This window comes from Amphibalanus amphitrite, unplaced genomic scaffold (genome assembly GCF_019059575.1).
Source record: "Amphibalanus amphitrite isolate SeventyFive unplaced genomic scaffold, NRLGWU_Aamphi_draft 000768F_arrow, whole genome shotgun sequence".
In the NCBI taxonomy this organism is placed as follows: domain Eukaryota; kingdom Metazoa; phylum Arthropoda; class Thecostraca; order Balanomorpha; family Balanidae; genus Amphibalanus; species Amphibalanus amphitrite.
This window is the reverse complement of record NW_024882262.1, coordinates 70,473-189,782: the sequence shown is the minus strand read 5'-3', so window position 1 is coordinate 189,782 and position 119,310 is coordinate 70,473. Positions and strand designations below refer to the sequence as shown.

Below are 119,310 nucleotides of genomic sequence, written 5' to 3'. Positions count from 1 at the left end.
CACTGAGCTCTAATGTCCATGTACCGGCCTCTGAGGGATTTAAGCCAGCGCATTCATAGCCCCACACCAGCAATTGTAAGGGCTTCACACTGAAGTATCTGAGGGTTCCACACCGGTGTCTCTAAAGGGCCACATACCGGCATCTCTGAGGGCCCCATACCGGCGTCTCCGAGGGTCCACATCTGGCGGGCACCCATCAGCGACTGAAGGTCCCACACTGTCGACTCCAAGAGCTCCATCTGCGTCTGGGAGCACCATGCCGTCTCTAAGAACCACATGGCGGCTCCTCCGTACGAAAGATGGGCGTCTGCATGCCAAAGGGGAGCGGTTCTGAGACAGTAGGGCACCTACGTGCAATAGAGGGGCACCTATGAAGCCCATAGGGGCGCCTCAATGCGAAAGAGGGGCGCCTCTGAGGCCTACATATATGGGCGTCCACATGCAATAGAGGTCTGCAAATTGCAATTGATCAATGCCATGGGGGTGCATTCATAAGAAACAGGGGCGCCGGCATGGCAAAGAGAGGCGCCTTCAAGTGTCCATAAAAGAGAGACGCCTATGATAAGCGCACATTGTATGCGACAACGGGGCGACTGTTGGACATATAGGGATGTCTCTGATGACTATACATAGGGCGCTTATATGCCAAAGAGGGCGCCTATGAAGCTAATGGGGGCACCTGGGAAAGGAGGAAGACATTTGTGTAAGGGTTTTCAGGGGTCATGCGCCGTTTGCGGCAAATAGATTAAAAAAAAAATCGGAGGGGGAATAAGTTTTAAAAATGATGCGGACTTTCCGCACTGTTCGCTTAAGCGGTTACGCCCCTGGACCGTACATCTACCCGATCTCAGAAGCTAGATTTGGAGGTCATACTTGAAAGCAGCCAGCAGGACGAGGCAAAAGTTGGAGGCCCCTGAAAATAGGAGGCCCCCTGGAAAAGGAGGCCCCTTGACAGGGTGGCCCACCCACTTTTCATGACGTTCCTACGCCCGTGTCAGTACTCACACAGACACACAGACATACAAGCACATATCATTGTTCTTGACCTAGCTTGACCTGAAATGACCACAGCCAGTAAAAACCTAGTCGGATAGTGTGACAAAGAGCTGTTCTAGCTGGCTTGACACTACAAACGGCAACGTCATCGGTATATGATGGCCGATGGGCACAGCTCGTGATATTCCAACGGTGGCCCCAAACAGCAACATTTTTTAGTTTGACCTGACATGGAAGGTCAATGATTGACCTAATGAGTTAAAATTGGGTACCATTGGATTCGTCACTTCCCTAAGAATTTGTTGGCCTTTGCTGCAAAGCTCTATCTTCAGCAGGAATGAAATGGCGCGGGGGAGGGGGTACCCGCCCCCCCCATATGTGCGTTCTAGGATGGGAAAATGACATGTGCGGGCGAGGGTTAAGCACAGGTCAAGATCAAGGTCAGGTCAATCAGACAGAAACATATCCCCAGTAAAATCAAAGTCAGCATTCGCGGCATATAGCCGTCTTCATGTATACTTTTGGCTGTAGAGCTCGATGGCGACATCCAGTTTACCATGCGTCTACGTTTTTAGTTAAAAAGGATAAATAAGAAAAAGATAAAGCGGAGGTCCCCGGTGGCTGTTCAGCCGCCGTGAGCAATGTTCGCCGAACATTGTTCGCTGACGGAAGAGTGACGGGGATGGACAGAGAGAGCTGTGACGGAGAGGAGCAGAGGAGGGGACCGAGGGGTAACCCAGGGGGAGCAGAGGGGATGACGGAGGTGGACAGAGTGGGCGGGGCCACACGCCGGGCCGAGCTGACGAGTCTGGGTCGGTTTGAACGGTCGGTTGTCGGCTGCAGCGGGGCCAGAGGTCAACAGGCGCCTCTCGCACTGTCAGAGCTGGGAATACAGTGCACACGTGCTGTATACCGTGAGCACAGAGACGGGTTCCGTCATGGGCAGCGGTAACCTCCACTGGCCGGTGGTGCTGCTCGGTGTGGCTGTGGGTTTTCTGGCGGCACCGCGGGCGCTCTCTGCTGCCGGACTCGGTAAGTGCCTAAGTGGAGACGGTTACTGGGACAGCTAGTAACTGAAGCCGACTGTCAGCACGACAGTGCACCTGTGTGTATGTGTGCAAAGACGCGCTAAATTTGCTCAACCGTGAAATAGAAGCCTGATTGCAATGAATACAACCTAGTAAGTTTTTACTTTTGTTATAGGTAGACTGTAGAGGTAGGTATGCTTTCTGGTATCATTTAAAATGCACTTTAGACACGTTTCTACACATCATTTCATTTTGAACGTTAGCGTCAACTTTTCAAAAACCTAAGTTGTGTTATTGCAAACCAAAATAAATTTATTTGAACATCTTAAATACTGCGGCATGACGTACATATATACAGCTTTAGAAAAATATGTTTCTTAAGCGATGTTTCAATAGTTATGTGTATCAATAGTTATAGCTCAATAGTTATCTTTGTGCAATTCACACGCACATATTTAGCTCCTTTGATGCTTGAACGACATCAATGTTATTTCTTCTTATATCATATACGCAAAACGATTAATTGGCGCTAGGCTTATCTGTAGAACAGCTTTTGATCGTATCCCTTTCTTGCCATATAGCCATGCATTGTTATCACATTTCATAATAACATATCGACTTAAAGAATTAAAGGTAGTGTGCCACCTTTGAAAGATTTCCCGTTTTATTTTTCCTAGGATAAGAAGCTTCTGTTTTTACCTAATGTCGCAAAAAAAAATCAAAAATGGGCCTGGAATAGTGCCTTTTTCGCCTAAAAGTTTATCGGTTTTTAGATATGTATAACAACTGTAGTGGGCTCACCTGCAAACAGGCGTCGGGCAACAATCGCGAATGCGGCGCACTTGTGACAATAAGCAAAGGTCATTATAGTGTTACGACCATACGACGTACGGGAATGAGTTATCAGCTGTCTAATCGTAGACAACACAATGTCGAGCCTTAAACTGTAAGCCCGTATTGGTATTGTTTCTTTTATTTGGCTGTCGAACATTATTTATGGTTTGAAATATGATTTTATGTAAAATAATTGATATGAAAAAGCCGTCTTATAAGTTATGACCCCATTACACCACACGCAAGTGGCAGAAATGACAATGATCAGCTGACGCATTTTTCTTGGCCGAAGTCAGAGCGCGCGGCCCGACGCACCACGCGTATTTGGAAATTCCGACCTCGACGAGCATCAGAAGCCACCTAACAGGCGTGTTCGAAACCGCAGGAGATGATGATGAACGGGTTTATCGAAACTTGATTGGATGAGCCTATCGGTAATAGCGATTTTAGTGTGTGCATTTATTGTTCATAGTGGTGTGAAATGTGGTTGGGGTACGACCGACAACCCGTCGGGGCGAATTTCGCACTGGGGTACTCAAAATTTGAAGAATTTAAGACGTTTCCATAAGTTTTGAAGGTATGGATAAGTTCTAAAAATCCGGTTCTCCTTATCCGGGTCATTAACTCCATATGGTCCAAGAAAGCTGGCACACTACCTTTAACGCCGCTGGCTATATTTCAGACCGGTTCGTCCAAGGTACATCGGTCAAAGCTTCTGACTTTTCCAATGACGTAAGTACTTACATACCCAAAAGCGTTGGTTTGCTGCGAAGTGCTAACTACTCTATTTGGCCTTATAGCAACGGCTCGAGGTGAATAGAACTCTAAATATGGGCATTTGATTTGTTATCCGTTAAAATCCGTTAAATCCCTTAAAATTGAAACGGATGGATTCAGAGGCAACATGCAAAAGTTTCTTAAGAAGCTTTTGCATGAAAATGACCGCCAACCATTCTCGTGAATTGTCAACTGTTAGATGCAACTAACAGCCCAGGGAGTTCTGTTCAGTACCTATTCAACGTATTTCGCAATTCAGCATTGCCTATATAGAAACTGATGTTGCTCATATGCATGAAACACTGTATAGAGCCTCGTTAGCTATTTTTTTTTTTTTTTGTTAAATATACTTGCACATTACCTGAACTGCTATCGGGTCCTTCCAAAGTTCCGTCCGCTGACCGCTGGCACCCCCACTCCCCGCTACAGGACGACCCGGCCCCGTCTCGAGGGGGACGGCTGACGGCGGCCGGGGACCATCCGTTCGGCGGCCGGCAGACGCAGGCCATTTACGAAGGTCAACCGGCCACCCACGACCCGGACGTGCCCTACGGCCAACGCCAGCGCTCCAAGTGGCCCTGGATGGTAAGGGCACTTACATCCGCAGCCGGCAGCGGGCCGGCTACGTTCAGAGGTGGGCAGGCTTCACAGTGCACCATATGAGAACATGAAAGACCTTCTCTCCAGCTCCCGGTTGACATCAGCCCTGTTCTGTCTGGGCAGGCTTTGCTGCGAGCCCAGAGGAAAATGGTCTTCATGGAGAACATATGCGGGGGTTCGGTGATCGACTCCCGACACATTCTGACGGCCGCCCACTGCATGGATGAACACGCCATGAAACGGTCAGTGGCCTATCAATTACAGAGGAATCCGCTTAACCCGCGCACCGACGGGGGTCTGCGCCAACTTCGCACCGACGCGACGGGGGGGGGGGCGGATGACCGCCCCCCCCCTGAGATCTCGAGAACGAAGCAAGATAGCGACAAGCGGTAAACGGCATCGGATACGCACGGCCAAGATCTACAATTTTTACTAAGGTCATTTTCAGGTCAGGTCAAAGATGACGTCACAGGGGTCGAAAAAGTCAAAATGGCGGCGCTAGATACGGAGAGAGTTTTTCTCGAATAACTTTCGAATTAGTCAAGATAGGAACAAACTAAGGGCATCATCGTGATCCTCTCGTCAATCCGCATCGAATGATATATATGTTGACCTCGAAAGGTCAAGGTCAAAGGTTGACCTCAGGTCACGTGACCTCGAGGTCATCATGTATATCATTCGATGCGTCTTGACGAGCTGAACACAATGAGACCATCCACGCGTCTGTATCTTGTTCCTGTACGGAGTTATTGGCCAAAAACCTTTGGTGACCTTTGATGACGTCACATGACCTCACAGCTGCCCAACAGCAAAACAGACCTCAAGGTAGTGAAGGTTGATCGTATATGAAGTCATGTATGGTATATGGGGCCATTCCGACCCGTTTTAGTGGTAAAAACAGGGAGTTGATTTTTCCCCCATTGACTTATAATGCGGAGGTCGCGAAATTGACCTGACCTTAGGTCACCGATATCAAAATTCCGAGATATACAAATTGTAGCTACTAATGACCTAATGATATCCTGCGACTTTCAAAGGCCTCCGACATCTACTGTAGCTCTGGCACGGTGACAAAGTTGCAAAAAAGTGACTTGAGGTTGGGTCATTCAAAGTGACCTGGTGACCTGACCTTAAAAGGTAGGAGGTTCAAACTTGCACACCATGTGTAAAATTGATGAGGTTATAGTCATACCAAATTTCGCGGCGCTACGCGCCGCGGTTTTCCCGCTATTCGCGAAAACCCTCAGGGGGGCGGATATCCGCCCCCCCGTCGGTGCGAGGGTTAATAAATCCTCGGATAATAAATCCAGCCGCTTATTGTGGGCACTTGAGCTGTTCGCGGATTTTCCTCATAGAAGCCCATTGTCAATAAACCCGCTTGATAAATCCAACCACTCCCCTTAACCCGCGCCCCACTGGGGTCTGCGTATAACGCGCCCTACTGGGGGGAGGGGCGTTCATAGCCCCCCCCCCTCCTAACTCCGAAACTGCTGGGCCTATCGTCAAAGTTCAAACGGCATCTGATAGCCCCGGAAAAACTGTCGAGCGAAACCTAACTTTATTGACCTCGAGGTCACTGATGACGTCACAGGTCAGGTCAAAGTAAAAATTATTAGCATTTTGGCTTGTTCACATTTTGGGTTCTGGCCGCCGTCTTACAAGTCAGATGAGGCTCATTTTTTGTTTACACACTCGTGAACAGATGCTTTAGATATCCTAAGGGTACCAAACTTTTACTTTGATTTTCAGGTCAGGGTCAGGTCATCACAGGTCACGGCAATATTATATCTTCACATGTTTTATGATCCATTTAGGCCATAGATATTGAATGTGAGGTCGTTTGTGTCATTCGAGGCCATTTTGAGTTGAATTTAGCTAAGGTCAGGTCACTTTCAGGTAAAAAAGGTCAAATTTTGAAGCTCATTTTTTCAACAAAAAAGGTGTTAAGAGTTTTAGCTCAGGAACACGATGGTGCTATTGATATTGGTGTACTATGTGAAATACGTACTGAAAAATCGATTTGAAAAAATTATAATTGTGAATTTTGTGACACTTTTGAGTCAGTGACACAGTGCAAAGGGACACTATATATTGCCAACGGGCTTTTCTACATGACCAGTGCCTAGGACATCGCCTCTCCATCATCCAATGTCAGTGCGAGCTCACATTTAAATAAGATCCAGATTAGATCCTGTATTCACCGTTATGAACTTATGGGAGAGTCCAGAGATCGTGAGCCTGTTATCCATTATTGAGGTACCTACTCATAAGCCGCTATCAAAATGATTCATAAAGTTCAGATCGATTGCCTGTTATGGATATCATGTGGCTTTGTTGATGTTGCAGGGACTCCCTTCTGGTCCGACTGGGGGAGTATGATACATCCACCTTCATGGAAGGAAACCACACAGAATATGACGTCGAACGTATTATATTGCACCCAAACTACAAAGTAAGTCTAAGCAGCGATTCGACCGATACGATCAAATAGTGGACAAACCCTTAGATAACAAGTCTTATTTATTGTAATAAAGCTACATCTGTATAAAAAATACGTTATGTTCTCGAAGCAAGCTATGTTTCTGTTTACGGTGTGGTCTTCTGACCTCTCTGTGTTTCCTGCCCGGCGGCGTAGCCCCATGTGGTGAACTACGACATCGCGCTGCTGCGTCTCAGCCGGGAGATCGCCTTCTCTTCGTCGGTGTGCACCATTCCGCTGCCGGACGGTCCCACTGGAGACCTGGCCGGAAAGACGGTCACCGTCGCCGGCTGGGGCGTCACCGAACGAAGCCGCAACTCAGTTGGTGGGTCATAGTGCAAGGGCGGGGCGGGGGGGGGGAGGAGGGGGTGCTCAACACTCAGACGTTGGTCCGTCAACCAGTCTGGTATATTCTTTCGAAACCAGTGGCTGACTTCATAAAAGGTCGTAACCACTAACAGTTTTATAAAGCAACTTGCGGATGGAACCAACCAAATGACGTTATTTACCCGCTCTCCACTGGTGGAGGTGGGGGGTGGGGGGGGTGGGGGGGGGGCTACGCTAGCCTCTCCTAAAGCTTTTTCTGCAATATCTTATAAACCACTTTAGCCGTTTCAGCACGGAACCTTTATATCTTCGGCTGCATCAATTTGACACACCTTGTGCCCTAAAATTGGGTATGCTACGGCCGGAAATTTTCTTTTGTTCAGCACATTTTGATGCCAGACATTGAACTACGGCAATCGCTTGCAAGAACTCGGCTTTTAAGCCTGTAGGTAGAGCGTCTACGAGCCATAGGCTATGCCGGCCGGCGTATGCCCACTACCAGTGCGGTGACCGGCTGCCCTACCTCCCCAGACACGAGCAACGTACTGAGGGTACTCAACATGACGGCAGTAAGTGTCGACGACTGCCACGATAGGATCCAGCGGTATCTGACTGGTGGAGCAGTACCCAAGCCGCCGCTGGATACATTTACCAACTTCGACGGCGGCTTCAGGAGAGGCGAAAAACTCTGCGTCGATTACAAGTCAAATGGCCAGGGCGTTTGCGATGTAAGTGGTAGTTGGCACGAAGCTTGAGTTTTGTCTTTTTTTGTTAGTAATACGCTCTCTGTCTTCACACCTGTTAGTGTATCTATGCATTCGTCTGTCTGTATGGTCTGGTCTGGTCTGTCTGTATGTCTGTTGGTCTGTCGGTCTGTCGGCCTGTCGGTCTGTCTTCTGTCTGTCTGTCTGTCTGCCTCTCTCTCTCTCTCTCTCTCTCTCTCTCTCTCTCTCTCTCTCTCTCTCTCTCTCTCTCTCTCTCTCTCTCTCTCTCTCTCTCTCTCTCTCTCTCTCTGTCATCCCTTTTCTCAATCTCTCTCCTCTGATATTCACTTTTGATGCGGGATATTTGGATGTTTCGTTCAGGGCCGCGGAGTCGATGAATAAGGTGACTCCGACTCCGACTCCGACTCCAGCTTCAAAAATCGACTCCTACTCAGACTCCAGCTCCGACACCATACATTGTTTTCTTAACCCGCGCATGACTGGGGGGGGGGGGAACTCTACAGAGCCTCCCTCCCGTATTTCAGCAATATCTTCAAAACCACTCATCGTATGGACACGAAATTTGCGGTACCTTCAGCGGCATCAATTTGACACCTTGCGTAAAAATTTCAACCTTCTAGCCACCATAGGTCGGCCGAAAATGATGTCATAGTGACGTCATCTTGGCCGATTTCTATGCAAAATATTGAACTACGGTAATCACTCTCAAGACCTCAGTTTTTAAGCTTTTTAATTTCCTAATTCTTTGCATGAGTGGACTTAGAGTAAACATGTCTATCAAACTACCATCTTGAATGTTTTCAAATTTTGAAAGTTGTAAAAAATATACATATACAACACAAAAAATGTTTTTTTTTTCAAAAGTTTTGGACTTTTCGAAAAACAAACGGAATATGTATGTAATAAAACACCCGTCGATGACCTACTCTAGAAAGTTTTAGCCCAATATCTTCAAAACTGGCCAAATTATAAGCATTACCTATAGTAAAAATTTCACAATTACCTAGGTATAGATTCTCAAATAATTTTTAAGTGCGTTTTTGACATCGTACAACAATGTAAATAGCACCATCGTGTTCCTTAGCTCAAACTGCATCTGATAGGTACCTTTTTGTTGAAAGCATTCGTTTTTAAAATTTGACCTTTGTTGACCTGATGGCTGAAAGATCTTCATTTTTCATCCTTCTGAACCACGGGACATCAATTAAATGTCAATTCATTAACTTTTTGAAGGTGGGAGGGTCGGCTTTAACTTCAACTCCGGAGCCGGAGTCGGTAAGATTTTGGTGACTCCGACTCCGGGCGGAACTGTCGACTCCGACCGACTCCAACTCCGACTCCGACTCCGACTCCGCAGCCCTGGTTTCGTTTCTGTAGCTATTGCTATGACGTACCGTTGCTGATTTCTACCCATTACGACACAATGACCTCTATGTGACGGCCTGTCGCTGCTGCTGTACACACTCCGGCAGGGCGACTCCGGGGGCCCGCTGCTGGAGTTTGGCCAGTTCCGGGTGGTCGGCATCGTCTCCACCACCATCGGTCCCTGTGCCCTCTCCATTATGCCGGAGCTGTACACCAGAGTCAGCACCTACCTGGACTGGATCAAAAACGCCACCACCATACCGGGCCAGGAGACAAAGACGCACCACTGCCAGAACCCCTTCGTCGCGGCCGACTAATGCAGACACACCGGGAAACTGGGAACTGACATGGGTACCAGCGATGGCCGATCTGGCGTCAAAGCTCTCAACGCCAATGCCAAGAGCACCATGCTTATTCTGAAATGTACGCTCAGTTTATGCACTGGGTTACGGACGAAAATAAAGAGCAACTGCGTATATCCACGCCTCCTGTTTTTCTCTGTTCGCGAAGGAATGTTCAGCCCTGGTCTCGGATGACTGGCAGATAGCTCAGTCATCATTTACCTGTTTCGGGATGACCGTGGCACCATGCACCCATGGGCTCTGAATGTCTTCCACCCGCAGGCTAGGACAACTCCCGCTCCTTTCTAGCGGCATACAGTATGGATTTTGAATGTGAGTGACCTCTGGGGTGGCCGTTTGTCTGCCTCTACCATCACCGCACGTTGTTCAGAGGGAGGAGCTCAGCCGTTGCGGCGCACCAGAAGGCGCCCAAATCCAGCCCAAATCAGCGCACTGCGGCTCACATTTTCCATACTCAATGGCCGTCACGTTTAAACAATTCCAAATGACTTCACATAACAAAACATATTCTGAGTCAGAACTAGAAGACAGGCACATTTGTCGCTGGGTCACACCTTTTGGATCGAACGGTTACGGTAGGGCTGTAGGAAATGCTTATCCACTGCCTTCCCATGATGAAGGTATGTATGTGGAGTCGGGAACAGCAGTCAATCTCACCGTTAAAGGGACCCTCCCACCTTCAAAAGTTAATGAACTGGCATAAAAGTGATGTCTCGTGGTTCCGAAAGAGCAAAAATGAATAGGTATCTACCAAATTACAACGAAAGATATTCATTTCTTTTCAAGATATTATCCTTTCACTTTTGCTTACTTTGTGGACCTCCGCTGTTCCTAACAATATTGCTTTACTCGTCAGGCTGGTTCACAATGGAAATAGAGGCGCCGTGGTGACGTCATCCTTCATGTACAAATGAAGGGGTCATTTGAATTGCTGATTTTGGCTCGATATAGTCCTGTTTTTTTTAGTTTCAGCCGCATTTATCGCAATGCGGCGAACTCCTTCGTAACATGTTACGAAGCTGTCAGAGGCGGATGACAGGTACTACGAATACCCGTCACGACCCCTACCGTTTTACCTAACCTGACCTGACCTGACCTGACCTGACCCGACCTGGTCTAAACGCTTAACGACATCATCTGTGATCAAAACTAACACGATATTCGTGATCAGCACCCCGGAAACCCCCGTATAGCAGCCACGCTTTACGACTTTCTAACAGGTCCCGATATTCCCGATTTTTGGGTCATTGACCTGACCTGGAAGGTCAGCCGATGACCTAGGACTTTAAAATTGGGTTTCATTGGCTTCGTATCGGGACGGGCAACACGCTCGTTTTTCCGCGAAGCTCTAGCTCCATCAGGGGCCAAACGCGAGGGGTGTCGCACCAACTTGTGCCGTCGAAGGACTCAAAATGGCCTGTGCTGGCGTTGGCGAGGCTTAAAAATTCGAAGTAAAAGTTCGGTACCCTCAGGGTATTTAAGACTTATATCAAGGAATGCGTAGACCAAAAATGAGCCTGATCGGACTTGTCAGCCGGTGGTCAGAACCTAAATTGTGAACAAGCAAAAATGCTGAAAATTTTTACTTTGACCTGACCTGTTACGTCATCAGTGACCTCGGGTTAAATGAAAATAGGTTTTGCTCGACAGTTTTTTTTCCAGAGCTGTCAGGCACCGTTTGAATTTTGACGATCGGCTCTGTAGTTTTGGAGATAGGAGGGGGGCTCTGGAGAACCCCCCCCCCCCTCAGTCACTCGCGTTATGGAAAATACCCCAGTCATGCGCGGGTTAATTGTCAGATCGTTCTTGGAACATTGTTTCAGCGTTTTTGGAGCGCTACGATTACGATTCAAAAACGTTGTGGAAACATTTTTGGAGGATAGGTACCGGCGGCGCTACCATAGCATGCTTACGCTATCGGCTCATCGGTATCACAACGTGCTCCGGATTCCGCAAAACATCGCTGTCACGCCATATCTTCCACGCTGTGACAACCATCTAACAATCTAACAATCTTGTAACAGCGTTATAACCGTACCCACGTCAAGCTGTTAGGTCGGTTCCTTCCACTATAAGTTGCCATAAATTCCGCCAGTTACCTCTATAGTATTATTTACAAGTACGAGCAGTTCATATGTTTCTGTTGTGTTTTTATATACCTTGGTTTCTGTGAAGAAAAAATGTAGACGTAACACAATAATATAAATCAGTTTATTTCGTAGCTGCCGTGAACACCACCACAAAACTCAGAATCATGCACGCACCGCACATTCTACCAGCAGCACACATTCTGAACAGCGCACACGTTTAGAGCGCACAGTGCACACACCCCTGTGGTTTGGCAGACATCACGAGGCGTGTAGATATGCTCGCAACAATAATGCCCTCTATTTCCCTGAACGATCAGCTTGGTCCCACGTTGGCATCAGTGATATTAACAAGGTCACTCTCCCTGACACGTTATACTTTTATGGTACATATGGTATTGTTCTGCATACAATAAACACACAACACACACTGAATAATGCATATCGCGAGATGGACGAGACCTGCGCAACTATATAATAATGCACATAACAGACGAGAAGGACGGAGACATTGACGGACGCAAGGAAAAGGACTGAGACAGTGACGGACGTGACGGAACGGACAGAGATATTGACGGACGTTACGGAACGGACAGAGATATTGACGGTTGTGACGAGCTCAGTGACGGTGACCGACATACCCCGTGGAGTGTGAATCGAGCCCCAGGCGAGCGGCGTGCCTGCTGGGATGTTGCCAGCCGCAGCTGTGGCTATGAATATTGATCTGAAGACAAACAACACCTAGACTGCATTAGATAAAATAGCACGAACGGCAACATACCTCACACCTGCATTGGTTGGCATCTTTTACAGCTCCGTCGTTGCAGCTAAGTCAGTCGCATTTTGTACGAGTATGTAGGTATTGCTGTTTATAGCAAGTTATTGGGCAGTTTTAGATAAAGGTTTTGTTAAGCTAATGATACCGACTTTTTAGTACACCTATCGTACAAGTGTACCTACGAAAGAGCTGGCTATTTTATTTTTGTTTGTTTTGCTTCATTGCACGTTTGCCCTTAAATACATGCAATAGCTACTTACAGTTGCAATTTGATATATCTATGTTTAACACGCCGAAAGTTGTAATACACAATGGCCGTTTTCACGACGGAATAGCAGGCATCTATTTGATACCAATATAATCCTTTGGTTCCTCAGGAATTTTAGTAGTTCTTTTTAGTAGGTTTACCAGCTTTCGAATGAATGGCGCGTTAGTTTGCTATTTTTCTATTAAATATCACATCGATTTACTTTATCTAAGGATTTATCACTAACATCAACATAAAGCGTAAGCACAATTATAAAATTATGAAATTATTAAATACTAGTACAATAGTTAAAAAAAGATACTGAGTTGCCACACTACAAAAGATATATTCATTTATGGCGCACGACAGACATTTAGAAAGCAGCGCCCTGTTTTATTGCACGCTGCTAGCCGCTTCCATTGGGTTTTGCAGGCCGACGTCATTGGTTGTTACACGTATGATGTCACGCGACTTGTGGCCTATCACGGCTCTTTAATGATCTCCACTAAATGAATGCAACAATGGCCTTTTAACCCTATTCCTGGCGGGCTCCGCCGGGACAAGAAACTGGCGGGGGGGCCGATTCGGCCCCCCCCCCCCTGAGATCTCGAGAACGAAGCAAGATAGCGACAAGCGGTAAACGGCATCGGATACGCACGGCCAAGATCTACAATTTTTACTAAGGTCATTTTCAGGTCAGGTCAAAGATGACGTCACAGGGGTCGAAAAAGTCAAAATGGCGGCACTAGATATGGAGAGAGTTTTTCTCGAATAACTTTCGAATTAGTCAAGATAGGAACAAACTAAGGGCATCATCGTGATCCTCTCGTCAATCCGCATCGAATGATATATATGTTGACCTCGAAAGGTCAAGGTCAAAGGTTGACCTCAGGTCACGTGACCTCGAGGTCATCATGTATATCATTCGATGCGTCTTGACGAGCTGAACACAATGAGACCATCCACGCGTCTGTATCTTGTTCCTGTACGGAGTTATTGGCCAAAAACCTTTGGTGACCTTTGATGACGTCACATGACCTCACAGCTGCCCAACAGCAAAACAGACCTCAAGGTAGTGAAGGTTGATCGTATATGAAGTCATGTATGGTATATGGGGCCATTCCGACCCGTTTTAGTGGTAAAAACAGGGAGTTGATTTTTCCCCCATTGACTTATAATGGGGAGGTCGCGAAATTGACCTGACCTTAGGTCACCGATATCAAAATTCCGAGATATACAAATTGCACATACTGGTACCTTAACTAAACCCTGAAGAGAAGAAATTGATCGGTCAAAAACTCTAGCTCTGGCGTGATTGCAAACTTTTCTGAGGTAGGGTCACGAAACCGCCTCTGGTGACCTGACCTGAGGTCAGATCAACTCAAAATTTTCAGACATGTTGCGTAGAAGCCTTTTAGGAAAAGTCAGAAAATTTGAGCTTCCTAGCTCAACGCGTTTGGGAGATATAACCAAAAAACCTCAGGGGGGGCTCCTGAGGCCCCCCCCCCCCGCCAGGAATAGGGTTAAGTTGATATCTGTGGCCATCTGTCTATGGAGCGACCAATATGAAAGTTAGATGAATTTACCGGGGTTACATGACTATGAGCAAGCAAATGTGTATCAGGAATGGATTCAGGTGGAGAATTGCGCTGGACCATGAGTGCTCGAGCGCTCCCAATTCCACGCCGGTTTGGCTTTGGAGCCGAGACAGACGATGCGGGTCAAGGTCACCGCTGGGGTAACGCTGGATTGGCTGCGCCCGAGCACCCGTAACGCGGCACAATTCTCCATCTATAGATTTTCCTATTCGCTCAGCATTGTGATACCTACTATGCATTCCAGACCCCATGAGACCCTGTTTTTCGGCGATAATTTCTTCAATTTTTGTCCAATTAGCTTGAAATTTTGGCAGACGATGTTTCAGCTCAAGCGCCAATTTTTGTCAATATGGTCTTTTAACAAAATATCAAAATTTAGAGCACTTGTCGTTGCCTCGTAATGTTAAAATCGGCTCCGTAAATCCGTGAGTGGAGTAGAGGCTATCCGTGCCTAGGCGTGACGTCACAAACACGTGACCATAAAGCTCCGCCCTCCCGGCGGACGGGGCGGTGACCTTGACCGGTCAGTCGGCTGCGTGGAGCGGGCGGGGCAGTAGCTGTCGCACCGGGGCGGCTCGCATGGGACGTAGCTGCCGTGCAGTTGTCGTTGCAGCCGTAACTTCATCGAATGAGCTAAATAGCGCGCATAAGTAACGCACTAGCTGAAGTCCTCGACTTTGTGTTTATCACAAATGTACGTACACCTTGTTCAGTCACAAAAAAATAACTATTTTCACACAAGATTCGGGGCATTAAAAAAAAAACGCTTATAAAAGACGCTGTTGATTTCAAATGCTTGCGTAAAATTATGTATCGCGTCAGACTACGTCAAAATTGCAAAATAGAATCCCCATTGATAGGATGTAGTTTATGTGTTTGATATATGAAATTTTATTAGGAATTTTTGCCGGCGTGATCAATTTATATCATCCCGGTGCAGCATAAGCATTGAACACCTTCAGGACTAATCCATTTTATCATCGACTTAGGTTGAGGAGGTCGCCGGACTAACTTTACACCCAGATCTTGTGTGTTGAAATGCAAATATGAAAAGTAAAAGCCTAGAGATAGTTACCTCACCATTGAGGACATTCCTACTGCTACATAAGTTTTACAAAAAGATACGTGTTTCTTGGTGATCGTTCTTGTGTAGTGCATTACGTTCGCCTGCCACATTCCTATTTCTTTCTGTGCACGTCTTAACAATATAACACACACATGACATTCTACCATATGACACATTACGCTTCTGCCCCCACCCGGCGCCCCGCACTGCTTCACGATTCACGGATACGGGCGTCTCGCTGGAGCGATGCCTCAGGCAATTGGCCGTGCCCGAGACTCTTCATCCTACTTTGTTGCTTTCTGCACCTTCCTCAGAAACATTTATTGACGTTGCCGAATATATCAATATTTTTGGGTCATGCAGAGGCTTACGCGTGATCTTATAGGTAATCGCGCAGTGACCTGACCCAACCTGACGATGAGATAGGTGCAACTCCGCCCTCCGGCTTAAATAAATGTTCAGAGTCCAAGAGTTCATCCATCTTTCCTTCTACGGCCGGTTCCGTTCCAATAGATCCTACCTTGATTCTGATCATTCTGAATATTCTGAGCTGGTTCGACGTTTAAATACCCAAATAAGGAAAAGAGCCCTCGAACACCCTCAAATGCCCTCGAACGGATAATTTTTTGGCTTTCGTCCCGATACAACTTTGCCAGCTTCACTTGTCTCCAGTATGTGGTCCCGCTGCGACCTCTCCGCGGTGCTGACACCGACTGAAGCGGCATAGAGCCATCGCGGTCACGGCCAGTGGGCGGAGTCAAGTTGAGCACGGCGTAACGTGATTGGCCAGCGCTCCTATCCAATCCGGTGCGGTAGCGAGCGAGCCTCTATACGGGTGCAAAAACTGATAAACATTACGAGCCAACGACAAGTGCTCTAAATTTTGATATTTTGTTAAGAGACCATATTGACAAAAATTGGCGCTTGAGCTGAAACATCGTCTGCCAAAATTTCAAGCTAATTGGACAAAAATTGAAGAAATTATCGGCGAAAAACAGGGTCTCATGGGGTCTGAAATGCATAGTAGGTGTTCGTAATAGCAATTACTCTGCTTATGTACTTATCCCCGGTTATTTAAAAGAAGTTTTTGTGAGGGGATATCACGGCTATAGGTAGGTTCTCAGTTGCCCTATTCACGACTTTCAAAGAATGCTCCGATATCTAAATACCGCACAGACCTACTGCATTGGTGAATCTGACAAAAGGTCTGTGGAATTACATTCCCCCTCACCACACCCCTAAAAACTCATCCAGTGTCCAAAACCACTTTTATCGACTCGCCAAAAAAAAAAAAAACACACACACACACACTCACACAAAGCATGGGGCATGTCAGCTCTCAGTTCATTTATCATTGTCTTTACCATGGTTCAATTGCATTGCGCGATTCAAAGCACGTGAGTGCCTATATAGTATATATGTAGAAAATAATACCTACAGCAAAACATCAAAAATTACAAAGGCTACAATGCTTAAAAAGTAGGTTCATCAAGGAAGCCCATTTTAGCTTGCGTGGTGTTGCCAACCATGCGATTCCAACGCGGGCTATTCACAACGTCTGCAAAGGCACGTTAACAACTGACAAGCCGCCACCGCTGCCACTTATTCATAGATGGTTGATATCGCAGCTTGAGCGTCAGCAGCGCGGCCCACAACGCGTCGGCGCCAGCGCACGCAGCTGTTGGCACTCGGCAGCCGGTGTTGCGACTTAAAGGGACCCTCCCACCTTAACATTAGTTTTGAGTTGAGATAGCCAAGTTTGCGGCCAGGCTCAGAAACCACCATTTATCCTGGTCGCAACCCCCGCAGCTTTATGGTGTTCAAGAAATTTCTTCCCTTTACTTGCAGGGTGGGACCAGCGTGGTCCCTATCTCTTAACCATTACGGGAATCTGATGACGTCATCAGGCTTTCGAACGTCCGTTAAATGTTTGACTAAAACGTTTTGTAGCACGCGGTGGTATATGCTGCTTTGCGCGCAACAAATGCCGCACTTTCAAATAAAGTCGCTAGGAACAGCGGAGATCCCAAAAAGTAAACAGAAGTAAAAGTCTAATATCTTGAAAACCGGTGAATATTGTTCGATGAAATTTGGTAGATATTCGTTTTTGCTCTTTCTGAACCGAGCGACATCACATTCATGCCAATTCATTAACTTTTTTGAAGGTGGGAGGGTCCCTTTAACGGCCGGCCGGCCCCATGAAGGAGAAGCTCTTGCTGAAGCTTTGTGATCGCCTCATAGCCGCCTTGGATGTCATCTTTCTTGGCAGATCCATCCGTTCAGATGGTACGGTGCAGTCTGGATAAAGGACGAAGTCCAACGCCGCTAACCCCGCGACGGCCACCCCAGAACGTGGCCGCAGACCGAACGGGCGTGAGGGCCGTAAGGGCCACCCCGCCATCCGGTAGGTGGCTGAGCAGCCGGGCGCAGCGGCGCCTGGGCGGCGGCCGCGCTGAGATGAAGTCCCAAACCGCCATGTCGCCATCACCGCCATCACCATTGCTGCAGCTGTTCCCAACCGCCTCCATTGCCGCCGTTGTCAGGTATTGCCAGCAGCCGCGCCGCGGGATGTCAGAAGCCGCGCCTCCAGCGCCCCTCTCCGCACGTGTGCAGGTGCTCTGCGGCCGCCGGGTCCGACGTCCAGGCAGAACATGATATTTCCATGCTGCTCCGACGGTGGGCTGGTCTTGTTTGGGTGTTCCTCCACTGTGACGTCGGTCACGCCTACCCCGGCCAGGGCGCAGAGGCCGACGTCTCACCATCCGGTTGCGGTCCTCAGTCGGGTCGCAACGTGTGCCTCTACCGCAGCGTGGAGCGCGCTCCCGCTGGGCAGCGATACAGCCAAAAGTAGCATAGCATGCGGGCGGCCAGCGCTGCGCCGGACAGCGGACCCATGCCGGGGGTATGCCGGTCTCGGCCATTAGCGGGGTCGTCGGGGCCGAGGCTGTACATACAGCTGGTGACCGCGTGAGCCGCCAATCGAAGCTCACGGCTTATAAGCTCGACGCGGGCATCACACGTTGTCCCGATGGGAGCTCCACGACGCCGCCGCGAACTCCAGCAGCGCGGCTCGCAGCGCGAAGACCGGTACGGACGGCCGGGGCGCAAACGGCGTGCGGGAGTCGCAGGCGACGGAAGACGTTCTGCGGACAGAAAGGGTTGGGCATAAGCTGGTCGGCAGGACACTCTTGAGCCGAGCCTTTGATGTAATTACAGATGATCCAGAAGCATGCACAAAAATTCATGACACACTATTCCCATTTATGTATTTGCTACATATGATATGATATACCAGCTCATGATCAGTGACGCATTCTGGGCAATATGTTCTAAAGTGAAGTAACTGAAGTTACAATTGACAGCTTAAAAAAACACACACACGCACACACATTCGATAGCTTATGAGAATAACATGCCTTGTCTGTTTAATGCAGGAAAATATTTTTCACTTTTTTAGAAACAGCAAAACCGTTGTCAACATGCCATGTCAACTATCTAAACAATTTTTATGGAAACTGCTCTAGCTAGCTTAAAGTTCCACAACGTTTCCGGAGCACTGCACCCAAACTCAGTTCATGTTGCAAGAAAAAACAGTAATAATGCCTCCTAATTTTGAATGAAATATGTAGGTATGAGTAATTTGATTTGGAAATTGGAAAGCAACAAATTTCCGCACATCATTTTAGCAAAATTACTATTTTCTTCAGCCACCAGGTTTTGCACAAAACTATAGTAAACTTTATGATCTAGTTTACACCAAACCAAAGCCCCTTTTAACAAATGTTGAATAAATTTTAACAATTTTAAAAAAATGTATCGTGGAAAAAATGAAAAGTGTAGATTTGTAAAGCCGGGATATTTCACGGATTAGGCACTTAAAGAAATATCTTCACCTTTCTTTGAGCCACCAGCCTTCACCAAGTTTTACACGAATGTAGTGAACCAGACAATGTGGCAACTCAAAATTGTGATGGTTTGAGATAATTATAACGGTAAAAGAAAAAGCAACACAACGGGTTCCTTACCCTCGCTTTTTTCACTAGTCCAGTCCAGATGAGGCTTCAACTGTTGCCGACCTGAGGAGCTATAGGGACTTGAGCTTTCCAAAACTCAATTTCTAAGGGCACTGAGCAGTGTTTGGGTTTCACACGTATGCGATCGTAAGTTATATTAAGTTGACAAAGCAAGCAAAGCAAAGCATGATGCCCCGCGCGTCCACCCGCGACCACGTCCCGCGTCCGACTCCCGACCGCCGCGTGACCCGAGGCTCCCGGCGGTCACGTGACCTACCGGCCGGGACTGCAAACGGCCTTCAACACCATTCTTGTATGACGTCATATCCTACTGAGGTGCTGATTGGTTATTTCCACCGTAGTTATTTTTGTTTCATTGTTTTGCGTGTTTTTCTTATGTGAAATGTAATTAAAAAATTTGCCATATTTTAATCACCATTAAAACATAACTCAATAGGCATAAAAGAAAGCTCGATATATACTTTCCTTGTTTTTAAGAATTCCGGAATTAGATACCCGAGGGAGTAAAGTTGCCACGCTGATTTGATACCTCATAGTCGAAAGGTGGGCTACTAGAACCAAAAATTGCTGTGTTTGTAAATAAATAAGTGATTTGAGGGCAAAAAATGCCCGGATTTAAACTTCTAAAATTATTTTGAACATAAAATATTTCAGTTTGAGGGATGTTAAGGCCTCAAAGGGTAGGTACTTTTTAGGTATTAAATAAGTTCCTCTGCGAAAGTTCCGTCGTGAAAACGGCCAACGTGTATTACAACTATGTATATATATATATATATATATATATATATATATATATATGTATATATACATACATATATACATATATACATACATATACATATCTACATATATACATACATATATACATACATATATACATACATATATACATACATATATACATATATACATACATATATACATACATATATACATATTATATATGTATATATTATATATACATACATATATACATATATATATATATATATATATATATATATATATATATATATATATATATATATATATATATATATATATATATATATATATATATATATATATATATATATATATATATATATATATATATATATATATATATATATATATATATATATATATATATGTATTCTATGTATTATATCTGGATTAATAATCCAAAACGAATGCTCTGGATTAATAATCCAGAGCATTCGTCCAAAATATCCAAAATCCAAAATCCAAAATCCAAAATAATCCAAAACGAATGCTCTGGATTAATAATCCAGATCATTCGTCAAAAAAGGCAGCGACAGGAGCAGCCGCCGTTCCCGCCCCCGCCACAGCAGAAGCAGCGGCGACAGAGGCGGCGGCCATCGCCACCGCCACCGCCGCCGCCGCCGCCGCCGCCACAACAGCAGCAGCGGCGTCTGAAACGGCGGCGGCCATCACCACCACCACCACCACCGCCGGCACCGCCGCCACGACCGCCGCCAAAGCTGCCACCCCCACCGCCACAGCAGCAGCCCATTCGGCACTTCCGGCTGCCGGAAATTAACGTTCAAGCGAACAACTATATGGAACTGGTTAACGTGCAGCGAGCGGTTGACGAGGGCCGAGACATTGAGCCCCCTTGTGTACGACACATGAGCGAGGATGAGTTGCGCGACTTTCTACAGACTCCAAAACGGGGGTCCCCTGCCATACCCAATCCACCGAAAGGGCTGTAAAGCTGACCACCGAATCAGTCACAGCTGTAACAGGCGCAGACCGACAGGACGGCTACGCTCTGAACAAATGGGCCTACCGAAACAAAATGAAAAAGTAGCATTAGCTTCATCCATGTGTCGTACACAAGGTATGTTAGTCACTTTGTTCTCATGTCACCCGACTACATAGTGTGAATAAACTTCATATCAACAGTGAACGCAGTGTCATATGTTACTCAGATCAATCCACCTACGTTCCTCGCTATTGTAAATGGCTCCCGAGCGCACTCCACTATTTCGCCAATTCACGATAGTCATTTATCCAATTCAACATTAGGTCTAAAATATGTCTGAAGTAACATAAAAATGAAGTGAATATTTCTGTCGTGCTTTGATAGACGTAGCATAACGACCACGACGGTCGCAAGTAGTGACCGCCGGGGCTGTGAACGGCACGGCAACGACCGGCCGGTGGGCGGCTACGCCAGCGCCATCTATGGAGAGAATCGGGTAACTAACGCAAACCTTCCGAGCCTTATGCTTTCCTGCGAGGCCGGTGGCGGTGAAGCAGGCCGCGTGCCGATTTCGACGCCGCTGTATGCCGAATCGACTGGTACATGCATTTAGCGATACATTGTTAATATTTTTTCATTACATTCATCATATTATTCAAAAACATGCAAAATTGAGAAAACCGGAAATATTCAAAGAGCCGGGGCGGTCAAAAAAATCGAATTTTATATTTTTCCCGCCGGATTCGTGATCAGCACCCCCAAATACGTTAGATTAGACCTGGGGAGCAAAACTTTTCGAAACTTTTTGCAAAACCGGTCACCCTAATACACATGTATGTCGTTCGACTCTTATTTGTCATAGCTCTCACCGCGTGGGGAACTGGACAAAATCCACGGCGCCGTCCACTTCAAACATGTGAAGTGTGAACCACTTGTACTGTAATGACCATACGTATGGATGGTCATAAGATGTTATCACGCACCAATCAGTGGATTCTGTATGCACTCTGGTTTTTGTCAACCAAGCCAGTAGCTCTCTGCTAAACAAAGCATCTCGAGACTCGAGTGGTATGGCTGCTACTTTTCTGCAATTATCTGCAGCTATCTTCACCAACTAATATAGCCTCTACTTTATATCTAAAGGCAATATTTTTGCCAGTGCAATACGATGTAATATATTGTTCTTCATTCACATTGACACCCAATTTTAGTCGAAGTATTGCAGTAGATCGTGTGCAGATCTACTGCTGCAAGCACTGCAACAAATATCCTGCCAATGATTCCTATCTCTTTTCATTCCATTTATCTCCCGTCCTATATTTTCTACCCTGTGGACACCCGATCCACTTCTACCCAGTATAGACGCTCCGTTTGATTATATCTTCCTGGTATGGGCGCTCCGTGGGGTCATTTTCGCCCGGTATGGGCGTACCGTTTTCAGCGATGGCCCGCCTGTCCGGCCGCTGACCTTATGCAGGTGATGGGTGCACGCGCGTCCGATGGTCCACGAGCGGCTCGTGCGCTGGGCACCGTAGGAAACCAGTTTCGGGACCTTCGGCGGGGCGCTGCGGCCATGCGGCGGTCTGCGGGACTGGACAATGGGGAGGCCAGTGGCGGAGGGCGCAGGCTGGACAGTTGTGGGTGGAGGGGGCACCGGTGTGCACGCCACGCCGGGACGCAGAGACGGGTGGCGAGAGACGAGTGACGGGCGACGAGTGACGAGAGACGAGTGACGAGTGAGGGAGTGAGAGAGTGACAGAGAGACAGCACCCAGGACGTGTGAGGGGTGCGACTTCTTCAGCTGCTGGTCTCAGGGGATAAGGCTGTGAACGTGAGATGTGAGTTGAAGTGAGAAGTGAGCCAGTGTCGTGGTGAGGTACATACAAGTGCGTGGTACTCTCAGTCCGGCTTTGATCTGAGAGTCCGCCGAGACTGCTACTGAGCCCCTCCGCGCCGTACCCGGTACCTCGTCATGTACCGGTACCGGCGGTACCAGGCAGCGGCGCCGCTCGCCCTCAGCAAGGACAAGTGTGAGTGCGGGGGAAGGAAGCGCCGGGCGACCCAGGTGCGACCCACGCCGCCGCCCGCGCGACCCGTCCGACCCGCGGCGCCGCCCAGCCATCGACGGGCGGCCGCGCGGCGTACGGGCCATTATTTTAACCCGCGCCCTGCTGGGGGTCCTGGATTTCCACGCCCCGTGCTGGGGGGGGGGGGTGTTTGAACACCCCCCCTTCTAACTCGGCTCCTGGGCCACGTAGCGATACGCGGAAGGCGGCGTTCGAAAGAGCGTCAAAAATAATGACGAAATCACTTCGGTCAATTTTTTGGTCAGGGCAAAGGTCAGGTCACCAGAGGTCATTGAAGGCAAAATTTCGCCGATTTCCAGGTCGAATGTCGAAAATTTCCAAGAAGCCAACGCATAACTCGGGAACCAATAGAGCTACAGCGCCGCGGAAAAGCGCATTCGATAGCCCTATTAACGCCCTTTCTGAATAATCCTCTAAGATTTGACCTAACGTCAACGGTTTTGCCTGCAGGGGGCAAAAACTGCAAAAATAGCCGATTTTTTCGAAAACAGTTTTCTGCAATAACTTTTGACCCAAGCCTTGTACGAGCTTACTTTTACCGCCATCGTGTTCCTCTCGTCAAGACGCATCGAATGAACTATAACTTGACCTTGAAGGGTCAACTTGAAAATTTGACCTCAGGTCAAGGTCATGACCTGACCGGAAAGGGTCATGTTGCATATCAGTCGATCCGTATCGTCGAGCTGAACACATCTAAGGCGTTTTCATCGCTCTAGAATGCCTCTATCAAAAGTTATTTGCGAAAAACTGTTAGATACCATTCGTGACCTGAGATGACCTCAGGGCATAAACAAGGGTCACGGACACCATTTCCAAGTTCAGTGTGTCTAAAACACTTGTAATTCGGTGTTTGGGAGTGTTTATAATGTCTTTCATCCAAAAGAGGCTCATTTCAATTTTCTCCCATTGACTTATAATGGGGAGGTCGCAAAATTGACCTGACCTTAGGTCATCGATATCAAAATTCTGAGATATACATTTTGTACATGCTATTGTCCTTAGCAATCGCTGAAAGTTTCAAAGCGATCGGTCACTCGGTGTAGCTATGACAGACATTGAAAGTTTTTATGAGGTGAGGTCACTTCAAGTGACCTGGTGACCTGACCTTGAATGACCTTGGTCTGAAATTTTCACAACATGTGTAGAATTGATGTATAATAAGGTGTACCAAAAACGGCGGCGCTCCGCGCCGCCGTTTTTGAGATATTCGCGAAAAACCACAAGGGGGGGGGTGTTCAAACACCCCCCCCCCAGCAGGGCGCGGGTTAAAATAGTGCTGTCGTTAATTATGTCGAGATATGGTGGAGATGTAGGTGGGATGTTAAGGTTAAGGAAGAGTGGCTTTTTGTGTTTGACGTTTTCCTTATCGCACAACGCGTATATGTACGTGAGGAACATGTCTCAAAATTGGGGTTTTGCTCCCATTACTTCAAACAGCGCTATCACCTTCGCTGCTTTCTGATTTTCCTCTTTTCTAGCATCCCATGTCCAAATTAATTCATTTGCCAGAATTATTTGTTCGCCTCATTCAGAATTCCTATCAGAGCCGAATCGAACCCAAACAATGTCACGTGAGTCCGGGCTGCGGCCGACCGGCCTTGGCGGCTCGTCGGTTCACCACCTGTTCGCTCTGCGGGCGCCTGTGGGCCCGCTAAGGCCGTCCCCGCCGCCGTCTCTTCTGCGTGCGTACTCAGCACCGTCAACTACAGGGTGTCTCAAAAGTTCGTTCACAGGTACCAGCCATGCTTTTTTGTCAATAATTCTGAATCAGCAATTAATTAACGGTCGAAATTTTGCATGGGCATTCGTAACAACCTTCCTCAAGCAGTCTCATTGTTTTCAAGCGCATTCGACCCTTCATGAGCTCACAAAAAGGGTTCATCTCTGACCATGGGTCAGGCATGAAAATGGAGGTCGCAAAATCGGGTCGGCTAAGGAACTCTCTATTTCAGGAGTAATGGGAATGGTTAAGTCGGAAATGACCCATGGCAAACTGTCGGCGAGGATGAGTACAACATAATGATCATCTAATAAAAACGGTGGCTAAAATTTTTGAAGGACAAAACCATGCGAGACTAACAGCGTTTTGAACGACCCTCGTACGGCAGCAGACTCGTGCTCCGGAAAGCAGCATAAAATGAAGTCATAACTATTGAAAACTGACAAGAAGCTCACAGACAGAGGTTACCCAGTTTCACAAATTGCAGGTCATCGTAAAATAAAGACAAAGTATCATTTTAAATTGTTTATTATATCTATAACGCTAAATTTTGGGGGAAAATAACACGAAAATCGTCAATGCCAAGGACAACTGACCCTTCGAAAGTGTCAATGTAAATGTTTATCTTACGAAGTTTCAAGAGGCAGATCTGGAGCGAATAGCTTTCTTTTAGACACAAAATCCCGACAAAACCGCACGATGGACAGGTTTTGGCCGTTTACAAAGCAGAACCTCTCCTGAGGAAAACACTCCGCAACCCAGTGAAGATCTTGTCATGGGGAATGATGAGCGTTTGGGATTTGCAAAATTTGCACAACGTGTCTAAGAAACAGATGGCCGACACATTCTTCTACGATATGCTGCGAAAAATTTGCCCCTGGCACTTCCCATTTGTTCAGGAATGGGGTTGTTTTGAAAAGGAAAATGGTGCTTGGGAGGTCGGCGCCAGTCATTCATGAAGGAGTTAGCGCCAGAGAAGACCTACAAAATACTCACGGATGGTGTCGATGCAAGCTGTCGGCTTTCAGAGAGAAGCGGATGTTGCCGGGGAGCTCGTCAAACCTAAATCCGACGCAGAAACTGCAGGGGATTCCCCTACAAGAGCTTGAAAGCTGGTAACCTTTTATCAGCCTCCGGCAGCTGACGGAGCGACGAAAATCGGTATGGACAAATATTTTGGAGATACAGCAAATAGTTTGATTTCCAACCTTCCGAATCAGTTGTCAAAGCATGCATATTTGTCTAGTGTGCACACAGACACCAAAACCTTAGATTTTTGGCCGGTTCTTATACGCTTTATGGGCATGGGAAATGTGTGAACGAACTTTTGAGACACCCTGTACACATTAGCGCCGTCCGATTTGGGCAGCGCCGTCCCATAACTCCTCGCTCGCAGTGTCTCCGCGGGTTGACGACTGCCGCGCTCGGTAAAAAGTGGGCGGCGGTGACACGCGAGCTCCGGCTGACGGCACGGGCTGCAGAAATCCGAGCTGCCGGCTCGAATGTGACTCCCAGCTACTGTGCTAGCCGCGGCAGAGAGGTGTTGTTTGTACACATGAGACGGCAGGATCGGGTAGCCGTCACGGCCATGGTCATCGGCTGAACGTGACCAAAGGTGTACTGGTACAGCGCGGACTGGCTGTATTGTCTGCCGAGAGGTAAACACAGTGACGTGTCACACTGCACGAGTTGTACTGCTGCAGTGGATCCACTCTTTGGCATATGCATATCTATCACTTTTTTTTTTGTTTTTCGAGGTGCATATTGGAACTATTTCGCATTTCTGTGCATGACACGCAGCACCGTTTTAGATTTTGGATATTGGGCGTTAGACTTGGCCCATATGAAGTCGCCTGTGTCGCTTCTGTCACCATCGGGGTGCGTTGGACACCCCTTCCCTGCCCACCTGAGGTCGCCGCTGCTGCTGCAGACAGCACTGGGGCACTCAGACCCCAATTACAATATATTACATCCGGGAGCCGCAGGTATCTGCCGGGCCGCTCAAGGCCGCAGCCCTGTGCACGAGATATCGAGGCCCGCGCCCGGCGCCAGCAGCCGGAGGTGGCTGGGTCCCACCAGCAGCCTTCCCACCCCGTTAGATGTGACGGGGACCCACCAGCAGCCGTCCCGTCCCGTTAGATGTGACGGGGACCCATCAGCAGTGGTCCCGTCCCGTTAGATGTGACTGGGTCCCACCAGCAGCCTTCCTACCCCGTTAGATGTGACGGGGATCCATCAGCAGTCGTCCCGTCCCGTCCTGAGATAGAAGGAGTCCCGCCAGCCCAGAGGCCATTTCGTCCCGTCGATGTCTGAGGTCCGTCCAGCAGCAGTCCCTTCTCGTCCCGTCCTGATGAATGATACGAGGATGGCGGAGCGGACGGTGTATCCTAATCGCTGCACGATAGGCCTCCATAATTGGTAAACACTAAACAATGCTACCTCAAACACCAGTATGTATGTTAGCCCTCGCCCCGTTGGGGGGGGGGCCATTTTGCCCCCCCCCCCCCCTGTGGTTTTTCCTGAATAGCAAGAAAACGGCGGCTAGCGCCGCCAAATTTTCAGTACCTTTCCGGGCATCAATTTGACACCTTCACACAAAATTTCAAGTCTTAGGTCACCTTAGGTCAGGAGTTATTGAGGTCAAACTGAGGTCATGTTCGAGCAAAAATGAGCAAAAAACATGCAATCTTGAAACGCTCACCAAATCTACAGTTATCAAGCAATTTCAAAGTTCTTTATATGGTCTAATAGACAAAAAGCGGCGCTACAAAACTGCTATCTCGGATTTTCAAAATTTTGGGTTTTTGACCCAAAAAATTTCAAAAAATTGATTTTTTTAGAAAAACTAAAAAAAAAATCCAAAATTTTTCCGAATTTCGGAAAAACCAGAATATATGTGATAGTCCCTGCCCTCTTCTATATACATACCAAATTTCAGATCGATATCTCGTTTTTGGCCAAGTTATAGCGAAAAAACTGTTCAAAAATGATGACGTCAAATTTTTGAACTCAATTTTTAGCAATTCTATACCTCGTACGGCAAAACAAAGACCACCATTGAACTCCCCGTGACGAGCTGCATCGATTCGATACCCATTTTATGCAAAAATATCAACTTTTAAATTTGACCTAATTTGACCTGACCTTGACCTGACCTTGACCTGACCTTGACCAAAACGTGACCTAAGCTGGCCCCAAAGGCTGCCTGACCCACATAATCGCATTTGTCATGTAAAATGGACCATAAAACATGTATCACACGACACTTTCATATTGTGACCCCCCAGTGACCTGACCTCAGTGACCTGACCTGATATCAGTGACCTCAACTAGCAAAATATGTGTTTGAAGAACATTTCCCCATCGATGATTTTCAATGAAATGCATTTTACTCGATTTTACAACGCATTTCTTGAAATGCCTGTAAACGGTGAAAATTGGACCTTTGACCTGACCTGTGACGTCATCGGTTTGACCTAGGTCAATAAAATTGGGTCACAAGGTAGTTCCCTGATAGGGCTATCCAAAACCGTTTGCCGCTTGTCGCTACGTTGCGTGGTTTTCGAGATCTTAGGGGGGGGGCAAAATGCCCCCCCCCCCAACGGGGCGCGTTGCTCGGCAGAGCCCAACGGGGCGCGGGTTAGTACACCAAGCACCAAAGGCATTGTAATGCGCGAGACACACTCGATGTGTTCTGTCTGCGGCTTCCATAACTATGATTCCTTGGGACATAGGCGACCTTGGATATCTTCCTAGAAAGCATTCAATACATTATGTACTCCGTAAACAAGGGAACGTGAAGCCAAGGGAGTCCAGAATGCTGCAGCCTTTTACGTGACATTTTATCAACCAAACATGACTTTGGTAACGAAAAAAAGTTGCAGAAACAGGCTTAATGATATCCATATACAATCCATATCACCTGATATTTTGTTACTTAATATTAGCAGAAGATTCTTGCTGTTCTACATTTAGCTTCGTAATATTCGTAATTTACCTTAAAACATATACAAGAGATGTAAGTAAGCCACAGAATACAAAACACACCGTGAACATGGTAACTGCTTTCCAATGACCGTCAGTTCTCTGTCCTCTCAGTTTCCACCCGTCAGCGAAAATCGGCCACCTGACTCCTGAGCGGGCCACCAAATTGCATCGGGACAATCATCCAGGTCCTGTCACAACCTTCTGACCATTTGTCAGCTGAATTTAGTAGGTAATGCTGTTTGAGTGGACTAAACATTTGACACTGGCCGTCCCCCTCGGAATTTCGGAAATTTACAGATGGACGAATTGTCCGATGGGATGCGCAAAGAATCTGGTTATAATAATAGTGACCTGAGATGAGCTGACCTAACCTGACCTGGCCTAACCTGATCTGAACTGACCTGACCTGGCCTAACCTGATCTGACCTGACCTGACCTGACCTGACCTGCTCTGCCCTGCCCCGCAGTCTCGGAGCTGCCGCACGTGAAGCGTGTCGAGTTCTACGCGCCCCAGAACGCGCGTGTGCACCACACGCTCAAGTACGAGCTGGTGGGCGACCGGTACCGTGCCGACCCGGTGCTGCGCCGCGGTCAGCCCTTTTACCTGGCCGTCCAGCTGGACCGACAGATCAACCCGGCCAGCGAGAAACTCTACGTGGTCTTCACTTACGGTGAGTCGAGGCGCTGTGCTCTCTCTCTCTCTCTCTCTCTCTCTCTCTCTCTCTCTCTCTCTCTCTCTCTCTCTCTCTCTCTCTCTCTCTCTCTCTCTCTCTCTCTCTCTCTCTCTCTCTCTCTCTCTCTCTCTCTCTCTTTCTCTCTCCATTTAGCTCTCTCTCTCTCTCTCTCTCTCTCTCTCACTCTCTCACTCTCTCACTCTCTCACTCTCTCACTCTCTCACTCTCACTCTCACTCTCACTCTCACTCTCACTCTCACTCTCACTCTCACTCCCGCTCTCGCTCTCGCTCTCGCTCTCACTCTCACTCTCACTCTCACTCTCTCTCTCTCTCTCTCTCTCTCTCTCTCTCTCTCTCTCTCTCTCTCTCTCTCTCTCTCTCTCTCTCTCTCTCTCTCTCTCTCTCTCTCTCTCTCTCTCTCCTTCTCTCTCCCTCTAATCATCTAATGATTGGAAGGAGTAAAGGCAGTAAAATAGAGGCGCGCGCGTCATTAGAGCGCATACGATCACCGCGACGGGTTTGTTGACCGATGCTAAGTTAGTCGATCCACTGCTGTGCTGGCACCGCGACACTCATATGTCACTGTCCGCTGTATCAGACGAGGGTGGCTGGCCGTTTTCCGGTCAGCGACAGAGGGTGTTGCAACTTGGAAGGTTAATGTCGCACGGGCAACGTCTGACTAAAGTCCGTCCCCGTTACCGGATCAGTTGTGCTTCTCTGAGGGTGGTCCACTCTCCTTACTATGATGCACTAACGGTGATTGATCGGATGGATGACGTGACGTCCTCTGAAGTCATCGTCACCACCTGCATCGTGTGATGAAGACATTTATCGCCCGTAAAACAGTCACATGGCTGGTAATCAAACGGCCTCGAATGCTCGGACTGCGAGCCAAAGTTCCTATTTCCGTCTGATATACCTGTATCTTATGCGATTATTTTTATTACATTTAATAATGTTGCTTGAAGTCGTTGAAGACACAATAAATACATGTTTTATTCTAAACAGCGAAATGGAAACAATTTCTGGTATCTCATCTGATGTCCGATATAAAAAAACAGCCGCTCAGCGCGAAGCTGACGACAAATAACGATTGGAATGCATCTGAAACTCAGCATTTCATCAGCCAGCGTCCCCCTATGGTCTGTCGCTCCCGTGTGCAGCACAGGAGTGCGGGCGGCGGTGACGCCTGACGTTGGTTTGCTGGTGCCGCAGGACCCCGGGCGGCGGTGACACTCGGCACCAAGGTCTACCTGGTGGCCAATAAGCGGGAGTTTACCAAGGAGAAGCAGCACTGGGACGTCCGCATCCACGGAGTGGAGGGCGACACACTGGTGCTGCAGGTCAGTGGAGGGCGACACAATGGTGCTGCAGGTCAGTGGAGGGCGACACACTGGTGCTGCAGGTCAGTGGAGGGCGACACACTGGTTCTGCAGGTCAGTGGAGGGCGACACACTGGTGCTGCAGGTCAGTGGAGGGCGACACGCTGGTGCTGCAGGTCAGTGGAGGGCGACACACTGGTTCTGCAGGTCAGTGGAGGGCGACACACTGGTGCTGCAGGTCAGTGGAGGGCGACACACTGGTGCTGCAGGTCAGTGGAGGGCGACACACTGGTGCTGCAGGTTGGTGGAGGGCGACATATTGGTGCTGCAGGTCAGTGAATAAAAGCGTAACTTGAACCACCTATACCCACTCTTTTTGTGTGTTAAAGAAATGATAAAATAAGCTGAACTGAACTGAACTGTTTGTCCAACCGATACCGATCCCGTACGACTGCCTGTAACATCCTCAGCCGACAGATCCAGATCCCGTACGTGTGTCATTCTCGGCCGACAGATGCAGATCCCGTACGACTGTCTGTGTTGTTCTCGCCCAACAGATCCAGATCCCCTACGACTGTCTGGTGGGAGACTGGAGCGCCAGCATCCAGACTGTGGCCGACGGCTCCCACGGCCGGCGGCGCGCCGAGTTCCGGTGCCGGGAGAACGTCTACATCCTCTTCAACCCCTGGTGTGAAGGTGAGTTACGAGTGTGTGCCGGGAGAACGTCTACATCCTCTTCAACCCCTGGTGTGAAGGTGAGTTACGAGTGTGTGCCGGGAGAACGTCTTCATCCTCCAGGGTATATAGAACAACACATCCTCTTCAACCCCTGGTGTGAAGGTGAGCAAGGAGAGAGAACGTCTACATTCTGTTCAACCCCGGGTGTGAAGGTGGGCTAGGAGCGAGAACGTCTACATTGCATCCTCCCCAAATCCGTGTGAAGGTGAGCTGTACGTACATCCGAGTGAACGCCGACATCTTCTCCAGCCCCGCTGATGTGAATGTGAGTTAGGAGTGAGAACGTATACATCCTGGTGTGACGGTGTGACGGTGAGTTGCATTGCCGCGAGAACGTCTACATCCAGGACCCAATCTTACCAAATGCCGTGAATGCGCGCTCACGGCATTTGGTAAAATTCAAAACTATTCAACATTCATTTATTCGCAAATACGTGGAAACCCCGGGTGTTGAAATGGTTTTATGTTCTCTGTTGAACGATACGGCTGCACAATATGCAATGCAGAAAATGGCCAAGAGGTGCCCATGGTCAGCAGGTCGCCATTTCAAATGCATCTGTACTGCAAAGTAATACGCGTTTATTTAATCGGGACAACTTTTGTTGGGTGTCACAGTGTATGAATGCGATGGCACAGACTACACGTAAGTCACATCCTGCCCATAATGAGGAAGGTACCTACTCGTATCATCACTGACCTTATGAAGGACGCGTAGTGCACGGTTGAACCCATTGGTGTCCCTCATTTAGGTCGGCTAATGTCGCCTGTCGGACAGACCATATCCAGACACCATATCACATCTCAGATTGCCGCCGTGATTGCCGGCCGTTTGCTGTGGCAGATGAACGCAGCAGCTCGGCCGTCCTCCCTTGAAGTTTATCTCGCCCTCATCCGCTATGCACTGCCGCCCATTCAGGGCAGATAATCAGCTCGTACTGAATTCTGACGTGTCCTGGTTTAAGTACATGACATCAGCGTTCACCATCCCCGGCCTCGCGTGGCTCCCTACTACGTAGTGGCCGGCGTGGTTTGAGGTAGGTGCTCATAAATACCGAGTTTGTGTAATTATTTGTCCCTTCCCTAAAGCTATTTGCATATGTCATGTGTCTTGATCTGCATATCATGACTATTTGAATGTAATGAGCTGCTAATTGACGGTCGTCCAGAGCTACATAACTTTGCATCAGGAAGCGCAAATATCTATGTTTATTTGCCTACATATTGTCATGCGCAGTTCGTCATGTAGATATTGCGTTCACTGGCCACTGCATTTTAAACATGATGATTTATTAGATAAATCTGCGACAGAAACAAACTGATAATTCTAGTCAACCAATGGAAGGAAGGGCTACGTTTCGATAAACATAAGCCAGTGTTTCTGCATATCTAGACCAGGAATTATTTGCGAATACTGTTAAGCCAAGTACCGGTCGTTGATGGGACTCACCCCTGTCTGTGCAGCTACTAGGCGGCGGGATGCGTTTTCTCACCCCTGTCTGTGCAGCTACTAGGCGGCGGGATCACCTCGGGCCTAACGGCCCTCGGATTTTTCGCTAGAAAATATTAGTGACATTTATTGAATCATCCCGGACCCGGGCAGGAATATATTCTGTAATCTGTCGCACAATTGATTGATTATCTCTGTTCGAAAATGTGCTCGGCAGCCCCGTGAGTCTGACACATAACTGCGGTTAGGATACCTTGTATCACCACTAAGGGTCTATGCCGTGTCACCCGGCTGGTCGCTGGCTGGTATAGGTATGCGGTGCTGTCGGTCCACTGTCTGAGAGCTGCGATGCCGTGTAACGACACGCCGGGTCAGCGGAGCAGAGCCTGCGCCTGGCTTCAGCCCAGCAGCCGCCGACATCTGCCGGAACCAGCTCGCTTCTATATGTGGCACAGATGCGCACGCAATTACTGTAAATCTCGTGCCAGTTTGTTTTAGTTGCGTCACTGGAGCCAACGCATGTTGTCAGCTGTTTGCCTTTGTTTTATGCTGCTTCTTTGAAGTCGCTGTTCTGAGAACTGGAACGACAGATACGGTCTCATAAACGCTGGATTTTCTACTAGCCATCTGCGAGGGTCATTAATGTCTTTCAGTCATCTACATAGTTGCTGCAGCATGTTGCTGTCGCATTATTTAATGTTGTTTAGGTATGATGTCACTCATCTAGTACGCAATTAATCATTTTAATTCGTATCCCTGTTTGGGTCTGTCGGGCCTTCCGAAGTCTAGGAGACCACCCGTCGGGCGTCCCGTGCATTGATAGATGTCAGGGGCCTGCCGGTGATCTCTCTCACCCTTTATATTGCAGTTGGAGACAGTGAGATCCATATACGCGTTACGATCGCGCAATATTGACGTGGATGTGTAATTGTATGAAGAGGATTGGTTAAAGTATGAAGGTACGAATCATCCATCATAAAGTTACCTTGTGTTAGCTATGAGTTATGCTCCTTTCAACTATCGAAACGCATAAAATAGTAAACAATTGTCTTTTGAAAATAGTAATGATGTGTACTTTGTAGTAAATGTAAAACATTTCAAACTTGGGCAAGCTATCCCTCATAACAAATTAGCAAGTTGTCGTGGTAGCAATCAGCATTTTAACCCCCGCCCGTATTGGTGTTTTTCCAGCCGCGAACGTATAAGGGGGGGGTCCGTTGGACCCCCCCCCCTTGCCGTTTCGCCCCTGATCGAGCTAGAGCTTCGCGGAAAAAACGAACGTGTTGCCCATGACGAGAGGAAGCCGATGGTACCCAATTTTAAGGTCCTAGGTCATCGGTTGACCTTCCAGGTCAGGTCAATGACCCAAAAGTCGGGAAAATCGGGACCTGTTGAAAAGTCGTAAAGCGTGGCTGCTATGGGGTTTTCGGGGTGCTGATCACGTATACCATGTTAGTTTTGATCACAGATGATGTCTTCATGCATTTAGGCCAGGTCGGGTCAGGTCAGGTCAAGTCAACCAGTAGGGGAGAGCGGAGTGAGTTGTATCATGTCCAAGTTGTATCAGGGCGAATTGTGCCAAACTTATCCAATGGATAGCGCTCGCGACACGACCAGCCGACGAGGTTTTCCGGGCGCCATCTTTCCCTGTTCTGTCTTGTGGCTGAGTGGAAGCGTCTCGAGGTGAGAGCCAATTTCATTTTTTTTTAATGTCATTCTAAAAAATAAGTTGCAAGAAAATGTGTGTTTTGGGCATTTGGATGTGCACGAATTTGAAAGATCTCCGTAGCGGTGGTGAGGGTAGGTTCTAAGGCTGCGCGAGTGAAAACGGATTTCTCCAGCTGTCCGCTGTTTTTTAGCACGGGGATGTTTTTTCCAAGATGGCGGCTAGGTACATGTTGTATCAGAGCCGGGTGGGGCATGTTGTAACATGTATGTGTGTATGTATGTATGGGTATGGTGCTTTTGATCGCGAAAGCTAAGCCCTGGCTCGCGTTTGTAGGTAGCTAGTCAATGCTCGTTCCATTTCGGCACAATGTGTTGGCTTCTTTGCTCTCAACGGGCCACTTTTGCGTCTAGTCTGTTGATGTTTCGTTCGGATTGCATTGACCTAAGTTTGGTCTAATAAAGTGAAGCCTTTGAGCATACCTATGCATTGTATTAACCCCATTTAGGTAATGTTGTTATGTTCAAAACCAGAAGCAAGCACACTCCCTGAAACGTGAAATAGTGATACAAATTACCCCACCATGTGATACAACTCACCCAAGCCATGGGGCAAGTTGTATCAAAAACATTGTTCTATTCGGCAGACCGTAGAAGAAAAACTGGTAGAGGTAGCGGAAAAGTTACTTTGCACAAAAAAGCTGAAGAATCAAGGAAGGGGATAGTATGGAAATAATGAGTTTATCACGGATACTTACGATGTTATGGGTCTCGGAGTAAAAACTGATACAACCCACCCCACTCTCCCCTAAGGGTATTCGTAGTAGGTGGCAACCGCCTCTGACAGCTTCGTAACATGCTACGAAGGCACAAAAACTACTTCGTAAATGTTCATATGGTTGCTAAATTCGAATTCAGCTCCAAAAACTGGCCTAGAAACATGTAAAACTCGAAAAAGTGAACCGAAGTACGGGCGAGGGTTAATATTTGTCTACCTAAAGGTCTCCTGATAACATGCCAGCACATTCATATTCATGTATTTGAATTTGGAAACTTCAGCGATTAACTCGGGACTTTTCAAGCTCCCTTCCATTCCCTCGCACGATGGGTAATGCGATATATAGTTCAATTGCTTAACCCCACGAGACTACCTATAATGTAGGCCTGCTGGCTCCTAGTCTCTTAAAACGAACACAAAATTCACACAGTGACAGTGTTTGTATCGCAACGTTTCCTAGAACGACAAATCAGCGTAGGTATATTCAGTTTAGGGGAAGTTGGGGGAACGCCGAAGACTTTTTTTCTGACGCCCGTAGCACGCAAGGTAGACAACATAAGCTATTCTTGTTGGCGTCATTCGAGAGGCCAGTCTTTTGCCTTTCAAACATACCAGGCGCATTTGATGAATTCGCATACCGTTAAGCGCACAAACTAAAAATATCAAAGAAGTGACTTTTTCGGCGTTGCCCCGGACTGCGGGGAAAGCCGAAAATGGGAGAAATGATCTACGGGGAATGCCGACATTGATGTTTTGCCATTTTATCTCAAACTTTATCCAGAATTGATCAAAGCTGACACGCGTTTTAAGAGCTTGAGGACGCGGTGCACACTGGAAGTTATAATTGTGTGATATAGTAAGAACATGCCAGGTAAATCATTCCTTATAGGTAACAGGCCGTTGTGTCGGTTGAAAGTGTAATTTGTGTGACTAAAAATACGCGTTGCTATTCTACAGCAGTAAAGTCCACGTAGCGTGCTTTTAACACGTGCGTAATCGCACGTTTTCGGCATTACCCCAGCCTGCCATACTTTCATTTGCAGGCCCATAACTTTTCAACGTGCTGTATAAATTTCAAATAGGCAGCACACTTATGCAAAGACATGCTAAAGATTACTTGACCGAATTGGCCAGACAAACGGTAGCATAATGAGTACGAAATGCAGCTTCAAAGGCGCATGTAGTACAAGGGAAACGTACCTTGAAAACGCTCTTGGCGCCCTCACAGTCGAAGCATTCCGAATGACGACTCGTAACAAACATGCGATAATTGTAGTCACTTAAGCTTCAGAGCATCACTGACAGGTGGCATCCATGTCTTACGGTTTTCGAAATATCTCGAATTTCGGCTTTGCCCCAACTCCGGCATTGCCCCAACTTCCCCTATGTTATATTGATTTTGAGTTTTAACAAATCGGGCGTAATATCTTTCTGCCAACTATGGACGTATTCTCAGAAGTATGCACAGGGAAAGGTTGCATGCTACAGTCTGGGGACCGCAGAACCGTTAGGACGGTGGTGGCATGTCTTCGTCTGTATCCCTTTCGTCCCGCGGGGCTGTCGGCTCCGTCAGTGTAATTCGTGCAGCGTTGCACCGCCTGTTAGTCTATTTCGGACATCGAGCCCCGTGGGAGTTGGATGGCCTCCCGGCGCGGAAATGTATGATACTGAATGACACCGAGGGGTGTGTTCTATGTAGTGCTTATTTAGACATACCTCGTCAGTCGACATTGCTAAAAGCTGAGCTTCCTTCAGTTAAAGTATAATAAAAAAGCCATAAGCAATGAAACTCATTAGAAGGTAACCGTCATGCATATCATTAATGAACTTACATGAGGTAATAAACGATTACTAAAATGTTGCCGAAGCGTCATTATTCTTTTCCTCAGGTTAATAAATCTATAAAAGTTAATTGTTTTCAAAACGGGCTTCGCTGAGGAAAACTAAATATTATATTATTACTAAAATGTTTACTAACTTACTATTATGTTTTATTACTAAAATGTTTCATTGTTACTAGGAAAGGCTGAATATTTTTTCTTCCTTGAATTGCATTATAAAAAGCTCGGGGTCCGTCGAAAGCAAGGGCAGTTATTAGTGATCACGACTTCACAAGTGGTGTCAGTCGTAGGTATGCGTCAACCAAAAACAATACATGATAATTTAGCTTTCATTTTTAGGTCCAAGATCCAACCTTTCGGGTATTCGCACGTCTTGCAAGTTGGCTAAGCTGCGGTAGTCTACCATTTTAGATCGTTTCTGCTTGTGACCTGGGACTTGGGAGGCCATTAAGTCCAGCCGTGCCCGAACCCTGGCCGAGCCGAGGTTGACTGCGGGGTACGAGCTCGTTTGTGCATTTAAGGTGTTACAGCATGCTGTTGCGCCTTCACATAACACGTTAAACACACCCTATTTGAATGTACTCGTATTCCGCCTTATGGAAGGTCACGGACAAACACAACACAATTATAAATCACACAATATTGCCACGTTCCTGTTTAACGAGCCAATCCGTGGGCGCAGCAGCATACGATGCAGCGTAACACGACCCATCACTGGCGGGCTCCGGGTATCCCAGCATGTCGGGTGTTTTTATGGAGGTTTTGATAGCGCACTTATTTATCGAACGTTGTCCCAAAATGGGCCGTCAAGCCTTCTACTCTGCCATTCTATTTTTATGCTGAGTGCCGGTACCCAGTGTGCTCTGTGGACAGGTCAGTTCGGTTCCTCCGGCTCTTCTGTCCTTTCCTGGTCTTGTCTTGTTGAAAGGTCAGTTCGATTCTTCCGGGACGTCCGTCTATTCCTGGTCGTACTCGTATTCTGTTGAAAGGTCAGATTTGTCCACTCTCCTGGCCGTCCGTCTATTCCTGGTCGTGTTTTGTTGACAGGTCAGTTCGGTCCCTTCGGGCCGTCTCTCCACCCCTGTTCGTACTTTGACAGTGCACTAGCGGCTCACGTAGGTACCGTTCCGCCATTCATATCTTATCGCTGCTCACTCAGTTCACTGCCGCCCAGTGCACGCCCGGTTTGACCCCGTATCAGGTCACCGGCACAGTTCCGCACTTACTCACGGTTCACTGAGGGGCTGGATGCCGTGAGCTCATCCCCCGTCAGAGACTGATGTAGCTGCTACTCTGAAAGTTGTGCAAGCCCGAAAGTACTTCAGAGAGCTTCACCGCAGGCGGCATTGGTATACATTCACATTCAGCATCGCCGTTTGATTATCCATCACGTAGCTTTGTGAAGCATGCCATTATGAGCAATTGTCTTGTAGGGCGTTTCACTTTACACGCGATTCCCATGACCATTTCGTCTGTTCTCATCAGCACGAATTGCTCTTTTCCAGTTTCATAGCATAAGAATTATGCCGGTCTTGCTGGTAACGAGCGTCGTTAAAACGCACTGCGATCGAGGAAACGTGTTTCGTATTTGACCTCTGACACTCCGAGAATCGGGCGTGGTGTGACGTCACTCGAGTTCGGGGAGAGGCGTGAGGTCACGTGACTCATAAACGGCCCGTGAACAGCTCGAGACGTGAGCGGGATGCACAAACACACTGCAGTGTTCAGGAAACGGCTACGGAGCGGCTGGCTTTGTCTGAGCCGCAGAGTGCCATCAGACGGTGGATGGCCTGTTTCCATGGGAGAGTGCAATTCATCAGTTACCCTTTAGCTATAGAAATCAGATGACAGGGGGTGAGCATCAGCGTGAAATACGGGACTTTTTTATTTGAGCATTATTACTGCATTATTGCGTTCGACCAGTGCCCCCTCCCCTTGCTCTGCCCCCGCTGACCTGCCCCGCCTTCCCGGACAGAGGACCCGTGCTACATGGAGAACGAGGCAGAGCGAGAGGAGTACGTCACCAACGACAACGGGAAGATATTCGTGGGCGCGCACAACCGCTACAAGGGCCGTCACTGGGTGTTTGGCCAGCACGACAACGCCGTGCTGCCGGCTGTGCAGCTGATCCTGGAGATGTCCGGCCTGTCGCACGCCGAGCGCGGCAGCCCCGTCAAGGTGGTGCGCGCCATCACCGGCGCCGTGAGTAAACTCTAGTTACACAGTTCACCGCCGCGCGGCGCTACGTGTGCAGCACCGCTGTGGTACGAGGCTCCTGCTGACTGTGGACCTCTGCTAAACGAGCTTTGTCGCTGGAGTCATTTGTAAGCATGTTTTTTACTTATTAGAAGACGCAAATATTAAAAAGTCCTCTCAACATTTAGCGAACAGCATAAATTGAGGTCATTGAATGCTATTCACTGCCGAAATTTTTACGGATTGCAATTAGGTATGCACGTTGGCATTGTAGTATTAGGCATTGTTCTTTTTTACAATTCAGACTTAACCAACACCCAAAGTGAACTTTTGCTGGCCTTAGAAGTTTCCACTTTGGAAACTTCTAAGTGGGCATGCCTACATCTTTGAATCTCCTAAATGGATCGGGGCTGCGTCGAATGGCTTGAAACGTACGGGGACCCGTGCTACTGCTACTGTAGTAGCTACTGCTTGCTACTGTACAGCGACCCTGAGTAAATTGTCCCAGCACCCTCACAGGGAACAACGATAAGCTGTCAGAGGGCACGCACAGAAAACCTCAGCTGCTCTTGTACAGGGACCGGCAGTCGATATCAATGTTATCGGTTGTTACTGAACAGGATAGACGGCTAGAGTTGGGGTTCGTGTACAGAAGCAACTGCGGGTCCCCGTACCTACAAAAAAAAAAAATGAAATCCACAAAGACCAAATCAAAATGATCTACTGCACTGGTCCCCTGACAGGGCTTTAAATCCAATTTCAACACATAACTCCATGATTTTGCTACACATGTCCATTTGTCCCTCACGATTCATTGACGTTTCATGCATCGCTAAGAAGCCTAATGTAAATGCCGTAGATAGATTTAACTGCGCAGTTCGCCTGTCAGGAATAAATTCGATCACCGGCCTAGACCCGTTCAAATTGAAGTCATACTCGATGCCTGGTTCGACCAACTATAACTGACACTGGTCACAAACTGCAGCCGGTATCACCGTTCCGTGCTTCTTTCCTCAGGATACTGAAATCCTTCTCCCCAATGCCGCAACCCCCCTCCGGGCTGGACAGGCAACTTTATCCCATGCGGGCTGCTCCCTTGGAGCGGCACCACTGCTCCCGAGGGAGCGCACCCCGTAGCCGGGTGCAGTGAGTGCCTTGGGGCTGGGTGGCCCGTCCTCTGGACGGGCTCAGCCCCGGCGACTCACTAGGGTGCCTGCCCAGACCAATGTCTCCCCCTAATTCCTATCATCCTTCCGGCTCTGAAATGGTCTTGTCAGACCGAAAGGGCCTAACCCAACAAAACAAACAAACAAACAAGCAGCCGGTATCATCACCGTTCCGTGCTTCTTTCCTCAGGATACTGAAATCCTTCTCCCCAATGCCGCAACCCCCCTCCGGGCTGGACAGGCAACTTTATCTCATGCGGGCTGCTCCCTTGGAGCGGCACCACTGCTCCCGAGGGAGCTGCACCCCGTAGCCGGGTGCAGTGAGTGCCTTGGGGCTGGGTGGCCTGTCCTCTGGACGGGCTCAGCCCCGGCGACTCACTAGGGTGCCTGCCCAGACCAATGTCTCCCCCTAATTCCTATCATCCTTCCGGCTCTGAAATGGTCTTGTCAGACCGAAAGGGCCTAACCCAACAAAACAAACAAACAAACAAGCAGCCGGTATCATCACCGTTCCGTGCTTCTATCCTCAGGATACTGAAATCCTTCTCCTCCACGCCGCAATCCTCCTCCGGGCTGGACAGGCAACTTTATCCCATGCGGGCTGCTCCCTTGGAGCGGCACCGCTGCTCCCGAGGGAGCGCACCCCGTAGCCGGGTGCAGTGAGTGCCTTGGGGCTGGGTGGCCTGTCCTCTGGACGGGCTCAGCCCCGGCGACTCACTAGGGTGCCTGCCCAGACCAATGTCTCCCCCTATATCCTATCATCCTTCCGGCTCTGAAATGGTCTCATTGGACCGAAAGAGCCTAACCCAACAAAACAAACAAACAAACAAGCAGCCGGTATCATGACATTGACTCATTCATTTCACATCACATTTTCGACCCCAGCTGGACTTCTCAGCGTACCATCTGACTGGAGCCGATCTGTCTGATTAATCGGATGATGATCATTACTCATCACCTGATGACCTGACCCCTGCAACCTGAAGTCACCTATCCCATATGATAGCTTAACCCATGGGGCCTAATGTGACCTGACCCAATATGGCCTGATGTGACCGGACCTCTGTGCCCTGATATGAACTGACCCGTGTGAACCGATGTGATCTGGCCCCTATGACCTGCTGTGACCTAACCTGGCCTGACCCCTGGTTCCCTGTGATCTAATGTGACCTGACCTCTGTGCGTCCGCAGCTGCACTCGGAGAACGAGGGCGGCGGTGTGCTGGAGGCCCGCTGGAACGGCCAGTACGAGGGCGGTGTATCGCCCTGGACCTGGACGGGCAGTGTGCGCATCCTGGAGCAGTTTCTGCGCAGCGGAGGCGCCACCGTCAAATACGGCCAGTGCTGGGTGTTCGCCGGACTGTTGACTACAGGTGGGGACAGGGGCATTTTGTTTGTTTTGTTGGGTTAGGCCCTTTCGGTCGACAAGACCATTGCAGAGCCGGAAGGATGTTAGGAATTAGGGGGAGACATTGGTCTGGGCAGGCACCCTAGAGAGTCGCCGGGGCTGAGCCCGTCCAAATGGACAGGCCGATCAGCCCCCCAAGCACTCTCTGCACCCGGCTACGGAGTGCAGCTCCCTCGGGAGCAGCGGTGCCGCTCCAAGGGAGCAGCCCGCATGAGATAAAGTTGCCTGTCCAGCCCGGAAGGGGGTGGCGGTGTGGGGGAGAAGGACTTCAGTGTCCTGAGGATAGAAGCATGGAACGGTGGGACAGGGGCAGCGGGGGTCGATGGTTTGGAAAGGTATTGCTCACAGTGCAATTCACCAGCCATGCTGTATGTACCGTGTGACGACAGGCATATATAATCGCTATTCTATAGATGCCGAGATATGTGCGGTATGTAAAACGTTGTGATATTGCCCAGTGTAACATTCCGGATGTTTCTTTGAGAGAAATGAAGAGACATATAATTAATAATCGATTTCAATATTTCACCAATGACTTACCTGCTTATCACCTATTTTTCCTTGTTTAAAATTGCTGAAAAAAAACTTTCTGGACAAACACCTTCGTAGGTAGTTATGAAAAAGGATCACTAAAATGATTTATCAGACATCTGCGCCAAGGTGTCACCCACCTTCTAGCGCCCAAAGAGGTCCTCCAGGCTCCAGTGATGGCTGCCGGAGAGCACCCCATCTGTGGCGCTGACCGCTGTACAAACAGTGCCTCTGAGCCGACCAGCGCACACTGGTCGGAAACGCCCTCACGAGAGGCCACGGGCGATTCCGGAGTTTCGGATTATTTTTTATATAGATCGATTTGAAATTGATCAAATTATTATACTTAGGCCAAAAAAGCTAATCCGGGTGACCAAAAATAGCTGTAATCAGCCCCCGAAGATGGGGTATCCCAGAACTCGGAAACTGACGTGGAGCAAGAGGTTTCTTGAGCCGGATATTCAGAGTCTTATTGCTGATAGACACCAAATTGAAATCCCACATATTATGCATCAAAATGTTCGTTATGAAGTTGCCGACTGGTCAGTGCAAAATTTTTGATATACTTTTTCCCTAACTAAGATGTACTATAGCTTTTTTATGAAGGCTCTCCTACAGTGATTCTGGAATATAACTGCAAAGTTTAGGTAAGGAAACAACAGGTAGTCCCATCTAGTTCCACTCTGATTTTTTGTGAGATGAAGTAGGATTTAAATTTACACCAGGGCAACATAAAAGCTAACTGCGCATATTTGCGCAAAATTTGCAGGAGCCGCTCTTCCTACCCAACTACCGCCCGCCCCGCCCCAGTTTCGGCTCGGCCGCCGCGCCCGGCTTACGCTGACCTGTGTGGCCTGCACGCATCCATGCGTAGTTAACTGGTCATTAAAAACAGATGCGCTTGAGTTTATGAATTTTGTGAAAAGCGCGTTTTATGTATGCATTTATGTATGTATTGACATCAAAAACCTCCCACATATTGCGTGGCGATTACGGCTTGCATTTAGAGAGCCTTGCTATTGACAACCATCACTCGGCTGAAGAAAGTGGAAATTGAAACCTTCGTGAATATAAGGCGCTGCAAATACCTATAGGACACCTGTCACTGACGTCGGGTTACCTTAGGCCGTCTTTTTACATTAGATCACAATTCCGGTATTTAACCCTGGCCGGACCGATTGGTTTTCTACATTGACCGGGGAGGGTTGGTACAACTCCCTCGCCGTTTCGTCTCTAATTGAGCTAGAGCCTCGCGAAAAAAAACAAGCTTGTGTGCCGTTATAAGACGCAAAAATTAGGTACTTCCCGATTTTAAGGTCTTAGGTCAGCCAGTGACCTCTTAGGTCAGGTAAGTGCCACAAGGCACGGGCTCGGTTTTAGGTTAATTACTTTGCCACAAATTTGTCGCACTGCCGCGATTTTGGCATAATCGTGTTTGTCTAGCTCAGGCGCGTTGAATGCTATACTTGGTGTTCGGGTGAAGGCAACTTAACCCTCGCCGGCACAGGCCATTTTGCGTCCTTCGACGGCACAAGGGGGGGGGGTTGGTACGACCCCCCTCCCTCGCGTTTGGCCCCTGATCGAGCTAGAGCCTCGCGGAAAAAACGGACGAGCGTGTTGCCCGTCACAAGAGGAAGCCGATGATACCCAATTTTAAGGTCCTAGGTCATCGGGTGACCTTCCAGGTCAGGTCAATGACCCGAAAACCGGGAAAATCGGGACCTGTTAGAAAGTCGTAAATTGTGGTTGCTATGTGGTTTTCCGGGGTGCTGATCACGAATATCGTATTAGTTTTGATCAGAGATGATGTCTTTAAGCATTTAGACCAGGTCGGGTCAGGTCAGGTCAGGTCAACCGGTAGGGGTTTGACGGGTATTCGTAATACGTGTCAACCGCCTCTGACAGCTTCGTAACATGTTACGAAGGCGCCAAAACTACTTCGTAAATGTTCAAATGGTTGCTGAATTAGAATTCAGCTACAAAAACTAGCCTAGAAACATGTAAAACTCGAAAAAGTGAACCAAGGTCACCCGAGGTCACCAAAGGTCAATGATCTGACCTGACCTTCAGGTGACCTTGACACCCATCTTATGTATGGGAGCAACATCAAATCACATGTTTGAACGTTTGAAACCACGAAAAGCTTGCAAAAGCGCGGCTAATGCGAGCCGACATACGCCGAATCGCGATTTCGGCCAAACATGGTCACGGAAAAGAGGTCACAGGTCAAACTTCATTGGGGTCAGGGTCATGAAATTTTCAGGGTAGGTGTAAAATTGATCAATGCGAGGGTACTGAAAGTTTCGTCGCGATCGGCCGCTTTTTACGCGAGTTATTCGCGAAAAACCTTAGGGGGGGGTGCATCAACCCCGTGCCGGCGAGGGTTAAGGTGTTAACCTCGGGTCAATGTCAGGTCGGAGTCCCTCAGGTCACGAAAATGGTTGAAGGAGGTCATATCGCATATCATTCGATTCGGCAGGTCTTCCTGAGTCCAATGGTGGCTTTCCCGACTCTCTAGCTCCATCTGATCAGGAGTTATTGACGAAAAACTTACATGGCCTTAGTGACGTCATAAATGACGTCACGCAAAGTCAACAATGCTAAAGTCAAGCACTGGACCTTGCAAGGAGTGCATGAAACCATTCCCGGTGCCCGAATAGCAGCTCCCAATTTCCCTTGTTGACTTAAAGTGGTGCTAGATCCTGTATTATACTCAATTATGACGTCATAACTTAACAGATTTACGTCATATATTTAGTGCTTGACATACAAATGATAGCTTACATATGACAGAGAAGGTATGCAAAGTTTTATGAAGTTTGCTTCACTAGTTGTGGAATAACAAGCAAAAAACTTTTGCGGAAAGGCCGCTGGCCTCTCGCTGGAGCGTTTCCGACCAGTGTGCAGCGGGTCGCTCCCACAGTAATGCTGGATACCCTTGAGGCTTCTCAGTGACCCTTGAGGCTTCTCTCTGACGACTGACACCGCCCCTCTGCACTGTGCCGAGCTGTGGGCAACCCGTGTGGATACTCCTCTCCTCCCTTCTCCCTCTGACACCTTCCGTGTCTCTCTGTTCCAGTGTGCCGAGCTCTGGGCATTGCGTGTGGATACTCCTCTCCTCCCCGTCCCTCTGACACCGTCTGTGTCTCTCTGTTACAGTGTGCCGGGCTCTGGGCATCCCGTGTGGATACTCCTCCCCTCCCTCCCTTCCCTCTCAGCTCTGACACCGCCTCCTTGTTCATTCCCTTCCCTCTCAGCTCTGACACCGCCTCCTTGTTCATGTGTGCCGAGCTGTGGGCATTCCGTGTGGATACTCCTCTCCTCCCCTCTCCCTGACACCGTCCGTGTCTCTCTGTTCCAGTGTGCCGGGCTCTGGGCATCCCGTGTGGATACTCCTTCCCTCTCAGCTCTGACACCGTCCGTGTCTCTCTGTTCCAGTGTGCCGGGCTCTGGGCATCCCGTGTGGATGCTCCTCTCCTCTCCCTGACACCGTCCGTGTCTCTCTGTTCCAGTGTGCCGGGCTCTGGGCATCCCGTGTGGATGCTCCTCTCCTCTCCCTGACACCGTCCGTGTCTCTCTGTTACAGTGTGCCGGGCTCTGGGCATTCCGTGTGGATACTCCTCTCATCCCTCCCTCCCCTCTCAGGTGTGACACCGTCCGTGTCTCTCTGTTACAGTGTGCCGGGCTCTGGGCATCCCGTGTGGATACTCCTCTCCTCCCCTCTCCCTCTGACACCGTCCGTGTCTCTCTGTTACAGTTTACCGGGCTCTGGGCATTCCGTGTGGATACTCCTCCCTCCCTCTGACACCGTCCGTGTCTCTCTGTTCCAGTGTGCCGAGCTCTGGGCATCCCGTGTCGGCCCGTCACCAACTTCGTGTCGGCCCACGACACCGATGGCACCCTAACCGTCGACAAGTTCTTCGACCTCTTCGGCACCGAGATCGAGGTCAGGGCGGCTGCCGACGCAGAATTAAGTATCCGGGGGATGTTATGAAGGCACTGGCACCTACACGATATTTGTTTGAAATGTAGCTACAGATTGTTTTACCTCGACCTTGCTGAGTTTGCTTGTATGGGTAGGTCACATTTATTGGTAAAGTAATCTTGGGTCACATCAGCCTATCATTATAGCGAGCACGATGCGCTGCCGGATAGCCAAGCATCCTGTGTTAGAGCGGCGGGGACGTCACACCACCCCTCTCCACCCCCCCCCCCCCACCGTTTACCCCCCCCCCCCCCCTCCACAGCACGGTCCGAACGGCGACGCCAACGACTCACTGTGGAACTTCCACGTGTGGAACGACGTGTGGATGTCTCGGCCGGACCTGCCGCAGGGCTACGGCGGCTGGCAGGCGGTGGACGCCACGCCGCAGCAGGAGAGCGAGAGTGAGTGGAGAGGGGAGAGGGGAGAGAGAGAGGGAGAGGGAGAGAGAGAGAGAAGTGGAGGACGAGAGTTAGTGGAGAAAGAGGGAGGAAGCGAGAGGGAGTGGAGCATAGAGAAGGGAGAGTGAGTGGAGCAGAGAGAGGGGGAGAGGGAGAGAGAGAGAGGGAGAGAGAGAGGGAGAGAGAGAGAGAGAGAGAGAGAGAGAGAGAGAGAGAGAGAGAGAGAGAGAGAGAGAGAGAGAGAGAGAGAGAGAGAGAGAGAGAGAGTGGTGGAGCAGAAAGAAGGGACAGAGAGGGAGGGCGAGAGTGAGCGGAACAGGAAGATGGAGAGAGGGAAGGAGAGGTGCTGAAAAGATATGTGTTTAATCTCGCCTCTCGCAATTTCTGCTTAGAACATTCCACAATACATCAGCGACTTTATTTCGTTTTGGCAAATGCTTCCACTCGCTGCAATGTGTTTTATTAAAGCCGGTTTAAAATGGTCGAGTAGCGCCCTAATTGCGCCCATCCTTCACATGCACATGTCATGACCAAGCGAGCAGTGTGGCTGACACCGCAATTATGGGCTAACAGATTAGCAGGAAAAGGCTCCCCAGCCTTCAGTGTATGAGGGCTTTCATCATGACTCCAAGGTGGATATGATAAGTGCGTCAATCCAGAGCCGCCAAATGCATACGGCGGGGTGGATACTAGTTATTTCCGTTTGTACGTGTTTCTTTCTTCTTCTTTTTTGTCGATCATTGCACACATGGGATTTTTGGAAGCGGGGACGTGGTCTTCACTCTATGCCCTGATATTGACGTATTACCAGAAATAAACCGTCAAACCCTTCCAGCCCATGTTTATTCTCTGAAACGCGCAAACGATTTATTTATATTGATAAGTTAACCTGGTAAATATTATTTGATTAGATCGCGCAGCACATTCTTAGACGATGGGTCAGAGACACAAACTGACTTGACATATATCGAAAGATGGTCCCAGACAAGTGGCGTTTCGGATGACCCGTAAGATACAGTTTTGCATGTTGAATAGCAACACTGACGAGCTCCGAAGCACTCCTCGTCCTCAGCTCACCATGTGTATGCGTCGCACCGGGCGAGATCAGCCAGCTCGATCTGTTTCTTTACCTCCCGGGCCCTTCCTGTCACATGGATAACACAGATGTCACAGATGTTAAGCTCAAGTGCGGCCCCTTTAGGTATGTAAGGTATGTTTGTACAATGTAGGTACATACCCTATTCCCCGCCCCTCTCTGTCTCAGATAGGTTCCAGTGCGGCCCGTGTAGGTAGGTAATTAGGTATGTTTGCACCTCACCTCCCCGGTTCTTCCCTGTCCCAGATAAGTTCCAGTGCGGCCCGTGTAGTTATGTTTGTATGTACATACATCATTCTCTCCCTGTCCCAGATAAGTTCCAGTGCGGCCCGTGTAGTTATGTTTGTACGTACATCATTCCACCCCCCCCCCCCCGTCTCAGATAAGTTCCAGTGCGGCCCGTGTAGTTATGTTTGTATGTAAGTACATCATTCCCTCCATGTCCCAGATAAGTTCCAGTGCGGCCCGTGTGAGTAGGTATGTTTGCATGTACCTCACCTCCCCGGTTCTTCCGGCCTGTCCCAGATAAGTTCCAGTGCGGCCCGTGCTCGCTGGAGGCCATCCGGCGCGGCGAGGTCGGCTTCGGGTTCGACACGACGTTCCTGTTCTCTGAGGTGAACGCGGACCTGGTGCACTGGAGGGAGGACCCCGACAGCGACTGGGGATTCAGCAAGATGAAACGCGACCACTACCAGTGAGTGAGGGTGACACTAATAGTGAGTGAACCAGACCTAACCCTAGGGGACCCGGAGAGCGACTGGGGCTTCAGCAAGATGAAACGGGACCACTACCAGTGAGACAGGCTAAGGTGATCGTTAGCATATTGGTATTGCTGGCATTTCACGGGTTCTGTTTGAGCTCTTCCCTCGCGCACCTACTCCCATCTTCCCCGTTGAAACCAACTGTCCCCATTCTTGACCCCTCACTGCGTACACCCAACTTCCGTTTGCCCCAATATGGGGAAGCGGCGCCGTCAGCGCCCGCTTTCTGATTCCTGCTCCGACTCTGACACCGACTCTCCTCCCGTCTCGAATCCCTCTCCTGATCCTGCTCCTGCCTCCATGGAAACCGACTCCCGCCCTACCGTTACCCCTCCCTCCTCCACCCACCCCTCGGCTGCCCTACCCGGTACTGACCCTCGCTCGTCCTCCGACCACGCCCGGACCTCTGACCTTTGCTCGACCTCTGACCCCGCCCTGGACTCCGACCCTCGCTTGTCTGCCGACCACGCCCGGATCTCTGACCCTCGCTCGTCCACCAACCACTCCCGGAGCTCTGACCCGCGCACGAACTTTGATTACGCACCTGCCTGTGCCACCGCTGATCGCTCTTCTGACGAGCCTTACTTAGCTTCGAACGGTTCTTACCTGGTCGTAAAGCCTTGCGATAGTGAAGTTTCTTTCCGGAAGATCAACGTGTTCTGGCCACAAAAACAGGTAGACGCCATATGCGGTCCAATGTCCATGCGATGTAGACATCGAGGCACCGGCGAACGGTACTCTGATCATTAAAACGAACTCACGCAAACACACAAAGGCGCTCCTGAAGACAACTTCTTTCTGCGGCAAGAAGGTCACCGTTTCGCTCCACCACGCTCGGAACTCTTGCAAAGGAACTATTTTCGCTCCCGAACTCCGCCATATGACCGAAGACGAGATCCTGTCCGAGCTCAGAGGGGATGGGGTGACCCACATCCGACGTCTGACCACGTTCCGTGATGGTCAACGACGCGACACGAGTCTGTTAGTCCTCACTTTCGACTTCACCACTCTGCCGGAAAGCATCGTGATTGGCTGGTTAAAAAAGGATATCAGAGTCTTTGTTCCGAATCCGCTTCGCTGCTACAAATGTCAACGCTTTGGACACGGTAGCTCCTCCTGCCGGCAGACTGCTCGCTGCCCCAAGTGTGGTGAGGCTCCCCACGAGGGTTCTCCCTGCACCTCCCCTGTCTCGTGCCTCAACTGCGGAAGCCCAGACCACACCGTCTCATCCTCCCTGTGCCCGACCTGGAAAAAAAGAAAAAAGCATCTGTGAACTCAAAGCCAAAGCTGACATCTCTTACCCCGAGGCCCGCCGTCGCGTGGAAGCCCAAACCACAACACCAACACCCGGTAGGACTTACGCTAAGGCTGCCAGCACCCAGACAACCTCTTCCAGCACACAGACTGAGCCGATCGCCGCGCTACCTCCTCTGGAGCTGCTGCGGCCTCTGAGCCCCGAACCGATCGCCACCACGAGCACGACTCAGACGTCTGAAGTCCCTGATGAGCAGATGCCGTCCCCTCCTGACTCTCAGCCAGCTGTCTCTCCCGAGATTGCGCAGAAGGCAAAGTCTGTTGGAGCAAGCCGCTCCACTGGCTGGATAAAAGTCCAGAGGTCGAGTGGCGCTCGCCCAAAACCCTCCCATCACACGGATGAACAGTCCAAAGATCGCCAGCCACGACCACCGATTCGGGTGGCGATGGGGCGTAACCGCGCGTCGAGCTGGGCCTCGCCCAGCCGTGGAAGATCTTCGCGTCCACAATCATGAATCCGCACACCATGCTGCAATGGAATTGTCGTGGCCTGCTTTCTAAGTGGGCCGAAATAAAAAACTTCTTCTCGGTACTTACTCCGGTACTGATTGCTCTCCAAGAAACTTGGTTTTTACCAACCGACCAGTATAATTTTCAACTTTCTAATTACACATTATACAGACACGATGAGCTCTACGGAGAGCGCCGACACGGTGGTGTGGCGCTTTACATACAAAATGATTACACACATAGTTTACTTGATATCCAAACAGAATTACAAGCCGTCGCATGTACGATGTATATCAATGGCAGGGACGTAGACGTATGCAGTATTTACATTCCTCCGGATTTCGATAACTCCGAACTCCTTCGGCAGCTCAACCATCTTGTTCAACAATTCGAACATCCATTTCTTCTTCTCGGTGACTTTAACGCCCACAGTCCAGCTTGGTGGGATGAACAACTGTTGGATGGTAGAGGCAAAATAATCGAAGACTTTCTTGACATTCATAGGCTGGTGACACTTAATCTTAACCAGCCCACACATTTCAATTTGTCACATAATACTGAGTCTTCCATCGACTTATCTATTTCTTCTCCATGCTTAGCCACTTGGTTCCAGTGGTCGGTAGACGGCGACATCCACGACAGCGACCATTATCCGATTTCTCTTCGTTTTAATTTTCCAGTCGCCGGGGTCTCTTCTTTTTCACCTAGGTGGAATCTCAATAAAGCGGATTGGGTCAAGTTTACTGAGTTGTGTGAACTTGAGCTTAATGAACACCTAGATCATCCAGTAGACAATATTTCTTACATTACTGAAACAATTATCTCAGTGGCAAACCGCTGTATCCCATTAACCAAGCCATGCCGGAAAGCAAACCCTGTACCATGGTGGACTCCTGCTGTCCGACAAGCTGTGGCAAAGAGAAAGCGAGCTTTTCGAGCATATTTACGACACCGTACAGATGACGCATTAATCATCCGAAATAGAGAACGTGCAAATGCACAACGTACTATAAGAACGGCTAAGCGTCAATCCTGGCAACATTTCTTATCATCTTTCACTTCTTCAACACCACTTTCTAAGATTTGGGATTTAGTTCGACGGTTGTCAGGGAAACGTGTGAGCGCAACCTTCCCTATTCTGAAGCTCCCAGGAACGGGGGAAACAGTGAGCGAGCCGAACGACGTCGCGAACTGTCTGGCTGAGACAATCTCCCACACAAGCTCAAACGCAAGATATCGTCCCGGGTTTATCGACACTGCCCGTCAGCAATTTGTTTTCGATCACAATGTTTTTCTCTCTGATAACAGTGAAGACTACAACGTTCCTTTCACGATGCAAGAATTTAACAAGGCCATAAACTCTTCTGGTAACACATCAACAGGACCAGACAAACTGCATTATTCCTTCTTTCGCCATATTTCAGATCACTCCAAGCAATTAATTCTACAAACATTCAACGATCTCTTCAGCGGACATCTTTTTCCTGAAGATTGGAAAGAAAGCATAGTAGTAGCATTATTGAAACCTGGTAAAGCCCGATACGACCCGAAAAGTTATCGACCTATCGCAATGTCAAGTTGTTTAGGAAAACTAGGTACTTGAAAGGATGGTTGCATCACGTCTTTCATTTATAAGTCAACAACAGGATATGCTTTCAAAGTTTCAATGTGGTTTTCGAAACAATCATTCTGCGATTGACCACATAGTTCGCCTTGAAAGTGACATAAGGAAAGGATACAAAAAGAAACATCACACTTTAGCAATTTTTTTGGACATCAAAAACGCTTTTGATATGGTCCATAAGCCTGCATTAATACACAAAATAGCACAACTTGGCATCAGAGGACATATGGCATTCTATCTCTACAACTTTTTGTCTGGAACCAGACGTTTCCGCTTGAAGATTCGCTCTATTTTTTCAAATGTTCACGAGACACAGAATGGTCTTCCTCAGGGTAGCTGCCTCTCTCCAATTCTATTCAATATTATGATTAATGATTTGTTCAGCAACATCCCAGACGGCATTTCCTTCTCTTTGTTTGCGGATGACAGCGCACTTTGGTGTACCGACTCTGATTATGATTATGGTATTCAACGCTTGCAATTCGCTCTCCATAAAGTAGAAAGGTGGTCAGAAACATACGGCTTAGAATTTTCGGCAGCGAAATCGGCACTTATGATTTTTTCAAGAAACACCAGGATTTCACCCTTGAAGCTTCCAGGATTACATGGTTCCGATATTCCACGGGTTTCAAGTTTCAAGTTTCTGGGGGTCGTTTTGGACTCCCAGTTAACCCGCGCCCCGTAGGGCTACCGGCGGACCCTACCACCCGTAGGGGGGGGCCGTTTCGACCCCCCCCCCCTAAGATCTCGGAAAGTTACCGGCCGATTTTCAAAATTCAAAGGGCGTTCGATAGCCCCACCCGGGAACTACCTTGTGACCAAATTTCATTGACCTAGGTCAAACCGATGACGTCACAGGTCAGGTCAAAGGTCAGATTTTCACCGTTCACAGGCAATTCAAGAAATGTGCTGTGAAAGCGAGTAAATTGGTAATTTATTGAAAACCATCGATGGTACATTGTTCGTCAAACACATACTTTGCTATCTGAGGTCACTGATACCAGGTCAGGTCACAGCGAGGTCAGGTCACCGGGGGTCACAATATGAATGTGTCGTGTGATACATGTTTTATGGTCCATTTTACATGACAAATGCGATTATGTGGGTTATGCAGCCTTTGGGGCCAGCCTAGGTCACGTTTTTGTGAAGGTCAGGTCAAGGTCAGGTCAAATTAGGTCAAATTTCAAAGTTGATATTTTTGCATAAAATGGGTATCGATTCGATGCAGCTCGTCACGGGGAGTCTAATGGTGGTCTTCGTTTTGCTCTACGAGTTCTAGAATTGCCAAAAATTGAGTTTGAAAATTTGACGTCATCATTTTTGAACAGTTTTTTCGCTATAACTTGGCCAAAAAACGAGGTATCGATCTGAAATTTGGTATGTAGATAGAAGACGGTAGGCACTATCACATATATTCCGGTTTTTTCGAAACTCAAAAAACTTTTTGGATTTTTTGGCGAATATATCCAAAAAAATGCTTTTTTGATTTTTGGGGGTCAAAACTCAAAAATTTCAAAAATTCGAGATAGCAGTTTTGTAGCTCTGTCAATTCTACACCTTTTATGTCTTGATCATTTTTCTGTATCTTCAAAGCTGTGGTCCTGACAGGTCTTCTCGCGAAGGTCTTTTTTCGGTCGAAAATGACAGAACATGACGTCACTCTGACGTCATTTGTGGCCAACCTATCATAGCCTCTGGAAAAATTTTTGGTCACAATGTGTAAAATTGATGCCCGGAGGGGTCCTGAAAGTTTGGTGGCGATATCTCCAGCCGTTTAGGAGATATCGACCGAAAAGGACAGGGGGGGCCGTTTCGGCCCCCCCCCCTACGGGGCGCGGGTTAACAATGAATAGGCACATCAAACATGTACAAACAAAATGCAAAAGAAGACTGAACCTTTTCCGATGCCTCACAAGTACTCCAGCTGGTGCTGATCGTTCAACTTTACTCCGTTTATACCGAAGCATAGTATTACCAGTAATAGAATATGGATCAATTATGTATTCTGGAGGAAGCCGTTGCTCCTTACAGAAGCTAGAGGTCATACAAAACAACTTTATTCGTCTAGCTTTAGGTGCCATGAGGACATCGCCAGTACTGTCCCTACAGGTGGAGGCGAATATACCTCCCCTGCATATTAGACGAATAAACTTGAACTTACGATATTATACAAAAATAAAACAGTTCCCATCTCACGCAGCTTACCAAGCAATATCGATTCTTCCTCGGTTACACTTTAGCTACATTGGGAGATGTGAACGAAGAACTGGCCTCACAATCGCTTCCAGAGTTACAAAATACCAGCAAGATATAGAATATAACTTACCTGAAGTTACTCCACTACCGCCCTTGGGAGTGGCGCCATGGATGATGCAACCATTAGTTATTTCGTTTTTGATCACCGAGAAAAAGGACTTATACTCTCCGACTGAAATACAGCAAACGTTTATGAAATTCCGAGCAGCACACACTCGCTTCCATTTTCTGTATACGGATGGATCGAAACAAAACAATAAGGTAGGCTTTGGCATCTATTCTCCAGGCCTCCCACATGCAAAGCTGAGGCTACCTGATGAGTCATCAGTATTCGCGGCGGAAATGCATGCGGTTTTGCATGCACTTAAACTCATTGAGCAAAACAGTATTCAGCATGCATGCATTTGCACCGATTCAAAATCTGTCATTCAATACTTGAAAAATCCAGAATTGACCCAGCACATCAAAATCAACATTCTAAACCTTCATGAAGCATTGAGGAAAAAAGGGGTACAACTACATTTCTTATGGGTACCAGGCCACTGTGGTATCCACGGAAATGAGGAAGCAGATAGATATGCTAAGCAATCTCTGGATCTCCCTATCGTAACTGAAACTTCCATTGATATTAGTAGTATTCAGTCTTCAATAAAACGTCATTGTCATCAACTTTGGCAGCGCATCTGGGACACGGATGGTCAGGTACACACCTTCATCGCATTAAACCACTTATAGCTCACTGGGAATCATCAACTCGTCCGTCCCGAAGAGAAGAAAAGGTCTTGACAAGGTTGCGCATAGGTCATACATATCTCACTCATGCATTCATTTTTTCTCGACAACCAAGACCTGTATGTTTACGATGCAGGACAACACTCACCATCGAACACATTGTCTTACACTGTTTAAATCACACTAGAAAAAGGAAACCAATGGAAGACTACTGTCGGGCACAAGGCGTGCCAATGACAATGTCTGTTATTTTAGGAGACGAACATTCCGCTTTGCTCAAGCTTCTTTTCTCTTTTCTCTCCACAATAGACCTCCTCGACAGACTCTAGAAATAACTATCTTCACGTTCCCATCTTAAATAGGTAACATATTATGGTGCGAAATGGTCCACGCGGACCGAAGCACCTACTCAACAATCAATCAATCTACCAGTGAGTGAGGGGGCGGGCTCACTACCAGTGGGGGGAGAGGGACCTTTACCAGTGAGTCTGAGTGGGAGTGGCCACTGTCAGTTGGCAGTTGATGGGGCGCACCAATAGGGAGTGAGATGGCCGCTACTCCTACAACACATTAGCGTGTCGCCGGGTGGCACCAGTGATGAGTGTCCGTATGTTACATATACTGTTAACGTCTGGCATATACATAGTAACGAGTCCTATGAAACCCTAGTCTTTAAATTGCTATGGGCCCGCTGTCTTTGTGCGTGTACTGACGCAATCCCCGCCCGGTCGTACAGTGTCGGTCGGTCGGTGCTGACCAAACGCAGCGGACCCAGTCACGACGATGACGACCAGGACATTGAGAACATCACGCACTTGTACAAGGTGAGGCGCCCGACGTCGGCACTGTGGCCGCGGAGCCGCAGTTAGAACGGTGTATTCCTTGGGCCTCGCTAGTTTTGACGTTTTACAGTTGAATGATAATGCAATTTAGACGTTGAATGCTACCGTCAGTTACCTTTGCGTTGTATCAGACGTCTATAGGTACTCGATTATTCCTTCATTTTTTATTTGATTTTTGCTTTCTTTATTATATTTATTTATTCGTAACTTCGTTACCCTGTTATCCCTGACTTGTGCCCTCGTGCTGCAGAACCCCGAAGGCACCGCCGCCGAGCGTCTGGCCGTGTTCAACGCCGTGCGCGGCACTGCCGGCGCGCAGAAGTACTTTGACTACCCGGAGAGCGGCCAGGAGGACGTGACCTTCGAGCTGACCGACATCGACCAGGTCATGATCGGCCAGCCGTTCCACGTCGACGTCAGCATCGTGGTAAGCAGGCTGAGACACCCCAGGTAGCAGGGATGGAGTCATTGTGGTGCAGCTGAGTCATTGCGGTTGTCCGATCATTTCGGTTTACCGCCACTGCGGTTATCGAGTTCCTGAGCTTGTGGCTAGATTTTACGAGATACGAAATTTGGTAATTATGGATAAATGCCGAGTAAAAAAAAAAACGCACACACACCATTTTTAATCTGTTAAGCTAAAATCCGCGTCGAAAGTTCAAGCTCGGGTAAGTTAAACGTTTTCCAAACACATCTTCACGTCCAATTTCCAATCAACACACTGCAGCACCGTATGGCGACTCTGTCCTATACTGTCTCTACTCTGTCCCGTTACAATAGCCCGGTTAGTAACAGTCCCTGTGTCTGTCCGTCAGAACAACGCTGAGGAGGAGCGTACCATCAAGGTATCGCTGCACGCCAACAGCATGTACTACACGGGCATCAAGGCCATGGACATCGTCACCGACCCCGTGCAGGAGTTCGTGCTTCAGCCCGGACACAGTGAGTGCAGCGCAGGGAGCGAATGAAAGGGAGAGCGAGATGGGATGGGATGCTGAACTCCAAGGGAGAAGAGAAGGGAGACAGACATCTGCCCTAAGCCTTGTCTTCCGAGTTCATACTTAACCCGCGCCTCGTTGGGCTCTGCCGAGCAACGCGCCCTGTTGGGGGGGGGGGGGGGGCATTTTGGCCCCCTCCTAAGGTCTCGAGAACCACGCAACCTAGCGACAAGCGGCAAACGGTGTTGGATAGACCTATCAGGGAACTACCTTGTGACCCAATTTTATTGACCTAGGTCAAACCGATGACGTCACAGGTCAGGTCAAAGGTCCAATTTTCACCGTTTACAGGCATTTCAAGAAATGCGTTGTAAAATCGAGTAAAATGCATTTCATTGAAAATCATCGATGGGGAAATATTCTTCAAACACATATTTTGCTATTTGAGGTCACTGATACCAGGTCAGGTCACAGAGGTCAGGTCAAGGGGGGTCATAATATGAAGGTGTCGTGTGATACATGTTTTATGGTCCATTTTACACGACAAATGCGATTATGTGGGTCAGGCAGCCTTTGGGGCCAGCTTAGGTCACGTTTTGGCCAAGGTCAGGTCAAGGTCAGGTCAAGGTCAGGTCAAATTAGGTCAAATTTCAAAGTTAATATTTTTGCATAAAATGGGTATCGAATCGATGCAGCTCGTCACAGGGAGTTCAATGGTAGTCTTTGTTTTGCCTTACATGGTCTACAATCGCTAAAAATTGAGTTCAAAAATTTGACGTCATCATTTTTGAACAGTTTTTTCACTATAACTTGGCCAAAAAACGAGATATCGATCTGAAATTTGGTATTTATACCTATAGAAGAGCGCAGGGACTATCACATATATTCCGGTTTTTTCGAAATTCGGAAAAATTTTGATTTTTTTTTAGTTTTTCTTAAAAAATCATTTTTTTGATTTTTTGGGGCCAAAAACCCAACATTTTGAAAATCCGAGATAGCAGTTTTGTAGCGCCGTATTTTGTCTACTAGACCATATAAAGAACTTTGAAATTGCTTGATAACTGTAGATTAATTGAGCGTTTCAAGATTGCATGTTTTTTGCTCATTTTTGCTCGAACATGACCTCAGTTTGACCTCAATAACCCCTGACCTAAGGTGACCTAAGACTAGAAATTTGGTGTGAAGGTGTCAAATTGATGCCCGGGAAGGTACTGAAAATTTGGCGGCGCTGCGCGCCGCCGTTTTCTTGCTATTCAGGAAAAACCACAGGGGGGGGGGGCCAAAATGGCCACCCCAACGGGGCGAGGGTTAATTAAGGTCCAGTGTTGAGAGCTAAAAAAGGTCCTAAAGAGACTATGTAGATATTGTCCGATAAGAAAAGTAACGTTGAATACAGCTGTGGAAGAACTGGCCGCATATCAAAGATAATTGTCATCAAGATAGGTATATCACGCACCGATCAGATTATTTGATCTTGACATAGAGCATGACTAATGGCCATGCCACCATATTTGGCGATTCTATGGGGAGTTGTTCCTGCCTTTCAATAGCCATGCGGCAGAATCACCGTGCAATTTTGGTTTCGTTTATGAGGAAACACTTCCGAAGGCCAAACTGCAAGGCATACATAATGAATTAATGCTGCAAGGATTATCAACTTCCGTAATTTTTATTAGGACATAGCTTAATGGAGCATGGAAATTATCATTAGATATGATTTACGGCGCTGCCGACTGCCAGTTATTCTTCAGTCACCACTCACCGCCCGCCCCCGCCGGTGGCTCTGGGTCGTCGGAAGGGGGTCAGGGGTCACGCTCGACGGCCCGGGGCGCCGTGGGAGGTCACTGACCCCTGACCGGCCGCCGCCGCGCCGCCAGGCGGGGCTGTCACTGCCGCGGCGTGACAAGACAGCCTCTGAGGCGGCCGGTGACGGCTCGGGTGCGGTGCGAACCAGACCGCCACTAATGGGATCTGCAGTGGAAACTGACAACCGGGCTGCGAACTGCAGCGGAGACATTGCAAAAAGTGACTGAGGGGAACGAGCGAAATAGTGCGCCCAGTCACCTAACGGAGCCACAGAGAAGGGAAAGTCGGCTTTCGGAGCTGGAATCGGTCGCTGTTGTCGAATATCGCATCTAAGTTGTTAATTAACCACTAATTGTCTTCTCAAACACATGATGGTGGTGTATTCATAAGTGTGTTGTATAGCGGAGGCAGAGCGCGTTAAACACTAACGACCTTCCCTTCGTTGACTCCCCTCTGATCTCTGTTTTCTCTGTTCTCCAGCCGAGAAGATGGTGGTCGAGATCACGCCGGAGCAGTACATGGACAAGCTGGTCGACTACTGCATGGTGAAGATCTACGCCATGGCTAGTGTCACGGAGACGCGCCAGGCCTGGAGCGAGGAGGACGATTTCGTCATCTCCAAACCCAAACTCAGCATCCAGGTCAGGCCGACCACGCTAAGAACTAGCACCACCTAAATGCATCGACATCGTAAACATTAGCCCGCGCGATTTAGTTCCTGACTTCATTGTTCTCACCTTTGAATGGTTAATTAAACTAATCACCGCCCAAAGATCACCCCAAACTAGCCGATTATCGAGCGCTCGGTGGCGCGCTCGTCCCGACTGCCCCGCGCGGCCCGCACAAATTCCGGCTGGTGTACTTACAGTGTACTTACACACAGCGAGCGGCCGCGTGGGCGGCCAGAAATAATGCGATCTCCGTGTCACGGGGCTCGCAGGGCGGGCAAATTTCCCGCAAGACTGACGTACGAGTCCCGCAGGCCATTAGGCCGGCCGCCGGCTGCCCAGAAACGCAGAGCCAATGCTCCACTTAGTTTGCGCCCCGTTTAACGCTATTACCATTCGCGAAACGAAGTATCGTCGAGGTCGAGACTTTCCGGCGTGAGGGCGAGTTATCGACATTGGAGTGGGTAAAATCGGGAGGTGCATTATCCACGCAATCCCTGCAATGGCTCGGAAATTAAAAAGCCTGTTTTCGATGGATGTTCAATTCAATTCCTAAATAATCCAAAAAGTTTAAAATGAATATGTCAGTGACTTGACTAGGGACAATGTTCGCTACAGGTTATAAATGACTTTCGTCTAATGATGTCGCTTCAATGACGCAAAAATATTGCTTTTTCCACGCGTTACGATAGGTAATAATTTTAGGTCTCTTATGGATTTTAGGCTTGGAACTGGCATTTGTTTTCCTCTGCGTAGGTATGTATCAGCGTCAATTGCACGCCAGTGGCACACGGCCCGCAAGCCACCCAAGCTTTACGGCAAATTATCAGTTTGAGTGCCTACTGCCTACTATCTACCATGTCCGTTTCATTGTCCATGACACCATCTGACCCCATCTTTACCCCTAATGACACCACCCATATTTTTAATGAAGTCATCTGACCTCTATGTAGTGACGTCATCCTACCATCAGCGGCGTCACCCGTGCCCTCAGTAATGTCACCCATGCCCTCAGTGACGTCACCCGTTTCCTCAATGACGTAACCCGTACCTTCAGGAACGTTACGGCTTACTGTTTCCGGTACCGTCACTGTGGGCTGATGCTGTATCAGGAGGATGGGGCTGTGCGCAGTGGGCCAGCGCCCAGCGTCGTCACTGCACTGGCCAGCAGTGTGGTTACTGCTGGTTCCGTGTGTTTTTGGCGAGCGGTGTCGTCACTGGCCAGCAGTGTGGTTACTGCCGGTTGTTTCTGTTTCAGTTGGACGGGCCGTGCGTGGTGGGCCAGCAGTGTCTCGTCAATTTCTCGTTCGTCAACCCGCTGAGCGTGCCGCTGACGGACTGCATGTTCAGCTTCGAGGGCTCCGGCCTGATCCGACCCAGCGTCTCCAAGCTGCGGAGGTCAGTCGGGCAGGGCAATAGGCACGGGTATCAGTATTAAAGAAATATCATAAAAGACGTTCGAGATCCCTTTAATTTCCAGCTTTGCATGCTTCTCTGTTATTGGTTCTGCCGATTCCGAACCGTTTTACAGAATCGGCCGGTGTATGGGATTTCAATAAGAGGGATGGCTGGGATGCATGCTCCCATTGTTTACGGCAGCGATCCACATATATCCGCCACCTGCTGCAGGTACTCCGGGTTCGCTCAGGGATGGCCGTTCCATATGCCCCGTTTTGTGCTCTCTCAAGATGCGGTTGGCCCCTGGTTGAACGGATGGAGTCGATAAAGTTGTGGTTTGAAGCATACCAAAAGGAAGAACAGTAACGTTCATTTATTGGCTTCACACGTTTGAACGTATCGTATTTTTGCTACATCGACGACTGTGGAACCACGAGGTTTGAGTTAAGGATTGGCTCGCATTTGTAAGTCATAAGCACCGATAAATATATAGTATGGTTGTCTGATAATTTTTTTAATGTTATTTTGTCTAAATCTCTGCTGTCAGCAAAAATATAGCATGAAAAGAAAAAGGAATAACACAAAAGTCAAAATTCAAAACTCAACAGAGCTTTGGTATGCAAATTGCAAAGCAACGAAGTTTCTGGTCCAGACCTGCGCTGCCAAGAAAATGAACTGCACTTTTTAATCTGCTGCTGACTGCTGTAGCCTACAGCCTGTAGTTGTATAACCATTCGGCGGTTTCGGAACTATTTGAGCCAATCTCATAAATCGCCGTGATGGAAAGCCCCCGGGGATTTGCTGGTGCGTGCGTCCATGAGAAGCCGCCGGGGGTTCGGGTGGGGGACGGCGCTCGGTCCAGTATTGAGCGCTCCCCCACGGGTTCCCAGTCGTGTTTGTTCCGGGCACACAGCACTGGGCAGCTCCGGCAGCTCCGTTACAGCTACTGGTCCGATGAGCCAAACAGGTACTTACGCTGCCTGCCAGATCGTGCCGTGAATATGACTCCGGGATTGAACGGGTCCATCTCATTCCGGGTAACTCGAATCAGGCTTGTTTCTTTTACTGTGTTAGCATTAGGCGCTCTCCTTGCTGTGTCAATATGTTTGATTTTGTCAACACGTTATCAGTATTTCCTAAAAGCCTAAAAGCTTCAAGGAATAACAACTTGATCAGAAAGCAATCTCAAAGTGCCGACAAACAGGCGCGATGAGGTATAGCTGTTTCTATTTGCAATGTCTGGGCGTGGCGTATCCTATTGCAGCAGTCAGCGACCAAAGTTTGGGGCGGACGGCTGCGGCAGCGGCCGTTTTGACGGTGGAATACGAAACCAATAGGTAGCACTGCGGAGACACAGTGCCGCATATCGGAGCACGGCAGCACAGATAGGGCCACAGCTTCATAGACCGGTACACAGCGGCAAAAACAAACGTCCTGGCATCCGGTAAATAGCTGCACTTATCAGAGCAGTAGCGAACCAGGGAGTAATCAAAACATAGGCTGGGGCCATGCAACACAGACCAGAACCATAGGCGGCGGAACGGGGAGGGCACCGGGGCAACGTGCCCCCCTTTGATTTTGGCATTTTAACATTAGCCCTATGGGCATTGCATGGAAACAATGGGACCAAAAGTCGGCAATGCCCCCCCCCCCCCCCTTAATTGAAGGTGTTCCGCCGCTACTGACCATAACACCGTAAAATAACAACAAAGCTGATACCTATCCACCTCAGCGTTAACCAGGAGCCAGAAAAGGATAACACAGCTGCTCAAAACAAGTAAAGCCACCGCTTGATGATCCGATTTGAACCCTGCAAATGAAGACCGTTCACTGATTAAAATTGGTGGGACTCGTTCCGGGAGAGGTCTCACCACGCTCCCTTGCTGGGGACTGACGGTCACCCTATACCCAGACAATCGGAGAGGGATATGCCCGGGCATAGAAGCACGCCCCTGCGTACTGTTGACTGGGCCGTCTGAGTGGCATGTCCGTCAAGACAGCCCATATTCAGCCCAGATTCAGCCCGGATTCAGCCCAGATTCGGGACAACTCCGATCACGGTGAAACTCGCTCACAATGTAGGCCATGACGTGTCCAATCCACAGTCCGAGTCATTCGGCGGCACTCCAAGCCGTTTGACCTACAGAGGTCAGCAAAGGTAACGTGGCCCAAATTTGCACAGCAGATTGTGGCCCACCCAGTACAGCTAGAGCGCTAAAAATGGCACCAATCGACTCGCCAGCATCTCATCTTACTTTCCCAACACTCATTTGACCTCTCAAGGTCATGCGATGACCTAAGGTCATTTGTGGGCTATGTCGAAAATACACATGCACAGCAGTTTTCGAGTAGAGGGATTGACCGAATTCCAAATCAAAGCACATCATCGGGTAGCCCATAGGCCGTAGTAACTTTCCTTTAAAACCGCTTCTCGATATGTGACCCTGTTTGACCTCGGCAGGTCAAAATGTGCAAATAAACGACACTCCATACGTCCCAGCCCGGATTCAGCCCAGATTCGGGACATCTCTGATCAGGCTGAAAACCGCACACAATGTAGGTGCTGACATGCCCAATTCACAGTCAGAGTCATTCGGTGGCACTCCCAGCCGTTTGACCTACAGAGGTCAGCAAAGGTCACGTGGCCTAAATTTGCACAGCAGATTGTGGCCCACCCAGTACAGCTAGAGCGCTAAAAATGGCACCAATCGACTCGCCAGCATCTAATCTTACTTTCCCAACACTCATTTGACCTCTCAAGGTCATGCGATGACCTAAGGTCATTTGTGGGCTATGTCGAAAATACATTTGCACAGCAGTTTTCGAGTAGAGGGATTGACCGAATTCCAAATCAAAGCACATCATCGGGTAGCCCATTATAGGCCGTAGTAACTTTCCTTAACAACCGCTTTTCGATATGTGACCCCGTTTGACCTCGGCAGGTCAAAATGCGCAAATAAACGACACTCCATACGTCGCAGCCCGGATTCAGCCCAGATTCGGGACATCTCCGATCAAGCTGAAAATCGCACACAATGTAGGTGGTGACATGCCCAATCCACAATTTGAGTCATTCGGTGGCAATCCCAGCCGTTTGACCTACAGAGGTCAGCAAAGGTCACGTGGCCCAAATTTGAACAGCAGATTGTGGCCCACCCAGTAGAGCTAGAGCGCTAAAATGGCACCAATCGACTCGCCAGCATCTAATCTTACTTTCCCAACACTCATTTGACCTCTTAAGGTCATGCGATGACCTAAGGTCATTTGAGGGCTATGTCGAAAATACATTTGCACAGCAGTTTTCGAGTAGAGGGATTGACCGAATTCCTTATCAAAGCACATCATCAGGTAGCCCATAGGCCGTAGTAACTTTCCTTAAAACCGCTTCTCGATATGTGACCCCGTTTGACCTCGGCAGGTCAAAATGTGCAATTAAACGACACTCCATACGTCGCAGCCCGGATTCAGCCAAGATTCGGGACATCTCCGATCAAGCTGAAACTCGCACACAATGTAGGTTCTGACATGCCCAATCCACAGTCCGAATCATTCGGTGGCACTCCCAGCCGTTTGACCTACAGAGGTCAGCAAAGGTCACGTAGCCCAAATTTGTACAGCCACAGACTTCTCTATATATATAGAGAAGTCTGTGGCACAGCAGATTGTGGCCCACCCAGTAGAGCTAGACGAGGTCACATATCGAAAAGCGGTTTTTAAGGAAAGTTACTACGGCCTATGGGCTACCCGATGATGAGGTTTGATTTGGAATTCGGTCACTTCCTCTACTCCAAAAACTGCTGTGCAAATGTATTTTCGACATAGCCCACAAATGACCTATGGTCATCGCATGACCTTGAGAGGTCAAATGAGTGTTGGGAAAGTAAGATTAGATGCTGGCGAGTCGATTGGTGACATTTTTAGCGCTCTAGCTCTACTGGGTGGGCCACAATCTGCTGTGCAAATTTAGGCCACGTGACCTTTGCTGACCTCTGTAAGTCAAACTGCTGAGAGTGCCGCCGAATGACTTGGACTGTGGATTGGGCATGTCCGCAACTACATTGTGTGCGATGTTCAGCTTGATCGGAGATGTCCCGAATCTGGGCTGAATCCGGGCTGCGACGTTTGGAGTGTCGTTTATTTGCACATTTTGACCTGCCGAGGTCAAACGAAGTCACATATCGAGAAGCGGTTTTTAAGGAAAGTTACTACGGCCTATGGGCTACCCGATGATGTGCTTTGATGTGGAATTCGGTCAATCCCTCTAGTCGAAAGCTGCTGTGCAAGTGTATTTTCGACATAGCCCGCAAATGACCTTAGGTCATCGCATGACCTTGAGAGGTCAAATGAGTGTTGGGAAAGTAAGATGAGATGCTGGCGAGTCGATTGGTGCCATTTTTAGCGCTCTAGCTGTACTGGGTGGGCCACAATCTGCTGTGCAAATTTGGGCCACGTTACCTTTGCTGACCTCTGTAGGTCACATGGTGTGTCAAAAGTGGAAATAGCCGGTGCGCCGTCTGGCAACCCGGCAGCCCGCCGCCATAGGGAAATTCATGCTTTTTGTCGCTTTTTCGCTCCCTATTATCGGGGTTACATGAGCACAGTAAATACGTATTTAGCCGCTAATTCGAATTAGGAACGCCTTACCGACTCATGTAGCCACCTGCTAGTGCGAATCGGCGATCCGATCCGCGGTTACATGAGCAAAGCAAATACGTATCACGATCGGATTCACCGCTAATGCGAATCAGGAGCGTACTATCGACTCATGTATCCACCTGCTAATACGAATCGGCGGTCCGAACAAAATCCGCTGAGAAAGAGGCTTAGAAGCGAATAGGACCAAGATACGTATTACAGGAACTATTTCTTCGCAAAAAGAAACATTAAAATGCAAAATAATAGGTATTTTTTCATTTTCTTCTTTTGAAATAATATTTAAAAAAATATGTCGGTATTTTGCCAAGTTTTCAACAATAAATATAGTGAAAACCAAATAGTAAATATCCACATAATTTCAGTTGAAACATTTTCTGACAGCACTACAGACGAATCAAGAGAGGCAATTGCCCAATGAGTCAAAGCAAGACAACTTTATGTTCAACTTTTTTTTTGTTAAGTTAATTGAGAATGTTTTGAGCAGATTAAATGCAAAAAAGACATAAGATAATAAACTTTTAATTTAGTCACCTCTATTGCTACGGAAGTGCGCCACATTTGTATGCTATTCCGTTTGTAATGCGCATCGGGCCGAGAGCCAAACTAGATCCGTTTGACGTCACTGATACGAATTTGCTCATGTAGTCGGTGCACTGAATGCGTTCTTGGGGAGCTGATGCGAATTAGCTTAGTGCGTATTTGGAACGGATCGCTCATGTAACCGAAACGTCCGAGGCACACGATTCGGGCCGTATTTCACAAGAACTATTCTTTGCTGACTGGAAGCGTCAAAATGCAAAATACTTAACAATTTTTTTATTGGCTGCCTCGTAGAAAATAGCAAAAAAATGTTGGTATTTTGGTTTAGTCTTTGCATGTGAAATAAAATGAATGAAATATTTTGATAGATAATTTTTTCTGACCACCCTGCTGTCGCTGCATGGCGAATCAGTGCCCACTGACTTAAAACAAGAAAACTTTGTTTTCATTTTTTGATTTCATGTTAATTTTAAATGTTTTTGAGCCTATCAAATGATATAAGTATTTAAAATTTAGCTCAGTCGTCCCGGTAAATGCCGCAACTGCGCCATGACTGTACGCTAATCCTATTCCGTTTGTGATGCGAATTACCGGCCGTCGAGGAGTCAGCCCGGGTGAGCCAAACAAGATCCGTTTGACGTAGATAAAACGAATTAGTCTCATGTAACCGGTGCCGTAGATCCGTTTGTGGGGAGCTGATGCGCATTAGCGTAGTGCGTATTTGGAACGGATCGCTCATGTAACCCCGGTATATGAGTCACTTGATCTAATTAGAGCTTAACTAGGAACGAGGCGGGTCACTTGGATGTATTCGGGAGCCGAATACGGTGTTTTGGAGCCAATACCTGGGAAACCCTACCCGCCCAATGCGAGTTTTTAAGAGTCTGCATGCCCAAATTAACGTTGAGCGCGGCCGTTTTCGGTCGGTTTTCCCCGACCTTGTGACGAAATCGCCTTATTTATTCAACCAGGGTGGGCTAATTCGCTTAACTAGGAATGAGGCGTTGTAGAGAATTATTCAAGGAATAGAGCTGTGCAAAAATATTTTTTGTATTGTTAAAACTGTATCCGCCCTCGAACGATAAATATTGTTGACCCATCAGAAACACATCACCTGGAATGCGTTTGGACTTGGCTGGATCTAATATTAGCGAGTATCTGCTAATGCAGTTTCTTGGCTTACATAGTACGCACACAAGCAACATACTTCCTGCCCTTGGTTATTCCTCACTTGAATGAATTTTTTGCTATAACAACTATTCCAAGCAGTTAACAGGTTTTAGTGCAGTGCCAATTCGGAACCGTTCAGCGCCGCCAGTCTCCCAGGCGGCGCGTAACGGCTGCCGCCGGCCGCCGCGCCGCCGCTCTGGCAGGGTGTTTGACTTCACATCTCTGTTGCTAGAAAAGTTGTGGACCGATTTACTTGATTCTTGCATGAAAAGATCCGCCATTCAATTCTTAGCAGATAACAAAAATGTGACGTCAATTGCACGATCCGCTGCCCATATTATGGTACTGCCATCTATTGACAAGGCTGGCGAACTAAAGCCGGGCGGCTATTTCCACTTTTGACACACCATGGAGTGCCGCCGAATGACTCGGACTGTGGATTGGACACGTCATGGCCTACATTGTGTGCGAGTTTCACCGTGATCGGAGTTGTCCCGAATCTGGGCTGAATCCGGGCTGCGACGTATGGAGTGCCGTTTAATTGCACATTTTGACCTGCCGAGGTCAAACGGGGTCACATATCGAGAAGCGGTTTTTAAGGAAAGTTACTACGTTCTATGGGCCGTAGTAACTTTCCTCGATGATGTGCTTTGCTTTGGAATTCAGTCAATCCCTCTACTCGAAAACTGCTGTGCAATTGTATTTTCGACATAGCCTGCAAATGACCTTAGGTCATCGCATGATCTTGAGAGGTCAAATGAGTGTTGGGACTTGGGAAAGTAATATTAGATGCTGGCGAGTCGATTGGTGTCATTTTTAGCGCTCTAGCTCTACTGGGTGGGCCACAATCTGCTGTGCAAATTTGGGCCACGTGACTTTGCTGACATCTGTAGGTCAAACGGCTGGGAGTGCCGCCAAATGACTCGGACTGTGGATTGGGCATGTCAGCACCTACATTGTGTGCGATTTTCAGCTTGATCGGAGATGTCCCGAATCTGGGCTGAATCCGGGCTGCGACGTATGGAGTGTCGTTTATTTGCGCATTTTGACCTGCCGAGGTCAAACGGGGTCACATATCGAAAAGCGGTTTTTAACCCGCGACCTGGTGGGGGGGGGGGCTATTTTTTGCCCCCCCCCCTCCAGACTTTTCGATATATCTCCAGAACCGCTGCGCCGATCGTCACGAAACTTTCAGTACCCTCCCGGACATCAATTTTACACATTGTGACCAAAAATGTTTCCAAAGGCTATGATAGGTTGGCCGGAAATGACGTCAGAGTGACGTCATGTTCTGCCGTTTTCGACCCAAAAAAGGGTTTCGCGGGAAGAGCTGTCAGGCCTATAGCTTTGCAAATACAGAAAAATGATAAAGACATAAAAGCTGTAGATTGGACAGGGCTACAAAACTGATATCTCGGATTTTTGAAATTTTTGATTTTGACCCCCAAAAATAAAAAAATAGATTTTTTTTATATGATAATCGAAAAATCCAAAAAGTTTTTTGAATTTCGCAAAAACCGGAATATATGTGATAGTCCTTACCGCCTTCCATCCACATACCAAATTTGAGATTGATACCTCTTTTTTGGCGAAGTTATAGCGAAAAAACTGTTCAAAATTGATGACGTCAAATTTTCAAACTCAATTTTTAGCCATTCTAGACCCCGTAGCGCAAAACAAAGACCACCATTAGACTCCCCGTGACGAGCTGCATCGAATCAATACCCATTTTATGCAAAACTATCAACTTTAAAATTTGACCTTTTTTGGCCTGACCTTGACCTGAACTTCACAAGAAAGTGACCTAAGCCGTACCTGATAGTCTTATAACCAACACCATTGAGTTGGAAATGAAAAATTGGCCATAAAACATGCATCACACAACCTTAGTAAAGTTGGGCTCTGTGACCTGACCTGTGACCCTTGGTGACCTGACCTGTGACCTGACCTGGTATTGCCAGTGACCTCTAATAGCAACATATCTACTAGGCAACTGACGCCCTACCGCTGATTCTCGACAAAATGCGTTTTCCTCGGTGTTATAGCGCATTCCCTAGAAGCCCCGTGAACGGTGAAACATTTCATCTTTGACCTGACCTGTGACGTCATCGGTGACCCCGAGGTCAATGAAATTTGGTTTCCTTCGACAAATTTGACAGGCCTTTCGAACGCCGTTTGAATTTTCCGGATCCGTCCAGTAGTTTCGGAGATACGAGGGGGGCCAAAAAATAGCCCCCCCCCCCCCCCCGCCCACCAGGTCGCGTTATAAACAGACCCCACCAGGGCGCGGGTTAAAGAAAGTTATTATGGCCAATGGGCTACTCGATGATGTGCTTTGATTTGGAATTTGGTCAATTCCTCTACTCGAAAACTGCTGTGCAATTGTATTTTCGACATAGCCCACAAATGACCTTAGGTCATCGCATGACCTTGAGAGGTCGAATGAGTGCTGGGAAAGTAAGATTAGATGCTGGCGAGTCGATTGGTGCCATTTATAGCGCTCTAGCTCTGCTGGGTGGGCCACAATCTGCTGTGCAAATTTGGGCCACGTGACCTTTGCTGACCTCTGTAGGTCAAACGGCTTGGAGTGCCGCCGAATGACTCGGACTGTGGATTGGGCACGTCATGGCCTACATTGTGTGCGAGTTTCTGCTTGATCAGAGATGTCCCGAATCTGGGCTGAATCCGGGCTGCGACGTATGGAGTGTCGTTTATTTGCACATTTTGACCTACCGAGGTCAAACGGGGTCACATACCGAGAAGCAGTTTTTAAGAAAAGTTACTACGGCCTATGGGCTACCCGATGATGTGCTTTGTTTTGGAATTCGGTCAATCCCTCTACTCGAAAACTGCTGTGCAAGTGTATTTTCGACATAGCCCACAATGACCTTAGGTCATCGCATGACCTTGAGAGGTCAAATGAGTTATGGGTAAGTAAGATTCGATGCTGGCGAGTCGATTGGTGCCATTTATAGCGCTCTAGCTCTGCTGGGTGGGCCACAATCTGCTGTGCAAATTTGGGCCACGTGACCTTTGCTGACCTCTGTAGGTCAAACGGCTGGGAGTGCCGCCAAATGACTTGGACTGTGGATTGGGCACGTCATGGCCTACATTGTGTGCGAGTTTCAGCTTGATCGGAGATGTCCCGAATCTGGGCTGAATCCGGGCTGAATCTGGGCTGAATATGGGCTGTCTTGATCAACATCTGAGTGGCTATGGTTACCCGGGTGCCACCTACATCCCAACGGGATGGATTCAGCCCCTGCAACGCATCAGCCATAGAGCGGATCAGCCCAATGTCTTCGCTATTATCCCTGTCCTCCCATCTCTCGGCCCTGAAAAGTTTCTGCAGACCGGAAGGTCTAAACCTTCAAAACAAGTGTGAGCAACCAGATCAAAGCAAAAAGTCAATAAACCTCATATGTCTTGAAACGATTTGAAATGCATCCGTGCGACCAAAGTTAAAAAATAGAATAATGAAAAAAAAAACTTTAACATGAAGCATCTAAAACAAGATAATCGCTCGCAACAGTCCCTCGTTTAATTGAAGTGGGAAATCGTCAATCAAAATGGATGAGTTTTCAATAATTAGAATATCATCTTTAGTCGAAGTGGAAAGGTGACAGGGGAGAGCACTGAAACATATCCCCTACCTTATCCCAGGTGAACCGCGTTTTAAGTGGATAGCGAAAGGCCGTCTTATTCTACGTCGAAGCTCATGTTGACCCGCCTTCTGAACTGGCACTTGCCTCTCCCGTGTGGGCTGACCGGTGTATAAGGTGACCTGTCCTCTCCGTGACCCCTGCCGTCTGAACTGACCTACTGCTTCAAGTGATCGGCTGTCGCTCGGAACTGACCGATCGTCTGTAGTCTGAATTGATCCCTTCTCGCGTCTTACTCGATGTCTAACCTGACTTAGCGTCTGACCTAACGTCTGACCGGCCGACCGTCTGACCCACCCGCTGACCCGACCGGCCGCCTAACCCATCCTCCCACCTGACCTGACCTGGCGTCTGACCCGCCCTCTGACCCGAACGGCCGTCTGACCCGCCCTCTGACCTGACCTGCCGTCTGACCGCCCTCTGACCTGACCTGGCGGATGACCCGCCCTCTGACCTGACCTGGCGTCTGACCCGCCCTCTGACCTGACCTGGCGTCTGACCCGCCCTCGGACCTGACCTGCCGGTGTTCTGTCCCCAGCACCGTGCAGCCCGGCGCGACGTTCACCCACGCGGAATCGTTTGTTCCGCGCATGTCGGGTGAGAAGACGATCGTGGCCAGCTTCCAGTGCCGCCAGCTGTTCGACATCGAGGGCAGCAAGACGCTCACCGTCTCCGGCTGAGCGGCCTGACGTCACCGGGTCCCCGGGCCGGCGATGGCGTGACGTCACCGGGTCCCCGGGCCGGCCATGGCGTGACGTCACCGGGTCCCCGGGCCGGCCGCGAAACTCCGCGGGGAGCAGCGCCCGGACTGAAGCCACCAACGGCGATGACAATAAACGGACGGCCGAATATCGAGAGCTCGCTTCTTGCCGATACAGCACTTTTAGTTAAGCCCCAACCACGGAATGGCTGCTTTTATCCAAATTCAACCGGTAGAGTCAAATAGCAAGACTGTAGAATTAGTTACATAGTTGTCGGCTTGCAAAAGCTGCTATTCGGGGTGGTAAATTGTGACAGTGTATCTGACGTGCGAGGTAGTATAAGTTGCTACTAACTTGCCAACCAGCAGCGTGTAATGTGACGTGCAAGTGTTAAGCGCGGGGTAAAGTTGAGAAGTTTCAGCGGCTATTGCGGTGTATCGCATGCGTTCAATGTTTGTAGTTTCGGGGCAGCCATATTGCAAGTAGTTATGATGAGATGCCCGCTGCTCTCCCCAATCCGTAAGACGGGACTGCTGGTTGCGTGTGATCTGTAGCTACCTGCTGAGAGAGATGTGGGGGATGACATTTCGGGGACTCCTCTGTGCTGATTTTCCATTACAATGTGGCGGCGCACTGACCGAACTTCTTTGATGTACGTATCTTTGGCGTAAATGAGGCAGAGTGGCACTGCACTCGCTGCCTCGGTACGCATTTGATGCGCGCACACCAGCCGCTAACACTCGCACATCGTGAATGTTCGCTTCTGGATGCTCCCGGCCGGGGTCGCATAACGTGTTTTGATAGAGTGCACCCATGTATGTATGTGCGTATATGACTTCAATGATTTTGACCGGGATTCCTTAAATGAGCATGGCTGTTATCGAACTGAATTCCGAAATACCTTTATAACATTTCATGGACGTAGGAACCTCACGTGGGGGGAGGCAGCGAAACATCAATGTCACTTTGACACTTTGTGGGAGCCTCATTACCCCTATGAAGAAATTATTTGCAGTTTTGTGCTCATCTTGCCTTTTTCAACCATTTCCTGCTCTTAGCTTTGTATTCAAATCAAAAATAAAGATTTTTACTTTAAAGAATGTCTGAAAATGGGGGGCCCCCCATTCTACGCCCATGTAACATTTGGCTCCGTAGAAAGTTTGCAAAGCCTCAAGCTTGCATCGAAGCCGCATGAATGCGTGATTAACATGTTGAAACAGAGACTGATGGATCATTGCATGTAGCGCAGTGTGGTCGTGTGGTGATAATGCATTTTGTATGCCTTGTGATGATTAGCCCTAGTGTAAGAGCTCATTGGCTGAGTATTAGACGAGCGCAGTGTCTTTCATGTGTGCGTTCAAAGTATCCTGACTGAGCAGTGTGAGATACGATTTCTGCTGGGCGTTTAGTAGCTCGCTGTGTGCAGCCGATTTCCTTTTTATCGGGCTTTTTTGGCATCGACGCAACAAGTAATACGTTTTGTAGCATTTTTCTTTCAACTTTTGTTGATATTTTTTTCTGGTATGCCTGTGCTAATACGTATTACGCTAAACACTGTTTATGCCATTCGAACGCAATGAATAAAGTACCTTGCAGCCTTCAAACATTTGCATTTCTGATATGAACCACCCACTGGAGCAACGCCTACGATAACCCGCGCCGGGCCGGTGCTCCGAGATTCCGCGCCGGGCTGGGGGTGTCTGAACACCCCCCCCCCCCTTCTAACTCGGCTCCTGGGCTACGTAGCGACACGCGGTAAGCGGCAATCCAGAGAACATCCAAAATAAGGACGAAAACACTTCAGTCATTTTTTGGGTCAAGTCAAAGGTCAGGTCACCAGAGGTCACCAAAGGTAAAATGCTGACTATTTCAACATTTTGGAAACTGCCGACGGCTATCTCGGAAACCGATATGTAGAGCTACAGCGCCGCGGAAAAGCGCATTCGATAGCCCTTAACCCGCGACCTGGTGGGGGGGGGGGGCTATTTTTTGCCCCCCCCCCTCCAGACTTTTCGATATATCTCCAGAACCGCTGCGCCGATCGTCACCAAACTTTCAGTACCCTCCCGGACATCAATTTTACACATTGTGACCAAACATTTTTCCAAAAGCTATGATAGGTTGGCCGGAAATGACGTCAGAGTGACGTCATGTTCTGCCGTTTTCGACCCAAAAAAGGGTTTCGCGGGAAGAGCTGTCAGGCCTATAGCTTTGCAAATACAGAAAAATGATAAAGACATAAAAGCTGTAGAATAAACAGGGGTACAAAACTGTTATCTCGGATTTTTAAAATTTTTGGATTTTGACCCCCAAAAATCAAAAAATATTTTTTTTGGATATAATAATCGAAAAACCCAAAAAGTTTTTTGAATTTCGCAAAAACCGGAATATATGTGATAGTCCTTACCGCCTTTCATCCACATACCAAATTTGAGATTGATACCTCTTTTTTGGCGAAGTTATAGCGAAAAACCTGTTAAAAATTGATGACGTCAAATTTTCACACTCAATTTTTAGCAATTCTAGGCCCCGTAGCGCAAAACAAAGACCACCATTAGACTCCCCGTGACGAGCTGCATCGAATCAATACCCATTTTATGCAAAACTATCAACTTTAAAATTTGACCTTTTTTGGCCTGACCTTGACCTGACCTTGACCTGCACTTCACCAGAAAGTGACCTAAGCCGTACCTGATAGTCTTATAACCAGCACCATTGAGTTGGAAATGAAAAATTGGCCATAAAACATGCATCACACAACCTTAGTAAAGTTGGGCTCATGTGACCTGACCTGTGGGCTGTGACCCTTGGTGACCTGACCTGTGACCTGACCTGGTATTGTCATTGACCTCTAATAGCAACATATCTACTAGGCAACTGACGCCCTATCGCTGATTCCCGACAAAATGCGTTTTCCTCGGTGTTATAGCGCATTCCCTAGAAGACCCGTGAACGGTGAAACATTTCATCTTTGACCTGACCTGTGACGTCATCGGTGACCTCGAGGTCAATGAAATTTGGTCTCCCTCAACAAATTTGACAGGCCTTTCGAACGCCGTTTGAATTTTGCGGATCCGTCCAGTAGTTTCGGAGATACGAGGGGGGGGGGCAAAAAATAGCCCCCCCCCCCCACCAGGTCGCGTTATAAACAGACCCCACCAGGGCGCGGGTTAATTCCACAGCCTTGGATTGGATACCTTCCTACCTACCTGTAGTACCTACCTAAGCATGTCGGGCATTTTATGTATTCCTTTTTTATAAATTTAGTCCGAACCTTTTGATAGTCCGAGGGATTCTCAAGGACAGAGCCACCGCTAAGCAAATCTTGTTGCGGTGACCCTGGGCTGCCCCCTACCCTCCGATCGCGCAATGGGGTTGGGAACTCGATTTTTTAAGAATGCATGAAAATGATCAAACTATTTTCACAGAATTTATGGTGCATACCATTGCCTCATAAAATCAATAAGCTGAGAGAAATGGGGGAAGAAAGATAGGAAACTTGTTTTGAAAAGTTCTTGAAAAAAGATGCTCTTGATGCTGTTACGTCACATGTCACCTTCTGCGGTTGACAAATAATGGCGCATCTGGCGCACCACAGATTACATGTTATATCAATGGGTGAAAAATGTTGTTTGCTTCACTCTGCCATTCGCGCTGTTTTTAACTTTAAATTATGCTAAAACATTTACGGATGAAATGTTCAGTGTCAAAAATTTGAAGTGTCTGCCGTGTACTCAGCCCCCGTTCACGAGCTTCAGAATTCCTTTACCGTGACGTCATCACGGCGCATGAATTTTCCTTCACCCATAGAAATGCATGCAAAGCATGGTGTGTTTCAGGCGGGCTAAGGAGAAATCTAAGGCCTACATGTCTTCAAAAGACGTACCACTAAGCCAATGGATTCGTCTCATTACGATAAATGGGGTTGAAATCGAAACATTCGGCCTATATTTATCTCAAATGGGCTAATCAAATGGTCCCTGCAACTCATAATGAAGGATTTCCTCTGCGTTGAAAAATTTGTTTCAAGTGTTTTTTTTATCAGCGACAGGGGAAATCCTTCATAATTGCTACCAGATTACTACCATATTCCCTCGCATTTCTGTTGCGCATTGCCTCACAAATCAGAGTTTTGTGAAGTTTATATTAATTTAATTGTCATATTTTGACTGATTTTGGCGATTTTCAATTATTTCAACGCAGCATGGATCAGATAGCTCTCATAGTTTGCTGAAGAATGTGGCTTTTGCTTGGTTATTTTCAAGTTATCTGTGATTTGGTGCGCCGTGATCGTAGCATTATACAAATTTTATCAACTTTAGAAATTGAATCAACTTTTGAAGTGAAGTTCACATGAAAAATCAAAAGTTCAAGCATAATAATTGTTTAAACATAATGATGCAACATGTGTCTCCCAGATGGAACTTATATTTCAATTGAAAACTGAAAATGGAAAACAGAAGATGGATCTGCGGAGTTACTGAGATCACAAGGTGCTCTTGATTGTTGGTAATTGAAGATGTTGAGAGAACTTGTGAATCTGCATACCAGTCCTGACTTACTTGATTGTTTAAAACTATTTTAATTCTCATAATTGTGTAATGTGTAGTGACTGTGCACACTGCGCAACACATGTGCGCAGAAATGTGCAGGTGTAATTTGAAAGTTGTCCCTTTGTATATGCTGCTATGCTGCATTGCTGTCTTATCGCTAGATATGTCTAGGGGATTGTGTCCTTCACTATATTCTTCAATCGTTTACTCTATGTGCTGTCTAGGGGTATTACTGATGAAAACGCGATCGAGTGTGTTTCTGCTTCCTTTCCCTCCTTCGTTCCCAACACCATCCACCATACAGACGTGAACATGAGTTAAAAGTAGATATATTGAAATGAGCCAAAAGATAAGGTCGAAACCAAAATGTCAAAAGCAAGCGATCGAGTCATTAAACGAGACAAGGCCGAAAATCAGTCCTGCACGAATAGCCGTTGCATTAGCACGGGCTGATATCGAAGAATACGGAAGTGTCGAAAGAAGACCGAAAATCAGTCCCACTCGAGTTCCTATCGCACTCGAGTATGCCGATATTGTAGAGGCCGGAAGAGTGCCGAAAGAACAGCCTGCTGCCGCCAAGCCGAGCCAATCGGCTCCCTGGTCAGCGTCATGATGGCGGGCAGGCTGAAACACAAACAGCGCAGTGAGACCGGACAACGGCGGTCAACGGTCACCAAAAAACAAGGGCGAAAGAGATAACCGAATGGGTAGCCGAAAGACAAAACAAACAGTTCAACCATATACCGAATAGTTCGGCAAGTTAAACGGACTTCCTAGAAGACGTCACGTCACCTTGTCCCCACAGCACAGCTCCAAGAGAGCTGGCTGGGGCAGACCGTCTGGTCTGAGTCATTCTTACGTAGGTACTTACTTGTGCATGTTGAGTGGAGTGTTGGAGAGTGGATGTTGTTGAGTGTGGTGTGGACTGTGTGAGTGTGTCGCTGCTGCGTCTGGCGCCCGTTTTATACCTCTCCGACAGTCGTTTGCCCTTGGTGTGTCGTCAACCCATTATCTGACCTAACCCTCGCCGAGTGTTTTTGCTGTGGGCGAACGGTGGAGGTCAGCGAGATAGGAACCGAGCGAGCCGCCGCCGGTTGGTCGGCCTTGGCCTCCGGGCCGACTGACGGGGCGCTTTCCGTCGCTGGAAATAATGAGTGTCGCCGATTAGCCGCTCAGAGCAGATGGAAACGATATTTCTCACATCCCTCCCATTTTTATGGCGAACGAAGAACTGTAACCTTAGGGGGTGAACGGGTATACGTACGTAATAATAGACTTACAGTCTGACTGGGTCAAACCGAGTTTGACTTGTACACAATGGCAAATGCGGCGTCTTAAACTGTTTTAACTGTTTTGTGCCTTTCGGCAAATATGACAATAGTGCAAAATACATAATCACTTAATAGCTTGATAGATAAGATCACACGACTTTAGTTTCAGCTTTAGCATTGCACCATGGTAGTGCTGCTGGATACAAAATCTTGGAGAAAGGCAATCACTGCACCTTTACATTTATATTATTCTGGGAACCACATCTCCTTGCTACTGACCTGTGGACTGTTTCTGGGATGGGAATTTCGTGGTTTACCGGAAACGATTTACAAGGGAGCATGTCGTCAGTCGTGCAATGTAAAGGGTACGCTTGTTAACGATTCCCAATACGGGCTTCGACTTTAAAAAAACTCACGAGTGATAACGTGATGGGTCCATCCGTCTGCTTTATGGCCGCCACACCTGGAGGAGATAAGTTACAACCGACGGGCGAGTGATCGTTTGCCTCCGTTAGAACAGAAGGATGCGTTTCCGACTTCTGGCAGCACTCAGCATCGAGATGTTGGTCCTAAGGGCTCGGGTGAGGTGTTGAGGCTGAAGTCAATCTGACATGCCGAGAGATTGGTGGTGCTTGTAGACCTTTTGGGTATCTCAGATACCTGTGTAGGACGCACTCTGCTGCTGGCTCCAATGACCTGAGGACATTGGGAGGGACCAGACGATGCAAGCATCGCAGCACACGAGCAGTTTGTCCTATTGTCTATGCCGGTTCTATGCCCGCGCATCTTTTGGTCTGCACAGATCCATGTCGCTGGATCTAGTTTCAAGGCAATGCACAAGATTGTTGCTTCACCACAACTTATACCTCGAGCACCAACTGACCCTTATCACGACCTTTATGCATACGCTGAAGCAGATTGTAGCAAACTCGTCTGCTTGACTTTAACAAGTGAGCACATGCCCGTTGGCTTTGATCTTTTGATCTCAAGGGTTGTTCTTACTTTTGTTCGTGACCTGACATCATCGTCGCTGGTCACTCACGAGACGGTGACGCTCCATGCAGGGTTGGATAAATCCATCAGGACCTCCACTCGGCAGCGTGGTGTCTGTTGCAGACAATACAACGAAAGTCAACCACAGTAACTGGTACGCCTTCCATTCAATATGACGTTGACTCTTCGTTCAGCTTTGGGATTGCCAAATGATTCACATGAGTGCTGAACGAGTTCACATAGGATTGCAGGTTCTAACTGCATAGGCTTTCGGGTTCATATTTTAAATCGTTCCACAGGAAAAAGTGTGGTCAGTTTGCACAGTTGATGCTACTCCAGAATCTTGCTATAAAAACATTAACCTAAGTGTTACTCGAAAGTCGAGACAACGAAATCAAGCAAATATTTCGTTAATGTTGCATTGTCCCTTACCGTTGCGGTTCTGCTCGGTTTAGCTTTACCGGCAAGACCTTCCCTCGGGACGTTTCGTGCCTCGTACCTGCGCTGAAATCGAAACCTTTCGGCTTCAGTCAGCTCACTTGGTAACTGCTGACGGCCGAATTACTATTTTTCTTTGCCTTGTTATATCAACTGCAAGACCCACGCAGTAATTCACGATGAAGCAGGACATCAAGCATTTATGTCTATCTTCCTACTCTGGAGATGAGCCACGGGATGGACTCCTGAAGAGTTTTGCACTTGCTGTGACTTGCAAAGTGCAGCTAAGCAAGGATTCGAGTCGTACTACCTCCTGCCATGGAATGGAGATAAAACGAGACGAAAACCACTTTCCGTCTTAAACACTATCTTTCCCTCTGCAGTCACCTGAAGTGTACTCACATATCAGCCGTTTGTCGGGTTTGCTGTTTCTGCAACATCTGTGCAACGAAGCACAGCAAACGAGTCACCTTTCTTATCGACGCTGCAGTCAACTTCTGAAACAAGTAAACTGTCGATCGGTTTGCTGCTTCTGCAACACCTGTGCAATGAAACAAGCAACCAATTCATCATCTAACCATCTAACCTTGAATGTGAATCACACCTTTCCGATCGACTGCTGCGACTACCTTCCAAAGTCATTAAGCTGTAAGTCGGGTTGCTGCTCCAGCAACTCCTGAGCAGTGCCAAACAAGTCAACCGAGTCATCCTATCTCGGATATAAAACAACCCACCTTCCTTATCGATGCTGCGGTCACCTCCTGAAGCAAGTAAATTGTTGGTCGGGTCCGCTGCTGGCCTCATCTCTCCTGTAGTCGCCGGAGTGTTCGACTCTTTATACTCCGGTAGCAGTGTATTTGCGGTGGGGTTTGCCGCCTTACACGCTCAAATGGTTCCGTTTTTCACATGCCAGGAACACCTCCTCAGCATGGATTGTCGTGTCGCATGTGCCAGTGACCTGCTGCTCCCGTCACTGCACGCCCAGCCCTTATGCCTAGAGCGTAAGCTGACCGAGAATTCCACCCATACCCGGCCGGTGTATGTTCGGTGGGCATGGACCCCCAGAGGACCACCCTCTGCCATGCTACTCACTCTGGTAGATAGGTGGGGCAGGCCCTATCACCAGTTCTCCTCAGCTCCTACGCGTCCGGGCCGCGACTGCCGTCCTGCTCCCCGCGAGCAGGTGACGTCCTCCTCCAAGAGACGTCTGTAGGCTGCACGTCCTACCTAGCACTCGCCCTTCTCTCAGGGACGTAGGCAGACGGCACGACCTACTCAATAAACGGAAACCACATTTCTGGCCCAGCACATCACCCGCCAAATAACAAATGCGTTTATCATTCTGTCAAATACTTCCCAACTGGACGGGAGTATCACCGACCACATTTCTGGCCCAGCACATCACCCGCCAAATAACAAATGCGTTTATCATTCTGTCAAATACTTCCCAACTGGACGGGAGTATCACCAATGTTGACTGGGATTATCTTCACAAATCACAACCCTCAACTGACTGATGAGATGACTGTCTGTTTGAACCGAAGCAAAGTTAAAAGTATATTGCCGTCCAATGTTAACCAATAATTACTAATTAATACAAAATTTACCTAGCAACTAGGGCAAAGGGTCTAACACAGAGAGAATTACTTCACCTGAATTCGACTTACCGGAAACCTGCCACATGCTCTGAAATATTGAAATTCCTGTGTAAGAACTGAATAGATGTAAACGACGTTGTACTCTCACAAATAAATGACATCTCAAACTGTGAAACATTGAACCGATCTTGTTCCACTGAACCTTGTCAACAATTCAGCCATAATGCAACTCTACCAGTGACCGACCAGTTGAAAAAAAAAACCCTAAAGAATAACTTATCATGTCAGCGAGGCATCAATCCACTTCAGTCACAATGACACTTCGGACTGTGTCAGGGCCATGTAAGGTTATGTCAACGGACCTCTGAACTCCGGAAACCTTGATCATGGGATACTTCCGCGATCTTGAAAACACTGATCGAATCGCATATCCGGTTTGGCGATCAGATGATCGAACTCGCGTTGTTTTTACCTGTGGATAGTTATTGCCCCGAACCAGCTAGCTGACCACTGCGCTGCCATGCACCTGGTCACTGCAGACATCCTATGGCAACTACCCCAAAGTTCAATGACACCAAGTCGGTATCATCAGAACGTCCCATGACAACGAAGTCAGTGTTAGCTCCCTAAAGCCAAGTCAGTAACATCTGAGCATTAAAGGTCAAGACAAATCTCAATAACACCAAGTCGATGTTATCAGATCAAACCTACGGACCAGCTCAACAACACCAAGTCGGCATTATATGAGCACCTTATACGGGCAACTTCTTAATAAAGTTCAAGAATACTAAGTCTGTATCATCCGAACATATTTTCAAGTCTAAGGAATCGAATGGATGTAATCCATAGAGCATATCTGGACATTCATTTATACCATGAGTTAAATAGCCATTTGCTGTCATGCCAACGATGCGAACGAATCGATTTGCGAGGTATACGACCGAGTAGCGTATCGCCAGAAGGCAAAGTAAGTAGACCCACAGAAGTAAGCAAGACTAACCTGAATCAAATGAACTTCAAGAGATGGCGACCTCGACGGTGCGTCCGATGTAGGTTGCCCATGCAGCATGCGGACCAACAATTGGCCTGGCGAACCTAGTAGAGTCTGGAACTCGAGCCATTCGCCATCAAATAAAGGTAACTGGAAATGGAAATACACAAATTTGACCAGTCAATTCATGTTTCACGAACACGGTGAAACGGAAAGTTTACGAATCACGAGCAGCAAGCTACACCAACGAAGATCCACGAATCATTCTGGAACAACAAAGAACCTGAAAACTTTACAAGCAAGAACATGCAATGAATCAACGGCATATACAATCAGGGTCCTGTTCGAGCAGAACAGAGTTTGATATCCCGGCTGAGCCCCCAATGTAATTTGAAAGTTGTCCCTTTGTATATGCTGCTATGCTGCATTGCTGTCTTATCGCTAGATATGTCTAGGGGATTGTGTCCTTCACTATATTCTTCAATCGTTTACTCTATGTGCTGTCTAGGGGTATTACTGATGAAAACGCGATCGAGTGTGTTTCTGCTTCCTTTCCCTCCTTCGTTCCCAACACCATCCACCATACAGACGTGAACATGAGTTAAAAGTAGATATATTGAAATGAGCCAAAAGATAAGGTCGAAACCAAAATGTCAAAAGGAAGCGATCGAGTCATTAAACGAGACAAGGCCGAAAATCAGTCCTGCACGAATAGCCGTTGCATTAGCACGGGCTGATATCGAAGAATACGGAAGTGTCGAAAGAAGACCGAAAATCAGTCCCACTCGAGTTCCTATCGCACTCGAGTATGCCGATATTGTAGAGGCCGGAAGAGTGCCGAAAGAACAGCCTGCTGCCGCCAAGCCGAGCCAATCGGCTCCCTGGTCAGCGTCATGATGGCGGGCAGGCTGAAACACAAACAGCGCAGTGAGACCGGACAACGGCGGTCAACGGTCACCAAAAAACAAGGGCGAAAGAGATAACCGAATGGGTAGCCGAAAGACAAAACAAACAGTTCAACCATATACCGAATAGTTCGGCAAGTTAAACGGACTTCCTAGAAGACGTCACGTCACCTTGTCCCCACAGCACAGCTCCAAGAGAGCTGGCTGGGGCAGACCGTCTGGTCTGAGTCATTCTTACGTAGGTACTTACTTGTGCATGTTGAGTGGAGTGTTGGAGAGTGGATGTTGTTGAGTGTGGTGTGGACTGTGTGAGTGTGTCGCTGCTGCGTCTGGCGCCCGTTTTATACCTCTCCGACAGTCGTTTGCCCTTGGTGTGTCGTCAACCCATTATCTGACCTAACCCTCGCCGAGTGTTTTTGCTGTGGGCGAACGGTGGAGGTCAGCGAGATAGGAACCGAGCGAGCCGCCGCCGGTTGGTCGGCCTTGGCCTCCGGGCCGACTGACGGGGCGCTTTCCGTCGCTGGAAATAATGAGTGTCGCCGATTAGCCGCTCAGAGCAGATGGAAACGATATTTCTCACACAGGTGGCTGGTAGGTGGGTTAAACTTCGGAGATGCGAATTTGGATGTCAGTTATAAAATTAATGGTTATGCCTTGTAGAGTAAGCTCTGCTGTTTTTTTTTTTGTAATTGTCTTTTTTATAATTGTAACCTACAATGCTGTTACTCATTTTTATTAAAATGCTCGACCAGAATTTGCACTTGTTCATGCATGAATGGCTAAGTTTGGGGTGTTTATTCAACCCTGACTGCTCAAGTTTTTCAAAGGCACATGACACAGCACGGCTAGATGAGCTTGTACTTACCTGTTGACTATTTTTGTTTTTGGTGGTGATGTGTTTGCTGTTTGTCTTTTGCAAGGTCAATGAAATAAAATAATGCATTATTTTGGAATGTTTCCTTGACAGAAGCCAGGAGCCGGATTGATGTGTGCTGGTGAATGAGATGGTTCAAAAGCATTATCTGATGTTTTTCAATGTGCATAAGCCATAACATCCCTTTCATACGCTGAAGTTTTAATAGCTTCTCAGTCTCTGTCATTTTCCTGAAATATTGGTGTAGATAAGAGATATCAGTACCTTCTCAGAGGTACCTGCCTTCTGCTGGATGAATATTTAATTGGTTGGACGAAATGGACAGGTAGCCTTATGATAATGTAATGTGAAATCTTATTTCTATAAAACTTTGAAAATGAAGTTCTAATTATTCATATGTGCATACATTTTTGATGACTAAGAAAGTTTTCCACAAGAGTAGAAAATGTGGGAAAGTCTATCAAATAACACATTCTGAAGGCTCAATGCTGACAGAGTGCTGCCTCAAAGAATAACTGACTTGCTGGGTTACGAATATTTCTTTATTTTAATTTTCAAATGTAATGTACAATACATTGCAGTGAAATAACAAAATAGTGCAGTAAAATAGTATTGGCGACGATCAAACAACACGTGCGCCATTGATGTCTGCAAAAATTGCTACCAGATTGCTACCAAATCCGTGACGTAGCTACGGCGCCTTTATTTCCCTAGTGAACCAACCTGAGTAGTAAAGTAATCTTGCCGTGTACTATATTCCCACCTCCCACTTAACATGAGCGCGTGATAAACATTTTACGTACCTCGAATTTTCAAATGATAAAGATGATGAATCGGAGGATGCTGAAAAGCAAAAGCTCATTCCAATATTTGGACTACTTTACGATTAAAATGTTTACATTCCTGTCATCTTATTGATCATTTATTTGTTCTTTTTTATGAAAATAACTTAAGGCGTTGAGAACCGAGGTAATTTCTATCTACCGTGCCTTAACTTACCAGCAACAGCAATCTATCTACGCCCTACGGTGGCAAGGGAGACTGTGAAAGAAGCGTAAGATGGATTCTAAACAATTCTTTTGTGATATACTGAAGGGCAAAGTGCAGAGAAGAGCGTACAAGTCCTGTTTTGTGCCAGGCTGTTGCAGTAGCACTTATGAAACTCCGAAAACGATCTTCGTTCATGTCCCGAACAACATTACCCTGAGGAGATGATCGTCTGCAATAGCAGGAAGAGCTGATGCAAGTACTTTGAAATCCACTATCAAGTCGGTGCTATTGTTGTAATGATCACTGTGAGGTGAGATATTTTGTGCAAGGGCTGAGTGTAATGCCCAGGAAATGACCTCCATTCGCCCCCTGACCGGTCAGGGTTATAAAATTTGAGTGGATGGCGGTCCGTTTGGGGTTCAGATGTCAATTGTATTTTGTTACTGTCAAACAATACATGCTATGCTGGCAGCGAATGTGTGTAACGTCGTTTTTCGAAACAGAAGTTAGAAATGTAACGGCAGAGTGCTTGCTGGTCTCATCGTAAGTACCTATTGTAAGTGTTGTAAGCAAAAGCATTGTCAATATTGTAAGTATTGTGAGCATTAATGTATGGTAGATATCACCTCACATGATCTCGGCTCAGATAACCCTCTCCGGTGTCCCTGTCAGTAAATTGCACCTGGATCATTACAGATAAGATAATTTGTCATAATTCTTAAAGAATTGGGTGGTTTTGACTCGTTTACTCGAGGTGCAGGTCGCATTTCAATACTTTTCCATAGGCTTGCAATGTAAAGGTCACGACTCTGACCTAACCTCAGGTCACAGATAAAAAATTCTGAGAAATACAAACGACACATACCGCAGGTACTGTTTTGAAGACTTGATGAGAGGAAATAACTTCGTGAAAAACTCAAGCTCTGACGTGTTTGCAAACTTTTCTGAGGTGGGGTCAACAAACCCGCTCTGGTTACCTGACCCGGCATTTTTTTTTTTTTGCTGAGATGTGCGCAATGAGCATTTAGGAAAAGTCACCAAATATGAGCTGAATGTCTCGCGGCGTTTGGCAATTGTACAAGAAAATCCTGAAAGGTCTCCCCGTCCGAAAAAGGGTTAATGTGTATATGAAGAGTTGCAGATGCCAAACATACCCAGATCTAAGACTGCAGTTCCCAGCGCCGCTGCAACGTTTTTAACCCGCGCACCGACGGGGGTCTGCGCCAACTTCGCACCGACGGGGGGGGCGGATGACCGCCCCCCCCCCCTGAGATCTCGAGAACGAAGCAAGATAGCGACAAGCGGTAAACGGCATCGGATACGCACGGCCAAGATCTACAATTTTTACAAAGGTCATTTTCAGGTCAGGTCAAAGATGACGTCACAGGGGTCGAAAAAGTCAAAATGGCGGCGCTAGATATGGAGAGAGTTTTTCTCGAATAACTTTCGAATTAGTCAAGATAGGAACAAACTAAGGGCATCATCGTGATCCTCTCGTCAATCCGCATCGAATGATATATATGTTGACCTCGAAAGGTCAAGGTCAAAGGTTGACCTCAGGTCACGTGACCTCGAGGTCATCATGTATATCATTCGATGCGTCTTGACGAGCTAAACACAATGAGACCATCCACGCGTCTGTATCTTGTTCCTGTACGGAGTTATTGGCCAAAAACCTTTGGTGACCTTTGATGACGTCACATGACCTCACAGCTGCCCAACAGCAAAACAGACCTCAAGGTAGTGAAGGTTGATCGTATATGAAGTCATGAATGGTATATGGGGCCATTCCGACCCGTTTTAGTGGTAAAAACAGGGAGTTGATTTTTCCCCCATTGACTTATAATGGGAGGTCGCGAAATTGACCTGACCTTAGGTCACCGATATCAAAATTCCGAGATATACAAATTGTAGCTACCAATGACCTAATAATATCCTGCAACTTTCAAAGGCCTCCGACATCTACTGTAGCTCTGGCACGGTGACAAAGTTGCAAAAAAGTGACTTGAGGTTGGGTCATTCAAAGTGACCTGGTGACCTGACCTTAAAAGGTAGGAGGTTCAAACTTGCACACCATGTGTAAAATTGATGAGGTTATAGTAATACCAAATTTCGCGGCGCTACGCGCCGCGGTTTTCCCGCTATTCGCGAAAAACCTCAGGGGGGGGCGGATATCCGCCCCCCCCGTCGGTGCGCGGGTTAAAACAAGCATACATAGGACATACAAACATGTTTATTTGCATCTGTTTTGGATAATAGCAACTCATGGCGCCATCACCCGCGATAACTGTTAGGATTTGAGATATATTTTTATTTAGGCCATTAGTTTGGCTGTAATGTTTATTAATATTAGTTGGGCGGAGTTTGTTAGTTTTTTATTTAACTTGTGGTATGTTGTGCTGATTGCGGGTTGTTCAAACCTTTCAAATGTAAGGACCTTATTGAACTCTACACTACCCTACATACGACTGGACGCTTTCCAAGCCCACAAGCATCACGACGCCGAGATGGAATGTAGCCGAGAAATCACCCTCGCCATCTGTTCTAGAGCTAATCGTGTGGGGCGGCGTGTGGGGCGCCGCTTAGCCTATGGGGGTGCACTTCTAGTGGATGGGGGACGGGGGTGTACCTGCACCCCTTTCATATGGAAAGTTACTTCCCTGATTACAGCTCCCCGTATTACACCTAATCAGGGAACGGCCAGCAAACGAAGGAACTATTTCTGGATGACAGGCGAATAACCGCTCGCGCAAGGAGCGGAGCTCCGCCCCGTCCAAAGTGGCCAACAAAGCAGAGACAGAGGCAGCATCACATCTTCCATCAAAGAACTGGTTTCTGGCTTGGAAGATGAGCTCCATCTTTGCATCCGGTGCTGTCAGGAATCAGCTGGTCTAATGGAGTGAGAGTAGTGAGACGACTAGCTATTGTATCAGAGCTGCCTGGTCTTCGTAGCATTTGCACCGATTCTTCTCGATCGGACTCTGAATTCTGTCCCTCCCGCGTATTACTTGAGGCATTGCTATGTAGCTAAGTCTTTGGCAGAGTTTCATTATCCATGCTTTGCAAACAGTGCCATAACAACACAGTTAATTAATCACCAAGCTTCTTTGCAAGTTCCAATACAGTTGAATCGCACGCGATTTGAGTGCAAAAATCAAGAAAAGTGCCAACTTGTTCCCGTAAAATATTTTGAATATTGACCTAAAAAAATGAGTAATTTCCAGATAAAATAACAGCGAAATCAGTTTTCGCTTGCCAATAAAACTCACAGATATTGAAGCTCCATTATTAAAGGAACATTTTAGTATATGCCATTCTTGATAAAACTTCTTAGCCACGCAATACCAGCGCAAAATAAAGAGACACTGAAAACACGACCAATCTTTCCGATTTGGGACCGTGTATATCACACCACGGTGAGATTTACACAATACCGGCCATTTGTGTAAATCACACCCACCCCGGTGTGATATACACAAAATCTACTACGTAGTGTAAATCACACCCGGGTGAGGAATACACAGAGAGGGCAGCTGTGTGTATATCTCACCACGATGTGACGTCATAGCAACGCTGAACGTCCATTGGTCAGAGCAGTGACTCTGCTCGCCCATTGGTCAGATCAGACTAAGCACTACGAATATTCCGGCGGGATTCCGGGCGTCCTCTCTCTCGGAATCAGCTGACCGCCTGGCCTAGCGGTGAAGGTGCTTGCACCATGATACGAATGTTGCGGGTTCGAGTCCCGTCGGTGCGGGCGCTTTTTCCCGCATTTTCGCTTTTCCTTGGTAGCGGTGGGTTCGCTGCCGACCGACAAGTTTAAAAGCACCAATACAATATGGAAAGCGACGTCTGAATGCTCGTGGCGAAGCGGTGCAGTGCCGAAGGCAATGCCTTAGGAGAGATTACAGGCAATGGTAAGTCAAATATTTTTAGGTTAAGTGGTTGTGTATCTGGCTTCAGGCCGAAGGCCTGAAGCCTGATGCACAACCACTTAACCTAAAAATATTTGACTTACCATTGCTTGCAATCTCTTCATGCGAGTACCTTCTTCCTCATCCACGGGTAGGCAAAAATCAGTAGGTCAGGTTAGGTTAGGTTAGGTTAGGTTAGGTTAGGTTAGGTTAGGTCAGGTCAGGTCTAAGGTTTGGTTAAGTGTCTTGTTACCGTGCTACTGTGTAAATCTCACCCAGGTGCTGCGTGGTTTGACACCCAGGTGTGATTTACCCACTACCGAGCACACAGTGTATATCACACCCTGGTGAGATTTACACATTGGCTAGGCCTACTGTGTAAATCACACCCAGGTGCTGCGTGGTTTGACACCCAGGTGTGATTTACACACTAGGAGCACATTGTGTATATCACACCACGGTGTGATTTACGCATTTGCCGGGCCTACTGTGTAAATCACACCCAGGTGCTGCGTGGTCTGACACCCGGGTGTGATTTACACACTAGGAGCACATTGTGTATATCACACCCCGGTGTGATTTACGCATTGCCGGCCCACTGTGTAAATCACACTCCGCGTGGTGTGATATACACAGGAGTAGTGTATTGTGTAAATCACACCCGGGTGAGGTTTACACTACAGTGCGATGCATTATGTAAATCTCACCGTGGTGTGATATACACGCGTCCTTCCGATTTACCATAGGAAAATACATAGAAAATGTATGTCTCAACTGCGCCAAATATACAGACAGTTATATACCTACATGTGACGTCATGATTAGCCCGACCAATCAGAAGCAAGTTGTTTTCAGCCACAAATAATTGATTTCTGAACTAACTAGGCATTTTTATAACAAAGTGATTTTAAATTAAATCATTAAAAATTCTGAGCTTTTTTATTTTACCAAAACATACAGAGCATGCAGATAGGTCCCAACCCTAATAGGGTTCTATGGCAGTTCTATGGCAGAATTTATAGTCCAAAGTTTAACCCTCGCCCTGGCAGGGCATTTTTCATAACACGGCCTGGCAGGGGGGTCCCCCTCGCAATTGGCTCCTATGGCACCTAGAAACACCAAATTTGGTAGGAAGGTGGGCCCCATGGAGTTCTCGCCCCTGTGCAAATTTGGCTGCTCTAGGTCAATATTAAGGGGGGTTTGGACTTTGGGGGGTATAAATGTAAAAAAAAAATCGCTAAAAACAGGTCAAAAGTTTTTCGCTTATAACGTTTGATCTAATTAAGATAGAGCAAAAAAGAAAAGCACCAGTGAACTCAGCACGTCAAGGCGCGTCGAATGGTATACTTTTTAGCTTGCTTAAGTGTACTTAAAGTTTTTCTTAAATTTTCTTAAATTTCCGGCGCATACCGGTAGGTATGTAGGTATGGATCTTGACCGAAAGGTGCGATGGTCATGGATATCTCAGTGGATCTCTTTTGTTCATTGGGGTTTACGGGCGCGTCGACTGCGGTGGTCATTTCAGTGGATCTCAAAGCAAGCGAAGGAAATGCTGATCTCAATAAGTAACTGCTCAACGTTCCCTGTTGTCAAGTCAATAAGAACAGACAGGGTTTCCTTTCTGTTGGCCCGCAGAAGACGATATTTACGTTTATTCTCATGATTGCTATCATATCTGAGGACCATGAAGCAAAGTAAGAGTATTTTCGTAATTTGGTAGTAATCTCTCCGCTACCATATCTTTTCATATCATGCGCATCTGTGACAAACCTGAATAAAGTGAATAAATAAACAAAAAAGTATTCGGATTTCGGCCTGTGAATTGTAAGGTCAAAAGCTGTTATTGTTATCAATTTATTTTTGTTCAAGTGCCCTCACATGTATCCATCAGAACATTGATTGTTCTGTTTCAAGCTTTGTTGTTTCTTTCATTGGTCTGGTCTTAAAATTCAATAATTCTTATTCACTTTGTCAGCAAGCTGAAACCATTCCAATCCAAGTCAAGCATGTGATATGTGATCCTATTGCAAATATGACAAGATAAGAAAGCTAATCAAGATTTGAATTTGAATTGTTTCAATAAATGTTCATCTACATTGGTATATTTCATTGAATCTTGAGATGTCCTGTAACTATGCAGAAGGCCTGTCTCCATATGAAAATAAAGGCAAGTGTGGATTGCCTGAAAAGTTTGATTCGCTGGAAACAGTTCAGAAGAAGGTGAGTGAATTGGCCACTATGATTCAGAAAGCTGGCCATGTTGTCTTTCACACAGGTGCAGGTGTCAGTACTTCTGCTGGTATTCCTGATTTCCGTGGACCGAAAGGTGTCTGGACTTTGGAGAAGAAAGGATTGAAGCCAGAAATCAATGTGTCATGGGATGATGCAAAGCCCACAACCACTCACCTGGCCTTAGCATCATTGCAAGAGGCAGGGTATGTGCAGTATGTCATCACTCAAAATATTGATGGTCTCCATTTGAAGTCTGGATTGCCAAGGCTTAAAATGTCAGAACTGCATGGAAATATGTTCGTTCACCAGTGCAACTTCTGCAAGAGGCAGTTTGTTCGCAAGTCAGCCGTGACCACAGTTGGGGAGAAGTGCCTCAACCTGCCTTGTCCTGGAACAGGGAAGGCAGGGAGAGGATGCCGGGGAAAGCTGCATGACATCATCTTGGACTGGGAGGGCTCCCTGCCTCAAAAGGACTTGGAACTGGCTGAGATGCACTCAGAAGTTGCTGATCTCAGTGTTTGTTTGGGAACCACATTGCAGATTCTTCCCAGTGGCAACTTACCAACATGGACAAAGAAACATGGTGGAAAGCTGGTGATCTGTAACCTGCAGCCCACAAAGCATGACAAGAAGGGAGACCTGATTATTAACACCTATGTTGATGATGTCATGACTCAACTGTGCAAAAGGCTTGGAGTGGAGATAAAGGAGTATGACGAGGCCCAGGATCCCACAAAATGTACAGGATCAGGTGATCAGATCATTGAGTGGACTATACCCCAGACTAGCTTCAAAGATGCTGTCCTGCTTGAAAAGGTGAAAAAGGTCAAGGTCAAAGTGAAAGACACAAAACTGAGTGCGAAAAGATCTGAGGAAACCAACTCCCCCTCATCAAAGAAACTCAAAACACAGAGCCCAGGGGGAAATGACAATGGTTCCAGTCCATCTAAGTCAGGTACTCACAGTGTCTGTGGCAGCCAGGAGCAGGCAGCTGTCACCATTGGTACTGGCGCATCTGGTGGTGGTGCTGATGGCTGCCAGTCTGACCAGGCACCAGGTGATGGGCTGGTGCCACCTGCACCCTCCAGTGAGGCTGCTGAGGATGCTGAACAGGACCAGGGACACAGTGGGTTGGCTGCTGTGCCTGATGGGAAGCCATCAGATGGTGGTGAGCAGCAGTATAGCTCGTCTGTGGTGAAACTGAACACATCCTGAAACTGACTGATGTGCTGTTGTTAGTTGTCATCTCAGCATGAGTCTCATCTCACATCAAGTAGGAAACAATCATGTATCCATGCTGCCATACAGTTTTCTTCCTTTTTGTTCAGTGAGAAGTTTTGCTCCTGTGTTTCATGTATCATTGCACATTTCATGCTGACCCATTGTAATAGTGTGTAGTCATGCTGATTGAACTCAGAAAACCTTTTGTGAGGTCATTTTATGCATTGAGTTTGTGTATCAAAGCAGGAATCAAGTGGTAACTGATTAAACGTCCTTCAAGTCACGTTCTTGTCCTGTTTTGAGTGCTTGTGGCTACTGCATTTACTGAATTGTTATGTGGACTCAAAGTTGTGTGCTCTTGTAATTAATAAATTGAGTTCATCTCATAATTAGTCGAAAGTTAAAATCAGTATCAGATGTTTGTTCTGTAGGTGGTGTTTCACTGTCTTACACATGACTGCGAGCATTGATAGACCTCTCATAAAACATACGAGTAAAACATCAGCGGTGTAGTTGCCATTTACCAGCACTGGCGACTGAACGCGTTCGAGCCCCTCGTGCAGGGCCGGTGCTTGGTCGCCGTACCCCGCAGGGTCGCTTGGTCTATACAGGGTGATCCAAAAAAATTGGAACCCCTAACTTAAAATGTCTATAAGTCCGAAAGTATTCACTTTATTGATAAATTGCAAACACCATTTGAAAGAACATTAAATCCTCTATAAAATTACGTCAAATTAGTGCATGTATGTTGTAAGGCATCGACACACTATTAGCTTTTGGAATGAGCGTCAAAAAACTGAGTGAAACGAAATCGCCAATTGTTAACAATGCATTGAAGTCCGTTAGCACTCCATCTGTTGTTTTTTTGCGAATAACACCACATCCAATTTCAATTTTATTGCATAAAAGTTTACACAGAAGCACACAATAGAACAGATACACGCGTCCTAGCTTCCGCTGTTCATCCCAGCATGTGCTCAAACCGAGCTCCGTTGGCCGTCACGCAAGCCTGCAGTCGCTTCGGGACGGCTCCGACGGCGCCGGCCAGCAGTCTCTGGGACAACTGATCCCAGCAGGCCGTCAGCCTTTCTTTCAACTCCTTTATGGTACTGACTGCTGATCCTCTGACTTCTATACATAATTCGCTCCAGTTCGCTTCACACGAAGAAGTCAAAAGGGTTGAGGTCAGGACTCTTCGGTGGCCAGGCATCTGGCTCGATGAAGGCCGGGCAGGCCTGTTCCAGAAACTCGACCACTGAGTGGGCCGTGTGGCACGGAGCACCGAATGACTTTTTTGCTCCTGTTGAAATTCAAATTCCTTGCAATAGCACGTGAATGAGCTATTTTTATTCATGAACCTCCAACATGCGACATGGTCAGAACAGCAAATCGCAAACAACTGATTTGCGCATAATGTTCAAAACCGTTTCAGTGAGTTTCGTGACACAAATTTTATAGGCTATAACTAGGGCAATATGTATAGTAATAGTTAAGTTCAATCAACTTGGTTTTATGGAGAATTGAACGTACTTTCTAATGGTGTTTGTAATTTGTCAATAATGTGAAGACTCTCGGACTTACGGACATTTTAAGTTAGGGGTTCCAATTTTTTTGGATCACCCTGTACATTCTCGGGCCGCTGACGTCCGTGCCTGACCGAGCGCGTGATGACGGCGGGCGCTCGGTCATCGGTGTGACGACAATCTGGCGTCGGTCAGAGCCGATCACGGACACGTATGGCCGCATCTGACGGACGGACGTAAGGACGGAGCGCGGGTCCGGTGCCACTGATACTGGCGTGTTACACGGCCGTCTCAGGCGAAAGGAGGCGGTGGCTCGCTGAGATATGGGCTCCAGATGTGTGGGGGCCGGTACTCGGCGGAGAACGGCCTCCCCAGCTGCCCGGCCCGCACTTCAGACGGCCACTGCCACTTTTGTCATCTGGCCGAAACTCGTCGCAGAAATGTCGCGAAAATGAGGATGTCGAGCGGCCGACAGCCGGGTCGTAACCGGGCGCGGGACGTGGTTTGGCCGACCTCTAGGCAGCAGTGATAGGGACGTAATCGGCCAATGTGTGGGCAATATGCGCCGGCCAACTGGATGCAGTAACTCGTGCTTATCTCACTGAGCCGTCCCGTGGCTCGGTCCAGAACTGGACAACCGTGCGTCACCGGCTGGCCAGAACTGGCGAATACGGCGCCGCCTCTGACAGCTTCGCAACATGTTAGGTACGAAGGCACCAAACTACTTCGTAAATGTTCAAATGGCTGCTAAATTCGAATTCAGCTACAAAAACTGGCTTAGAAACATGTAAAACTCGAAAAAGTGAACCGAGGTCACCAGTGGTCAGTGACCTGACCTGACATTCTGGTGACTTTGACATGCACCCTAATGCATGGGAGCAACATCAAATCACATGTTTGAACGTTTGAAACCACGAAAAGCTTGCAAACGCACGAATAATGCGAGCCGACATACGCCGAATCGCGATTCTGGCCAAACGTGGTCTCGAAAAGTAGGTCACAGGTCAAAGGTCATTTTGGTCAGGGTCATGAACTTTTCAAGGTAGGTGTAAAATGGAGCAATGCGAGGGTAATGAAAGTTTCGTCGCGATCTGCCGCTTTTTACGCAAGTTATTCGCGAAAACCTTAGGGGGGTTGCATCAACCCCCCCCCGTGCCGGCGAGGGTTAACCCTCGCCCATGTAGGGGGGGTGCACCCCCCCCCATGAAGTTTTTCTTGGCTACACGCCGAACCTTTTCAGATAGCCTGCTCAAGTTTTCAGCACCCTTTGGGGCATCCTTTGCGCAACTTTTGGTAAAAAAAATTGTCCAGGTCATGTCAGGTCACGGAGTTATGACGTCATAAAGGGAACAACCTCCGGCCAGATTTACGCTAAATTGGAGATTGCTTCACATTGGTATAAATGCCGACTGACCTGACACCACTGATGGATTGTTTTAGAATCACAACTGGCTGATTTGACATTGGCACAATGTCCGTTAACATTTTGAAGGTTACTAAAGGTCAAGGTAAGGTCAGTGACCTCGGTTGACCTGTAACGACTTCTTGCACTTGTATGCCTTTTCGGGGTATTTTGATGCCCTGAATTCAAATTTGCTATCCATTTCAGGCATCGTCGGTTGTTTCTTGTAGTTCATTTTGGGTCAGGGTCAGGTCAGTGACGTCACACGCCTGACGTGACCCAATGCACAAATGACCTTGCAGACTTCTGATGCTCCCAACGCATCATTTTTAGAGTTATGACATCGAAATATACACCAAACGATAGAGAATTGATCAAGGATCACGATAGTGAAGGTCTCAAGTCGATATCTCTTACCGTTTTGCCGCAATCGGCGCGGAAATCTGAAAAAGTTTGTTTTTTCCTAAAATTTGACCTTTGACCGGTCATAAGTAGGTCAAATGTTGACCTAGGACCAAAAAATATACCACCAACCGCGAGATCTCGTTGAGAGCAATCCGTTGGTCTTTTCCGCTAAGCCCTACGACGCTCCGTTTACAAACGCCAAGGGGGGGGGGTCGCACCAACCCCCCCCCCCCCCCTGCATGGGCGAAGGTGGCAAAACACCGTTTACGGGCGAGGGTTAAAAACATCTCTTGAGAGTGATTGCCATAGTTCAATGTTTTGCATCAAAATCGGCCGAAGACGTCATTCTGACGTAATTTCCGGTCGATTTACGGCCGTAGCTACGAAATTTTTGTTTTGACACAAGGTGTCAAATTGAGGCAGCCGCCGAAGGCAGGCGGTGGGCCTCCCGGCCACCTTCCGCGCGGTGGGGTGGGGGGGGGGGCATTTTTTGTCCCCCCCCGTATCTCCGAAACTATCGGACGGATCCGTAAAATTCAAACGGCGTTCGATAGCCCTGTCAAATTTGTTGAGGAAAACCAAATTTCATTGACCGCGGGGTCACCGATGACGTCACAGACCAGGTCAAAGATACCTAAGATGCTTCACCGTTCACGGGTCCTCTAGGGAATGCGCTATAACACCGAGTAAAACGTATTTTGTCGAAAATCAGCGATAGGGCGTCAGTTGCATAGTATATAATTATATGTTGCTATTAGAGGTCACTGATAATATCGGGTCAGGTCACAGGTCAGGTCACCTAGGGTCAGCATATGAACCCAACTTTACTAAAGCTGTGCGATGCATGTTTTATGGCCAATTTTTCATTTCCAGCTCAATGGTGTTGGTTATAAGACCATCAGGTGAGGTTGAGGTCACTTTCTGGTGAAGGTCAGGTCAAAAAAGGTCAAATTTAAAAGTTGATAGTTTTGCATAAAATGGGTATGGATTCGATGCAGCTCGTCACGGGGAGTCTAATGGTGGTCTTTGCTTTGCGCTACGAGGTCTAGAACTGCTAAAAATTGAGTTTGAAAATTTGACGTCATTTATTTTGAACAGTTTTTTTTTTCGCTATAACTTGGCCAAAAAAGCGGTATCGATCTCAAATTTGGTACGTACTCAGATAGAAGGCGGTAAGGACTTTCACATATATTCCGTTTTTTCGAAATTCAAAAAACTTTTTTTTAATTTTTCGGCTATTATTTTCAAAAAACCTTTTTTGATTTTGGGGGTCAAAATCCAAAAAGTTCAAAAATCCGAGATAGCAGTTTTGTAGACATTTTAACCCGCGCCGGGCCGGGGGGGGGGGGTGTTTGAACACCCCCGCCCCTGCGGTTTTTCGCAGATATCTCAAAAACGGCGGCGCACCTGTTCGTGCATCTTTTCCGCACATGTGAAAATGTCAGACCCAGGTCGCCTTAGGTCAGGTCACCAGGTCACGCCAAGTGACCTCACCTCAGAAAAAATAAGAATGCTCGTCATAGTTACACCGATTGATCAATTGCCTTGAAAACTTTCAGCGATTGATAAGAGCAACATTATCTATAAAATTTAGGTAGGTAAGTACATCTCGGAATTTTGATATCGGTTGTGGAGAAGGAAATCATGCCTCCCACTCCCGATGGAGGCCCCAAATGTCGGACCCCCTTTTTTGTATCTGTCTGGGTGTCTGGGGCGCATAGCGACACGGGACCGCCGGCTCGCTGGCCGGCTGCCCGTCCGGTCACGTGCTTGCGTCCCGACACCCACCATAAAACCATGTTCTTCGGAAATACACTCTCTCACTTCTCCTCTACCGACTGTGACGCCAACACCATCCGCGGACCCCGGCTCCGACGAGGGCGGCCGAAATGGCCGGCCCACAATTGGTGGCAGCGGTGCCTGGTTCCACGAATCGACAACGAATCAACAACGCGGCGACGATGACGACGACGACGACAAGAACGAGACCAAAAACTCGGACAGCAGCAGCAGCAGCGACAACAGCAGTCGCACCAGTAGCAGCAGCAGCCGTACCTGCAGCAGCAGCCGTACCTGCAGCAGCAGCCGTACCTGCAGCAGCAGCCGTACCTGCAGCAGCAGTCGTACCTGGCGTTCCATGCGCGGTGTCATACGTGGATCTATGCAGTTAGGATCGTGATTGCTTATTGGTCGCCTCCTTTTGTCGGCTTGTTGGGGGAGGAAAGATATGTGGAGAAGGAAATCATGCCTCCCACTCCCGATGGAGGCCCCAAATGTCGGACCCCCTTTTTTGTATCTGTCTGGGTGTCTGGGGCGCATAGCGACACGGGACCGCCGGCTCGCTGGCCGGCTGCCCGTCCGGTCACGTGCTTGCGTCCCGACACCCACCATAAAACCATGTTCTTCGGAAATACACTCTCTCACTTCTCCTCTACCGACTGTGACGCCAACACCATCCGCGGACCCCGGCTCCGACGAGGGCGGCCGAAATGGCCGGCCCACACGGTGACCTAAGGTCAGGTCAATTTTGCGGCCTCTCCATTATAAGTCAATGGGAGAAAATTGAAAAGCGTCTGTTTTGCACGAACGCTATTCTAGACACTCTCAAACATTGAGATGTAGGTACAATTGACACACTGAACCGGAAAATGGCAACTGTGACCCCTCGTTATGTCCCCGAGGTCATCTCAGGTCTCGAACAGAATCTAGGTAACAGTTTTTCGCTAATAACTTCTGATAGAGGCGTGCTAGAGCGCTGAAACGCCTTAGATGTGTTCGGCTCGACGTTGCGGATCGACTGATATGCAACATGACTTTTTCCGGTCGGGTCATGACCTTGACCTGAGGTCAAATTTTCAAGTTGACCTTTCAAGGTCAAATTATAGTTCATTCGACGCGTCTCGACGAGAGGAACACGATGCTGGCAAAAGTAATGTCATGGCTCTTTTGAGTCAAAAGTTATTGCCCAAAAAACGTTTTTCGTAAAAACGGCTATTTTTGGAGATTTTGCCCTCTGGAGGCTAAATCGTTGACCTGAGGTCAAATCTGAGAACATAACTCAGAAAGGTCTGTAAAAGGGCTATCGAATGCGCTTTTCCGCGGCGCTGTAGCTCTATCGGTTCCCGAGATAGCCGTTGGCAGTTTCCAAAATGTTGAAATAGTCAACATTTTACCTTTGGTGACCTCTGGTGACCTGACCTTTGACCTGATCCAAAAAATGACCGAAGTGTTTTCGTCCTTATTTTGGACGTTCTTTCGATTGCCGCTTACCGCGTGTCGCTACGTGGCCCAGGAGCCGAGTTAGAAGAGGGTGTTCAGACACCCCCCACCCCGGCCCGGCGCGCAATCTCAGAGCACCGGCCCGGCGCGGGTTAATGTTACACCTTTTATGTCGAAACATTTTTCTGTATCTCTAAAGCTGTAGGCCTGACAGCTCTTCCCGCGAAACCTTTTTTTGGGTCGAAAATGTCAGAAATGATGTCACTCCGACGTCGTCTGCGGCCAGCCTATCATAGCCTTTGGAAAAAATGGTCGCAATGTGCAATAGCTATTCACGGGAGGGTACTGAAAGTTTGGTGACGATCGGCGCAGCAGTTCTGGAGATATATCGAAAAAAACTAAAGGGGGTAAAAAATGCCCCCCCCCCACCGCCTGGAAGGTTAAGTAATCTTGGCCGAAGGTACTGAAAGTTTCGTGTTGATACATCCAGCGGTTTGAAGATATGGTAGAAAAACGAAAGGGAGGCTATGAATTGCTCCCCCCCCCCCCCAGTGGCCGGGCTTAATTCATCGCCACATCACACGATGAGGAAAGTTATAAGTGGTGATATCAATTTCTGTATTGCAATTGCTCTATGATTTCTAATCCAGTTAAATCCCAACACGTGAGTGAGCGAATCATGCATGGCTTGCGCTTTCCGGCCCGACGAAGCATGCCGCCGGGCCCCGCCCCCGTCTGCCAGTACCGCCGCCCGGCGAGGCGCCGACGCGACGGCGGCTGGCCGGTGGGAACTTTTCTCGGGCCCGGTGCTCGGTCACCCCACGTCGACACCCTGTCCGCGCGCGAACGCCGTGGGAACAGCCCGGCTCAGCCCGTGCTGAGAAATGGTGAACAAACGGTGTGAAAACGTCAAACGGTTGTTTACACATGTGGGATGGAGTAACGGGGAAATGTCCCAATACCTACTTCGCTGCAATATAAGGATGCAAAAGCGAACAAAGTCATTGCACATTTCATTTTGAATATGACGGTACAAGGTGCATACGCTCGTCGTTCACCGATCTAGCTTGGTTTGTAGTGCACTAACCCGCGCCCTGCTGGGGGCAGGGACGTAGCCAAGGGTCACGGGGGCCATGGCCCCCTGAAGACGAAAAAATAAAATAAAATTTGATAAAAAAAATAAGAACAATTAAGAAGAACTGCACCAAACCCCCGGGCCCCGAAAATAGTGGGACAAATCCGAAGTGTTTCCTTTTTTAGAGGGGGTACGACACTAGGCCGCGACCTGTGGCCCCTCCCCGAGCAAAATCCTGGCTAGGTGCCTGACTGGGGGTGTTTGAACACTTTTTCTGCTGTTTTCTGCGGTTTTCTCAAATATCTCAAAAACAGTTATCTACATGTTTTCCACACATGTTATGAAAATTTCAGACCAAGGTGACTCAAGGTCAGGTCACCAGGTCACGTCAAGTGACATCATCTACTGAAACGTTTGAATGCTTGCCATGTAGCTACACCGAGTGCGCTTTGAAAGTTTCAGCAATTGATAGGAGCAACAATATGTACAGCCCTCAGCAGACTGCGTGGTAGGTATTCTTTTTTCGACAAAACCGGTAATAACTCAGAGGCTATGCTATCAGTCGGTCAGAACTCACTGCAAATAGATGCGCCATGCTCCACTCCTTCGATTAGGTGTATCACTAAACAAAGTATACGCCTTGTGTGGCAACAAAATGCAAAAGTTTGTTTTGGGGGCAAATATAAACTTTTGGATTTTGTTGTCGAACTAGAAGGAAAATGAATACGGTGATGATGCCAATCTAAGGTGCGGAGTCTCGCGTGTCTTCCTGTTACGATTTGCGAATGACCGATAGCATAGTATGCGCATTATTCTCGTTTTTGTCGAAAAAAGAATACCTACCACGCAGTTTGCAGAGGGCTATACAAAGAATTTCATCTCGGATTGTTGACTGTGATCTTAGGTCAGGTCAATTTTGCGACCTCTCCATTATTAGTAAATGGGAGAAAATTGAAAGGCGCCTCTTTTGGACGAACGCCATTTTAAATAATTTGAAACACCGAATTACAAGTAGGTACCTAAACATGACACACTAAACCGGAAAATGACACTTGTGACCCATTTTCTGTCCCTGATGTCATCTCAGGTCACGAAAGGTATCGAATAGTTTTTCGCTAAAAACTTCTGATAGACGCATGCTGGAGCGATGAAAACGCCTCAGAAGTGTTTGGCTCCACGATAAAGATCGACTGAAGTAACCATTAACTCGCGCCCCACTGGGGTCTGCGTATAACGCGCCCTAACTGGGGGAGGGGGGGCTCTTCATAGCCCCCTCCTAACTCCAAAGCTACTGGGCCGATCGTCAAAATTCAAACGGCATCTGATAGCCCGGAGAAACTGTCGAGTGAAACCTATTTTCATTGACCTCGAGGTCACCGAAGTAAAACTTATCAATGCTTGGCTTGTTCACATTTTGGGCTCTGGCCGCCGGCTTACAAGTCAGATCAGGCTCATTTTTGTTTTACTCACTCGTGAACAGATGCTTTAGATACCCTGGGGGTACCGAACTTGTACCTTGATTTTCAGGTCAGGGTTAGGTCATCACAGGTCACGGAAATCTTTCATACATCGGTCACGTGAGTCGTGACATATGTTTCATGGTCTATTTAGGCCATAATTTCGAATTTGATGTCGTTTATGTCATTTGAGGTCATTTTGAGTTGAATTTAGCTTAGGTCAGGCCACTTTCAGGTAAAAAAGTCAAATTTGAAAGCTAAAATTGTTCAGCAAAAAAAGGTGTCTATCGGATGCAGTTTGATTGAGCTCAGGAACACAATGGTGCTAATTATATTGGTGTACAATATCAAATACGTACTGAAAAATGATTTGAAAGATATATAATTGTGATTTTTTGCTAAAATGCGTATAACTTGGCCATTTTTGAATATATCTGGCTAAAACTTGCTAGAGTAAGTCATAGATAGGCATGTGTTCTATCACACATACATATGTATATTACGGTTTTTTGTAAAAGTCGAAAACTTTTTGAAAAAGATGAAAATATTAAGTTTCAATTTTAAAATATATACTTTTCAAAATTTTCAAAATTCTCAAATTCCGAGATGGCAGTTTGATAGCGCAGTCTATTCTAATTCCTCTCATGCAAAGAAATTGGATCTAGCTTCACCCTCGCCCGTATTGGTGTTTTTCCAGCCGCGAATGTATAAGAGGGGGGGCTTGCCGTTTTGCCCCTGATCGAGCTACAGCTTCGCGGAAAAACGAGCGTGTTGCCCGTGACGAGAGGAAGCCAATGATACCCAATTTTAAGGTCCTAGGTCATCGGTTGACCTTCCAGGTCAGGTCAATGACCCAAAAGTCGGGAAAATCGGGACCTGTTAGAAAGTCGTAAAGCGTGGCTGCTGGGGCATTCCACCATAGATCGACCAAAAAATAATTAAATTTACACCCTCATATTTTATTTTTTGCTTAAAATTGGTCTAATGGGTTGTGATGGGTGGGGAAGCCACCTGTGGCAAGGATTTTTTTTCTTCGAACAACGGTTTCCGAGATATAGCCTAGGGCAACTCCTGGAGGTCACGCTGCAACCCTATGTTTGGCGGCCTATAACTCAGAAACTGTTGGTTTTCTATGATAAAAACTTTATATGGTTCAACTGGCAATCAACCAACAAACATTTTGGCAATCTCGGATTTTCAATTTTTGAAAATTTTGATCACGTGACTTCTTGACCTTTTCTTCGAAGAGTGACCTTTATATTTTCCCAACTGAAAGATGCAATTCTGTCTGATGACGGTTAAAGCCTTATCAATTGTCATTCATATGCGAAAATAAAAAAGTGGCTTTCGGCCTGCGTTGACCTCAGGTCAGGTCATTTTTATGACCTGCCCATTATTACGAGCGGGAGCGACAGCGAGATCTCGAGAACAAAGCAAGATAGCGACAAGCGGTAAACGGCACAGGGTACATACGGAAAAGGTCTACAAATTTTACACGGGTCATTTTCAGGTCAGGTCAAAGATGGCGTCACAGGGGTAAAAAGAAAGTCAAAATAGCGGCACTACATATATATGAAGTTTTTCTCGAATAACTTGCGACGTTTCCCAACTAGGAACAAACTAATAGCACCATCGTGATCCTCTGGTCGGTCCGCATCGAAACATATATATGTTGACCTCGAAAGGTCAAGGTCAAAAGTTGACCTTAGGTGACGTGACCTTAAGGTCATCATATATATCATTCGATGCGCCTTGACGAGCTGAACACAATGAACCCATCTGCGCCGCTGTATCTCAAACCTGTAAGGAGTTATTAGCAAAAAACATTGGGTGACCTTTCATGACGTCACATGACCCAAGAGCAACGTCACAGTAGCCCAAGAGCAAAAAAGGTCTCAAGGTAGTCAAAGTTGATCGTATATGAAGTCACTCATGGTATATTAGGTAATTCCGGCGCGTTTTAGTGTAAAAATAAGGGAGCTGATTTTTCCCAATTGACTTATAATGGGGGTGGTCAAGAAATTGACCTGACCTTAGGTCATCGATATCGAAATTGAAAGCGAACTGGCTCTAGGCCAAAACAAACACAATAGTGCCTCTTCCACGTCTCTTTCTCTATTAGATCAAAACGTACAGCCAAAAAAGGAAAATTATTGTCGTGTGTTCAACGGGTGACCTCGGATGACCTTTCAGCGGGTCACTGATGCAAAGCTGCACTAGTGCCATCAATAATAGCCTAACTCAACATGATTCAAAAGTACATGAACCGGTCAGATGCGTTTCGGTGGCAGCCGATATTTCTGCCATTGACTTATAAACGGCAGGTCACAAAAATGACCTGACCTCAGGTCAACGCAGGCCGAAAGCCACTTTTTTATTATCGCATATGAATGACAATTGATATGACTCTAATCGTCATCAGACAGAATTGCAACTTTCAGTTGGGAAAATATAAAAGTCACTTCGAAGAAAAGGTCAAGAGGTCACGTGATCAAAATTTTCAAAAATTGAAAATCCGAGATAGCCAAAATGTTTGTTGGTTGATTGCGAGTTGAACCATATGAAGTTTTTACCATAGAAAACCAATAGTTTCTGAGTTATAGGCCGCCAAACATAGGGTTGCAGCGTGACCTCCAGGAATTGCCCGAGGCTATATCTCGGAAACCGTTGTTCGAAGAAAAAAATCCTTGCCACAGCTGGCTTCCCAGCCCATCACAACCCATCGGACCAATTTTAAGCAAAAAATAAAATATGAGGGTGTACGGCTTTGGTCGATCTATGGTGGAATGCCCCTGCTATGGTTTTTTTTTTTGGTGCTGATCGCGAATATCATGTTAGTTTTGATCACAGATGATGTCTTCATGCATTTAGGCCAGGTCGGGTCAGGTCAGGTCAGGTCAACCAGTAAGGGTATTCGTAGTAGGTGGCAACCGCCTCTGACAGCTTCGTAACATGTTACGAAGCCACCAAAACTACTTCGTAAATGTTTATATGGTTGCTTAATTCGAATTCAGCTCCAAAAACTGGCCTAAAAACATGCAAAACTCGATAAAGTGAACCGAGGTCATCAAAGGTCAATGACCTGACTTGATCTTTCGGTGACCTTGACACCCACTCTCATGCATGATGACAGATGATTAGATCACCGCCAAACCAAAAGAGATACGGCTTTTTGTGACCCAGCATGAGAAGCAACAGTCTTTAGGGATCATTGCCATGTATAATTTTTATAGTTTGTATTAAATGAGCGCATGCTAGCGGCGTTTGAATTTGCAAGTATCTGAGAGTCATTTTACGACATAGAAAATGTCACGACTTCTGACAATCATACACGAGGCCGGTTTTGACAAAAGCATGAAAGCTATGTGATTTCAGATGCACTAAACATTTCTTTGGTTAGCCATATCGCGATTTACTCGGTTTGGTAAACTTGACTTTTTGTTATTTATGGCCACTCGTGAACCCCATTTGCATCACTGTACAGGTGAACGATGACAAAATAAACATCCTCTTCCTCTTTTCTTTTATTTGTCCTCTTTTAAATTTATTTGCCGTCAAAAATTGTATTCTTACAAGAGGCAACTATCCTGTATCTCATATTGGGGCAGGGAAGTCGTTGGTGCCCGCTTTGCCTCGGGGTGTGAAGCAAAGTGACCAAAATGCATAGGTGTTAAGTTTTGCCAATATCTCCTATATGTCAACGCCTTTAGAATTGAAACGAAGTTGAAATAAAAGCTTATTTAATAGGAACATTGGTATATAGGGTGAATCTAAATAATCTTTCCAAGATTAAAAAGCAAGCGTCGTCATCGTAAGAAGCGTTAGGGTGGCCGCTTTGCCCCACTTTCCCCTAATTATTTGCATTTTGCTTACTTTCGACGAAGGGAAAATAATCAATTATTACTAATTAATATTAAACACTCAATGTCGGCCCAACCTAATCCAATCTCATGTCAGTTTGTCATTCAGTAATGCCTTGAAGGAAGCGTGTACGCGATAGAGTATCTTCCTGTACCTATACCTACATATTTTCCAAAGTGTATACAATTTCAATATCTAAGCTATAAACCGTGCGAGGTTGTCGTACTCCTCTCAGTTCTTTTGGTCAATCGTGTTCTTGACATATAGCTTCCCGTCAGTCGGTGACAGTAGGCCTAAGTCTGCCACTTCCAATATTGGCGATACAATCAGTGCGGCTTCAACAGGATTTAGTCGCTGGTAAGGTTTGTAATGCTGTCGCGGGGCCGGGGCATTTGAGCACCCCATGCGGTTTTCCACAGATAATCTGCGAAAAAAAGGTGGTGCAGCCCCGCACTGGCCCCTGGTCTTGTCTGCGGCCGCCGCGGATTCCGCGGTCAAAAAGGGTTAGCTAGCGGCCAATCAGGACGGCGGGAACTGCCGTCTGTGTGTCGCCTGATTGACCGCCAGCTATACCCCGGCTTTTTCACCGCGGGAGCCGCGGCGGCCGTAGACACATGACCAGGGGCTCTGGTTAAAGGGACCCTCCCACCTTCAAAAAAGTTTCTGAATTGGCATGAAAGTGATGTCGCTCGGTTCAGAAAGAGCGAAAACGAATATCATTGATATAAGAATAACCAGTAACCTCATAATATAAATCTGAAATAGGAGCCAAAAAGTTATATTTAAGATTATCGAATATTTCGCTCCTGGAGCTTCGTCAGCGATAATTACAGAAAAACATATACGTTTTAACCTTCGCCCTGGTGGGGGGGGGGGCCATTTTGGCCCCCCCCCTGTGGTTTTTCAGCGATAACTCAGAAACCACTTGAGTTAGCGCCCTGAAACTTTGTATAGCTGTTTATTCAACATTTTTACATCATGTCCTTTTTTTGGGGGTTCGGGTCAGGTCAGGTCAGGTCACAAGGTCACCAAAACTGACACCACCTCTAAAAAAGTTCAAAGCTCTCTCAAAGGCACAGCTTTTATCCGATCGATGTAAAATTTACAGTACTTGAAGATGTCACCCAGCTCTACAAAATGGCTATCTCGGATTTTTTATAAATGTGACCTAAGGTCAGGTCAGGTCATCGCTGCTCCCCATTATAAGTCAATGGGAGAATCGAAAAGTAGTTGTTTTTCAGCTAAATCGGGCGTGATTGTTCCTATATTTCGTTATTGAAGTGTCTTGGGTCAGCAAATCACAGCCCATGTGAAACCATTTGCTTGTGACCTCGCTGAGGTCACGCTAGGTCATCTCCCTGGTCACCAGAGGTCACCAGCGGTTTTTCTGCACTTACTTGTTATTGAATAGAGATAGAGACTCCGTTCGACGTTTAACGTGTTTGTCTCGTCAATGCGGATCGAATGATATGCAGCATGACCTATTTCGGTAAGGTCATGACCTTGACCTGAGGTCAAATTTTCAAAATGACCTTTCGAGGTCAAACTATATATCATTCGACGCGTCTCGACGAGCCAAGCACGATGGTGCATGAATCGTTTCTCTATTTTCTCGTGAATGCATGCTATAGTTAAAAACATTTTCAACGAAATTTGCCAAGTTGACCTTGCATGACCTCTGTAGGCCAAACCGTTGAGCTGAGGTCAAATCTGACGAACCTTGGCGAAAGAGCTTGAAAAGAGCTATCGATTGCTTTTTTCCGCGGCTCTCTAGCTCTTCTAGTTTCCGAGCTACAGCGGAATATGTCCGGCAACACCGAAAACACTGAAATTTGACCTATGATGACCTCTAGCGACCTCAATATTGACCTTAGCGAAAAAATGACCGAAATACTTTCGAACGTACTTGTTATGGGCTTTCGTTTGCTTTTTTCCGCGTCTTCCTAGCCCTCTTCGTTTTCGAGTTAGACGGGGGGGGTCATTTTGGCCCCCCCCCCACCAGGGCGAAGGTGGCTCAGACCCACACCAGGGCGCGGGTTAAACATGGAACAACAAAGAACACTGCAGAATAAATAGCAAACTCATGCTACACTTCGCAAGGGACCGACATTTTTGGCGAAGTTCGAATAGGTACAATATGTATATTGTACCTACCAGTATAACGCCTTTTGGGGCGACTAACGGAGCGAGCGAGAGGGTCGGCCTTGCACGTGCGAAATTGCGAGGGGGTACCTCCAACTGACTTGTGCAGTGCACGGCACCCTACTAACCGGTCTCTAGCGATATGCCAAATTTGGGCACAATCGGCCCAGCCGTTCTCGAGATCTGGAAGCGGCACCCTGCACGTGCGCACGTGCAAAATGGGTCCCAACTGACTTGTGCACGGCACCCTACTAACCGGTCCTTAACTGTGTCCCAAATTTGAGCGCAATCGGTCGAGCCGTTCTCGAGATCTGAAAACGACCCCTGCACGTGCGCACGTGCAGCAGCACCCCAACTCTGGCACATGGATATGCAGTGCCTAGTGGGTGCCTACCTACATACCAACTTTCAGCGCAATCGGCCAAGTAGTTACCGAGATATTGCAACAATTACAAAACTGACACCTCTTCGTTTTGCACGTGGCACGTGCATAAGGGGTCACCCACATGCATCAGGAATAGTCCAATACTTGGTAGAAGGAATGAAGCTACCCTACAAAAATTACCGCATGTAAATCGGTCAAGTGGTTGCTGAGATATAAGCCTCGCAAAAGCGTCCGCACGGCCGGCCGGCCGGCCGGCCGCTCATACTCAGAAATTTCCGTTAATCTAAGGAAAGACTCCGCTCGCTTCGCTCGCTCCGTAATTAATATAGGTACATAGTAATAGGTACAATATGTATACAGATATATACATCTGTATATATGTTACGGGTCATATGCTAACTTGGGCAGTATGCAAACTACCCGGGCAGTATGCATACTACCCAACAGCCCGGGCAGTATGCATACTGCCCGGGTAGTATGCATACTACCCGACCCCTTGGGCAGTATGCATACCGCCCGGGCAGTATGCATACCTCCCGGGTAGTATGCATACTACCCACAGTTCTTCTCACGGGCAAGATGTTTACTCGGGCAGTATGTTGACCACACTTCGTGAGGCTTGCTAATGCAATAACTCGCGTATATATGTGAATGACAAATGTTTTAACCTTTCAGGTTCCACCTAAACCGTACATAATGGTCTTATAACCAGCACCATTGAGTTGGAAAGGGAAAAATTGTTCATAAAACATACATCGCACAACCCTAGTAGAGTTGGGTTCATGTGCTGACCCTTGGTGACCTAACCTGTGACCTGACCTGGTATTATCAGTGACATCCAATAGCAACATATGTACTAGGCAACTTACATCCTATCGCTGATTTTCGACAAAATGCGCCTTGGCCTCTGCCCCCTCCCCCCCCCCCCCCCGATGCCATACGCGCCACCTCTCTCAGTGAGAGAGGGTCGCCATCCGGAATGTTATCCAATCGGGAACAATTAAATGACAATGGGCGCCTCAGATGCCTTCGTTTGCTGAATTGGCCAAGGAACTGCGAGTGCAATTGTGTTCCGGAAGTGAGGTGACTTTTCAAAATTTACTTTGGTGAGTTTTCCTCAGAACTTGCAACGTCTTACATACATGTAAATGATTTCATGCAGCACTAGGTATTGAAATCGTAATAACCAGGGCTGCGGAGTCGGAGTCGGAGTCGGAGTCGGAGTCGGAGTCGGTCGGAGTCGACAGTTTTACCCGGAGTCGGAGTCGGAAATGGAGTTGCCAAAATCTTACCGACTCCGACTCATAGAGATCTTATATACATAGAGATGACACGCCTATGTTAAAACACTTGATTTCGTGGCGATTCAGTGGGTCTTTTTAAGCAAGGTTTTCTGTGGTGCCATGGCCCGTGACTTGCATTTTGTAAGGATTCGGTCAAGGAGATTGTGTTCACATCCGCTTATTTTTAAGTAGGGGAGAGTGGGGTAAGATGCCCAGGGTGGGAAAGACGCCCCACCCCCTCTAGCGGGGAAACAAAGAATCGAATCTGGAAATTAATGTTCTTAGCGTAAAGCGGAAGACTGCCTTGTTAACTGCACAAAAATTTGCGAAGCTCAGTTGGGCAACGGCTGGCTGGTGATTGCATGTTTTTTATTTGCTGCTTTCGAAAAATATTTTGGGGTCAAAACATTGTAAATATCATAGAAGGTAGATAATTTTTGCGTCCCTTGCTATAGTCGTGATACATTAACATGCGTGTACTGTGTCCCAACAGTTTGTTTCAGGGTGTAGTTTTATGGCTAACAAATTGTGCTGATTTAATGTTACTTCGGTACCTTGGGGTAAGATGCCCCCTGTCCTGATGGGGAAAGACGCCCCCCTAAATCCGTAGGCTGTCCTTCAAGCAGCCCGTCAAATCATTTATTACATACTTGTGATGAGAGACAAAAGCCGATCTGGGACTATTGAGAGTCCGGTACGGTCGGGTGCTCCCCATGCCGGTCTCTCGGCCCACACAGCGACTTTTTGGGCGGCATCTGACTCTGAGAGCCCTCACGACGGCCTCTGTGGGCCCCATTATTGGTTCCAGGGCCCCTCACGACATCCACGTTGGCTCCACGGGCCGCGCTGGCATCTGAGGTCCCCACGATGGGCTCGAGGGCCCTCAAGCATCATGAAGACCTATAAGGGCCCCACAGTTATCTCCGAACGCCACCACGGAGGCTTGTTTGGCCACGCTGGACTATGATGGCCCTAACGATGACCTCTGAAGCCCCTTACGACTACTTTTGAGGACCCTTACGATGACGTTTGTTGTCTACTGCAGGCTCGAAGGGACTACTGATTCGTTCAGGCGATTCACGTGCCCATTTATGTCACTTAGAGTGCAGGGGGCATCTTACCCAACGACAGGGGGCGTCTTTTCCACCCTGTGGGGTAAGATGCCCCCTTTCACTTCTTCAGGAAAATGCTTAATAGCAAAAAAAGTTATCATATTTCAGGCACGAAAGTGTGATATTTTTGGAGAAAAATGATGTCGGCTTCCGTTGAAACTCCAAGTTTTGGTTTTCCGATCGTCATTTTCGAATAATATATGACATAGTCAAACCCTGGGCATCTTTCCCCACTCTCCCCTACAGCTTTTCTTTTTTGTGTAGCTGTGACGCTTTCGAGCGTTATTATTGAAATGAAATTAGGCATGTTTTAACTTTATGCTCGTATCAGGTACTACATGCCTATCATTAACCCTCGCCGGCCGACGGGGGGGGGGGGCAGGTGCCGCCCCCCCCCCATAAGGTTTTTCACGATAGCTCCGAACACGCCGGCGATAGAGAGCTGAAACTTGGCATACCTGACTGTTGATCCAAGCCGCATCTTGTGACACCAACCGCATTCTCAGGTCAGGTCAGGTCACTGACCTGTGACCTCATAAGTGAACCTCTGCACAGTCCTCAGATGTCGCAACTTCGCAACGCCGTCAGTGCCAGAGGAACTTTCACAGGGAGATGAAACTTACAGGATGTAGTATCCTCCAGAGGTCTCACAACTTGTATATCTGTGATTTTCCCTAAAAATCACATGAGGTCAGGTCGGCCACGTGACCTCACCATTATGTATAAGTCAATGGGGAAAAATGAAAACTGCTATGTTAGCGCCAAGAACTATCTCAAACTGTCTCCAGCACATGGAATCGTCATTTCTTGCACGCCTTGCAAGGTCCGATGCTTCACTTTTGCATTGTTGACACTTGACATTGCGTGACGTCATTTATGGTCACTTGGGTCATTAGAGTTTTTCATCAACAACTCCCCATTAAAGGTAGTGTGCCACCTTTGAAAGATTTCCCATTTTATTTTTCCTAGGATAAGAAGCTTCTGTTTTTACCTAATATCGCAAAAAAATCAAAAATGGGCCTGGAATAGTGCCTTTTTCGCCTAAAAGTTTATCGGTTTTTAGATATGTATAACAACTGTAGTGGGCTCACCTGCAAACAGGCGTCGGGCAACAATCGCGAATGCGGCGCACTTGTGACAATAAGCAAAGGTCATTATAGTGTTACGACCATACGACGTACGGGAATGAGTTATCAGCTGTCTAATCGTAGACAACACAATGTCGAGCCTTAAACTGTAAGCCCGTATTGGTATTGTTTCTTTTATTTGGCTGTCGAACATTATTTATGGTTTGAAATATGATTTTATGTAAAATAATTGATATGAAAAAGCCGTCTTATAAGTTATGACCCCATTTCACCACACGCAAGTGGCAGAAATGACAATGATCAGCTGACGCATTTTTCTTGGCCGAAGTCAGAGGCTGCACCACAAAGTATGAGCAGAAGCCGCGCCCAAAGCCAGGGCCCCGGTAACGTGAGGTAGCCGAGTCAGGGCAGCGTGCGCTGACCCAAGCCGGGGCCGCAGCTTTGGGCGCGGTCTACCGCATCCCCGCGGGCAGCCCCGGGCTATCACATGACACCGGGAGGACGCGCGGCTCCGGCTTGGGTCAGCGCACGCTGCCCTGACTCGGCTACCTCACGTTACCGGGGCCCTGGCTTTGGGCGTGGTCTACCGCACCACCTAACAGGCGTGTTCGAAACCGCAGGAGCTGATGATGAACGGGTTTATCGAAACTTGATTGGATGAGCATATCGGTAATAGCGATTTCAGTGTGTGCATTTATTGTTCATACTTCATAGTGGTGTGAAATGTGGTTGGGGTACGACCGACAACCCGTCGGGGCGAATTTCGCACTGGGGTACTCAAAATTTGAAGAATTTAAGACGTTTCCATGAGTTTTGAAGGTATGGATAAGTTCTAAAAATCCGGTTCTCCTTATCTGGGCCATTAACTCCATACGGTCCAGGAATGCTGGCACACTACCTTTAAATTGAGTTAGCGAGTCGGGAAAACCACCAATAAACTCAGGAAGACCTGCCGATTCGAGTAATAGGTAACATGACCTCTTTCAACCAACTTCGTGATCTGGGGGCGCTGAACTGCCCTTGACCCGAGGTCAACACCTCAAGTTGACCTCACCCGAACAAAAAGTATACCATTCGACGCGCCTGAGCGAGGCGAACACAATGATGCCAAAATCGCGGCTCTCCGACCGTTTTTTGCGAAGTTATGAAAAACTGAACTCTTGCCTTTGGTCACTTGACCTGACCTCAGAGGGCACCGGTTGACCTGAGACCTTAAAATCGGGTACCAGTCGCTGCGTCTTGTAACGGCGCACACGCTTGTTTTTTTCCGCGACGCTCTAGCTTCATCAGGGGCGAAACAGCGAGGGAAATCGTACCAACCCCCCCCCCCCCCCCTCGGCCTGCGCGTATGTAGAAAACCAATAGGTCCGGCGAGGGTTAATGTATCATTGAATGAGAACATGCAACATATGTATGTTTGAGCTTGCACCGTGCTCAGAAAGCTTCAGAACAGTCGTTTTCACGACGGTTGACCGAATGCGCCAAACTTGACCAAATCTCAAGAAACCTACCCTGAAAATTCCATGAACCTGACCCAATTGATTTTAGACCTGTGACCTTCTTTGGGGGGACCATGTCAGGGGGCCATACTCATGCATCGCACAACCCTAGTAAAGTTGGTTCATGTGCTGACCCTTGGTGACCTGACCTGTAACCTGACATGGTATTATCAGTGACCTCTAATAGCAACATTTATACTAGGCAACGTACGCCCTATTGCTGATTTTCGACAAAATGCGTTTGACTCTTTGTAATAGCGCATTCCCTAGAAGACCTGTGAACGGCGAAACATTTCATCTTTGACCTGACCTGTGACGTCATCGGTGACCCCGAGGTCAATAAAATTGGAGTTTGTCGACAAATTTGACAGGGCTATCGTACATCGTTTGAATGTTACGGATCCGTCCAGTAGTTTTGGAGATACGGGAGGGGGCAAAAAATGCCCTCCCCCCACCGCGCGGAAGGTGGCCGGGAGGTCCACCGCCTGCCGGGTTGATAAGAGCCTGCATGAGAGAGAATGTTTTTAGGCGAGCTTTTAAGGAATTCTAAAAAAAAACACAAAATGAACTCATGCTACAAATTTCATTGCTTACCTCAGAAATGAAATCAGCCAGGAAAGAACAGCAATATTTTTAACCAGTAACACGCCTTTGGGGGCGACCAACGGAGCGAGCGAGAGGGTGGGACTTGGACAAGCGCAATTGCAAGAGACACCTCCAACTAACTTGTGCACTGCACCCTACTAACCGGTCCCTAGCGATGTGCCAAATTTGAGCGCGATCGGCCTAGCCGTTCTCGAGATCTGAAAGCGGCACCCTGCACGTCCGCACGTGCAAAATGGGTCCCAACCGACTTTTGCACGGCACCCTACTAACTGGTCCCTAACCATGTACCAAATTTCAGCACAATCGGTTCAGCCGTTCTCGAGATCTTGAATCGACCCCTGCACGTGCGCACGTGCAGCAGCACCCCAACTGTGGCACATGGATATGCATTGCTAAGTGGGTGCCCACCTACATACCAAGTTTCGGCGCAATCGGCCAAGTAGTTACCAAGATATTGCAACAATTACAAAACTGACACCTCTTCGTTTTGCACGTGGCACGTGCATAAGCGGTCACCCAAATGCATCGAGAGTAGTCCAATACTTGACAGAAGGAATGAAGCTACCCTACAAAAATTATCGCATGTAAATCGGTCAAGTGGTTGCTGAGATATAAGCCTCGCAAAAGCGTAACCACGGCCGGCCGGCCGCTCATTCTCAGAAATTTCCGTTAATCTACGAAAGACTACGCTCGCTTCGCTCGCTACGTAATAATTTCTTCAGACTAACAATGCCTCAGCCATATTGGCACGCTACTGGCTGAAAATAAGTTGCTTAAAAAGACCCACTGAATCGCCACGATTTTAAGTGCATGTCATCTCTATGTATATAAGATCTCTATGCTCCGACTCCCCAATCGGAGTTAACGCTGCATGGCTCAACGTCATGCCCTGCACCTGTTTGCTTGACGACACTACGCTCGTTGACCTTTAAAAATCAGACTTTGTTCAAAAAAGGCAAAATTCTTGTTTTGGACAAGCGTTTTCGGCGAGCGATACAGAAGATCGCCAAAGCATAGGTACTTTTAATTAATTCTGCATGTTATTTATAACGTGTATTTGCAATGCAAGGCCTTAGGACTCAAAAAGATCGTGTCAGGCAAAATAAAAACATATCCACTTGGAACTTCATTTATCAAGACATGAATTCTTAGAGAAACATCGGGAGTCGGAGCTGGAGTCGGAGTCGGAGTCGGAGTCGATTTTTGAAGCTGGAGTCGTGAGTCGGAGGGAGTCACCCGAAAATCCATCGACTCCGCAGCCCTGCCCCTGGTAATAACGCCCTCTACGGTCAAGGTGCCAAACCTAAGCAGCTAAATGAGCTGACACTATGTCGTCGTTTCATTTCACTCAGTTCACGCTTCATAATGACAATGACTTGTTGGCTTGTGGTTATTCAACAATGGATTTGGGAAAAAGTAATTTCAACACTTTATTCCAATCCTCATTCCATCCTACGATCGAGCAATCACGTTTGACGGCAAAAATTATTCGCGTTTGATCTATTGCCTAGAGAGCCATTTATATTCTTAATGTGGACATGGATTACACTCGGAAAGCGGGCAGTATGCAAACTGCCCAAGCTTTTGGGCGGTATGCATACTGCCCAAGGGGCTGTTGGGTAGTATGCATACTGCCCGGGTAGTTTGCATACTGCCCAAGTTAGCATTTGACCCGTAACATATATCTGTATAATACTTCCTCTGTATATATGTGTAGTATATTATATATATGTATATGTTACAGGGAGTATGAGAAATCAGTTAGTTTGCAAACTACCTAGGGAGTTTGCAAACTCCCTGAACGATCAGGTAGTTTGCAAACTCCCTAGGTAGTTTGCAAAGTACCTGGTCGAACAGGTAGTTTTCAAAGTCCCTAGTTAGTTTGCAAACTCCCTAGGGTTGTTGCAAACTACATAAGTAAAATGCGAAAACGACGAAACAACAGCCATATACGAGTATATATGTAGATAAGACGCGATGAATTGGTTTAGAGCTCAGAATGAAGCTTGACAGCAATGGTGCATAATGAGACGATGTGGTGTTTTGATGACGCTCTTTCGCAGCTTACTATTTATTTTTGTCTTGCTCGCAAATATCACCTTACATATTAATGTCTGCTTTTTTTTCTTGTAGTCGACAACAACATGCTACGTTGCCATCCACCTCAATTCCTTGGACGTCAGCGGCCTCTCCTCCACCGGTCTGGCGTCCATCAGAAAGCGGATGACGTCGCCATGTTCGGCGTCTTCCACGACTCGAGAGTTATTACCGCTCAGCGCTTCCTCCCACTCTCGGAACCTCTGATCGAACAGTTCGTGAGACATCCCCACAGAACCACAGAGCAACCACAAAACAGAAACTGCGATCACTATGCTGCCTCTCCACACTCCGCTCAGCACTGATCCGCCTGCACTGAGCACCGTCCACCAGCCGTGACCCAACAGCGCCTTTCATCCGTATCCCGCAGGCACACACTGACCTGACCTGTCAAGCTCGCGGGCCAGTCGACTGCTGGCTACCGATGACATCCCTGATTTCTAAAGATGACATCCTGATTTCTAACCCGCACCCCGTAGGGGGGGGGGCCGAAACGGCCCCCCTGTCCTTTTCCGTCAATATCTCCTAAACGGCTGCAGCTATCGCCATCAAACTTCTAGGACTTCTCCGGGCATCAATTGTACATATTGTGACCAAAATTTTCCAGAGGCTATGATAGGTTGGCCATACCTAAATGACGTCAGAATGACGTAATGTTCTGCCATTTTCGACCGAAAAAAGTGCTTCGCGAGAAGAGCTGTCAGACCTACAGCTTTCAAGATATAAAAAAATGATCAAGACTTAAAAGATGTGAAATCAACAGGGCTACAAATCTGCAATCTCGGATTTTTAAAAATTTTAATTTTTGACCCCTAAAAATGAAAAATGAAATTGGATATATTACCCAAAAAATCAAAGAAGTTTTTTTTAAGTTTCGAACAAACGGAAAATATATGATAGTACCTACCAGTCAACCCAATGCCCCGCTTCCACCCGATCTTGGTATATAGTCAGCAGTCGACTGGCCCGCGAGCTTGACAGGTCAGATCAGTGTGTGCCTACGGGATACGGATGAAAGGCGCTGTTGGGTCACGGCTGGTGAACGGTGCTCAGTGCAGGCGGATCAGTGCTGAGCGGAGTGTGGAGAGGCAGCATAGTGATCTCAATTTCTGTTTTGTGGTTGCTCTGTGGTTCTGTGGGGATGTCTCACGAACTGTTCGATCAGAGGTTCCGGGAGTGGGAGGAAGCGCTGAGCGGCAATAACTCTCGAGGCATAACTCGAGTCGTGGAAGACGCCGAGCATGGCGACGTCATCCGCTTTCTGATGGACGCCAGACCGGTGGAGGAGAGGCCGCTGACGTCCAAGGAAAAGAGGTGGATGGCAACGTAACATGTTGTCGACTACAAGGAAAAGGGCAGGCATTAATCTATAAGGTGATATTTGCGAGCAAGACAAAAATAAATAGTTAGCTGCGAAAGAGCGTCATCAAAACTCGTCTCGTTATGCACCATTGCTGCCAAGCTTCATTCTGAGCTATGAACCAATTCATCGCGTCTTTTCTACATATGTACTCGTATATGGCTGTTGTTTCGTCGTTTTTGCATTTTACCTATAGGTAGTTTGCAACAACCCTAGGGAGTTTGCAAACTAACTAGGGACTTTGCCTAGGGAGTTTGCAAACTACCTGTTCGACCAGGTACTTTGCAAACTACCTAGGGAGTTTGCAAACTACCTGATCGTTCAGGGAGTTTGCAAACTCCCTAGGTAGTTTGCAAACTAACTGATTTCTCATACTCCCTGTAACATATATATTGTATAATCATAAAGAGAACATCATTCAAAATGTAAATGCGTCACAAACTTTTCTGGGTACATATAGTGTGAAGTGTACATAATAACAATCACATGTGAATAATTGAATAATTGATGATATTATGTGTAATGTATGCACATGTAGTCGATTATGTCTATATGTAAAGCTATTGTTTATTGTACCTATATACGTGTATATTGTAAATACGTACACTATATACATGCATTCATATTGTACCTATTCGAACTTCGCCAAAAATGTCGGTCCCTTGCGAAGTGTAGCATGAGTTTGCTATTTATTCTGCAGTGTTCTTTGTTGTTCCATGTTTAAAACGTATATGTTTTTCTGTAATTATCGCTGACGAAGCTCCAGGAGCGAAATATTCGATAATCTTAAATATAACTTTTTGGCTCCTATTTCAGATTTATATTATGAGGTTACTGGTTATTCTTATATCAATTTTATTCATCATGAGCCTCAAGCAGAGTTTCAGCTTTCTAAGAAAACGAATATCTACCAAATTTCACCGAAAAATATTCACCGGTTTTCAAGATATTAGACTTTTACTTTTGTTTACTTTTTGGGATCTCCGCTGTTTCTAGCGACTTTATTTGGAAGCAATAGTTTGGCAGCTGAAAGTGCGGCACTTGTTGCGCGCAAAGCAGCATATACCTACCACCGCGGGGTGAGACTAAATGCTTACTTCGAAATCTAAGCTGCGTTGCGGCATTGGCGGTTATGTGCGGCGTGTATGCCGCATGATTAGTAAGCGGCGACCACTAAATTAAAAATTCAATAGCTTTGACCTGTTTTCAATGGATAACACTGCATACCAAAAATGTCCATCGCTCTCGTCATAGGATATTTAGATTTAAATAACTAACTTATCTACATCATTGTTTTGAACCAAATTAATACTCAGCCGCGAACGTATAAGGTATAACCCCTTGCCGTTTCGCTCCTGATCAAGCTAGAGCTTCGCGGAAAAAACGAGCGTGTTGCCCGTGACGGGAGAAAGCCGATGATACCCAATTTTAAGGTCCTAGGTCATCGGTTGACCTTCCAGGTCAGGTCAATGACCCAAAAGGCGGGAAAATTGGGACCTGTTAGAACGTCGTAGTGTGGCTGCTATGGGGTTTTTCGGGCCCGTCGGGGTGCTGATCACGAATATCATGCTAGTTTTGATCACAGATGATGTCTTCATTCATTTAGGCCAGGTCGGGTTAGGTCAGGTCAGGTCAACCAGTAGAGGTCCTGCCAGGTATTTGTAGTAGGTGTCAACCGCCTCTGACAGCCTCGTAACATGTTACGAAGGCACCAAAACTACTTTGTAAACGTTCATGTGGTTGCTTAATTCGAATTCAGCTCGAAAAAAAACTGACCTAGAAACATGTCAAACTCGAAAAAGTGAACCGAGGTCACCAAAGGTCAATGACCTGACCTGACCTTCAGGTGACCTTGACACCCACCCTAATGCATGGGGGCAACATCATATCACATGTTTGAACGCTTGAAACCACGAAAAGACTGCAAACGCGCTGCTAATGCGAGCCGACATACGCTGAATCGCGGTTCCGGCCAAACATGGTCTCGAAAAGTAGGTCACAGGTCAAAGGTCATTTGGGTCAGGGTCATGAAATTTTCAGGATGGGTGTTAAATTGATCAATGCGAGGGTACTGAAAGTTTCGTCGCGATCAGCCGCTTTTTAAGCGAGTTATTCGCGAAAAACCTTAGGGGGGTTGCATCAACCCCCCCCCCCCCCCCTGTGCGGGCGAGGTCATGTTTTGATAGCAAGACTGAAACAGACTTTTTTGGGTAGCCAGGAAATCGCATGCCAGAGCCTATTCAAATTCTTTTATCGGCCTTTATATGCACCAGTCGCATACAGGTACGGGATTTAGCATACGATTTCCAGACAATCGAAAGACTGTTTGGAGACAACAAAGGAAGGAATGAGTGAGTTAAGTTGAAAGTATTAATTTGGTTCAAAATGATGATGTAGATAACCTAGTTATTTAAAGCTGAATATCTTATGACGAGAGCGGTTGGCATTTTTGGTATGCAGTGTTATTCATTGAGAACCGGTCGGAGCGTTTGAGTCTTTAATTTAGTGGTCGCCGCTTACTAATCATGCGGCATACACGCCGCACATAACCGCCAATGCCGCAACGTAGCTTAGATTTCGAAGTAAGCATTTAGTCCCACCCCCACCGCGTGCTGCAAAACGTTTTAGTCAAACATTTAAAAATCGTTAAAGGGACTATCCCACCTTTAACATGGGGTTTGAGTTGAGATAGCCAAGTTTGCGGCGAGGTTCAGAAACCACTATCTATCTAGGTTGCAACCCCCGCGGCCTCTTGGTGTTGAAGAAATTCGCTCCCTTCATTTGAAAATGGGCCTTGTGCAAGGCCCTATCTTCAACATGGAGCGACCGTTAGTGTGACGTCACCTCGTTTAGTCATTCTGATTTAAAGGGGTTTGTTCGTTGAAAAATCGCTTAAAACTTGGTCTGAACTTTGTTGTCAGTGGCGGATCCAGGGGAGGGCAAAATGGGCATTTGCCCTCCACAAAGCTAAATCATGTGGGCAAGACTGTCCTTTTGCCCCTCCCAAAGCATATAGAGATGATAAAATTGAATACGGCGTCGAGGACTATCTGGACGAAAAGCAGGACTTTCGGTGACGGCCATTCCGAAGGAAGGAGCTGGACGCTCGCTGCTGATGATTTGTTATTTTTATTTTTATTTTTTATTCAGACCTCCCTCCAACGGGCTCATGTATGCCCATTTACAGGAGGGCTCCTCCTCCTCCTGGCCCATGGTCCCATGTAGGCTTGTTGAGACATTGTATCCGC

General features: G+C 47.4%; 3 protein-coding genes and 2 long non-coding RNA genes across 5 annotated transcripts; 3 read left to right on the top strand and 2 right to left on the bottom strand.

Moving 5' to 3' along the window:
* The first annotated feature begins 1,847 nt into the window (after positions 1-1,847).
* LOC122365853 (trypsin I-P1-like) lies at positions 1,848-9,605 on the top strand. The gene is made up of 8 exons (XM_043337434.1): positions 1,848-2,028; positions 3,541-3,590; positions 4,065-4,220; positions 4,359-4,477; positions 6,582-6,687; positions 6,871-7,039; positions 7,573-7,769; positions 9,239-9,605. Exons 1-8 carry the CDS (start codon positions 1,935-1,937, stop codon positions 9,446-9,448), a joined length of 1,101 nt encoding a protein of 366 aa, XP_043193369.1. The 5' UTR covers positions 1,848-1,934; the 3' UTR covers positions 9,449-9,605.
* Positions 9,606-22,938: 13,333 nt separating this feature from the next.
* Positions 22,939-73,166, top strand: LOC122365858 (hemocyte protein-glutamine gamma-glutamyltransferase-like). Its single transcript, XM_043337440.1, has 15 exons — positions 22,939-23,041; positions 29,273-29,476; positions 30,696-30,823; positions 31,360-31,498; positions 39,247-39,473; positions 41,825-42,005; positions 46,402-46,517; positions 46,819-46,957; positions 48,576-48,744; positions 55,924-56,011; positions 56,280-56,456; positions 56,845-56,971; positions 59,254-59,414; positions 60,700-60,839; positions 71,406-73,166. Exons 1-15 carry the CDS (start codon positions 22,984-22,986, stop codon positions 71,545-71,547), a joined length of 2,196 nt encoding a protein of 731 aa, XP_043193375.1. The 5' UTR covers positions 22,939-22,983; the 3' UTR covers positions 71,548-73,166.
* A 3,528-nt stretch (positions 73,167-76,694) lies between these two features.
* On the bottom strand, positions 76,695-78,538 carry LOC122365848. Its single transcript, XR_006253804.1, has 2 exons — positions 76,993-78,538; positions 76,695-76,745 (listed from the first exon to the last, which is right to left on the bottom strand). It is a non-coding gene; the product is annotated as an uncharacterized LOC122365848 (long non-coding RNA).
* Positions 78,539-82,009: 3,471 nt separating this feature from the next.
* On the bottom strand, positions 82,010-82,867 carry LOC122365855. Its single transcript, XR_006253805.1, has 2 exons — positions 82,568-82,867; positions 82,010-82,320 (listed from the first exon to the last, which is right to left on the bottom strand). It is a non-coding gene; the product is annotated as an uncharacterized LOC122365855 (long non-coding RNA).
* Positions 82,868-89,906: 7,039 nt separating this feature from the next.
* On the top strand, positions 89,907-91,935 carry LOC122365859 (NAD-dependent protein deacetylase Sirt6-like). Its single transcript, XM_043337441.1, has one exon. It carries the CDS (start codon positions 90,217-90,219, stop codon positions 91,540-91,542), a length of 1,326 nt encoding a protein of 441 aa, XP_043193376.1. The 5' UTR covers positions 89,907-90,216; the 3' UTR covers positions 91,543-91,935.
* The last annotated feature ends 27,375 nt before the right edge of the window (positions 91,936-119,310 follow it).

Bases quoted from the DNA above. Each gene is read 5' to 3' on its own strand.
- LOC122365853 (XM_043337434.1), top strand. From the start codon at position 1,935: ATGGGCAGCGGTAACCTCCACTGGCCGGTGGTGCTGCTCGGTGTGGCT. The intron at 3,591-4,064 runs GTAAGTACTTAC...TCCCCGCTACAG, and splicing joins CTTCTGACTTTTCCAATGAC to GACGACCCGGCCCCGTCTCG. The intron at 7,770-9,238 runs GTAAGTGGTAGT...ACACTCCGGCAG, and splicing joins ATGGCCAGGGCGTTTGCGAT to GGCGACTCCGGGGGCCCGCT.
- LOC122365858 (XM_043337440.1), top strand. From the start codon at position 22,984: ATGTACCGGTACCGGCGGTACCAGGCAGCGGCGCCGCTCGCCCTCAGC. The intron at 29,477-30,695 runs GTGAGTCGAGGC...CTGGTGCCGCAG, and splicing joins CTACGTGGTCTTCACTTACG to GACCCCGGGCGGCGGTGACA. The intron at 56,012-56,279 runs GTGAGGCGCCCG...CTCGTGCTGCAG, and splicing joins ACATCACGCACTTGTACAAG to AACCCCGAAGGCACCGCCGC.
- LOC122365859 (XM_043337441.1), top strand. From the start codon at position 90,217: ATGTCCTGTAACTATGCAGAAGGCCTGTCTCCATATGAAAATAAAGGC.